At 44.0% G+C, this 144,179-nt stretch overlaps 3 protein-coding genes across 8 annotated transcripts; all 3 read right to left on the reverse strand.

The window, feature by feature from the left end:
• Positions 1–375: 375 nt before the first annotated feature.
• FYB1 (FYN binding protein 1) lies at positions 376–51,298 on the reverse strand. 3 transcript variants are annotated; one of them, XM_083576092.1, is made up of 19 exons: positions 51,200–51,298; positions 39,746–40,877; positions 35,026–35,182; positions 30,527–30,564; positions 28,943–28,962; positions 27,482–27,528; positions 26,607–26,718; positions 23,548–23,704; positions 23,009–23,153; positions 22,313–22,335; positions 21,432–21,504; positions 19,446–19,589; positions 18,635–18,663; positions 16,961–17,030; positions 15,560–15,665; positions 12,213–12,375; positions 5,020–5,053; positions 3,612–3,646; positions 376–3,469 (listed from the first exon to the last, which is right to left on the reverse strand). In XM_083576092.1, exons 1-19 carry the CDS (start codon positions 51,200–51,202, stop codon positions 3,447–3,449), a joined length of 2,511 nt encoding a protein of 836 aa, XP_083432218.1. In that variant the 5' UTR covers positions 51,203–51,298; the 3' UTR covers positions 376–3,446. The 3 variants fall into 3 exon arrangements, with proteins under 3 accessions (XP_083432218.1, XP_083432217.1, XP_083432219.1); XM_083576091.1 differs by having other exon boundaries at positions 18,635–18,666; XM_083576093.1 differs by lacking the exon at positions 19,446–19,589 and having other exon boundaries at positions 18,635–18,666.
• An 8,709-nt stretch (positions 51,299–60,007) lies between these two features.
• On the reverse strand, positions 60,008–75,587 carry C9 (complement C9). Its single transcript, XM_083576176.1, has 12 exons — positions 75,245–75,587; positions 74,525–74,615; positions 72,794–72,938; positions 71,785–71,932; positions 71,068–71,206; positions 68,911–69,135; positions 66,293–66,533; positions 65,218–65,343; positions 64,283–64,464; positions 62,820–63,048; positions 61,502–61,690; positions 60,008–60,193 (listed from the first exon to the last, which is right to left on the reverse strand). The coding sequence occupies exons 1-11, from the start codon at positions 75,319–75,321 to the stop codon at positions 61,524–61,526; spliced, it is 1,770 nt and encodes a 589-aa protein (XP_083432302.1). The 5' UTR covers positions 75,322–75,587; the 3' UTR covers positions 60,008–60,193; positions 61,502–61,523.
• Positions 75,588–78,964: 3,377 nt separating this feature from the next.
• On the reverse strand, positions 78,965–113,678 carry DAB2 (DAB adaptor protein 2). 4 transcript variants are annotated; one of them, XM_083577285.1, is made up of 15 exons: positions 113,451–113,648; positions 95,348–95,538; positions 94,133–94,272; positions 93,092–93,190; positions 91,376–91,507; positions 90,089–90,172; positions 89,069–89,095; positions 88,814–88,861; positions 88,457–88,519; positions 86,651–87,301; positions 85,760–85,892; positions 83,854–84,387; positions 82,875–82,987; positions 81,726–81,800; positions 78,965–80,241 (listed from the first exon to the last, which is right to left on the reverse strand). In XM_083577285.1, exons 2-14 carry the CDS (start codon positions 95,442–95,444, stop codon positions 81,735–81,737), a joined length of 2,187 nt encoding a protein of 728 aa, XP_083433411.1. In that variant the 5' UTR covers positions 95,445–95,538; positions 113,451–113,648; the 3' UTR covers positions 78,965–80,241; positions 81,726–81,734. The 4 variants fall into 4 exon arrangements, with proteins under 4 accessions (XP_083433411.1, XP_083433410.1, XP_083433413.1 ...); XM_083577284.1 differs by having other exon boundaries at positions 83,737–84,387; XM_083577287.1 differs by lacking the exon at positions 86,651–87,301 and having other exon boundaries at positions 113,451–113,678.
• Positions 113,679–144,179: the final 30,501 nt, after the last annotated feature.

Raw genomic sequence — 144,179 nt, forward strand, 5'->3', positions numbered from 1 at the left:
CCAGTGGTGTGGCGGCAGCAGGAGGCCCCATTAGCTAAAGTGGTGCTTCAGGTTAAGAACAGACCTCCGGAACAAATTAAGTACTTAACCCGAGGTACCACTGTATGGCTAAACTATTGGAAGGGTTTTACTGTTCGACCCACTCTGCGGCTGTTTTGTTTTTAGCTATCTCTGTTTATTGCGATGTGGGGATTTTCTTTTCTGTGTCATAATTTTAATTGTGCAGCTTGTTGATATTATGTGTAGTGCCGCACCCTAGCATCCGTGCAGAAGGAGGACGGGTTAGAAATACGTTTCATAATCAAAACAAATGAATAAGATGCCTTAACTATGGGTGAGCTCAGAGTAAAGAAATGCACAAGGAGAATGCTGCAGTTTAGAAAAGCCATAAAATCTTTAATGTTTCCCAAAGCATGAGAAAATGTAAAACAAAATATGTAGAGAATAAAAGGTTAATATATATTAGCATAACAAGATGCTACTATAATTAAGTGATGGGTGCCAAGGCTGGAATCTCAGAATGCAGCATAAAATAAAGGATTGAAAACGACATAAATTACATTCATGATTGTTCAATGAAAACACTCCACAGAAGTTTTGTTTTGTACCAAGCACAATAAGTTAATTTTAGAAAATATATTCCTTGGTTATCTGTGAGGGTGGCACATTTCCTCTGTCACTCTGAATCAGCAAGGAACTTCAGCGCATGTATCTCTACACTGAGAAACTGCATGCAGTTGTGTTCCGTGTGTGTTTGCGTGTTGTGTGGTTTCTCATCTGACCCAGACGCCAGTTCTGAACAGGTATTCCCAGTCCCATGAAAGGCAAAACGGCTTATCGGCTGTCGGTAGGGAAGCTGTGGGCTAAATACATATGATGCCTACTCCCCCCGTTCCCTTCTTTCCTGATCAGCATTAGTGCTAATTATGGCACCCACTTATGCATATGGATGCAAACACACCCCTATCATCTTGCAACCTTTACAACTAAAAACCTGTAATTTCCGTTGTGCAGACTTTGACGTTCATTGTCACTCAAAGTAGTGTGGTCTTTGTCTGCTGAACAAGTATTGCTGCATGAGGAACCATTTGCGCCCAGTCTTTTCTGTCAACTAGCAAAGCCACAGGCATGTTTTGATATGAGACTAATCTCTTATGATGGAGACTGAACTGTGTATGAAGTGTTTTCTCACATATTCTGCAGCACGACTGATATAAACAGTTCAAATAAACAATACAGTGACCAGGTCCTTCCTCCATCCCACCCACCCCGCAAAGTGCATTAGAAGTTGAAAAAGCCAATGGTCCATCTCAAAGTGTTCATTTATTGGGGAGGGAGAGGTAGATCAAAGCAAGTAAGAGGACGTGGGGCCATGCAGACCTTCACAGAGGAATATTTGCATATTCTCCAACAATATTTAGTAGAACAGCCCCTACTTCTCCACTACCTGTCTGCTCTTGTGGGAGGAGGTGAAAAAACTGTCTCTACTTTGTCCTTATTTTGCCTTTTGGAGAGATATTGGGGATGTGTTTTAAGATTTGTATCAGTTTGAGCTGCATTAAAATTCTTCAGGCTTTAGTCCCTATCTCTAGAGCCTAGAATGTCGGAGCATTTTATGTGTGTGATGCAAATTAATATGCATGCATGCAAAAAGCCATCACGCTGCTTCGTTTCCTGCGACAAGACAGCTAGCAAGGCAAGAGTGGGTGGGGGTTAAATGCACTCGAAGAGAACTTGTTGCAAGATTGTTCAGTTCTTGTTACAAACCAAATTATCATGGGCAGGATAGCTTAGCTGGTACAGCGTGAGACTCTTAATCTCACGATTGTGGGTTCAAGCCTCATGTTGGGCGATAGGTTCCTCGATTGCAAGGGGTTGGACTAGATGGCACTCGTGGTCCCTTCCAACTCTACAAGTCTATGATTCTATGGACAGTTTGCTAATGCAGCCCGCTTCTAAAGCCAGAACTTACTGCATTTTTCCGTGTATAACACGCCCTGTGTATAAGACTCAAAAAGACTATTTTGGGGGACTCAAAATTAAGAAAATGGGGGAAGATTGTCCAGAGCTGTTGAGCTTCTTTTTTGGGAGGGATTGCTGAGAATCACTCACCTGCCTGAACAACGCTTCCTATCACACGCAACGCAAAAGTCACCAAATGTCTGACCGCACGCCGGCGGCAGCTGCCTATCGCCCACCCAATTGCCGCTGCGACAGCAAATTAAAAAAAGCCATTTCCACAGCCATCAATCACTCGCACTACCACCGTTGACAATCTCTGGCTTGTGGCACCAACCAATCACTCGTCCCCCCTCAGCACTACCCGTGTATAAGACAAGCCCAATTTTTAAACATTGTTGTTGGTTAGTTGGTTAGTCTTGTCCGACTTTTCCTGACCCCATGGGCCAGAGCACGCCAGGCACTCCTGTCTTCCACTGCCTCCCGCAGTTTAGTCAAACTCATGCTGCTGGCTTCGAGAACACTGTCCAACCATCTTGTCCTCTGTCATCCCCTTCTCCTTGTGCCCTCCATCTTTCCCAACATCAGGGTCTTTTCCAGGGAGTCTTCTCTTCTCATGAGGTGGCCAAAGTATTGGAGCCTCAGCTTCATGATCTGTCCTTCCAGTGAGCACTCAGGGCTGATTTCCTTCAGAATGGATAGGTTTGATCTTTTTGCAGTCCATGGGACTCTCAAGAGTCTCCTCCAGCACCATAATTCAAAAGCATCAATTCTTTGGCGATCAGCCTTTTTTATGGTCCAGCTCTCAATTCCACACATCCCTACTGGGAAAACCATAGTTTTAACTATACGGACCTTTGTCAGCAAGGTAATGTCTCTGCTTTTTAAGATGCTGTCTAGGTTTGCCATCGCTTTTCTCCTAAGAAACAGGTGTCTTTTAATTTTGTGACCGCTGTCATCATCTGCAGGGACATTACTTTCAAGTAAAAACATCCTTGTCTTATACACGGAAAAGTACGGTACTGGTGAGCAAATGAACACAATGTATAACTGATAGAGAAGAGCTGTAATAGGCCCAGGATGCTTCAGGTGTGAGAACAGGGTATAGCAAGTACACATAAGTGTGACTAATTTCATCTGTGAAATGTTTTAGAAGTGTATGCTTTGAGGAAACAAACAAAATAAGTTTGCAAAATGAGAACTGGGTGGTTGCCTGAATAATTTAATATTCACCATACTGGTGGAAGAGGGAAGTGGTTTGGAAATTTGCTTCCTCAACCTGATCAAGGAAAATAGTGACACGTCCCACCAACATTGCAATGCCTTCATTGTGAGACCTGCTTTACAGTTCAGAAGCTGGCGAGGTCGCCTAACCAAATCTTTGTACCTATGCAGACAACAACCAATGTGAGGAATACATTTCACTCTTGCATCAACCACTTGGTGATTCAGAGCAGATGAAGCTCAGGCTGAAGGGAAATCCACAGCTAATCATTGTCATATATGCAACCTGTGGGGGTGGGGAGAAATGTAAATGTAAATACAATATGAAAAAAGCCTACCCTTGTTATAAAAAGAACACAACCAAAATAAAACACTTCTGTTTACTCAATCCCAAATGACTACAATTCTGTTGGACATGTGTAACGTACCCTCATCAGCGATATCATCATATATTTCTTCATCACTGTAAGTTTAGAAAGAAAAAAGGAAATCATATGGTTTAGTCACTTTCACATATATTAGGAACAGAGGAAGCTGCCTTATAGAAAAGCATGGCCCATTTGACCATATTCCATGGAGACTGGACCATTTGACTACGGTCCATTCTCTCGTTGTTCCATGGCTGAGCCTTGAGAAAATCTAAGCTTACCTAAATTGAAGCTCAGGTAAGCAAAGCCTCTCTTTTCTGGCTTTTCTGTGCATCTGATAAGATCCTACGCAATGGGTAAGATCATATTTTCAAAAGGCACAGCAATGGAACAATGAGGAAAGCTCTCGGACCCGGGGGGGAAATTAATTGGTACACAAAAGAATCAAAATGCAGGTCAAGTGGAAGTGTGCATAAATAATAATAATAATAATAATAATAATAATAATAATAATAATTATTATTATTATTATTATTATTATTATTATTATTATTATTTGCACCCCGCCCATCTGACTGGGTTGCCCTAGCCACTCTCGGCAACTTCCAGCATGTATAAAAACATAGTTAAACATTAAACCTCAAAAAGGATGAACCCTTAGAATCAGATCCCACTGCAACTCAACTTACCATATTTTTCTGTGTATAACATGCCCCTGTGTATAACATGACAACTATTTTGGGGGACGCAAATTTATAAAAATGGGGGAAGATAACCCCCGTGTATAAGACAACCCCCATTTTTTAACATTATTTTAGAGTAAAAAAACCTAGTCATATACACGGAAAAGTACGGTATATATTAAAAAGGTATTAATTTGTTTTAGAAACCATTTAAATGTTTTTAAGATAAAGTATGTGAAGAAGAAGAAGAAGAAGAAGAAGAAGAGGAAGAAATTGGGCAACAGGTCAACAGGTGCAGGGCAAGACATACTGAATATGGAAATGTAGAACTGGAAGGGACCACGAGGGTCACCTAGCCCAAGCCTCCTCAATGCAGGAATCTTTCGCCCAACGTGGGGCTCAAACCCACAACCTTGAGATTAAGAGCCTCATGCTCTACCAACTGAGCTATTGCATTGAATATGCTGTTCATTTCAATACAGGATAAATTCTGAGTGGATTTTACCCAATATATTATGCCAATAAACAATGAAAGTGATGATTAACACTATCCCTATTAAAAAAAAAAATCAACAGGAAAAACACCAGGCTTTCAATTCTGATAATTTCTTTTGTTTCTGTGAAATTTTCCAGAGGAACAACTTAGCAATATTCTATGGGAAAGTCTTCATTTACATAGTGTTGCCGGGGTGTGTGTGTGTTCCTTGTTTGGGAAGCAAAACTGTTTCACTAGCTTTGACAATACTGTATTATAAAAAGTTTCAAGATGAAAACATTGCACTTACTCATCCACTATGCAGCTTCTCCGGACATAACCATCTGTAAAATCAAATTATAGGTACATAGTTATCATCAGCTGAAGCTGGTATCACTCTTCTGAGCTGAAAGAAAACCACGAGGCAGGAAGGTGAAAACGATAATGCAGAAAGGACGTGTGCCATCTAGGATTTTACCCCTACCCTGTGAAATGTGTTGTCATTTAGCTGGAACTGACACCCTGCTATCTGAAAGGAAGATCGTAGGTGCATATTATAGGAGGTATAAAGCACTGGTTCGTGAAATAAAAATCGGCAAATACCTCACCACCACCCATTCAGAAGCTTGTTTCTATATTTTATCATCGTTGTCCACAGATCACGCAAAGGGCTGTTCTCAGTGATGGCTGCTGCCATCGGGTCTGATAGGGTGGAAGGCAGGGAGGTCAGCAGTAGGTGGCGCTAATGACAGGCATAGCCACCCCCTGGCAAGAGGCAAGCAGACCAAGGTTGGTGGGGCAGCAACCTGATGGACTAGCCTCCACTGCATTTCGTAACTGACAACTTACCAGTCAGTGACTCACAATTCTACATGCAAACAGCCTAAAGCCCCGGATGCAGCCCTTCAAAGTGAAAAAGTGATGCTGCGCAACGATTCTCATTGCAAAAAGGGACAGAAGATGTTCCTCCATCCCCACAGCAATGCATTGCACTTTCTTTGACCTCTTTCTTTTGATGGTTTTGCAAACTTGGAAAGGAAAATGCACATTCAGTGCTGATAAGTGTACTGAAGACTCATGCATCTGTCTGCCAGAGCAAAAACTGTCTAGAACAGGACAAGTTTGAATGGATGCGACAGGCATTTTGAGAAATGTACATCAAGGGTATTCTATACCATCACCTATTGAGCTTGGAAATATTTTAACTTGCTATCATAAACCTTAATAAACGCTGAGTAAATTTTTAAAAAACCCCTTCTCCTCCCCAATCTTTGGTTGCTCTGCAGGCTGCGTTCTCGTCATCCACAGCGCTAGAATGATTTTTAAAAACAGGGGACAGGATTCTGTGCCCTGCAGCAAGGCTGCTTTCTCCTGCATGGAAGTGAGAATCAGCAACTGCACTGCTGTCACTGCTGTGGTACAAAAATAAAATCTGTCTGTCATGTTCCTACTGTGCTAAGGGCCGTGGCAGAATTCCACGGCCCGTTTCCTTCAGAACTTTCAGAGTGACTTTTCAAAGGACTATGCTTGCCTTGCACATTGCAGCCTTTGTGACTCAGTTTCCCATCTGGAAAAATAGGAAGAATGAATGATACTGTACTTTCTTTCCTCCACAGCAGCAGTTGAAAACAGCAAGGCAAACATTCTGGACCTGATAATGGAACTCCCTCGGTGGCCTTTGAAACCTGAGTTCCTGTCATTCATTTCAAGGCAGGAAGACCTCCCCTTAAAGGAGGGACAATACCACAACTTCAGGGCAACTCCCTTGGGGAAATGAGCTCATAACGAATGTATTCTATTCCCCTTTCCGGTCTCGCATCAAGATAATTTCTGCCATTAGCAAGCCTTTCAGAGCAAATCATCGATTTTTAGTGTCAAGGCCGCACAAAATATATAAATCACATTGTGTTGTTTAGAGAGGATGTCTTTCTTGAGTGTGAGCTGGCAAGTCCCTTAAAGACAACCCATGTTAGTTTTTTGTGTGTGTGTGCGAAGTGGTTATTGCAATATTGTCACTACCCAAAGAAGCAAAAGCCACTGGGATGTTTGTGTTGTTTGAGGTTTGCATGAGTAATGCCTGCTTCCCACCCACATTAGCAAACCCTGAAATCCAGAACTCTACATATGAGTCTTTACAATGCAACAGAGTACAGGGTATGGTGCAAGTTTTTTTCCCAGGGGGTTATAAACTGGATTGTCATGGGGGAAGTATCCAAAAGAGTAGTTCTTCTAGCATAAGGATTTTCCGCTTATGCAACAGGACTTCCCCGCCCTCTCCTCTCCCTATGCCCCCCTCCATCTATTCCAAAGGGGACAGGCAGCCCACAGAACAAGGGGCATTCATGGGGAGAAGAGAGGGATGTGCAGTCAAATGTGCCCCAGTGGAATACCGTATTTTTCGCTCTATTAGATGCACCGGACCATAAGACGCACCTAGTTTTTAGGGGAGGAAAACAAGAAATAAGAAAGCAACGCAAAGCATCCTGAGCTAAGAGGGAGCGCTCCTCCATCTTCGCTCAGGAGGCTTTGCGGGGCTATCCCTGAAGCCAGGAGAGCAAGCAGGATCGGTGCGCACCGATCCCTCTTGCCCTCCTGGCTTCAGCGAAAGCAAGCCTCCTGGCTTTCCCCCCACCTCCCGCAAGAGCCACACGCTCTTTAAAGGGAGCGCGGCTCTTGGGGGCTTTCCTGGGAGGTGGTGCTCTGTCCCTTCCCCTACCTCCTGCAAAAGCCAGGGATAGCTGCGCGAAGCCTCCGCTCCCTCTTGCTGTTCTGGCTTCTGGGATAGCCTCGCAGCCTGCATTTGCTCCATAAGACGCACACACATTTCCCCTTACTTTTTAGGAGGGGGAAAGTGCGTCTTATAGAGCAAAAAATACAGTATTTCGTTGTTTACTGCCCAGGGGATCTGAGTGGTAGCATATCCAAGCACAACTGGCAGCAGAAGGGCAGGGCTAGTATGGCAGGGTGAAGAAGCTGTCTCCCAAGGCATGGGCACCCTGCCCACCCCATTACTGGCATCAATTTTCAGCGAGATCTTGCAGTATCTCCCAGACCCTGCCACTGCCACCAACATGCAACTGACTGTGCTATGCTTTATTTAATTTGTAATTGTTTCACTTTTGTTTCCAACTTCTGTAATTCTCAGCCACTTAGCTTCATTCTTTGGGCCAAAGTCAGGAGATAAATCTTCAAAGCGAACTAGCAAATCCTCTCACAACATGACAGAATTTTTTTCTTTGTTATTTCTTTATTTTTTTTCTTTTCCTCTATTTTGTTCCTTCAGAAATTTTCTATTCTCTACATAATTTCCTTTTTCTTCACATGTAAAGAGATTGTATAATGTTTGTATAGATATGTAAATTTTTAATCAATAAAGAATTAAATTTGAAAAAATTAATCAATTCCGGGAGTTGTAGTTTGCTCCTTAGGGAGCTACAATTCCCAGCACCCTTAACACACTGCAGTTCCTAGGACTGGGGGGGAGGAGGAATTTGCTTTATGTACACAGCTTAACTTGTCCAGTTTTCTTTCCTCCTTCCAAATTAAAGCCCTGGGTCTTCCCAATGCGATGAAGGGATGTGGGGAGAGGGTGTCTCCTTCCATCCCTGCAATGGTCCACCTCCCCAACTCTGCTATTAGCCTCAGGATTTGGCAACTTCCCTCCCACAGCTTATAAGCTGCTTCCGTTTGTGTGGAATATTTCACCGGGGAAAGAGCTGGGATAAAAGGTTAAACCTCCTGGGAACGTACAGTCATATGTGGTGGGATTGTTCGTTAGTTAATGAATTTTGGAAACAGATTGGTATAGAAATATCGGGAATTGTGGAAAGGAACGTGGAAATAACTAAATTAATGGTTCTTATTACCCTGAGTAGTACCGCGTTAAAAACTAAAGAGGAATGCAAATGGGTAAAATTGATGGTAATTGCAGCCAGACAGGTTATAGTGAGTAACTGGAAAAATGCAGAAGAGCTAGGGGTGAACCAATGGAGGAAAAAACTGAATAATATTATAATTTTAGAATACCTAACTGTGAAGCTACATAGAATGAAAGGGTTTAAGGTCAGTGAGAAAGAGGAGGATTGGTTTGAGAAGATATTGAATTATTTGAGTAGGTGTGAACAATTTGGGGCAATTAAAATGTTAAAAGTTAAATAAAACATGGGGAAGGAGGAGTGTTAAGGTATATAGAAGTGTACATATGGTTGATTTGAATATGTTATTACTGAATGTTATTGAATATGTATATTATTGAATATTGTATACCCAATGTATCAGCTGCCTGGGGGGGGGGGTGTTCACAGTTTGTGTTTTGGTGGTTGGTAAAAAATAAAATATTTTTTAAAAAAGGTTAAACCTCCTTCTCTGGGTGTTGTTGTCCAAATCCTGATTGCCTCATGCCTATTAGTTAGAAGGAGAAGCTCACATTAAATGGAAGTGCACATTTAACATGAGGTTTAGTTTGGCCCAAGCAAAGCACATGTTATGTACTGAGTTGAATAGGATCCAAAATGCAGCAGTCTGATTGGTCCTAGAACAATAGGATTCAAAATGCAGCAGTCCGATTGGTCCTAGAACAATGCAGCAGCATGATTGGTCCGCAGGAGCCACCCAATCCAGCTCCAGGTGGAAGTGAATCTGCAACCTGATTGGCCTACAGGAGAATCCCAGAATTAGCCAATCATGTGCGGCCCATTGTGTAACTAATGTATATAAAGCAGATATTTTGGGGAAACTTTCATTCATCACTCCTATGAGCTGAATAAAGACCATGAAATCCACACTCGACTCAGAGTATATTTCAGCACAGCTGCTCCCAAGGCATTTTGCTACCCAAGAGGAAGGAACAAAATGGTGACCTCCCTCGGAATTTCATGGACAGAAGCTGGGTCTTACTTCGACACACAGGTAACAGGACAACATCCTTGGTTACATTTGGGTGCAGCGGGCTTGGAGGGGATTTTAGGAGTCACAGGGCAGGCCACATGTTGCACATCCAGCTCTGCCCTCCATCACGTCCCTGCTGTTCCCCATCTCCCAGTATCTGTGGCCTGAGGCAGGCACTACACACTGCCTAACAATAGGGCCGGGCAAAAAAGCTGGAAATTGCAACCTTATTTCCTAGCTATTTTACTGGCTGAGCGATGGCTCAGGGATTGGTTATGGTTATCATTACTATTTTTTAAAAGATTTCAAATGCTGCATTTTACCCTGAGCCTCTGGGAAAGGGTGGGATATGAAACCAGAAATAATAACGAACCCCCTCAGCTGCCGACAATTTCTGTGGAAGCTGACAAGGCAGATGTTCAGGCCTTGTGAGAGAGGGTGGAGTTTGCTCAGTTGTTCTGAAGATAGCCAAGCCACATCATCTGTCATTAGTTTCACTATCAAAAAAAATGCGAAGAATGTCTGGTTGTGTGTGTGTGGGATTTTAAATAGTTTTCTGCTCTCGTATGGCTGCTCTGCTTTGAGGGGAACGAAAAGAAGGGCAAAATCCAATAGCAGCACCTCATATTTAAAATATATATAAATTCTTAAAAATCTAGGTTACAGCAATTATGAGAATTGCCAGAGTTTCATTATACACATTTGGACATAAATGTGGGGTTTGTGCATTGCGGGAAGAGAGTCTCAATAATTTGCATGGAAATTGAACGTGCCTGAATATATATATTCTTGGATATATAGAAAAATAAAGGAAATTTGCCTTTATTTTATAATCTGCATTAGAGGAATCTTTGCCCAGGAAGACACTGGGAGGAACTCCTTATCCTTCTTCACAAAATATCCTGTTGTTGGCAGAAGCGACCGGACATCCTTTGTGAGTCCTCAGGGGAATGCTACCTCTTCCCCCTTTCTAAGACATTTGTAGGCAGATAAAGTGAAAGGTCACAAGCCCCACTCCACATTCCTGTCATTCCACAACCCATACTCACTGAGGAGAGGGGGAGAGAGAAGAAGAAGAGGTCTTGTGGGCTATTTATTGATTATTCATTCAGACATGTTTGCACAGGGTTTGCTGGAAAGTTAGAAAACGTTAGGTATTTATTGATAACTCATTCTTATTTATGTGCCTTATACCACTTCCAACAGTTGTGGCTTCTATCAAAGGATCCTGGGAAACATAGTTTAAGGCACCTGAAAGCTGTAGGATTTTTCGGGGGGTGGGGGCATGACGGTTAAAGTGGTATAAATAAGCTTTAAATGTATAGTACAGATGCAACTTTTGTTGCATCAAGCAAATGCTATCCAACACTTTCCACTGCAACAGATTAGCACTTTAATTTGGCATTTAATGACATTGGTAAAGGTAAAGGGACCCCTGATCATTAGGTCCGGTCGTGGACCACTCTGGGGTTGTGGCGCTCATCTCGCTTTATTGGCCAAGGGAGCTGGCGTACAGCTTCCGGGTCATGTGGCCAGCATGACTAAGCCGCTTCTGGTGAACCAGAGCAGTGCATGGAAACGCTGTTTACCTTCCCGCTGGAGTGGTACCTATTTATCTACTTGCACTTTGATGTGCTTTCGAACTGCTAGGTTGGCAGGAGCAGGGACCAAGAAACGGAAGCTCACCCTGTCGCGGGGATTCAAACTGCTGACCTTTTGATCGGCAAGTCCTAGGCTCTGTGGTTTAACCCACAGTGCTACCCGCATCCCTACATTGGACATTGACCTTGGAGACCAAGCCTATTCTCTGCTCTTAGTGACCCCATCCACTGAGAGTTAAGTATAAGCCTTTATCTGTAGTCCTGCTCCTTCTCACCTGCACACAGCATCACTCATACGGTCATTTCTTAGAGACACTGAAACCTGACAAAATGTTGGAACCTGGCTTTTCTATGCACAAAGATGCTGGCAAACTGTCTTTATTGATAGTTCTGGATGTGATCTAGCCAGCAACACAACTACTATTGCTAACACAACGATCAGATCAGAGCCATATTAAGGCTGGTTGCAGCCCTCTAGAATCCAATGGTTTTCCAGCCTTGCAGCCCAGAAATAATCTCTCAGAGAAAGCTTATATTTGTCTCTTCTTGCTTACTCCCTCAACTATGATGCACATGCATGATATATTAATTGTGCAGTTATTTATGCACCCACTGAAACTATTAGCAGGTCACTTAGGCAACATGGCTTCACTCAAGGTGGACTGAGTAAAATCAACAGCACTAAAGTGCATTAAACAGTATTTTGTGGCTTTAATTTCAGAAGCTAGTGTTTTATTTAATTCTACAGTGAATTACTTGAACCTGCTTTCAAAGGCATGCCCTGGATAGAAGAAAATATGCAGGATTTTTGCAAGGATATATTAAAAAATAATAGGGGAAATTAGGGTTCTGTTAGCAGTTGCTCAGAGTAAGTTCTATGACTAATCTGAACATGATTTGGGGCAATCGCTTGTAATGTTTATCTAGACCCCAGTGTTCTGGGACACATAAAGAGCCCCTGCAGCTTGCTATCTGTGTACCATAAAGCAGGTTGTCCTTATGTTTTGGTACTTACATTTCCCCTCTTCATTCCTACACAGGACTTTAGTATCATCCACGTTCTTTATAACCTCAACCGAATCTCCTGGCTTCACTTGTAAGTCTTTTGAGCCTCTCTTCTTAGCAGATGGTGCTCGGGATATGGTTGTAGTATACAGAACTCGGATATCACCTTCATACTGTGAAAATCAAAACAAAATTTGATTGCACACAAAAAAAGCATTACGTGCAAAGTTAAAACCACACTTTCTTCTTACAAACAAGAGTTTGGATTTGATACCCCGCTTTATCACTACCTGAAGGAGTCTCAAAGCGGCTAACATTCTCCTTTCCCTTCCTCCCCCACAACAAACACTCTGTGAGGTGAGTGGGGCTGAGAGACTTCAGAGAAGTGTGACTAGCCCAAGGACACCCAGCAGCTGCATGTGGAGGAGCGGGGAAGCGAACCCGGTTCACCAGATTACAAGTCCACCGCTCTTAACCACTACAGCACACTGGCTCCCAGAAGACATGCTCAAGCTATGTTTTAAATCTCAAGGATACTGGGCCCACTGGCATTGTTGTTGTAGGTGAGCCAGAACAAAACCCAGTGGGCTGGCATGGAGTCTATAGAAATCTGATGCTCAAAGGACAGAGCTGGGAAAGACAAGATGTATACAACCTGGACGGCTTTAAAAGAGGATTCCATGGTTGTTAATGCCCTTATGCGTGGTAGGAAGCGAAAGAATATGACTTCTCTCCCCATTCACAAAGCAGGCCTGTCCCATCATTGGGTCATAATGCTCTTAAAAGTGCAAGTGTTTAACAGTCACAAAATAGCAAGGGGTTTGCCACATATTAAATAGCATGTGGAACAGCTGGGGGGGGGAGTACAGAAAAGGGCAACCGAAATGAACATGGAGATGGAGCAACACCTCAAGGTTTAGGACTGTTTAGCTTAGAAAAATGGCAAAGGGGTGGAAAGTTATGCATGGTGCAAAGAAAGTGCATGGAGATAAGTTTCCCCATTTGTCTCATCGTAATAGAACTCAGGGCCATCTAAGGAAGCCGAATGGTGAAGAGATTCAGGACAGGCAAAAGGAAATACTTCTTCACACAGTGCATAGTTAAGCTATGGAAACTCACTACCAAAACAGGTAGGGATGACGACCAACTTAGCTGGTTTTAGAAAGGGATTAGACAAATTTATGGTGGATAAGGCTAGCAACACCCATGAATCATGATGGTTATGTACTGCCTCCAGGACTAGAGCAGACACTCCAAACATCCTCATTTTCCAGGGACTTCTCTGATTTAGAGAAACTGTCCTGGTTTCTGATTTGATACTGGAATGTCCCACTTTTCCTTAGGATGTTCCTATTTTCACTGGAGAAATGTTGGAGGGTATGGAGTTATCCAACCCCGTCTGAAGGCAATCCTGTACAGGGAAGTTTTCTTTAACGTTTAATGCTTTATTGTGCTTTTATATATGTTGAAAGCTGACTTTTAGAAGACATCTGAAGGCAGCCCTGTTTAGGGAAGTTTTTTAATGTTTGAAGATTTAATCTTAGTGTTCTGTTGGGAGCTGCCCAGAGTGGCTGGGTGTGGCATTTGCCCTCCTAGGTGACATCATACTGGGTCTTAAGGAAAGGGTTAAATGAGTGTAGAGTGATTGGCAAGTGGGAACCCAAGGGGAGGAGTTAGAGTTAGAGTTAGTGTTGTTAAGGAGTCAGTCAGGTGTTAGAGGAGAGAGAAGGAGGATAAGTCTGTGGGTTGGGATAGTTTGATGTGAGAGAATCTGTTAAGAGGAGTCAGATAGCTAGTTGGGATAATCAGTTAGAAGTTATTAGGAAGGTATAGGCTGGTAAGGCAACTAAGATTAAGAAACTGACAAGAAAAATTATCAGAAACCATAAACTTGTTAATCCTTATAAAATAAACTTGTTTATTTGGTTTAATGTTAACAACTGTCTGGACTCCGTGTGTACCCGAGAGAAACGGGTTGGTGGCAGCGAGGAAGCAGTTACAGTGGTGGCACAGGGATCAATAGACAGTCAAACGTCCAGGGACCCTGTGTGATCGCCACACTGGGGAAACCCAGTAAGATGTGTGGCATATAAATATTAACATTATCATTGTGGATGGGACGTCCCTATTTTCATCAGAGAAATGTTGAAGGGTATGCCAGAGGTGTTTTGTCTCTGGGATAGCAGTTCCTGGGAGAGGGTTATTGCCCACTCACCCAGCTTGTGGAATCCCCTAGTTGACTACTGTGGAAAGAGGAGGCTAAATCCAGTGAGGGTCTTCAATTGACCGCACAATACAGTCCCACATGCATTGGATTTTACACAGCTATGCCCATTTTAGGTCCACAAGTGGTCACCCAGTGAAAAGGTATGGCCTACAGGAATGCAAGGCCTACAGTTACGGATACTGTACCTGGTTTTGTTCACAGGAGGGTGCTACATGAATGACATGCAACCATCTAAACAGTACGGTTTGCACTTCCTCTGGATCCAGCCCTCAAATGCTCTCCTGAGACAACCAATAGCTTCCCCTCGTAGTCATAATGAGCTTCATTGATAGTATTTAGAATGGGGAAGTGCACCACTTTCACACATTTTCCCCCAGGGGAAGTGAAGATAAATGCTCATTCTCCCAAACAGATGTTCATAAAAGCTTTCTTGTCATTGTGTAACATTTTAAATTAAAAATCTAGTCCACTAGGAAGTAAAACACACTGAGTTTGACGGGGTGCACACTGAATATTTATGGCCATAACCTAATGGCAGAAGCTCAACCTTTTTAAATTCAGAAAGCCTCCTCGTTTGGCGTTGCTTTTGTTTTTGTTGGATTTATTATACTAGCAGGTCCCAAAGCGGGTTACAGCAGTTTAAAATCCAGAATTTAAAAGAGTTAAAAATCCAGAATTTAAAAGAGTTAAAAATCCAGGATTAAAAGTCAGGATAAATGCTATATAAACAGGTCATCCGGATGAGGCCTTGGTTTTGTTGTTGTTTACTTTTTGTTGTTTATATACACCTCCGTATACACCGCCCAGGCTTGCACCCCGGGGAGGTCACTTCGGTGCAGTTTGACTTCACCCCCAGAGGCGCAATTCCCTTGTCTATCAAGACAGGCAGCTGCCAAATTAATTTTAGGCAGGTGAGCTAAAACCTAGAATTTTTTTAAATTTTTTATTTGGTAAACCTCATTAAGGCTTGTAATGTGATTTGTGGCTTTGGCAATTTCACAAAATTGGACATGTTTCTCATTTTGATTGGTGTTTTATGCTGTTTTAGTGTTTTGCATAGTTTTATTGCTCTGGTTTATGCCATTAGCTCCGCTGCCTTAAGAAACAATTTTACGAAAACAAGGTCTTACTTTAAACTTCTTTCGGAACTCTTTCTCTTCTTTCTCCATCTTCTTGAGTTTCTGCGAATCACGGTCATCTGATTTGGCTCTCGCAATGCTCAGGGACTTCGCTATGCTAAAGCGTCAGGTTGCAAAACAGAAGGAGAACAAGAAGAAGAAGAAAAATAATCAAGATTGCCAATATAAAGATTAGGTACGTTTTTATTTTACTGGTTGTCAATTAAAAAGGACAAGCTAATTAATTAAATAATTAATTAGCCTTTTGTTAATGACATGGTTAGGTTTTTTGAAAAAAAAAATTAAGCACCAAATGTGGCGGAGGATTTCATCAAGAATGCAGTATGCATGGAACAGATATTTAAATTTTCCCTCCCCTTCAAGGCAATTAGTATTATGGGACAGGAACTTTCACTGACCCAACAGAAGGCGATTTTCTAATGATAAATCACAGCGAAGTGGCAGAGGGCATGTTTTACCAAGATCACAGTTTAAGAATAATAAATTTTATTTTTTCCCTGACCGGAGCCGGGCTCGATGCAGCTAACAGCACATAAATAACAGTATACATAACAACAGGTATCAATTAATTAAAATACATCTTAAAATTAATTCAGACAAATTAAAATCTGGACAAATGGCAGTTAACAGGTTAAGATTGAGAGCGGTTAATACTTGCCAGTTTGTTTATTTCATAAAATTTACATACTGCTTGATTGTAAGGGGGGGAGAACCCTCAATGTGCTTTCCAAAAAACCACAAGACAATAAAATCATCACTAAAAATCCACAATTACAATTTAAAGCGTACAAAAAAAAAGGGTAAAACCACAATAGGATAAACTAAAGCAAATTAAACTTTCTAAGCGTCAGGGGTTGCAGAGTTACAAAGAGAAGTTTCAATCTCCTCTCTTCATCCTAGGCTGTGTCTAGTATTTAAAGTTCTAGAACATGGGTAGGCAAACTAAGGTCTGGGGGCCGGATCCAGCCCAATCGCCTTCTAAATCCGGCCCGCAGACAGTCTGGGAATCAACGTGTTTTTACATGAGTAGAACGTGTCCTTTTATTTAAAATGCGTCTCTGGGTGATTTGTGGGGCCTGCCTGGTGTTTTTACATGAGTAGAAGGTGTGCTTTCATTTAAAATGCATCTCTGGGTTATTTGTGGGGCATAGGAATTCGTTCATTTTTTTTCTTTTCAAAATATAGTCTGGTCCCCCCACAAGGTCTGAGGGACAGTGGACCAGCCCCCTGGTGAAAAAGTTTGCTGACCCGTTCTAGAAACCCGCACCATAGCTGTGAATCCTGTCACTTATAACACGTGTCATGAAGCCCTTGAGTAACAGCAAACAGATCAGCGTCTCCCCATCCCTCAGTAGGCCATTGCACACATCCTTGTTTTATACGTTTACTCACCTAAGTTCTTTTGGCGGGGGAGGGAAGTCAGTTGGCTCTACATCATCATAGACATCACTGTCTCCAGAATCTGAAATCAGAAAGTGGTGGGTTGTTTGTTTGTTTTTTTAAAAATGAAAAATAATATATAATCATTGCAACTCAGGCCCCAAATATTGTTGTTGTTTAGTCGTTGTGTCCGACTCTTCGTGATCCCATGGACCAGAGCACGCCAGGCATTCCTGTCTTCCACTGCCTCCCGCAGTTTGGTCAAACTCATGCTGGTAGCTTCGAGAACACTGTCCCACCATCTTGTCCTCTGTCGTCCCCTTCTCCTTGTGCCCTCCATCTTTCCCAACATCAGGGTCTTTTCCAGGGAGTCTTCTCTTCTCATGAGTGGCCAAAGTATTGGAGCCTCAGCTTCAGGATCTGTCCTTCCAGTGAGCACTCAGGGCTGATTTCCTTAAGAATGGATAGGTTTGATCTTCTTGCAGTCCATGGGACTCTCAAGAGTCTCCTCCAGCACCATAATTCCAAAGCATCAATTCTTTGGCGATCAGCCTTCTTTATGGTCCAGCTCTCACTTCCATACATCACTACTGGGAAGCCCCAAATATATAAACCACCAAATAAAATTTCCTTCCCTATATAGCCTCTCAGGATCTGGATTAGAATGGGGGAGCCTCTAGATTTGTCTTCCACCCTCAGACGGATGGCTCCCAAAGCATTTTTTGCAGCAGCCCCTAAGTTGTGGAACTCCTATTCATCACAGAGGTGCATCTGGCCAACTTCATTAGAGTGGTACCTCGGGTTACATACGTTTCAGGTTACATACGCTTCAGGTTACAAACTCCGCTAACCCAGAAATAGTGCTTCAGGTTAAGAACTTTGCTTCAGGATGAGAACACAAATCGTGCTCCGGCGGCACGGCAGCAGCAGGAGGCCCCATTAGCTAAAGTGGTGCTTCAGATTAAGAACAGTTTCAGGTTAAGAACGGACCTCCGGAACGAATTAAGTACTTAACCCGAGGTACCACTGTATACAGTTTTTGGCGAACGTTAAAGACTCACCTCTTTACCCTGTCCTTTGATACCTGCGATGAATATGTTTAAGGCCGCCCTATTTTTGTGAGTGTATTTTTTATTCTAAGTTTTTAAACTCTTTCAAGCAGTTTTTTAAATTGTTGTAATCCGCCCTAGGACTTTAGGATGAAGGGCATTAACAACAACAACATTGATTAATAATAATGTTGCCTAATATAATGCATTTGTGTATGTTATCTCCCTCATTATATGCATTTTTATTCATACTTTACCTCGGAATTTGAATTTTTCATTACTTGGGTGCAGAACTGCATTGCAAAGCTCGGGAGAACACAAATTTCAAAGGATGGCCATAGTTCAGTTTACATATTGTTTCGGAAAGTACGCTTTGGTTAGGTTTGTCTTCAAATGCAAACTGGATCAAATGTTTCCTGCATCCTTAGCAGCTAAACCAAGGTTTGACTTCTTTTGTCATCCAAACATAGGATCATGGTTAATGATCCTAATCATAATCTGTAAATTTGTCCTATACTCTGGCTTACCAGAACGTGTGTGAAACTGACCTTTGTGTAGAAGGAAGCTTCTGTTTGAGGATTATAGGAACTCAACCACAGCTTAATAATTGATTCATGTTTTTGATCTTATTACTTACCCTTTCCTATTTGCTTTGCTGAAGAAGTCCTGCTAGAAACAAACAAAAATAACTTTCATTAAGCACTGCAATCAGATGATCAGTTCCTATCCCAGGATATAAATGATTATGGGATATGGCTGTGTACATCATGACAAAAGGAAGAATTGTTGAGGCCACTTTATCTTTGATAACAAAAGGAAAGGGTGTGTGCTTGCCTTCACATATTTAACTGCAACTAATTTGTTGTCCCTTAAATATGTGAAATTATAAACTGTTCGTCATGGGTAAGACTGGATCACATCAACAAAATTGCCGGCAATGGAACAGAAGTTGGGCCATGACGTAGCTTTTCAGACATAGCTTCAGCCGAAGACATTTAGGTCCCTGAGGTAGAATCCTGAGAAATCCCCACTTTCCATTGATGATCATGCGTCATGCTCTACCGGAAAGTTTCTTTCTGCAGATCCCACTGAAATAAATAGGAGACACACAAAGCCAACAGATTTTGTTCCATGGGCCAGATCTGCCTACTTCCAACTCTGCCACCCATAATGCCACCTGAGTTGGCCATCTTACCTCGCCTCATGGTGAAGCTGTTTCTGCAAACAGGTACCTATGACTTAAGCTAAGAGGTATTCAAGGACAGAGCATGGCCCAATTTTGAAAAGGGATGTGGTAGTTTCATAGCTTTGGTTATTTGCCGTGTGGTACAATTATGTGGCTGGTTAGGCTGCTGTGAGAAGCTGTTAGTAGCGCATGATCAACACGTATATTAGCTATTAGTTTTAGTGAACCGGTTATTTTTCTTTCTTTCACAGCAGTCTCTTACGAGGAACCTCCATTATCTTCTGTCACATTGATTTTAGTTGCTGCCTCTCGTATACTTCTCTTGGGGAAATCTTTTCCCTTCAACAGATTCTTCAAAAGCCCACGGGGCCAGGAGTCACTCTTATCTTCACCATGTGGCACAGACCTTTGGAGTATGCACGCAATTATCACATTGCAGATTGAAACACAATATATTTGAAATGACTTTGGGTTGGGGCATTGGATTCACATCAGCAGCAACAACAACAGCCCAAAAAATTAAAAAGGACCTTCAAGTCCATTCATACTTGCATTCTTTAGGACAGCCTTTGCCAATCGGGTGCCCTCTGACTGGTTTGGACTACAAATCCCATCAGTCCCAGCCAGTATGCCAGTGCTGGCTGGGACTGATGGGGAGTGTAGTCCCAAATGTCCAGAAAACACCAGGTTGGCAAAGATGTTCTTTAGGAGAACATCTCAGGGCACCATCACCACAGCACACACAACCACACCAGTATTTGCTGCAACAAACGTATTGTTATAAATTTAAATGCTAAGCCCCCTAAATCCTAGATACTGATAAAGGCTAGGATTTTGATTGTTTGGGATATGGAGGGAGAATACAAGCTGCAGAGGAATTCCTGAGCTAGCTTATGCAGAACAACCTGACTGAGCTGGGGCCATCAAAGAACAATAGAGAGAGGTCCATTTGCAATACAAGAGAACTCCTTCCCCCTGCCTTGAGGTGTGAAGGATACAGGGATTTGAAAGGTTGCCAGGAAACTGTACACTTGAGGTGACAGGAAAAGGGAGTCTGGGAGCAAGGGATGATGGGAGGAAGGAGGAGGAAGGAGGGTGGTTGGCTGTGGGGTACAAGCACTGCTGTGGGGTACAAGCCCCTCTTGAAAGGAACATGCTGTAAGATCTGGAATTCCTCCTTGCAGACTGAAGGTGTAAATAAAGGTAAGGTAAAGGGACCCCTGACCGTTAGGTCCAGTCGTGGCCGACTCTGGGGTTGCGGCGCTCATCTCGCTTTATTGGCCGAGGGAGCCGGCGTACAGCTTCCGGGTCATGTGGCCAGCATGACTAAGCCACTTCTGGTGAACCAGAGCAGCACACGGAAACGCTGTTTACCTTCCCGCCGGAGCGGTACCTATTTATCTACTTGCACTTTGACATGCTTTCGACCTGCAAGTTGGCAGGAGCAGGGACCGAGCAATGGGAGCTCACCCCGTCGCGGGGATTCGAACCACCGACCTTCTGATCGGCAAGTCCTAGGCTCTGTGGTTTAACCCACAGCACCACCCTTCCCCTTCCGAAGGTGTAAATAGGCGAATAAATAATATTTATTAAAGCTACGACTGTCTCCACCGTGTCTCAATTCTCCAAAGGGCCACAGACCCTGGGTGAGTGCATGGAACCCCATGGGCTCTTTGTCACCACTCAGCAGAGAGAGGGGGAGGCACCCGAATTTTGCAACAGCATGAAGTGTGAGCCTCATACAAACACAGCTGGACCAAGTTCTTAGTACATGGACCTCCCGATCTGTCCTGTGGCTCTAATCTGTGATCCCAGGATCAGAGCTATTCACCAGCATCAGTGTGGATTTCTATGGAGGGCGAATATATAATGAATGGATAACTAGGGTCTAAAGAGTTGGATGTGCCGTTGTTTTGATGCCACACAAACATCTGTCCATGCTTCAGATTCTGGCTTACTGGCTTCTGCTTGAGAATTAAAGAAGTTGAAAAAGGCTATGCCTTAATAGAATCCATGTGAAGGAGATGAAAACAGTAAAGACTCATTAAAACAACACCCAAAGCAATTAATTCCATGGTAAAAACATTATCTCCACACCCTTCTAAGACACACTCCCTACCCAGCTGATACCATTTTATCATGCATTAATCGAGGGCTAATATTTTTATCATGAGATAATCTTTTAAACAAGAACTAAACAAGAATTCTCCATCTGCTTTTCATTATTTTGTTTGCTATTAATGCTTACCTTGTTTGTGCATCATCATCGCCCTCGATCCCATCATAAACGTCATCAGAGGGGGGAGGAGGAGGAGGGAATCCTGTTTAAAAATTTTAAAAAGGCAAAAGCAGAGTATTCTTATCACTGCTACTTCGATTATTATTGTTTCAGTTTATGTCACCTAATGCAAACTGTCTCTAGGCTACTTACCTCGAAAATGCACATAAAGTAAAATAAAACATTAATACTGATTATTATCAATATTATTGATAATAATATTGATTGTTATCAATAATCATAGCTCTCAACCTTTCCCTTTTCTTGTGAGGAATCCTATTCAGAATAAGGGAATTTCCCTTTAAAAAAGGGAAACGTTGACAGCTATGTCAATAATAAGAACAGCAATCCTCAACGGTATGTACTGCTTCTACTGAAAAAAACCAGGAGATAGTGCAAACAATATTTCAATTACAGCTTCCTTCACCCCTGAGAATTGGCCATGCTGGCTGGTGCTGATGGGATTTGGAGTCCAACAACCTCTGGAGAGCATGGCTTTCCCATTCTTGCTTTGGCAGGAGGACAAGCCTTTCTGGGTCATCTTGTTGCTGATGGGGGAGCGGGGATGGAGGGGAAGATTCTCAGAAAGTTGTAGCTTTGATTTGCTAATCCTGAAAGTGGCATTGACCTTGGTGCTTACAGGATTGGTTTAGAAATGAATATTGAAGGAGGAAGTATGAAGGCTTGGGGACTGTTATTTTTCTTTGACTATATATGGCTTGTCTGCTGATTGCTGGTAGATATCACAAACCCTGGTCAGACCCCAAATGATACCTTGGGAAGTAGCTAAAAGATGGGCCCCATGACCCACAAACCTCAAAATTTGGATAGATAGGAACAGCAGAACTTACCTCCTGCAGTACTTTGACTTCCACTTTGGCCATGAGAAAACAAGAGGAGGGGAAATGGTTGAAGTCAAATAATGCAGTTCTTAACATACTTGCTTGGGAGTAAGCCCCATTGAACATGGTGGGACTTACATCCAAAGAACACACATACATATAGGAATGCACTGAAAAGTCCATGTTTTCCCCCCACACCCAAATGTCTGCAATATTCTATAACCCACATAAAGCCAGGTAATTGCCTAGAAAATGGCAAATGTGATTCAAACTGGTAATCCGTAAATGAATGAATGAATGAATGAATGAATGAATGAATAAATAAGGTAACAATTGCTTTGCTGGATCAGGCCTGTTGTCAGGGGTTGCCAATATGGTTTCCTCCAGCTCTTGCTGGGACTCGCACCATCCTTTCCAGTTAGCTATGCGGACTGGGGCTGATGGGAGTTGTAGTCCAGAAATATATCGAGGACTGAACTTAACTGTTCAGGGTTCCTTTCCCTGTACTACCTTGCCCTGCAGACCACTACTAATCTAAAAATAATGTAACCATAACTTGGTTTTTAAAAATTACAATAAATCTTCACCTTACTAATGCTAAACAACCATTTCCTCATCACTTCCTGTTCTGATGAAGGGTGGGCTAGATTGCACTGCAAGCCACACTAGAACTGGACACAGCTGTGGCCATCCCTTTTGACATACCTGCTGACGCTGTCCTGTTCCCCGACATCATCATACACTTCCTGGTCACTGTCTGGTTGCCTCAGTTGAATGTTGACAGAAGGCCGTGGCTTTCGCTTTAACGAATCATAGTCAATTTCCACCATGGTTGTTTTAATGTAGCCATCTAGAAAGCAAAAGCCCAACACATTTCATGACTAAGATGCAGCTGTTTTCTTTTAAACTTGTAACAAGACATCATAAGGGCTGCATTAAACACACACACACACACACACACACACACACACACACACACTTTAGAAACCACTGTGCAATATAGAATGGTGTTCATTGCATGGTGTGCAATTTTTTAAAATCAAATTGCCATTCGTTTCTTTGTTGTGCAGGTTTTAAGTATTTTAACGAATATACTGATACGTCTTCAAGGGCCAAGAATTGTAGACTAGCGACATTTCAAATACTCCAAATGGTGAGTGAACCCAAATTTTCTGATCAGAATAAATTACTCTGATTAAACATATTAAAATAAGTTCACTTAAATTTGCATAATTTATACCTACAGGAGCCTCTTGACCTTCCAAGCCACTTCCCCTCTGGATTGTCAGTGATGCGGATGATTTCGATTTTATCTCCTTGCTTGAACGTCAGGTCATTCTTCCCTCCTTTGAAGTCTGTGCAAGCTCGGGCCTGGTGAATGACTTCAATGGGGCCCACAAGCTACACAGAAGTAGGATAAGAAATGGGTGTAAATCAGCATTACACATATGGTCAGGATTAATACTGTACAAGAGAAAGAGGGGGGGGGGGAGAGAGAGAGAAACAGGCATAGACAAACCACAACTGACAAATTGAAGTCGGGACCTCGGGTGAGGAACCTTTTTCAGCCTGAGGGTTGCATTTCCTCACTGCCAACATTCTGGTTCCCATGTATCCGTGGTGGGCAGGACCAGAATCAAATAGTGGTTATGGCCAGAGACACAATGTGATTCTTATACACAATTCCAGATTTGATTCCAGATGCACAGAAGTCAGAGGTGTGTACAGGCAAGCAAGAGGCATTATCACAATCGCGTCTACTTGAGGGCACAAAGAAGTGTCAGTCAGGCAAACAAGATGTATCCTGAGGAGAACTGAGTCTTGATGCTAAGTAGAGAGGACTGGAGACCCACATACAACCCCTGGACCTGCTATTCCCCATCACTGTTTCAGACATTTTTGCAATGGAATTATAAAGACACTAAGGACTCAGTGGGACCCGGGTGGCGCTGTGGTCTAAACCACAGAGCCTAGGGCTTGCCAATCAGAAGGTTGGTGGTTCAAGTCCCCATGACGGGGTGAGCTCCCGTTGCTCAGTCCCTGCTCCTGCCAACCTAGCAGTTCGAAAGCACATCAAAGTGCAAGTAGATAAATAGGTACCACTCCGGCGGGAAGGTAAACAGCGTTTTTGTGCGCTGCTCTGGTTCGCCAGAAGTGGCTTAGTCATGCTGGCCACATGACCCTGAAGCTGTATGCCGGCTCCCTTGGCCAATAAAGCGAGATGAGCGCCGCAACCCCAGAGATGTCTGCGACTGGACCTAATGGTCAGGGGTCCTTTACCTTAAAGGACTCAGTATTTGATTCTTTAAAATTAAAGATTGGCAATTGTCTATTATTTTTAATGCATGGCATTATCTTCTTGTTACACAAGTCTGCAAAAACAACCTTGGCTGGATAACGGAAGTGTTCCTCATTGATCATTAATGAGAAATGGTATGAAAGATATCTGAAATCAACTGGCAATGGAGAAGGGAACACATCAGATCAATGCTATGGCAAGTTCTACTTAGGGGTTTTGTAATATGAGTTCTACTAATTGAATTGGTGATGCCAATATTTCCCATGTAATACCTCTTTCAGAAGCTACAGAACTTATATGCATCTGAATTAATTTTCTGAGAACGGCCTAACCAGTCACTGATAATTTGTTTGCAGCTAATTGTTAAAATAAACAGCAGTTGAAGCATAGCTCCTAGACATGTTTGCTTATTAAGATGAGGGGATGCGGGCGGCACTGTGGTCTAAACCACTGAGTCTCTTGGGCTTGCCGATCAGAAGGTTGGCAGTTCAAATCCACACAACGGGGTGAGCTCTTGTTGCTCTGTCCCAGCTCCTGCCTACCTAGCAATTTGAGAGCATGCCAGGGCAAGTAGATAAATAGGTACCGCTGTGGTGGGAAGGTAAACGGTGTTTCTGTGCGCTCTGGTTTCCATCAGGGTGTTCCATTGCACCAGAAGCAGTTTAGTCATGCTGGCCACACGACCCAGAAAGCTGTCTGGACAAACGCCGGCTCCCTCGGCCTGAAAGCAAGATGAGTGCCGCAACCCCATAGTCGCCTTTGAATGGACTTAACTGTCCCGGGGACCTTTACCTTTACCTTTTATCTATTAAGACGACTGTTGACGTCAATGGGCTTTACATCTGAGCAGAGCTGCAAAGTATCAGGCTGTGTGAGTGCCTTCACAGGCACCAGTTACAACTTGTTTGCCACTGAAGTGGGTTGCAATTCAGCATTGCTAGTTCCAACTACATGCTTTAAATCTCTTGGCATGAATGCTCAGCTCCAAATCCTTCATTCCGATGTTTCCGAGCACAATTCAAAGTGTTGGTGCTGACCTTTAAAGCCCTAAACGGCCTCGGTCCAGTATACGTGAAGAAGTATCTCCACCCCCATCATTCAGCCCGGACACTGAGGTCCAGCACCAAGGGCCTTCTGGCGGTTTCCTCACTGCGAAAAGCCAAGTTACAGGGAACCAGGCAGAGGGCCTTCTAGGTGGTGGCACCCGCCCTGTGGAACGCCCTCCCACCAGATGTCAAAGAGAACAACTACCAGACTTTTAGAAGACATCTGAAGGCAGCCCTGTTTAGGGAAGCTTTTAATGTTTGCTGGATTACTGTATTTTAATATTTTGTTGGAAGCCGCCCAGAGTGGCTGGGGAATCCCAGCCAGATGGCTGGGGTATAAACAATAAATTATTATTATTATTATTATTATTATTATTATTATTATTATTAATTAAGGTTTGCACTCAAATAAAATAGCAAAAGGGTCAAATAGATAGGGATGGGCAAATCTGTTTATTTTTTCTAATATTAAATTCAGTTTTCCACATTTCCATATGAGTTTGCAATTATTATTATTATTATTATTATTATTATTATTATTATTATTATCCCATGGAAGTTCACCAGCATTTTAGTACAGATTTATCCTAATGCTCACCTTTTTGTATGTAATTTTGTCCTAATGTATGCATTTTTGCAAAGCAATTTTCCCTAATAGAATACATTTTTTAATGTTCATTTCACTAGTGCATGCATTTATATGCACTCTTTACTGTAGTATATAGATTTTTTTCACACATTAGTCTCCTGGAGAATTACACTGCAAGATTTAGAGAAGTGCAAATTTTGAAGGGAGGCTGTCTGTTTGCTTGCTGTTTCAGGAAGTGCAAATTAAATAGGTTCACCTGTAAATTTATCCCCCATCTCTACAAACTGAGTATCTTTAACAATGCTAAAGGATAATGTATTTGTTTTCATTAAAGTTTTTTAAAAAATAAATTGCTAGTTTAAGCCTTACTTTGAACTTCTTCCTGATGTCCTGCTCTTTTTTCTCTTTCTCCTTTTGTTCTTTCTCTGATTTCTTCCTTTCTTCCTTCTCCTTTTTCCTTTCATCATCTCTAGATGTAGGTCTGTGAAATAAAAAGTGATTAATATTTAACTCAACAAACAGCAGATAACAAACATCTGGGCCTCTTTCACTTCTCTTGAAAGATGACCATATCAGGAGCCATGTGCTCAATGGTTGCTGTTGGGTTGGATCTAAGCTTAGCTGTCCACAAATGGAAGAGCTCATTCCATGTGTAGAAGGCCTTTGACCCAAACTTTAGAGCCTGCTGGGATCATAGAATGGTAGAGTTGGAAGGGACCATGCGGGTCACCTAGTCCACCAGCCACCCGCAATGCAGGAATCTTTTGCCCAGCATAGGAAGATAAATTTTTGCTGGTGCCCTCCTACACCGTTCCAGAGTGCCCACAAACCCTTAGGAGAAGAGTTTTAGAAGCTACAAGGGAGATAAAGTCAAAGCCACTTTTCTTCTTCCCTTTTCTGCTGCTGCTGGAAGCGAAGTCTGGATCCAAGCCAATACCTTCTCAATCTAGCCCAGATGTTGCAGAATAGCAACTTCTATCATCCCTGTTTGATGATATTGGCTGATGGGAACTGTGGTCAAAACATCTGATGGACAACATGTTGGCTAGCTCTGCCCTGGCCTAGAAGATGATAAAGCTGCAAATTCAGGTTTTGGATCTTTTGTCCATGGTTATGCAATGGTGTTATCTGCTATTTACTCTCAGGTCCTCTTACTCTGTTTATGTTTTGTCTCTCTGTCACTTCAGTTATGGGATCCCGATAATCAGAGAACCGCCATATCTGGAGAGCTGCATATTTCTTACCTCATTTCGTTTATATCTTCATATGTCTCCCCTTCACTGTTGAGACTCTACAAAGAAAAAAGCGACAAGAAATGAATGAGAAAGGGGAAATTATAACATAGTTCAAGTGCCACAATTTCTTTTTAAGACTAGTACTAGGACAGCAAATTGTATGTGGCATTTCGTTATTTCAAATCCAATTTGTTGTATGAAATAAGGTCTTCTTTAGAGCTTGACCATTTAGCTATTTAAGAATATCAAATATTGCCCAGACTGTAGCCATTTCCAGGTGTTCATTCTGGGTATAATGAACACATGAATGTCACTGAGTTGCATCTACTGCCACAACAACTTCTCACTCACCCTGAGCCATTCATTGTAGTCCTTTACAATCTCCTTTCAGCTAAGCCCTTCCAGAGACTACAAACAGAGCAAGGCCGTCAGGCACTCTTTGTAGACTGGGGTAGGGGTTAGGGAGAACCTGTGGCCCTCCAAATGTTGCTGGACTACAAGTCCCATCATCTCCGGCCACTGGCAATGCTGGCTGTGGCTGATGGGAGTTGCTGTCCAGTAACATCTGGAGAACTACAGGTTCCTCAACCCTGTGGAAGACCACAACACATGTTCTGCGGCCCTTGCTTGGCTTATGGGTCACAAGTTGTGTACCCAAATTAAGATGTGTTGATCCAGTGACAAATGAATGTTCCCACTGCTTATTACTATTAATGATCACTTCTTTGATTTATAACCCACTGTGGCGTTTGCCCTCCTAGGTGGGTCATAAGCAAAGGGTTAAATGAGTGTGAAGTGATTGGCCAGTGGGAACCCAAGGGGAGGAGTTAGAGTTAGAGTTGGTGTTATTTGGAAGTTAGTTGGGAGTTGGAGAAGGAAGAGGGAGGATAAGTCTGTGGGTTGGTCTAGTTTTGATGTGAGAGTGAGTGAAACTGTTAGGAGGAGTCAGATAGACAGATGGGATAATCAGTTAGAAGTTATTAGGAAGGTATAGGTCAGTAAAGAAACTAAGAGTAAGAAACTGACAAGAAAAATTATCTGGAACCATAACCTTGTTAATGCTTATAAAATAAACTTGCTTATTTGATTTAATGTTAACAACTGTCTGGACTCCGTGTGTACCCGAGAGAAACGGGTTGGTGGCAGTGGGAAAGCAACCACAGTGGTGGAACAGGGATCAATAGACCATCAAACGTCCAGGGACCCTGTGTGATCGCCACACCCACCTTCGACATTAAGGTCCCAGGGCATGAAACATCCAAATCAAAATAATAATTAAATAATGCAAAACATTAAAATATTAAAACCCAGTGCAGATATCCAAATGAAACAATCTCTCTCCCTTTCCCTCCTTTCCACAGACACACCGGTAACAGAACCTCCCACAGCACTCCTCTGCATTCATGAAAGTGGGTGTTAATGAAAGAGACTTGTGCAGCATGTATATATGTTGTGAATGGTGATACTGACCTCATCTGCATCCCCATTTCCTGAAGAATCAAAAGGCAAACATTGATTGTTAATTTTCTGTTGCAGGGAAGATTTTGTATATAATATAATCATATCCATATATAATAAGAGGGTAGAAAATCTATAGATTGCCCTCTAAACAAAACATGTTGGGCAAAGGATAGCGTTGCCTAGGACAAAGTTGGGTATTTTGACTTGTGAGAATTTTTGTCTAATTCAAATACAGATTATGCCATATATTTATAGTGCTCAGTATCTTTCCACATAAAACTAAATATATAGCATAATCTATATTTGATCAAAACTGAAATGAAATTGTAGGAGATAAATATACTTCGTGCCAGCTGCTTATCTGCTATAGCACAGGCTTCCTCAACCTTGGCCCTCCAGATGTTTTGAGACTACAATTCCCATCATCCCTGATCACTGGTCCTGCTAGCTAGGGATCATGGGAGTTGTAGGCCAAAAACATCTGGAGGGCCGAGGTTGAGGAAGCCCGTGCTATAGTATGCACCTCAAGCACCACAACTTGATTTTAATTCCCCTCTTCTGACTACATACTGAAAACCAACTATATATTATGTTATGTATTACATAAATACATGGCATAAGGTTTATATATACATGCTATATCATTATAAATTATACTCCGTATAAATACTATTTGTTTAACTTTCTCATTATCTGTATTTTATCAATACATTTATATCACTTTGACTGCTATTATTATTATTATACTTTGACAATTATGGCTTCTTGCAAGGAATTCTGGGTATTGTAGTTGGGCAAGGTGTATGAATATTCAGGATTTTCTGTTGGGAGATCCCCAGCTCTTCCTCACAGAAATACAGTGTTATTAGGGTTACCTGGGAGGAGGGAGTAATGATATAGGTTTATAGGACATTCCGATTCATAAGGCTGTATTGCAACTGCCATCACCGTCATCTTATATAGCAGCAGTGGGAAAATCAGGCCCACCTTGTGGCATTTGGGCATTTGGGCCACAAGGTTGTTCAGGCCAGTTACGCCCACCTTCACTGTACCTCATGTCACACACGACTGCCAATCAGTGGTGCCAGCAAAGCCCTGTGCCAATGTCTGTGTACTGGAGTTTGCCAGCGCCAACAACCAGCTGTTTATTGGCCCTTTGTGGGCTGTGGCTTTCTTCACATGGTTTAATTTCATGCCATGCAGGCAAAATTGGGTCACCTTACATCACCAGGGAATTGACAGGTGGGTGGGGGATGGGGGAGATAAGTTATCCTTACATAGCCAAAATGGCACCACCCACGCACAAACAGGAGGTATTGGCCGAGAACCCCTAGGTTCTCAGAAGTACTAGGGAAAAAGCCTCTCCCAAAAACCAGTCTGATAAGGACTGAGCAGGGATGGAGGGCATGAAATACAGAATGGGCCGCCTGTAAGGGAGAGGCGGTAATGGAAAACAGTGGAAGGGGAATGGAGTATAGTGGAAATGGGGGTGGCTGGCACCTGAACAGGAGCACTCCACATTCTAACGCTTTCTCGCAGTTCCCACTTACAAATTTTCTAATGCCCGTCTTAACAAAAATGGATTAGCCTTACCTCCAAACTCAACATCATCATAGCTTTCTTCATTGTCCCTATGAAAAGAAAAAGGTGAACAGGTTCAAAGAGAAAAAAGATGCAACTGCAATTCCCGTAACACTCTTTTGACTGAAAGCCAAGCCATCAGAGAAGGTTTATGAAGCCTATGGGCCGGATTCAGCTGGTTCAGTTGACAGAAGCTGGGACAAAAACACCCTCTAATGAAATTAGGTTTTCCCATTCCTCCATGCAATGAATTCTGCTCCATATTGATCCAGAGCAGACCCCAACGTATAGTTAGCAGAGTAAAAACATAAAACACGATGCAGGATTCCCAATAATAACTCAGAGGCAATTAACTTCATTCAGCAGATTGTTTTTTTTTGTTTTACTGCTGAAGGCAAATGAGCTTTACAGTCACAATCCAACATCTTTAGGATTGGTACAGTCCACAAGAAATCCAGCTGCAGCAGACTTAACTTAAACTTACAATAAGACTAAAACTTTAGCACTTAAGCATACTATGTACAGTGGTATCTTGGTACTCGAACAGCTTGGCTCCCAAACAAATTGGCTCCTGAACGTCGCAAACCCAGAAGTAAGTGTTCCGGTTTGCAAACATTTTCCAAAAGCCAAATGTCCAATGCGGAAGCTCCTGCACCCAATCGGAAGCCACACCTTGGTTTTCAAACAGTTTCAGGAGTTGAACCAGCTCCTGGAACAGATTAAGATGCCACTGTACTGCCCAGCACACCAGCAGGAGAAACAGAAAGTGAAACCCAGGCTTTTTCTGGCCTATTACTGTATTATAGTCAGCGTGACCTTGAGTGAAAGAGATAACAGAACCAGTTTGAACCAGCTGTTCAGTTTCTCTGCTTGTTTCTAGGCAAAATAGAAGCTTGCTTGTTAGCTAGAAACTTCTAGCTTGTACCAGCTTGTATCGCATAGAGAAGCTTCCAGAACCTGCTTGAATTAATTAGAATAGGAAAGATCTCTGCACTTTAAACCAATACTTTCTATACCCAAAAATGCAAACCTGACATCCCCACAGATGTAGCCCCCACTGATCCCAAGGAGTCCTAAGTAAAGGAATACAGGCCTGCAGTCTTATTAAGTTTGAATCTGACACCTTTCCCTGGCAGGTTTTATTTTCTTTTTTTTTCTAACGGGTGTAGCAACAGCAAGAAATCTGGAGATGAAAGCAGAGATTGGGAAGGATTGCCACACCTACAGCTGGATGCACCAAAGAGTGGTCTTGATCACATCTGGGGAGCCCTCAATGAAGACAACAGTCTCTTTCAGACATATACCATGTAATATATAATATATAATATATTTTATTATTTCTACCCCACCCATCTGGCTGGGTTTCCTCAGCCACTCTGGGTGGCTTTCAACAGAACATTAAAAACAGAATAAAACTTCAAACATTAAAAACTTCCCTAAACAGGGCTCCCTACAGATGTTTTCTAAAAGTTAGATACAGTGGTACCTCCGTTAACGAACTTAATTCGTTCCGGAAGTCCGTTCTTACACTGAAAGCGTTCTTAAACCAAGGTGCGCTTTCCCCATTGAGTCTTGCCCTTCCACCAGTCGGCTTCCATTCCTCTTCTGGAGCAAAGTTCACTATCCAGAACACCTACTTCCGGTTTTGCAGAGTGCGTTGCCCGAATCTTTCGTTAACAGGACTGTTCTTAGACTGAGGTACCACTGTAGTTGTTTATTTCCTTGACATCTGATGGGAGGGCATTCCACAGAGCGGGCACCACTACCGAGAAGGCCCTCTGCTTGGTTCCCTGTAACCTCGCAGTGAGGGAACTGCCAGAAGACCCTTGGCACTGGGCCTCATACACTGAATCCATTGAGGCCGTTCAGCAACATGCAATCCTGCTCCTCCATACATTCAGATAGCATCATATAGTAAGGCATATGTGAGTGAGTGCATGTGTGTAAGCACATAATAAGAGCTTGGTGGATCAAGCCAAAGGTCCACCAAGTCCAGCATCTTGCTCCACGGTGGCCAACCAGATGCCAGTGGGAAGCCTGCAAGTGCAATAGCATTCTCTTCAGTTGTGCTCCCCAGCAATTAGTATTCAGTGTCAAAATGTGTGAGAGTCCTTGGCTGTGAGTCCAGGAAGATTTGCTCCCTGCCTTGCAGACCTGGCATGGGATGGCGTGGCCCGGACTGACTCCAGCTACAAAAGCTGAAATCGCTGAAAAGATTCTTGGGCTGCGTTACCATTTATAGAGGTTTTTTTTGGGGGGGGAGGGGGTTGTTGCTGTTATTTATTTTATTTTTTGTATCTTTATTTAAGATCTTATCATAGTTTATGCAGAAAGTGTTCCGTTTGGTTGTGTATTTCTTAATGTTTTATTTATGGTTTATGACTACTTTTGTTATGTTTGCATAACAAAAGATGTTTGCAATTATGTATTTTTCCGTGTTGTCGCCTTGAGCATGGTTTGAACTGTGGAAAGACAGCATGCAAATAAAATTATGTATGTGTGTGCAGCTTTTCATGCGTTTTCAGAAATGTTCTGCAATGTCATCACAGCCCTTCCTTTTTCTAATTTGCTATTCCAAAGGAAAAATCACCTGATCAGCAGCTATATATCACAGGACTTGCTTGCCACAAAGTATGCATATCTGCATTCTCAAGTAGCTACCATTTCAGATCTTCCATGCGTGAAGCAGGCCTGAGGATTATCAATAGAAAGCCAGGCACTAGATTGTGTCTCTCTCAGTCTCTCTCCCTTCAAATGCCTTCTCAAAACTCATATTTCCTGGCCGGATGTTCTGCTGCAACTGGAGAAAACTTTGGCCTCATAGACTTATCTTTGACCCTTACAGTGGTACCTCGGGTTACATACGCTTCAGGTTACATGCACTTCAGGTTACAGACTCCGCTAACCCAGAAATAGTGCTTCAGGTTAAGAACTTTGCTTCAGGATGAGAACAGAAATCGGGCTCCAGTGGCGCGGCAGCTAAAGTGGTGCTTCAGGTTAAGAACAGTTTCAGGTTAAGTATGGACCTCTGGAACGAATTAAGTACTTAACCCGAGGTACCACTGTACTTAGAATACTGACTGAAAACATCTCACCATAGGGCCAAACTAGACAAAAATGGTGCCACTTTTATTTGATCATGTGTTTCTTCTAGAATCACATATTCACATATAAAGGAGAGGGGGTTGGGGTTCTTATTTTAACCAAAGGGAGACCTGCAATAAAATGTTGCAGTGTGAAGTGCTCTGGGCTGTTTTTTAAAGGTTTTTGCCTCCTAGTGTTCCCCCTCCCTAACCCCTTTCCCTTCTGCAAACCTTGGCATTATGCTGATCATGCTGATCTTTCCCTTTTGTTTTCCAGTAGCCATGTTTTGGCTACAAAGCCATCATTACTCTGCACCTGACTCCATTGTTAGTATATTAACATGAAAAGTGATGTGAATGAGAGGGCAGAACACTTTCTCCTTCCTCTGTGCACTGTCCTCACTTGCCCAGTGAATTTATTTTTCTCCTGGCCTTGCTCACTGCCAGTAAGTTCAGGTGACAAACTATGGGGAGATAAGGCAGAGAAATATTTAGCTTTCCACTTTCATGTGGGGGGAAAAAGATACCACCCCTATCTTTGGCATGAATAGGGGGGCTGCTTAAGCATCGCTATAGAAGAGGGGAAAGAGGGTGGTCATTTGCATAAAAATCACTTATGCCCATTTTTTTTAAATATACCGTATTTTTCGCTCTATAACACGCACCAGACCACAAGACGCACCTAGTTTTTGGAGGAGGAAAACAAGAAAAAAAATATTCTGAATCTCAGAAGCCAGAACAACAAGAGGGATCGCTGCACAGTGAAAGCAGCAATCCCTCTTGCTGTTCTGGCTTCTGGGATAGCTGCGCAGCCTGCTTTCGCTCCATAAGATGCACACACATTTCCCCTTACTTTTTAGGAGGGAAAAAGTGAGTCTTATAGAGCAAAAAATACGGTAGTCACAAATACATTAGCTGGCTGAGGATGATGGGAGTTGTAGTCCAAGAACATCTGGGGTCCAGAGGTGGATGATTAAAGAAATGTGGTGGCTACTGGCGCATTATGTCTAGTTTGGCTTTTGCATGGCCTCTAGGGTTCAAGGATATGCCGTTTACCTTCCCGCCGCAGCGGTACCTATTTATCTACTTGCACTGGTGTGCTTTCGAACTGCTAGGTTGGCAGGAGCTGGGACAGAGCAATGGGAGCTCACCCCGTCGCGGGGATTCGAACCGCCGACCTTCCGATCGGCAAGCCCAAGAGCGCCATCCATGTCCCTTGACTGTGTCAAGCATAGCATCCTCATCACAAAGCAGCGAAAGAAAACAAGGGGCATGATGAGTGCCAAAGACAAGGTACTTCAGGATGACTGTACGGGGAAGACACTTTGATAGATGTGAGATCAGAAGCTCCCTGTGAAATGAGAGCGGAATGTAACCTCCTCCCTGCCCCCCCCCCCAGATTTCACATTCATTTACACAGAGACATACCTGGGCTTGATGTTTCTTGGGGGAAGTACTGGAGCTTGTGCTGATGGATGGGAAGCTGACGGAGGAGGCGGTGGAGGCAGCTGGGTGGTGGTATGCAGGGTCGAAACAGGCAGTGGAAGTACAGGGGGTAAACCTGGCGCATGGGGTTTGCTGGAGCCTGCAAGGGAAGAAAAAGTTATACAGTGGTACCTCAGGTTACAGACGCTTCAGGTTACACTAACCCAGAAATAGTACCTCAGGTTAAGAACTTTGCTTCAGGATGAGAACAGAAATCATGCTCCAGTGGCACGGCAGCAGTGGGAGGCTTCAGGTTAAGAATTGACCTCCAGAAGGAATTAAGTACTTAACCCGAGGTACCACTGTACAGTGGTACCTCGGGTTACAGATGCTTCAGGTTACAGACGCTTCAGGTTACAGACTCCACTAACCCAGAAATAGTACCTCAGGTTAAGAACTTTGCTTCAGGATGAGAACAGAAATCATCCTCTGGCGGCGCAGCGACAGCGGGAGGCCCCATTAGCTAAAGTGGTACCTCAGGTTAAGAACAGTTTCAGGTTAAGAATGGACCTCCAGAACGAATTAAGTTCTTAACCCGAGGTACCATTGTAATATTTAAGGGGGAAATCACAGGGAGCTCCATTTTTATACACAGGAGGAACCTAGCATTGCAATTTGCATGAAGGATAGATAGGGAAGGTTGAATCTATCCATTTCAGTTTCTCTCGCTTTCTCTTTTTCATCCAGTCGTCTTCTCATTCCCACAGCAATTTGCAGTTTGATTTTAAAGCAACAGCAGCTTACCATGGGAACTTTAGTAGGCACATGTTTGCACGTCGGTGTTTCTTAAAAAATAAAAAAAGTTCCCAAATTGCTTAATTGTAACAACATCCACTTCCTACTGCATCTGCAGAAGTTTCCTTTTTCTTGCATGCTACTTAAAACACAGACACTTGTATTTTGTTGCCATCTTGCTAGATGTAGGTCTTTCAATGCTGGTAACTGGCATCTGTTGCGCCTCTTATATATAAGTGTGAGCGTGTGCCATAGAAAGAGCAATGATTTGGATCTCCCTGCATTTTTATTTTTTACTTTAATGCAGTTGTAGGGGACTTTGAATAGAGCAAAGCGTGTTCTCCCTCATGGAGAGCACGTGTTGCGGTGGGGGCTGACAAGACACCTCACTGTTGCTGGGTAAAAGAGTTTGGCCATCTTTAAGCAGGGGCGGGCTGTTACTGGGGAGATTGATATGTTGCCATTTATTGATTGACAGCCCTGTTTGTTAAATATACTGCACGCAGTGACGAGCTTCCTCTTTCGCTGCGTGCTTCGGATCACCCGCCCTCCCTCCCTAATGTTAGGCTGTTTGCTTGACCTTGCTATGCCTGTCATGGGGTTGTCTGCTTTGGGGCAGGGGCCTGGTAGGAATTTTGTCCATTTGGCTGGTTGGCTGGTGCCATTTGGTTTTCGCCTACTGCGTAGCAAATCGTCACAACTCGTAAGGTTGCGGTTAGGCATTGGTTTGGGAATTGGTTGGTGGAGGGGTATGGATTTGGCTGTGCCTGCCCCTCCAAAATGCTGCTGCTGCAAGGGTTTTCCATTAAAGGAACCCAGGGGCTCGCCATGCTTTTGTCCGAACCCCCTGGCAAGGGGCCAGGGCCACGCAAGAGCACCTGGGAGCATTCTGGGGAGAGGTGAGGCATGGTTCCCAGTCCCGTCTCTCTCCCCAGGTGACTTACCCTTTCTGACTTCGCGGGGGGTGCGAATGTCAGAGCTGTTACCGTGCGGGGTCAGTTAGTTGCTACCAATGCCTAAGCAACCACTCACATTGCTGTATTTTTAATAAAGTTGTGGCCAAAATTATGCCAAAAACCTTAAACAAAAATCAAGTGTCATTGTGTTCTTATTTGGGGTGTCTTGGGGACCTCAACATGCAATGACGTTCAACCCTTCCCTGTTCTTTTTCAGCTTGATCCCATAAGCTGTTGTCAGACCTGGCGTCTGGGATGGAGCACGGCAAAGACTATATACAATATCAATGTAAAATGAAAAGCAATCAAATCGTACATCAAGGAGGAAATGCCAAGGGACAGAGATAAGCTTTCCTTAAAACTGGACAAAAAGGAGACAGCTGAGTATTTAAAGTGCCAAAGATCCATACATAAGGGGTTTAGTAAGTGAGATTAGTATTTAATGTGTGGTAAGACTAAGGTGGAGAGCTGAGAGAAAGCAATAGAGATACATAAGAGACAGGGGCAAGACAAACAGTAAAGTTAAAACAACTTCAAACTTAATACATGACAACAGAAGAAGCAAGGGAAGAGCAGTCGTCTCACACAATTAAAACACAAAATCCACCCACTTCCCTCATCTTTTATTTAAATATATTTACCTGCAAAATTAATGTGCATACAAAGTTAACTCCAATCAATTAATAACCATATTTTTTAAAACAAATTCTTACAAATAGTTAATGAAAATTATTTAAATACAGGAAGACTTAGTTCTAGCAATTTTTTTTAAAAAAAGAAAAATAGCAACCCAGCAACATATATACGCTACACATGTAGAAATACACTTATAAATAGATATTTAAATTATTCATAATTGCATGTATATGTTGCTTTTTTTTCTTAACTCAAAAGTGACTTATACAGCACATGCATTAAAACCAGCAGAAAACTGTTATAATGGTGAAAACAAAAGTATGGCTATGCATCTTTCATGGTGATGGATGTTTAAAAATAATTATAGTGCCCATTCCCCCCCCCCTTCCTGGGGCGAATAGCATCCAGGAACACACCTTTTGGTAAAGTGCATTTGTATGTTTCCCCTCAATAGACAAAAAGAACAATCTTTAAGAAATATTATAGAAAGCAATTCAACAGCAAGCCTAGCAAGTTATGCAATAAGTGTCCGAAAAAAGTAAAAATAAAATAAAACTAAGAACAATAAGTTGAAAGTGAAAGTTTAGGGAGGAACACAAGTTCCGTGCATTTAATTTGAGATAATGATGCAGCATAAAAGCTTAAAGTGACAGTTAGCATAAGGAGTAGCTTGCATTTATACAGCATTCAACAGGTGTTCCTGATTATGGAGGTGCAACGATGGGGGAATGTTAAACTGGCCAGCTTTCTACTTGCCATTCAGCTATCGCAGGCACAGGAGCTCTGTCCTGGTTTCATTTCTAATATTGTGACCACCTAGACTGCTGTAAGTCTGAAGCAGTAAAATGGGGGTTCACAAATTTGGAAAAGGCAGATGGTTGATCCTTCTGGAACTTCACCAGTTCAGAACATAGATGGGGGATGGCATTATTTAAATGTTTCCACACATCCAAAATCCCCTGTGGCAACTTTCCCTAATATTCTATCTGATGTGCTAGTTTACTTTTGTTTTCAACATGAAGGAAGCTTTCTACATGAGAAAGCTTTGAGACTTTCCTGTTTTAATTCCAAACAGGGACAGGTTCAGAAAGGCTGTACAGTGGTACCTCGGGTTACATACGCTTCAGGTTACATACGCTTCAGGTTACAGACTCCGCTAACCCAGAAATAGTATCTCGGGTTAAGAACTTTACCTCAGGATGAGAACAGAAATCGCACGGTAGCAGCGTGGCAGCAGCAGGAGGCCCCATTAGCTAAAGTGGTGCTTCAGGTTAAGAACAGTTTCAGGTTAAGTACGGACCTCCAGAACGAATTAAGTACATAACCAGAGGTACCACTGTATACTGATTTCCCCTCTGCCCCCACCCTGCTGCCCCTTAGGATGAATGAACATAACTGGACTTTTCATCCCCATATCTACTTCTAGCCTTCCTGCTGGTGGTCTAGGCTACATATTACATGCAGAGGCATACATGGGCATCCACAAGAGCAGGAGAGGGACAGTTGCACCCTGCACCCCCACATGGACCAGAAGCCCCATTTTTCAGAGTTTTTTGCGTTCGTAGAACCTGAGATATGAGACAAAATGTATGCACACTATTCTTCTCCATTTTTTGGTGAGAAACTAGGCTGTGTCCCTCACCTTTCACTGTTCTACTTAGCCTCTCTCCACCTGGAAAAAATTATATCATTGAATGTATATAACTTTTCCTCAAAACTGCTTTCTAATCAGGAAAAGCAATATCCAGAGTGATGATTTGGCATCAGAAAGTCAGAGGGGGTTTGGCATAGAGTGAGCAGGTGCTTAACCCTTTCTCTTGCTACTGTTCCATCGTTCCAAATCGCCATGTCTAGCAGGGTTTCCTCCCTCACGAAGTTCCCAGTGCAGGCGAACACACATTAAGAAGGGAATTTCACAAGGTGAGAGAGTCCCTAGGGGCAGTTTGGAGTGGGAAAGGGCAAATGGGGAAAGGGTAACACATTCCTCTCCCGATCAGCTCTGTGGATGCCGTTTTCCCTGTTTAAAAAGTGCAATCAGGGTAAAATTGCACCCATCTCTTTTACTACAATTTCAAGCAGTATATGCATTTTGGTAAACAAATGAAATAAATATCTAGCATGGCCCAGTCAAAAGCTCTAGGTAATCAACAGAGTGAGAGAATCAGTGACAATGGAACATTCCCTACTATGTAATAAAACACAATTCAGTACAAGATGTACTGGGGAAATATTTTTTACATGGCTCATTATTATTATAGTGCCCCCCCCCCAGGCATAGAGGAGCTTTTTTCCCACCTTGCATAAAACCAACAGCAAACAGGGGGTGAATAACTCACTTTCTTCGGTGTATTTCCTGAATTTTTCAAGGTTCACCGTTGGAGGTCTGCTGGGTTTCTGCGGGGCCAGACCTAATTTGACTGGTGGAGGGATTGCCTTCCGTCTCGGCAAATTCTTGTCCTTCTCTTCTTTTTCAGAGTTACTATCCCAAGGTCCTGTCGTGGTCGCCCTGGGCAGACCAGTGAATTTAGGTGCTCCAGAAGTTGACCCAGAATCCTCTTGAGAGACTTTGAAAATATTCTTGCCCACACTTGGCCTTGCTTCTTCGTTGCCCGGCTGCCCGTAAGATTTTGGGAGGGCCGGAGACAGGTTGCTCTTGTCGGTGACATGTCTCAAGGCTACACCAGGGAAAGGGCTGGCTGTGGAATCCACCCCATTGTCTCTCTTTCCTTCGGCATCCTTGGCTATTAGAAATGAGTTGGGTTTGGGTTTGAGGCCTAGTGGGCTTGGAGAAGTCGGATTCAAGGAGGGGTATTTCTTGGGAGCCTCTTCATTGGGGACAGGATGTAGACCTGGTTTCTTCCCAAGGGCTGGCTTCAGAAAAGAAGGTTTGGGGTCATTCTCCTGCGAAGCCGCAATTATTTTTTCTTTAAATCCAGCCGCCATTTGAGACACAGGCTTTGTCTCATTTCCTTGAGGTTCAGGTTTAAAATTAGACCTGGGTAGCCCCGGCGGCCTGAGTTCATTTTTTGGTGCTGTGGAACCAGGCAATCTGTTGTCAGGAGGCTTTGGGAACAATGGCTTGGATTCAGCTTTCAGTCCGTCGGTAGGTTTCGGACCCAAAGGCCTAGGAAATCCAGGTTTTTCATTCGTTTCCCTGTTAGCTGCCTGCGCCAGGGCAGCAACCTTGCTGGCCACTGCATTGCTCTTCAAATGGGGTGGCTTTGGGTCTTTGTCCGATGTGTCAGGAACAGAAGGTTTGGTGCCCAAAGGTGGTTTAAAAGATGGAGATTTGTGGATGTTGCTGGGTCTGGGAGGTGCAGCAGCATTTTCCAGGTGGTTAAATTTCTCAAATGCAGCCCTCGCCACCAACGACGGCTGTCCTGCTGCTCTGCCTTGCCGGCTGTCAACCTCCCCGGCTGGGTTGTTGCTAAACTTTGCCATGATGGACTTCACATTCGTCTTGCCATCCTACAAATGCACAAAGAAGATTTTTTTAAAAAATAAAAAAATAAAGATGAAGAAGCCGAGTGAGAAGTTGTTTGCAGCAATGTTCGCATATACTGCACTTGGAAAGGGTTTCCTGGTCTGAGGCTTGTGAGGCTCCTGATTGGTTAGAGATATCTCAGCATTCAACTTCCTGTATGGCTAAAGATGTTCAGCATTTTGCTACATACTCGTTGTGGTTAAAGTATTATTTCAAGGCGTTTGCTGCAGACGAGCAGTTTTGCTGACTGGATCTGGCCTTGCTATGTCTGCTGAAATTTCCCCCTTCCCAATGTATTTGCGGAACAAAGAAGTGATATTATGACCTAAAATGTATGTAGCAAGTGATACAGCTAAACCCAGCAGTTCTGTCCTCTCATAGTGCATGTGTTGTTGGCGTTCTTACAGCTTTGTGAGGTGAGTTCAAGCCTTCGTTACCTCACATTTCATGCTACCCACCAACATGAACCCTGAACACCTGCTGATTGCAGCAGACAGTTTTTGACTTTCTTATGCTTGTAGGTTGTCGCAAGCTGTAAACTGGCACTGTAGAATGAAACATGAACCAGTCTAAGAAGCATGAAGTCAGAGGCTTGGCATAAAAGCCCTGTGGGGCAATGAATGTGCAGGTTAGCATGTGCCACACACTCATCCCGTTTTGAAACATGGACCTGTCAATTTTCAAGGCAGAGTGGTCCATGAAGGACTCTCTAGTGCCAACTGAAGAGTTATCAAATCAGGCTGACCTCATAAGGATGAGACATTAAGACCTGCGAGGTTTCTTTTTATACCAGTCTAGAAATCATGTAAATGTTGGAACATGACAATGAATCATGGGCGATTTACTTTTGCCACAACCATTCACTTATTTATGAGAAAGTAAACAGGAGTTTGCGAGGGAAAAAGAAATCATTTCAGTACTCATTTCATTTCCACTATTAAATGTTTAAATCATTTAATTTATTCAGCTTAAATCATTTAATTAAATCATTAAATTTTTTACTCATAGCACACCCATTGAAATTAATGAACATGGTTAGCTTAGGTCCATTAATCTCAACAGGTCCACTCTGAAACCTAGCTGAATGCTGCCCTCTTTTATCACAATTGCGCTCATTTTATTATTGTTTTGGAGCTAGTTCGTTTATTTCCATAAATCCCATACCACTGAGGGGTGACCCAGGTAGGCTTCTGTTGCTTGTAACATTGCTGTTTTCTATCTGAACAGTCTCCCATTCCTCAAAGGTATCAGAGCTCTGAAATTTCAGACAGACTGAGGAAATGGTACTGGATTTATAGGAAATTTTAAAGCGACAAGAAGGGGAGTTAGCAGGTGGTGGGCAGATGGATGTCTGTCTGTAAGCAGCAGCAAAGTACAGTATGGCAGAGCAGAGGAACTGAGTAGCAGACCAAACCTGCTCTACCTGTATATCTGTGAGCGAAAAAAGCCTACATTACAAACATGCTGTTAACCTCAAGGTCTCCGTCATCCAGAGGGAGGAACACTGAACGCAACAGTGCTGCGATTGGACCTCCTCACCACTAGGGGAAGTGGGGAGCATGCAACAATCTATAGCTATGGTGTTAGGGGGCATTCTTGTTGCATTTTCATTTCTCACCTTGGAAACTGCTGGCATCCCTCCACCCATCACCACCATCTGCCCTGCAACACTTTTACTGGCACTTTCTGACGCAATGCCTTTCCTACTTTAGGATTTTACATTACTTTCTGTTTTTATTTGCAGATTATGCCATCAGGTTTTCTGCACTGGAGAGGTGAGCACACCTGGATTGCAATGAGTGAGCGTCACCCTGGGAAAACCAACCTCCATGATTATCTCCCTTGCCAGGTAAGTATAGCTATAGCTTTGTTTGCTAGAATATTATTCTGATTGCAATTTTTAAAAATTGCATTTTAATCCTATCTTTACTCCAAGGACTCAAGGTGCCATACATACATAGTGGGGTCATAATCCGATACTCTAAGCACTGCACCACACTGGCTCTCATTTGTAGTAGGAGCAGGAGTAGCAGTAGCTAGTGCTGGGGGAGAATTTGTTTCGGTTTTACTTAATTTGCACTTCCTGAAGCAGCGCATGAACTGAAACACAGCCATCTTCAACATTTGCAGTTCTCTGAATTTTGCGATGCAGTTCTCCAACCAATCGAAATGCATGCAAAAATGCATATATTTGGGGGGAAATACACATACAAATGCATGTGTTAGTGAAGATAACATCAGATGCATTCTATTATGCAAAATTGCATACTCATATGTGTATATTAGAAGAAATGCATACTTAAATACTGGTGAGTTTTCATGAAAGCTTAAAAAAAATGTCTCCAAACTGAGGCAGAGTGCTGAGCATGATATATGAGCGGGAACAGAAGAAGGAACTAGTATGTGAATTCATGTGCCTTCAGAAAGAAAGGCGAAGCCCATGTGATTTCTGGAACAAGAAAAGGCTGCAGTTCTTCATTTACTTAATATATTTAGGGCTAGATCCTAGGATTATTTATTTATTTCATAATGGGTTGGTATTTTTAGAGCCACAAGTTAATTTTGAGGCAGCATTTCAGGGCAGTAGAGATATGTCCCCGCAGGACTGCTTAGCACACACACTGTTCCTGTTTAGCACACACACTGTTCCTGCAGTAGGGACAACCAAGGGAGGCCTGCAACAACATGTTGCAGCATGGAATACTTCTGTTCAGGGTTCCTTGGAAGCAGAGCTTAGTAAAAGTATGATCCTCAAAGGCATTTAGCCTGCGCCCGTATCTCAGATGGGCTAGATCAATTCTGGCTGCTAGCGACGCAAGGCCCAATTCAGCTTTGAGGTGGGCAGCCGGTGTCCCACAAGGAAAGCCCCAAAATTTGCCTCAAAAAATTATTTTGTAGAACCTCTAGTTCAGATCTGAAGCCAATTCCCCATATCTCAGCCCCGTAGAGCATTTGAATGATGATTTTAGAAGCAAATATCTTAATAGCTGGGTTGATTAACTGTCTGCTCTTTGAATGGAAGAACCTATATAGTTGCCCAGTACAACCGCCAGACATTAGCTTAATTGTTTTCAGATGGGGCTCAACAACAACAACAATAACAGATCTGCATGCTCTTCATTCTTTTTCCAGTTGTCATTTCTACCACTATGTACAGATATCTTCTTAGATGTTTCTTTCCTGCTAGACTTTGCATGCCTTGACTTGCTTTACAGCTAAGACAACACACCATTGTCTTGCTACTGATAAACTTCAGTGCTGGGTTTTGCATATGGTTTCATTATTTGGCTATGATGTCCTGAAAAGAGAAATAAGAGCTGTTTGCCTTTGGATAAAACTAAGGTCCTTTTTCTCTCTATGTGTATGATTCAGGCAAATGGAATCAACAGATTACTAAAAAGCTGCAGACCAAACACAGTTGAGAGGAGTTCCCACGTTCCGTTTCCAAATAAGTCATTTCTTTGTAAAATAACATAAGGACAAGATCATACAGAAGGGCACCCGCTTGGCAAAAGCTACCCTAGACCACTCCATTCTCCAAAGCATGCGAAGCTGTTGCAATACTTTCTGCCACCCTGAATCATTCTCTTTGTCCTTTACTAGTCAAATTAAGGCTTTTCGCACACTGTTATTTCCCCTTCAAGCCCTACATCAGCTGACATGAAAGAGAGAGAGAAGAAAGGGCAAGGAAAGAGGAAGATGAAACATTAGCCAACACTGCCGAACTTCTCTCTCTTTTCTCAACCTCTGTTTTACTGTCACAGAAGGAGAACGTACAAAAATATTCAGTGTGTGCTAACAGTTAAGCAAGCCTTGCGGTTTCCTTGCCAGGAGGACTAGGCGTACATTTATTTACAAACCAGCTAAAGTTCTGGAGCTAACACTTGTAAAGGACTCTCTACAAGTGTGTGATTTGGGCCTCCATCCTTCAAACTGGGATGTCCTAAGGCTATACTTCCTTGTAGCTTTCAGGGACAATCGGATGAAGCTTGGCTGAAGCACGTCTACTTTTGCCACCAGGTCTACTCATGAGACAATTCTTGGGGCACCTTGAGAGAAGGAAGAGGCAAGGAGTCCCAGACCAAAGAGCACAGTAACCATCAGCTCCTGGAGATGGCAGGAGAGAACTGTTGGGACAACCTTCTCCTCACCTTGCCTTGAACTTCTTGAGATGTTTCTGTTACTGACTACAACAAACTGTATGAATGGAAAAGAACTTGGCAAATGATAGTTGCCATTTTCTCCCACATAATAGGGGTCAAATTAAATGTGATATGTTTCTACAGCTCTGTATTTTTATTTGCTGAGGAGTAACTGAAGGGTTTAAATCTAGATTAGGAGTGTGGTATAGCTTGACCCTAGGAGATACACAACAGAAGAAGTTAAATTTTTATTAGCATTCATTGGCTAAACTTTCAAAAGTCTGCATACTTAGGGACTGGATTCCCCCTACCCACTTCCAGTTTCAAGCCCCCCTCCCTATTATGTGCTGCAACCAGGGCTAACCCTACTGTTAGGAAGGGGTGGGGAATCCATTTTGGCTCAAGGGCCACATTCTTTTCTGGCAACCTTCCAAGGACTACTTGCCATTGGTGGGTGGGGTAAGAGACCAAAGTGAGGGGAGCAACAAATGTAAATCAGAGTTCAAGGAGGGTGTGAAGCAGGGCTGCCGAGTGATGTGGTCTGGGGGCAGGGCCGGCCCATCCATGAGGCAAATGGAAGCAGCTACCTCAGGCAGCAAAATGCTAGGGGCACCCATCCCAAGGAGTGAAAAACGGCAGAATCTTTAGTTACTGTCCATATATAAAGGTGGTTTATATACATCCCAAGGGATGCGGGTGGTGCTGTGGGTTAAACCACAGAGCCTAGGACTTGCCGATCAGAAGGTTGGCGGTTCGAATCCACACGATGGGGTGAGCTCCTGTTGCTCAGTCCCTGCTCCTGCCAACCTAGCAGTTCGAAAGCACATCAAAGTGCAAGTAGATAAATAGGTACTGCTCCGGCGGGAAGGTAAACGGCATTTCCGTGTGCTGCTCTGGTTCGCCAGAAGTCATGCTGGCCACATGACCCGGAAGCTGTACGCCGGCTCCCTCGGCCAATAACGTGAGATGAGCGCTGCAACCCCAGAGTCGGCCACGACTTGACTTAATGGTCAGGGGTCCCTTTACCTTATATACATCCCACCTTTTCTCTAACATGCTAACATTTTTTTTTAACAAGGCACTCCCTGCCCCACCAAGGTAAAACCCAGAACTATGATTTGTCTGAAAGAGCTTCCAGAAAATAGGACTTGTTGCTACAGGATAGGGATAGCTGGATAGCAGGTACTAATGTGATATGATCACTCTCTTCTTTATCGCCTTTAGTTTAGCTGGATATCAAGATGTAAAAGAAATTGAGAATAATACACAGGGAAACTTATGTAGGATTAACCAGTGTACATGAACTCTCCTCAGTCATGAATTAACCAGGTGGCCTTAGGTAAGCGATGATGGTCTTCACCTCAGTTCCCCGTCTGTAATCTCCAGAGGAAACAGAGCTGGCCTGCATTGCTGAACAGTTGTAATAATTCTTGAGATTATGCATGTGCATTATTTTGATCACTCAAAGAAAAAAGTGCCACACAGGTATTAAATATTATTACCTCCAGAGTCCTCCGCCTGACATGTTGTTAAGAAGCCCATTCATTCCAGAACAAGGCTGCACCTTTTATTCCATCTTAAATTTGCATATGTAAAACATCTGTGCAGTTATTTGTGCAACACATTTGCCCATGGCCATGAATTCACACAGCTAATCCGCTTCCTGCTCTGAGCAAATGCAAAGTAGATTTAAACAAACTGCCTGAAGTATCACGTAAACCTCCAGTGGGGCACTTCTACATCACATAAGCATCGTGGCTGAGTGGGAATTTGAACCCTGGTTTCACAAATCCTAGTCTGGCACTCTACCCACTATGCCATACCGATTTACAACGCAGAAGGTTGTCTGCAATGTTAGTCCTACTCAAGAGTACCCATTGAAATGAATGGACAGGACTGAAATTAGGTCCATTAGTTTCAACAGGTCTGCTCTGAGTACAATTGAGTTGGATACAACCTATTGAGTTGAATGTTTTAGGAGTCTATTCTACCCAATGATGCAAACTGATTAATGTGCTGTGGTAGTGCCACCTGCTTGATCTTCCTATTGGTTTAAGTGTTATCTTTCAACTTTCAACCTCAGTAAATATTAACAAAAATGCCCCTTCCCATTAAAAAGGCATCTTTTCAAATGTGGTGACTCACAGGGATACATGGGTAATTTTGTCTCTGATTTCCTCTGTGATATGACCTCACCCTCACCTTTCAGGTTAAGGGACAAATCTACATATGGTCAAGAATCCTTAGCAGTTTAAATATCCCAAACTATGCATGTGTATTTTGAGAGAAAATACTTATGTATTAATTTATTTAACGAAATGTATGTGCCCATTGATTGTAAGAAAAACTTCAAGTGGTTTACAAAAATAATCTAATTTTTTATTTTACTTTTAGAGCAAGTCCATATTTGAACACATATTTAAATATGCCTTCTGAAGTACCGCAAGCATTTAAATAGTATTTTAGAGAAAATATTCATTTAAATATGTATTTAAATACATATTTAAATGCATATCTCTAAAGGAGTCTTGCTTTAAATGTCATAGATTAATGGGGAAAGGGATCAGAATTGAATTAATGGAGTTTTAAAAAATGTGAAAGTAATTTTTCTTTTAAAACAAAGTTTGTCAAAAATGTTTTCCAATACTCTTTCCCTGCCCTGAAATAAATAAATAAATAAATAAATAAATAAATAAATAAATAAATAAATAAATAAATAAATGCAAAAAGAGCTCAGGGATCCCAGCAGCAGAGTGCAAAAGACATCAGTGCCCACTCTCCTTTCATCTATAGAAAGCCTCACGTTTCAAAGTGCAATTTCGTCCTGAAAATTGCATGCATACGATTGCAAAATGCATGAGCACTTTTTGCATATTTGTAAGGAACCCAAGACTACCTCTCTGCTGAAACGCTTTCCCTCCTGCTTTGATCTTCTTGTGAAGCAAGGCTTAAAAACTTGCAGAGGAAGATGTCAAAACTGCACACACTGCAGAATATCAAAGCCCCCTTGACCTCTTAATTGCTCCCTGCTGCGCAGCTGATAGGCAGGAGGGGGCTCTGAGAACCTGATGAAACCCAACTGCAGGCTGCATCCAACCTGGAAGCAAGGGTTTCGCCACACCTGAGATCGCCCTGGCTGTTCTTATCTGATACTATTTCACTGTAAAAGCAGGATTGCTGCTGAAGTTCAAGGGCCAGTAGAGTTCAAATACAACCATTTTGGCAAGAAAGTCCTTATCAATTAAAAAAAGAAAAAGTATTTCCCTACTTATCAAAGCTGGCTATTTTTGTGGATGATGGAAGGGGAGACATAAATTGCAGTTTGATTCCATAAAAGAGATGTTCATGCATCTCCTACCTAATGTCCACAGATGTACGCACACCATACGTTTAAAGCTCATTTCTAGCACACTGGGAAGAAACATGGGAACTGTAGTTCACCACTTGCAGAACTATAATTCTCAGCATCCTTCACCAACTACAGTGTCCAGGGTTTGGAGGGAGGGGTTGGGAATGTGCTTTGAACGTATGGTCCGTAAGCAGGCCACTTTGGCCATGAGCAAGATGCCTGCCTATGTTGCAATCCTTCCTACAATATGCTGGTTCAATGGTTGGCCATTGATGGTTCTCTGTAATGCTCTGCTAAGCACAGACTATGGTGGACACTGATAAGAGTCTGTCTCACACACTCAAGGACACACACACACATACAGAGAGGGAATCACTGCATGAAGTCACTGCATGAAGTTACATCACTCTTTCTCAACTCCCAGAGTTAGGTGGAAGAGGTGCAGAGCTGATTAGGATCTTCAGGGGAAGGTCTGAAGACCGCAGGTCCACTGACAATTTCTCGATCCAATCAAAGCCTCAGCCACAGAAAAAGAACAATGCGTACATAAAACAGTACCGTACTGGAGATGGCTTTTATCTTATATTTACATTTGGTCTCATCATACAAAAAGACTGGCTGATTAATCATTTTATCTGCAAACCCCTTACGTCTGCTCTGTCAAGGGAAATCACATAGAAACTATGCAGAGAAGTAATGCAAATGTTAGTCACGCCACTTTGCCACCAATTTTAATTGATATTCTTCAGTAACATATCACGTTTCTAAGAATTATACTTAGATCCCATCTTTCCTCCATGGATATCAAAGGGTTGTAAAGTGGTACCTGGGGTTACAGACGCTTCAGGTTATAGACACTTCAGGTTACAGACTCTGCTAACCCAGAAATAGTACCTCGGTTGAGAACTTTGCTTCAGGATGAGAACAGAAATCGTGTGGCGGCAGTGTGGTGGTGGCGCGGCAGCAGCGGGAGGCCCCATTAGCTAAAGTGGTACCTCAGGTTAAGAACAGTTTCAGGTTAAGAACAGACCTCCGGAACAAATCAAGTTATTAACCTGAGGTACCAGTGTAAGTTGTTTCTCCTCCACCCCCTAGAATTCAGGGGTGCCCAAACTTTTTCCAAAGAGGGCAAGATTTGATGAAGTGAACATGTGTGAGGGCTGACCAAAGTTGTTGTGATTTTACCCTAGGGCATATACTGCCACGGGGGCTGGATTAAATCAATGGGGGGGGGGCGGGCAGAACCAGACTTTGGATATGCCTGCTCTAGATCATTTACCTCAGCACCATCCCTGGGAGGTGGGTTAGGCTGGAAGAGAGATCCTAGTCCACAATCACCCATACCCTCCAACATTCCTCAGGAGAAAATAGGGACATTTCTCACTCCCTTGCAACTGACCCTCCTCAACGTCCCAGTTTTGTCATCCCAACCCCTGCAGAGTGTTTCCTTCACCACTACACCAGCACGGACGCCATCCACCAGCCTGAGAAAACCTCTTAATCCCAATTTTATTTTATTTTATTATTTGGTAGATTTACAAAAAGAAAAAAAAAATGCACACTAATAAGTTCATTTTAGAAAGGGGCAAGATTAGATGCAGATGCACAAAGCATTTCTTTTTTTAAAAAAATCTAGACTCTTTGTACTTTGTGCTGCTCCCTCTTTCTTCCCATCCAGGCCCTGTCCTCTACCTGCACCTCGGGGCCAGTGCATCATATGAGGCCTCGGCAACCATAGCCTCTTCTCCTCCTTGCCTGCTCTCCAGCAGCTGCTACGAGATGCCCAAGGGAGGAGGCTGACAGTGGCAGCCATGGAGAGGCTAACGAGAGGCAACAGGGTGCCCCCTGTCAGCTGCCACTGCTCAGGACATCTTTTGCCCTGAGCTCAGCAGCGGCAGCACTGGTGGGGGAAATAGGGACATTCCAGGATCAAATCAGAAGCTGGGAATCTTGTAATTCTGAGACTGGCCCTGGAAAACAGGGACACTTGGAGGATATGGATTGCCCCATGAGCTTCATGGTTAGGTAGGAATTTGAGCTCCATACTCCTGGCCCAACTCCTAGCCCATGGGTAGCCTACATGGTGTCTTGCAGATGTTGTAGACTTTATCTCCCATCGTCCCTGACCATTGGCCATCCTGACAGGAGCTGATGGGAGTTCCAGTCCAGGACATCTGCTGGGCACATTTACCGCCTCTCCTCCAACCACAGCACAACTCAGTTTTATCTACAACTTGTGATCTATGGAGACGAGTGCAGCCCACCAGCTACGTACACATGGTAGACCACCAGGCTCTTGAGAAATGCATTTGTGCAGCCTGTCTCAAACTGCAGAAAGGAAAGGAAAGGCTTTGTCATAGGAACATAGGAAACTGCCATGCAGCAACTCTGACCATTGGTCCACCCAGTTCAGTATTTTCTACCCTGAACGGCGACAGCTCTCCAGGGTTTCAGAGACAGCAGTCTCTGTCTGCCATGCCTATAGATGCTGGACACTGTAACTCGGACCTTTTGAATGAAAAACATGCACTCTGCCACTGGGCCATGGACCTTCTGCAGGTGAGGCACCAGGTTGTGGCTAAAGGACGGCATTTGGCTCAGTAGATCACAAGCTGCGTGCAGCCTGATCGGCTGGTCTTGCTGAAAGAGTTTCTTAGAATACTACACAGCTGCACTTTCAAAGATATGAAACGAAAACGCATACATCAGCCATTCATGACCGCTGCTGCAAAACAGTCTTACAGCTGTCTTATCACTTTAGTTTTTAATAACTATTTCAGCGAAACCGCTGAAAATTAGAAAAGTCTGCACTTACCATGACAACAAAGTTCTTTGTGGGCTCACAAGCCTGCTGAAGAACGTAGTGTTAGAAGAGGAAATTTTTCTTTGTCCTTTTGCCTGGAACGGTTAACACTTTGAAAATAGGAAGTGGGCTTTTTTTTCTTTTCTAATCCAGCCTTCGTAGGAAAAACCAAACAAGTGCAATCCTTAGTTTGCATATTTTGATCCGGCAACTAGCACGGCTTGTAGCAGTAACCTGACAATGCCCTGTAGTGCTGGAGGGGCAAAGGAACTGGGAAATAAATAAACAAACAAATACAGTGGTACCTCGGGTTACATACACTTCAGGTTACAGACGCTTCAGGTTACAGACTCCGCGAACCCAGAAATAGTGCCTCGGGTTAAGAACTTTGCTTCAGGATGAGAACAGAAATTGTGCTCCGGTGGTGCGGCAGCAGCAGGAGGCCCCATTAGCTAAAGTGGTGCTTCAGGTTAAGAACAGTTTCAGGTTAAGAACGGACCTCCAGAACGAATTAAGTTCTTAACCCGAAGTACCACCGTAATAATAATTATTTTATTTTATTTGTACCCTGTCCATCTGACTGGGTTGCCCCAGCCACGATGGGTGGGAGAATACACGAATAACTAGAAAATCTCTAGCACTATATTAATGCACATGTTTCCCGTTTTTTGTTTATTCTGTCTTGCTTTTCTAGGAGTTGCAACAGGATAGTTGATTTACCATATTTTCCCGTGTATAACACCCCCCCCCCCGTGTATAAGACAACCCCTATTTTGGGGGACTCCAAATGCAGAAAATGGGGGAGATGGCCCAGAGTTGTTGAGCTTTTTTGGGGGGGATTACTGAAAATCATCTGCCGCTCACCACCAGCAGCTGTCAATCACCAGCCCAATAGAGCAACTAATGAAGCAGAATGATGTGTGGACAGTCTGGCATTTGTGATTGCTCTCAGTTTCTCATTTTTCCAGGCTTACTGTAAGCTTGGTTCTCCACATTTCCACATCAATTTGCATTTTTTTTTTAAATCTTATGAAAATTCATCCACATTTTAATGTGCATTTCTCCTAATATACACATTTGTCTTTGCCTAATACAGTGGTACCTTGTGTTACGTACCACCCCCTTTACGAATGCTTCAGGTTACGTGCTCCGCTAACCCGGAAGTAGATGCCCCTTGTTGTGAACTTTGACCCGGGATGCGAGCGGAAGTCACGCTCTGGCAGCAGTAGGAGGCGTCATTAGCAAAAGCGCACCTCATGTTATGAGCAGTTTCCAGTTACGAACAGACCTCCGGAATGGATTAAGTACGTAACACGAGGTACCACTGTATATACTTTTCTGCAAAGCAATTTCCTATAGCATAATGCATCTTTTATGATATTTTCACTAATCTATGCACACCAGTATATGCAATTTTGTACACATTATTTGCACTGCAAAATTTGGAGAAGTGAAAATTTCGCATATTGTTTTGAAAAGTGGGAATCAGGTTGGTTTTCACTTAAATGTGAACTGACTCATTCCCCACCCCCACTCCCCATCCCTTGTATATGGGGAAGACAAGACATATTTATATGCAACAGTAGCCACAAGGCTATCGGTTGTGAAAAATTGGAAAAGTGGTATTATGCCAACAAAAATAGAGTGGCTTGCCAAATTATTGGAGTACTACAATATATCCAAAACAATGGGAGAAATTGGAAGGATCTCAAAAGAGACGATAGACAGGGACTGGAAGGTGTTTAAAGGATACTTGCAAAACCATATCGAAAAATCAGAACTCTTATTATAATAAACACGTTCCATTTTAAATACTGAAATACTAAATAAGATGGATAACAATGTGTAATAGAAAAAGAAGCATGAAATTAGGTTAAAGGTGTGTGAAAGAAAGTAAAAGAAGTGGAAAGAAATTGCAATTGAGTAGATTGAGTAGATTGGAAGTCTAACACAAAGGGTGAGGGGTGGTGGATGGTGATGGGAAAAGGAATTATCTGTGGGATTGAGTGTAGGTATGTTTGAACATTTTTAAGGATTGTATAAAATGTATGTTTGTATGCTTGTATATTTGCAATATGTGTGTATTAATGCTGAATTATTTTAACAATAAAAACTAAAAGAAAAGAAAAATTTGCATATTGTTTTGAAAAGTGGGAATGAGGTCAGTTCGCACTTAAATGTGAACTGACTCATTCCCCACCCCCACTCCCCATCCCTTGTATATGGTCCAGTATAAATTTACAATTAAGGTATGATTATTTGTCGAGACATGCTGCGGAGAACATACACACACACACACACACACACAAAACCACCCTTCCAATCTGGAGGATCCCGAAGACGTTTCTCTGCAAGAGCCCACTGGAATAAAAGAGGAGCAAGAGAACTCCCTTTAGGCCAGATATCACAAGATAGTGAGATTTCTTTTGGAGGTTTTTCTTTCCTGGAAAAGCAGTCCTAAAATGCTTTCCCCCCGCAAAGTTATTTCCCGCTTCAGTAGCATTTTGCTGTGTGGCGCTGAACGAAGGGGCAGGTATTGTTTGAAAAACACACATCCAACCAACATCCCCTCTCCCTGCCAAGCTTACCGTGATTTGGATTTCACTTCATATTTAGTCAAGATCTCCGGACTTCAAAGTGGAAATGCATCATATTTTGCATTCAATTCGGGGACTTCTAAGTGAGGTAAATCACGGCCTAACAGTTTGATTTGTATGTGTGCGGGTAAATACTGCAGATTTATCAGACAGCTACAGGTCTCTGTAGTGAGCCAGAGTCTGAATTCTGAGAGGAAAGCAGCAGCTGCTATTTTAGTTTAGTATCAAAGGGAAAAGTTTTAGAAAGAAACATAACCACCTCAGTTTGCAAGCAATTCCAGGAAGAACTGGTTGCTGAGTGACTGAGAAGTTTTTTGTATGCTGGTTCGTTTTCAGATGAACAGATAAAGGCAAAAAAATAAAATAATGCCCTAGATTCTCAAAGATCATCTATTTGAGGTGTCTTCTGTTGTGGGAGTGGGGAACCTTGGGCCCTTCCATTGTTGCTGAACTACAACCCACATCAGCCCTGGCAAGTCTGCCCAATTGCCAGGCATGATGGGAGTTGTAGTCCAGGAACATCTGGAGGGCCTGGGGTTTTGTTTGTTTGTTTTGCCAAACTGTCTGTCCCCTTTCTGGGACTGGCCGCAGATGAGGTTAAGGCAAAAAGGAAAGAGGATTAACTCAGCCAGTCCCATGCAAAAGGAAGGTCATATCTGCCTACTGTCCTGTCTGAATCTTACATTTTGGTCAGGAAGATGGATGACTGACAAAGCAGGGAGAAACATACTGGCTGTGAACTGAACACACCCCGGACTCCTGCAAAGGTAATCTTGGGAGTAGGTGCTTTCTCCAACTGTTTGACACACACCTTGTAACAAAAGGGGCTTTCACTCCCATCTCTTCCCTGCAAGGTAAAGAGGCTGGGAGCCCCACACTTCCTCAAGAAGCCAGTGTGGTGTAGTGCTTAAGAGCGGTAGACTCGTCATCTGGTGAACCGGGTTCACGTTTCTGCTCCTCCACATGCAGCTGCTGGGCGACCTTGGGCTAGTCACACTTCTCTGACGTCTCTCAGCCCCACTCACCTCACAGAGTGTTTGTTGTGGGGGAGGAAGGGAAAGGAGAATGTTAGCTGCTTTGAGACTCCTTCGGGTAGTGATAAAGTGGGATATCAAATCCAAACTCTTCTTCTTCTTCAATTAACAGACTTCATTAACAAACTTCCATCACCTCCCATTTAATTCCCTTGCTCCCCATCTGCTAGATGGCTAAGATGCATGGGTAGGCAAACTAAGGCCCGGGGGCCGGATCTGGCCCAATTGCCTTCTAAATCCAGACCATGTTTTTACATAAGTAGAATGTGTGCTTTTATTTAAAATGCATCTCTGGGTTATTTGTGGGGTGTAGGAATTGGTTCATTCCCCCCCAAAAAAATATAGTCCAGCCCCCCACAAGGTTTGAGGGACAATGGACCGGCCCCCTGCTGAAAAAGTTTGCTGACCCTTGGCTAAGAGCTTCAGATATTAAACTGAGGGTTGAGACATACTATTACCAAGCCCCCTGGTCTTGCTAGCAAAGGGACCAAAATCTGAACTTCCCGCTTACTTCCCCTTTAAGCTTGGGGCATGCAGAAGTGGTTAACCTTCCTTGGCAAAATACAGAGCCACCTTCAGAGTTTCTAGTTCAAGACTTCTTTGGGGGGTTTTCAAGACAGAGGAAGTAAAAGAAACAAGAGGTTGCATTAAGATAAAAATAAAGTCTTTTCTAACTAGTCCATAGTATCCTGATGGAGGAATGGGTGGATCTGTTAATTTTGGTTTCTCCCAGCTTCCCACCCTAACCTTAAGTTAGTTCTCTACATTTCTACATCAGTCTGTGCATGTGTTGTTGTTTTTTAAGTGATTATGAAAATGTATAAGCATTTTGCTGAACCAGAGCTTCTTGTTGAAGGCAGCTCCCCTTTCTCCTCCCTCTTCCTCCCCAGACCACAAATGCATCTCAGATACCTTCCCTTGTTCTTTCTACAAGTTACAGATAGGTAGCCGTGTTGGTCTGCCATAGTCAAAACAAAAAAATTTTTTTCTTTCCAGTAGCACCTTAAAGACCAACTAAGTTAGTTCTTGGTATGAGCTTTCGTGTGCATGCACACTTCGTCAGATACACTGAAACAGAAGTTGCCAGATCCTTCTATATAGTGAGAAGGTGGGGAGGGGTATTACTCAGAAGGGTGGTGGGAATGGGTGTTAAGAGCCGTCAACAGGCTCATCTCAGCTATCTGCCAACCACCCATTCCCACCACCCTTCTGAGTAATACCCCTCCCCACCTTCTCACTATATAGAAGGATCTGGCAACTTCTGTTTCAGTGTATCTGACGAAGTGTGCATGCACACGAAAGCTCATACCAAGAACTAACTTAGTTGGTCTTTAAGGTGCTACTGGAAAGAAAATTTTTTTTTTGTTCTTTCTACAAGCTTCTGCTTTCCCAATTTAGCTGTTCTAACATCTCCCCAGCCCCATTTTTCCAGTGGGTTCTTACTAAGCTATGGGTTAGAAGATCTAGGTAGAGGGGCTCAAAACCTTGGAAGATGGCAAATCAGTTTTATTTCCAGGGCTTGACACACTTTCATTAGTCCCGTTTATTCATTAATCTACACTTTAAAAAAAATGCACACAAATCTTTGCTCTCAAAAATATGCAGTTCTAGATGCATTTCTAGATGCACACAGACTTTAAATGTATTCTGGTGTTTCTTTTGAGCCGAAGACTGGTGTCAAAACATTCAGAAAGTGTGACAGGTGGTAAATAGCTTAAGTCCAGACCCACATGTTAGTTTGGGAGGTTTGGATCAGATCATTTCTTATCAGAATTCACAAGATCACATTCCTCAAGTGTTCCTCACTCTCTCTTTGACACCTGCCGCGAGTGCACTATGGAGCAAAAATCTCACAATGCATTGCACAAAGTTTAACACTATGCACATCGCTGTGATGCATTTATTTATTGTCTGAAGGTTCTATGGGGGAATAGCTGGGGTAGCATCTTTCCACTGAGGAATGTGTGGTGACTCTGAAAGCTGGGAAAAGCTTATCTTATGGACAGGGTCTATGTTCCTTAAGCAATTGCTAGTCCTAGGGCAGGAAAAGATCTGCAACATATATATAATTAACACAGCTTTGCAGATAACACATTTTTCAAGGGCAGGTGGAATTGCCAAAGTCTTTTTTTTCTGGGTGCATGTTCCCCCCTTTCCACACTCTCTTTTTTTTGGCCAAGTGTGTAAATCTGAATGTGCAGAAGTTAAATGTGTTACTAGTTACCTGTAATCGAATCAAATTAAATAAAGAGAGTTAATTTTTTTTAGTGCCAGCCCCCTGTTTATGGAGCACTGTTCCCACAGAATGATTTGACAAATTTCTTTGCCAAGCAAATACATTTTCATTTTTCCTGGCATTTGGACATTAACGTGATTTTGAAGCAATTTTGATTGTATCTGGTGGCTCATATTGCAAATGGAAAAGATGTTTTTAAAAACCGGTAATAGATTACTTCGGATAAACCCCTTTAATGTTTGTTATTGTCTGCATTGATGTATTTGGAGTCACTTTGAGACGCTTTTTGTAAAAAGCAATAAACTGAAAGAAGTACAACTTTTGCTTGGTCACTTGCAGGCAAAACTCATTTGCCTCAGATACTTAAAGCAGTGTTTAATACAAAGTGAGGCTGGGGGACCTGGGCTCCCTGACAGTTCTTAAGAAAGTATACATGCAAACAAGTGTTATTTCTGAATTCTTCAAATAAATATTACAAAGAACAAACAGCTGAACACCGGAGGGTAATAAAATCTCCGATATCCAGTTTGATGTCCAAAACCTGCTCCTGAATACCCTAAGCTTGGGTTGTAGATAACGTAGTACCATATTTTTCGCTCCATAAGACACACTTTTTCCCTCCTAAAAAGAAAGGGGAAATGTGTGTGCATCTTATGGAACGAATGCAGGCAGGAGGCAGGCGGGAAAAGCCCCCAAGAGCCGCACACACGCTCCACGCGGCTCTTACAGGCTTTTCCCTGAGGAGGGAGCAGGGCAGCCCGTCACTGACGGGCTGTCCTTCTCCCACCTCGTAGAAAAGCCCGCAAGAGCCACGCGTTCTTTAAAGAGCCGTGCCTAGTGTGTGTGCGGCTCTTGGGGGGCTTTTCCCCGAGGAGGGAGAAGGGACTGACTGGCTGTGTCTGTATTTGGTGAACCGAACTGCAGCAAAAAGGAAGCAGCACTCATTGTGATGAATACATATCACAATGAAAATCGCTGCCATCTTACATCCCTTCTCACTATAAGGCAGCTGCCTATGTTTGCATTTGTGCACCATCTGTAAAAATTTGCAAATCAGGCAGATTTTTAAAAATCCTTAAGTCTTCTGTGGGATTCTCTTTTCCAATGGAAGCCATATTTGCCTAGCACCACCTCTGGAACTCTGGAGTGTTGGAAGCCGGCAACAAAACAAACAAAACCCTGTCAATGTTGTGTGTTTTTTTCATAGGCAGCCAACTTTTAATTTAAATTCTAACTCTGCAAAGTCATTCAACGCACTGACTCGTCCTAAGAGACCCACACCCTCACAAGTGTATTTGAAAAACAAAGTGCTACTTTGTTAAGAGAAAGAAGATGCCAGATTTTTAATCCCAGCTGGACAGTAATTCTGGTCACTAAGGCTTTTTTAAGGAAACAAAAGCCAAATAAAATAAGAAAGACATTCAACAAGCATGTCAGTGAGTGTGACTCATGTCCAATATTTGATGTAGATGATGCTACAGTTTTCTTACAGAATGGGTTGCTTCCCCACCCTACTCCCCCCCTCCCCAGTTTGCCCAATGCCAGCATTGTTCAGCTCAGCTGAGCAATTCACAAACCCATTACTGTTAAATAACTTTGCAAATTTCAGTGGGATTTTTCAGGGACTTCATTGGTGGGAATGGTGTTTTAATGAGCTGCCGTCTGTATGGCACCAGGAAGTGGGCAGAAAACATCTTCCATGCTGGCAAAATGCCTGCCTAAACTTAGTGATGGGGAAAAGCACAGAAGTTGGATAAAAACGAAGCAATTGAAAGTTGGCTTTTGCTATGTTAAAACAGGGATAGTTAAGCTGTTGCCCTTCAAGAGGTTGCTGGACTCCAGCTCCCATCACCTGCAGTCACCATGGCCAATGGTCAAGGGTGATGGGAGTTGTGGTCCATCAACATCGGAAGAGCCACAGGTTCTCCATTCCTCCCTGACCTAAAACTTCTCTCCCAAACATCCTCCATTGCAATTTCTCAGGCAGGCTGAGAGGTTCTTTCCCTGTTTGTAGATTCTTATTTCCTCTTCCTCCCAACAACGAACTATTTCAAAGGCCCAACTAGATAGCATCTTATATACCAATAGCAAATTTGTTCTTTGAGTGCCTGTCCTTATATGGCAAAAAAAGCACTGTTCACACAAGAGAGGGAGGCAACAGGAGGGTTGAAAGAACCCCAAAGTTTGCAGACGTTTGAGGAAGAAAACACTTCTCTTGCAGGCACACTTGGTTGGGACATGAGGTAGGACTTCTCTACTGCAGCACTCAGGTTATAGGACTCCTTCTCTAAAGAGCAGGAATGGGGAACAGGACCGGGAACGCAATGTAGCCCCTCCAGAACGCTCAGTCTGGCCCATGGAACTCTCCTTAGGGCACACCCTGCTTTGTACCCCGACATTTTTGCCTTGCTGGAATGTGTCCTTGCACTCTGGTGATGTCTCTTGCTTGGGCTGATGGAGGATAGAAAGGGGTGTGCGAGAGAGCACCAAAAAGGTAAAACTGGCATTTATTGCTGCACTCGTTTTTGCTTCTGACCACTTTCACCACTAGTATGTGGCCCTCAAGAGGTGTCCAGGAAAGGAATGTGGCCCTCAATTTGGAAAAGCTTCCCTACCCCTACTAAGGAGGTCTGTCGGGCTTCCCTCCTTTTAAACGAGCTGTTCAGACTTCCACCTAGTATTTAGTCAGCAAAAAAGAATAATAATAACAATTAAATCCATGGTCTCTCCTTGGTGATTATGCTTCGCTGTTTTATTCTGTTCTCAGTTTTATTGTATTTTCATTGGTTTCTGTTGTATTACTTTTTTGCTTGGATGTGAGCTGTTTGAGGGGCCCCAAAAGTAGACTATAAATGATTTTACAAATGTATCAAAGCCCTGCACTGAGCAACTTGGAGAAAGGGTGGCACACAAATTTAATACAAAAGTGTCAGCAATAAATAATACAAATGTATTGTGCTGAGCCAGTCATCAGCTGAAATTTATTTTCAACTCTTTAAAAAAAGAAAGAAAGAAAGAAAAACAAATTAACACCAGGTTCCAAGATTTTCTGGCTTATCTTTCAAATCTGTTTGGCAGCTTGAACTTTGCTGTGGAGATCCAAGGGTCATTCCAGTTGTGTCGTGTTCCTATCAAACACCTGTGAAAAGACACACAGTCAGCTAGATCAACTAACCGGAGAATCTTCAGTGCAGGAACGGCCAGTATCATGCACAGAAATCCCCTACGTTTGCAATGTCAAAGCAGGCTGGTGGCTTCCAGATAACTTGAGTTTGACACCATAGTCAAAATTCTACACATGTAAGTTGCTGCAAAAGTCACATCCACTCCACACATTTAAAATACATTCAGTGCACATTTAAAATACACGACTTTCCCCAAAGAACCCCGGGAACTGTAGCTTGGTACAGGTGCTGGGAATTACGGCTCCACAAAGGGAAATCTACAGTTTCCAGAATTTTGGGGAAACCATGTGTGTTGAATGTGCTTTAAATGTACGGTTTCGATGCAACCTATGTAGTCAATGGGCAAAACTTGTAAGGGCTCTTTGTGTGCAGAGTGGATGGCTCCAAAAGGGGGTGCTGTTGGCTGCCATCCCTCCCTCCTGCATGTGGTATTTTATTTTTAAAAGCCTACATTACATGATATCAGGTAAGGGGCAAGTGGATTGGCTGAAATGGCTTTGAGAGCCAAATGGGAACGCCTGGGAGGTTTCGCTAGAGGCAGGTTTAGGGCAGTGCTACCAGTTTCTCCGCAGGGACGCGGATGGCGCTGTGGGTTAAACCACAGAGCCTAGGACTTGCCGATCAGAAGGTCAGCAGTTTGAATCCCTGCGACGGGGTGAGTTCCCGTTGCTTGGTCCCAGCTCCTGCCAACCTAGGAGTTCGAAAGCACACCCAAAAAGTGCAAGTAGAGAAATAGGTACCACTCCAGCGGGAAGGTAAACAGCGTTTCCGTGCGCTGCTCTGGTTCGCCAGAAGCGGCTTAGTCAGGCTGGCCACATGACCCAGAAACTGTACGCTGGCTCCCTCAGCCAATAAAGCGAGATGAGTGCCGCAACCCCAGAGTCGGTCATGACTGGATCTAATGGTCGGGGTCCCTTTACCTTTACCTTTTACCAGTTTCTCCACACTGGGCGCAGAGCTTGGCCTTGCATGGAACTCTGCTGAAATGTGAAAGACCCAAGTCTGCCCCTGGCTTCATGAGAGAGGCCTATGGGCTCAAGGTACCCCACTCATGACCTAGAATGTAATTTGTGCTTGCCCCGTAATATCCACAATAAAAATTCAACATTGTGCGAACACAGATGTTCTGTCAACACAAGCATTTCTGCTTGCCCAGTGGAACAATCTTACTTCTCCTCTTGCATACTGATCTGGGGGATTTTCCTGCCCCACCCAAGTTGGACTTCTATTTATTACACCCACTGAGTACCGTAACTACAAACCTGCTTTGCGTCTTCTACACCATTATTTAATGTCATCAGCGCAGTAGCCCGATTCCGAGTCAGCTCCTGCACAGTCCTTGCCCCCACGAGGCTCAGGATTATTACACTGCCTTCTCCGAGTGCGTTCTCCTTGCGCACACGCCGACCAGGTAGACCAGCAGCTCCAGCCCCCATCGGTGCCACTCGGGACTGAATTAAAGATTGGAGTGGAAAATATTTTGAGTTAACATCAAAACAAAAAACAAACAAACTTGCATTGCAGTTACTTCGACATTGAAGTAACTGCCTTCGTGTCTGTAAGCCCAAATGGTCAGTCAGGGTGCAATTTGGGACAGGGGTGTTTCTTAGGCGGATAAGGGATCTCTGCTTCCACAGAACAGCTACAAAGCAATAGGACAGGGTGTCGTTTTAAGTGAAGGGCTGGGCAGGAGAGGAATGCTGCACCCTTCCCACCACTTGCTCCTTTCCCTCACAACTCCTCCCCCAGGGCACTTTTCTACGTGACACAATGGCCAATGCCTCTGGAACCCCAACTTCTCCGCTATAATAATAATAATAATAATAATAATAATAATAATAATAAAATTTTATTTATACCCTGCCCTTCCCAGTTCAAAAACCGGGCTCAGGCAGCTAACAATAAATTTAAAAAACTTAATTGTAAAAGCAGCATAAAATACAGTATAAAAACATGAATAACAAATTCAAAATTCAGAAATCAATTTAGGGAAAGTAAGCATTAGATAATCCCCAGAGCTAGCTGGCTGAATTGGTCCTACTTGGGCCAGCGAGGAGGCCAGGGGACCCTAGTCTCATGAGACAGAGCATTCCACCAGGTCGGAGCCATCACTGAAAAGGCCCTGGCCCTGGTGAAGGATAGTCTGGCTTCCTTAGGGCCCGGGACCTCTAACCTATGGTTGTTCATGGACCTTAAGGTCCTCTGTGGGGCATACAAGGAGAGGTGGTCCCGTAAATACGAGGGCCCTAAGCCTTGTGTCCCAGCCCTGCTGCTTTCCACCAGTTTGGTAGAGTTTCTTGGTTCCAGGTTTAGAGATGTGAAGGCCCAGAGAATATCTTGAGGAAGCTATATTCTTCATAACGCCTGCTTTTCTGTGCAAAGGGGTTTTTGCAGGTGTATTAAACTATGCAATTCCACTACCCTGCATTTTAAGTGGCATCGTCCAGGAAAAATTCTATCACTGTTCGTATGAGCAGAAGCCTAGTACAGGGTTAGGTGGGATAATGGCTTTATCTTCGCAGCTCACTTGTCCTGAATAGAATACGGAAATGAACCCTCAATTCTTGATCTACTGCTGACCTGGTGAAAAAAACGCTGTGGGTATCTGGCAGGCTTCTCCCTTGAAGTAAGGGGTGCATCCGCATTCACACCTTCCGTTCAACAGCATGACAGTGCCACCATTTTGACAGGGCTGGCATTTGCAAACACTATATTCAGCAACGTAGTCCTCCACAGCTCTGTCGAGATTCTGCTTCTTTACGGTGGAGTTGGGTATCGTCACCGGTATGAGAGTAGAAATTGGGTACGGCTGCAAAGAAATGCAAATACCTTAATCCAACTTGTTACAGCAGCGGTACTCTTTGCACAAGCATGATCAAAGCTTCCCTGACATTTGTGATAGCCTCCGCTTAGCTACTCTGAGTTCTCTACCATGTGAGGAAAGTGTGTTCTCAGGTAAAACAGAGTTTCGGACAGCAAAGTCCAATTCCTTCACAATACCCTAGCACGGAAAGTACCTAAAATTCCTTAGCTCTTATATTCAGGTGAACATTGTGCTTACCTTGGAAACATAACACGTGCCTATTCACTCGCCATGGTTCAGCAATAAGTAAAGGTCATACATTTTAATGTATTTTTAATCTTTGTTGGAAGCCGCCCAGACTGGCTGGGGAAACCCAGCCAGATGAGTGGGGTACAAATAATAAATTACTATTATTATTATTATTATTTCCACCTTCCACCTGCCTTGCCCCACCCTCTGGCCCTGGGTCTCCTTATAAGGAAGCTGTGCCTGGAGGAAGAACTGTGAGGGGAGAGACTCCATCAGGCAAGGCCTCCTTCCACCTGCCTTACCCCACCCTCCAGTCTCTGCTTCTCATTTTGTATTATATTATGTTGTGCACTGTGGTTTGCTGTTGTTTTATTGATTGGAGGTTAGAAATTACTTATTGTAACTGTTGAGTGGATTTCTGTTTAATTTTGAAATGCTGATATTTAATATTATTCTATATTGTTTTAATGAATGCTGAATGTTATTTTATTTGCATATTGTATATTGTATTATGCATATTGTCTTATTTATATGATGTTAGCCGCTCTGAGCCTGGCTTTGGCTGGGGAGAGCGGGATACAAATAAATATTATTATTATTATTATTATTATTATTATTATTATTATTATTATTATTTCAAGGGAGCAGCATTTACAGCAGGGGTGACTGATATTTTGGCCTAAGGACCTTAGTCGCTCTTGGCCAACCGTCTGAAGATGCGCATGCCAGTGGTGCTTGTGGTCAAAAGCAGATGTTGCCACACACACACTCTTACATGTGCACCCAGCACATTGCACACAAACCAAGGCACTCGGTCACCAACTGCAGCAGAGTCAAGCTGAGGAGGAATGGCGTTTATTACCCCTCCCTGCTCATAAAATAATAGATCTGAGGAGAAGGGAAGGGCGATGCACATCCTCACCAGGGATGAGCCATGTCTGCTCTCCCACATACCAATATGCGCATCAGTTTAGGAGGAAAACCCTCTTACTTCGTATTGTATCACTGTGGGAGCATCAGGGAGCGTCGCTGCCCACTGGACATAGTCTTCCACATCAACGACGCTGTGACCTCGCGACAGCTTTTCCTTCAGCCTAACCAGAACTTCAGTCTTCCCTCCATGAACGAGAGATATCACATTGTGGATAATTCCGTTGTTAGAGGTGTTGCCCTCTGCAGAGGAAAGAAACAGGACAAGGATGGACCAATGTCCCTCGGGATGTTGTCTCACCATCATTCTGACTTTCTTATGCAGACAAACATCTGGAAGGGCCCAGAACAGCAAACAAATCCCCCCCTTTTTGCCAAATTCATGACAACATATGTACTGTGGGACACTCAAATCTGTGCTACTGTGCAATCTCCTTTTTAAAATGTCTTTTTTTTAAAAAAAATGTATTTGATTAAATTTCCACAAATTTCACATTGTTTCACTACATTATAAATTTTTATTTGGTTTTATTGACTTCCCATCCCATTTTCCATGGTGTTGTTTTTTCTGTTCCACTCCTTTGCTGCACCCTTTCTTCCCTCTTTTATATCATAACCATAATGCAATAAATAGTTCAAATCCTGCTCGTGAATTCATATTATATTATTTCTTTAAATAATCCAAAAAAGGCTTCCATTGTTCCATAAAACAGTCATTGTTAAGTTCTCTTATTTTAGCTGTTAACTTTGCTGATTCAGCATAGTCCATCACTTTACTTACTCATCTTTTAAATTTCTTTTGGAATGGATGATGTAAAGATAAATGAGTGCTAAAAGTGCACCTCCTTGCCTCAGGGCCACCTTTGCAACAGGGGCACGTTTGCCACCACCATTGCCAGCTTGGACATGAAATTTTCAGAAGTGGGTGTGCCCAAATATATAGTCCCCTTTTTGTGTATTTTGAACATAAATCTTTAAATATATAGATATATTTACCATTTCTAATCTTGCTACTTTTGCAGTCTTTCCCTTTGTCGGTATGGTTGACTTCAAATGTGCCAGCTGTTAAACCAAAAACTGTATTGTAACCCAGGCAAGCTTTTACGTCTTCGAAGGTGACTCCTGCAAACAGAGTTAAAAACAGACATTCAATAAAAGATGGAAGGAGGGAAAGGCTCATTAACAAATTTCTTGAACCATGAAATTATATTCGGAAAGGCAATCAAGTTGTACCCATAAGAAAAAGCAGCAAAGACTTTTTAGTTTTCATTTATGGGTGATATCCAGTCATGTCATAATGACTAAAGGTAAAGGGACCCCTGACCATTAGGTCCAGTCGCGGCCGACTCTGGGGTTGCGGTGCTCATCTCGCTTTATTGGCCGAGGGAGCCGGCGTACAGCTTCCGGGTCATGTGGCCAGCATGACTAAGCCGCTTCTGGCGAACCAGAGCAGCACACAGAAACGCCGTTTACCTTCCCGCCAGAGCGGTACCTATTTATCTACTTGCACTTTGACGTGCTTTCGAACTGCTAGGTTGGCAGGAGCTGGGGCAGAGCAAAGGGAGCTCACCCCATCATGGGGATTCGAACCACCAACCTTCTGATTGGCAAGTCCTAGGCTCTGTGGTTTAACCCACAATGCCACCCACGTCCCTGTCATAATGACTAGTGCCACATTTTTTATGCTTTTCTTGCCTCCTGTCTTTATATTACATTAGTCACAATTTTGCAATTGAGGACTAGTCTAATATAAGAGTACGCATCACAGCTCTTGGGATGGAAATTCCAGCTTTGCTAATACATCAAAGGCAACACCAGCTGATTGGTTTGCTAGTTTCTCTACAAGCAGTGACTTTGCTTTAGGCTGCACAAACAGACCAAATAATCACTTATTGGTTTTGGATTGTTCCTTTTGTGATAGTTTATTGCCATAGATATTGGTTATATAAAAGTATGTTTGCTAGTTTGTTTGGTTTTTTTGTCCATAGTTCAGTATTATTATCAGATAGGGTAGCACCCAGCCTGAATTGGATCGGAGTATAGCCTCTGAAATTAATGAAACAGTTCCTACCTTCACTATTCATTGTTTGGTTGTCCAGTACATATAGTAGTTCATATTTCCCACCAACTGTTCCCTTCTGTGCAAAATGAGTTCCGTGCATTTCCAAAAATTTAAAATATTCTCCCTTGTCGTACGCACTGGGCAGATATTTTACATCTTCAAGGAATGTGTCGGTCAGGCGGACATCACGCCTTCGCATTTGAAAGGTTCCCAGTTCGAGGTTTCCTTTCACGTGAAAAAATATTTGATGCTGTAATGCAGAACGATGGGGTTAACCTTCTGCCAGTGGGAAAATGAGAGGACCAGATGTTCTTCCATCTCTAAGGTGACAATGTGTCCTACATTATGGAGGGAAGTCTTCCGTTTGATGGCATGCTCCCTTTGGAAAGGATTTTAAGCACTATTGTTCCGCAAGTGGGTTAACTTGTCAGGGGCTTGACTCCTTGTCAAAATTAAAACCTGCAGTGCTCAATAAGGGTAGCATGTTAGAATGCTGCCCCAGAAGTCACACCTACCAACCATCACTCTTTGACTTTCCTCTTTAAAGCAGAATGGTTGAAGCTTCTACTGCCTCCCCATATAAACTAACCTGGACCCTGCAATCACCATCTGAGGCCCTTCTACATGTGCCTCCTCTGCAAGAGGTCCAGAGCACAGCAACATGAGAGCAGGCCTTTTCTGTGGTGGCTCCCCACTTGTGGAATGTTTTCCCCAGGGAGGCCCACCTGGTCCTTACATATCTTTAGGTGCCAAGTGAAAACATTCCTTTTTCCTCAGGCCTTTGACCAATTAAAGAAACTATGGACCTTTAAACTGTGCGCGTATGGCATGGGTAGGCAAACTAAGGCCTGGGGGCCAGATCCAGCCCATTCGCCTTCTCAATCCAGCCCACAGACAGTCCGGGAATCACTGCGTTTTTACATGAGTAGAATGAGTCCTTTTATTTAAAATGCACCTCTGGGTTATTTGTGAGGCCTGCCTGGTGTTTCTACACGAATAGAATGTGTGCTTTTATTTAAAATGCATCTCTGGGTTATTTGTGGGGCGTAGGAATTCGTTCTTTTTTCCTTTTAAAATATAGTCCAGCCCCTCACAAGGTCTGAGGGACAGTGGACCGACCCCCTGCTGAAAAAATTTGCTGACCCCTGGTATGGGTTATTGTTTTCATTTCTTATTATGGTTTGTATTTTGATATTGTAAATCACCCTGTGAACTTTGGATGAAGGGTTGTATAGAAATTAAATATTGCCTAGTGAAGCTTCACCGGTGAATTCCCACCTGCTTTATAGTTATCAAAGGCCCAAAGTGGAAGGGAATTTGTTTTCATTAAACAATTTTGCTGAGGTTGATGGAAACCTCCACAGCTTTCACATTATTCCTCATTCAAGATTCATTGGTGTATATACAAACATTCCTCTGGAAAGGGCTCTAAACATATTCCTAAGCATCAGGGTGGAAGGGATGGTCTTACAGTCCCCAAAACAAAACTTAGTTTCAATGGACCTCAACTAGGGGATTAGGAATCTCGTGGACTGACTCAAAAAACTCTGCATACATATCCAAGGAGGATGAAACAAAAATGAATGTGGAAACAGCTCCCCCCCTTGAAACATTTTTGGGCCCCTCAAACTATTAGGGGAGATTAGCAGCCACACCATAGGTTGGAGAGACTTGGAACCTACTGAAATACTAACTTGAATAAAATATTGGGAGAGCCCAGGCAAGCCCTGTGCACATAATTGATCACAAGATGCAGTGCATTTGAATGGCAGTGCCCATCAACTTTGGGGGTGCCCAGCCCCCTCAAATATTTTAATGGAGGAGCTTGAAGGAACCTCGGCTCCGAGGAGTTGTCTCCTATGAAACCTACTCTCTCTGATCAGGAGCAATGAGATAGTAAAGTAAATAGGTCACACAATAACCTAAAACAAACTTTTTTTTAAAAAAAAAGAATATTAATTTTATATAAAAGTTTAATATAAAATCTGTATTAAAAAGTAGGAAAAGGGGCAATGCCACCAGTAACATTTTAATGGCAAAATGTAGGTACTATATTCTACCCAGCTCTGTTTCCTGGGACTTTTTAAGCTAGGGATACATCTGTGGCCAGTTTCACATGTATCCCTTCAAAAAACCTGTTGATTTCATCTATATTTTGATTGTTTCATTGTGTCTCCTTTTTAAAGAAAGTCTGTTTTTATTGCTTTTTAAATAAATATTTTATACTGTTAAGGAAAACACACACAAACGTATCTTAAGCCGTATACAGTGGTACCTCAGTTTTCGAACGTCTCAGTTGATGAACATTTCGGTTTTCAAACGCCATAAACCTGGAAGTAAATGCTTCAGTTTTCGAACATGCCTCGGAAGTCGAACATGCCATGTGGCTTCCGCTGAGTGCAAGATCCTGAGGCCTAGCTGTCGGTTATTGAGTTTTCGGTTTTCGAACATTTCAGAACTCGAACGGTCTTCCGGAATTGATTACATTCAAAAACTGAGGTACCACTGTACAAGTTTTGCTAAATAAATAAATAAAACACTCCTAACAGCTAATATCAAGTCCCCCAAATAACACAGAAGGGCTCTCCATTTTGGGTTTGTTTGTTTGTTTGTTTAGGATAGCTTACCTTTCCTTTAGTATCCTTTAAGAATTTATGTAGAGTTTCATTGGAGGATGAATCTGTGTTCGTGCTCAAACTGAAGCCGGCGGATGTGCCATTTCCTACCTCTGTAGGCGTCAATTTGAGAGAAAAGCTAGAGTGAGCAGACCTATGCCTTTCGCTGAACATTTCCTTTACTGCTGACACCTGGTCCTCGTAGACTTCATTTCTAAATCTTTTGTCTCCTTTTGTCTTAGAAAGAGAAAAAAAGATATAGCAGGCAATTTAGTAGGCAATCTGCCTGGAATATATGCAGCCCGATGGAAGGAATGGTTTTCACTCTCTGTTATAACATTGGAAACTTAGAGCCAATAATTGAAAATGTACGGCAGCAGATTCAGGACAGAGAGAAAAGCGCATTAATTAAAATAAAGTGCATTCATTCATTCATTTTGTCCCCACATTTTCTCTGAAAGTTCTATCTATCTATCTATCTATCTAATATTTCACACCAACTTTATTGCTTATTTGTTATTATTATTAATTTATTAATAGCTTTCTAAACCACTGTCTCAAGGCAGTTTGCAAATAGAATAGTTAAAAACAGTTAAAAACACACTGAAAAGCCAAATACATTTAAAACGAGGCTTAAACCCTAACAATTGGACACTTGTTGTAATGACCCATTTATCCGGCTGCAAAAGCAAATATAAGCAAAGGCCAGCACATTCCCAAAGTAAAAACAAAAACAAAAACAAAAACATAGAAGATCCAAAACAAAACAGGGGGGAAAGATGGAGCAGAGTGGGGGAGAACTGATAAATAAACAAAGAATCAATTCCTGCCACCGACAAGTTAAAAACAAGAGTTTTCAGTCTGTACGAGTTTTAACAAAATATTTAAAACTAAAATATATCTGTAGAATCATGGGCATCCCCCCAGTGGTGGGAATAATAGGTTGGTTGCCCTCAGATCAGCCATAACCCCCTAGATTCCAGCATCTGTAATACCTGAGATATAATACAAAATGTGCAGCTGCTATTCTCAATTGTTTTGTGAGAAACTAGCCTCCTTCAGTGCTTTACCTTTTAGCCATAGCAATGACTGATGCCTAGCTCATTGGACGAAAAGAAGATGAGAGCGAAACACCCATTGTCTAGAACTTCTTGATTCGTTCTTAAGCCTTTTATGTTGCTTTTCTGTTCTGGAGAAGCCTCACAGAAAACAATACACCTATCCAGAGCTTTAGTATCCAGATCTTTTGTTCCCCTTCCATCCCTCCCCCTCCCCTTTTTGTGAAGATTGCCCGCTCTGGGATCCCACAACTGGTTCTCCCCAGGTCTCCTCACTGGCCCAAGTGGGACTAATTTAGCCAGCTAGCCCTGGTGATCATGTAACTTTTATTGGATGGATTTCCCCCCTAAATTGATCTTTGATTTTATTGTTATTTACACTTTATACCGTATTTTATGCTGTTTTTTGTAGCATCAATTAAGTGTTTTAAATTTGTTGTTAGCCGCCCTGAGCCCGGTTTCCTGAACCGGGAAGGGCGGGGTATAAATAAAAATTTATTATTATCATTATTGGTGTGGCAGTGATTGGAGATTAGGGTATCAGCTCAAAACACAAAAGAATTAATGATGTTTTGGAGGTCTCATTTCATCAAACCGTTTTGATACCGTTGCAGAGTTGTGTGTGGAATAGTGTGGTTATCACAGCCTTAGAGCTCGGCAAATTTGTTACCGCCCCCTGGATGTGTTGCACAGCTCTTTCCCCCAGCTGTTCACATCAGCACAGCTTCATTAGCGTCAGATTCATTTCTGTTTGTGTATGCACCAGGAGGGTGGCTGACGGGGCAGGGATGGCTTTACCTTATGCAAAGGTGCTCACCCCTTTGTTTAAATTTCATTTCATAAAATGTATGTTTACCGCTTGATTGTGGAAAACCTCAAAGCTGTTTACCAAAACAATAAAGCAGCAATATTATTGGTAAACAACAACAACGTTTTTTAAAATAAAAACCTTGGCCGGAGACAAATTAGCAATGGCTTCAGGACTCCAGTCAGTGCGAAGCATCAGGCTGTAGCATTTTACAACAACGTACAGGAGGCGTATGAATTTTGGATAAAGCTACGCGAGCGTGGAGTCAAATGTACACTCTCCACTTTGCACAAAGGGGCTTACGTCATAATTGAGCACAGCAACATTCCATGGCTTGCGATAGTATATTCCAGTATTCCCATCGCGGACTCTGTCGCAGACTCCATTGTAAAACTCATTGTAAAACGGGCTTTCCTTCGGTTCCATGCCCAGAATGTTGACACTGTAACAACATCGCACAACAAACTAGGGTCTTCCAGGATCTTGGTCACTTAAAACCTGCTATACCATTCAAATATACAGTTGCACCTTGGTTGACGAACGCCTTGCAACTTGAACGTTTTGACTCCCAAACGCCGCAAACCCAGAAGTGACTGTTCCAGTTTGTGAATGTTCTTTGGAACCCAAATGCCTGACGCGGCTTCCAATTGGCTTCAGGAGCTTCCTGCAGCCAATCGGAAGCCGTGCCTTGGTTTCCAAACGTTTTGGAAGTCGAACGGACTTCTGGAGTGGATTCCGTTCAACTTCTGAGGTACAGCTGTAATTCATCCTTACCACAACTGAGGGCAAGCTAGCTATCATAGGGAGTGCTGGGCACGTCACATGGCACACAGAGACCTGCCCTCTAACAGAGCAGAATGACCACGGGACTCATGAGGAACAGGCAAGGGACCTGCTGCCACTGCTCCTCATAAGCTAACACCAGAGGTAGGCATCTCAAATTGCCTAACGGTAGGGTCGGCCCTGCCAATAGATTTGCTACATCTCCCATCATTCTCCCAAGAGCTTCCCAGAACTTACCCACGGCCAGCTGTTCTTCCAACCTCTGATACATCAATTATACGGTCACGACAGGGTGCACGAGGATTACCTTCGCAATTGTCTTCGTCGGAGAAGTCTCCACAATCGTCTTCCGTATTACACACCAACCTTTTCTTTATACAGTGTCCTAAGTGTAGAATGAGGAACAGTGTCTCTAGCTGTTAAACAGTTCTTATTGCTCTCAGTCTTTTGGCTTGAACCAAACCTAGTTGGGTTTCCGCCCAGTGCCACTGGTGGATTTTTTGACCATAAAGGAAATGGAAACCTGATTTACCCTTTCAACATTTAAAAAATTGTCACTGCGGAAATGTAGACATTAAACAAATACAACCACACACACACACACACACACACACACACATGTATAATTGTCCTTTGAGGATAAAGAGTGGTATAGATTATTATGATGATGATGATGATGATGATATATTGATTAGGAGTGACAACCAAAGCAGAAAAAAGGTACAATACCAATTCAAGGAACTATGAGCTAATTTTCATGTCACTTGATTCCAGAAAAAAACAAAAAAACCCTATTTGTGGGAGTGAAGTGACAACATTTGGGGTGGTATACCAACATACAATTCTTTTCTGCTGTTTGCATGGGGGTGGGGATCATTTGGGGTGGATTTGCTAAAATTTGGAAAATCAATAAAAACATAGAGTGTTGTGTGGCACTATGTCCTCTGGTGTGAATGAAAATTAGGGCAACATTGGCCAAAAAGCCACAATTACACAACACGCTAGGGGTGAGAGGAATGTTAGAAAACAGAACAGAAGCGCTGGCATTACAATCAGGAAAACGAGCTCAACATTTCCAGGTGAAATACTCACCAGGTGAATGCATATGAGAAGAGACTTCCGTAAGAGTATTTCAGAGAGCTGCTAAATCATGACAAGATGGTGCCTTGCGATGGGCAACTAATGACCTCCAATATAATCCACCGTGGGAATCAGTTTCAAAGAACAATGCAAAAGAACTGCATACCATTTTCACACATGAAGTCATTGCCACAATCTGGTAGCTCTTCAGGGCAGGGGGTGTCTGGCTGGCAGAACTGTCTGTCTCCCAGAGCTTCAATACATGGCTTCCCTCCATATTGCCCGAACCTCACAACACTCCTCGAGCGATACTTTAGAAAAGAAAGGAAGAAGAATTACAGGTGCTCAAAAGGACTAGTGTGGCTGAGCAGCCAGGAAATGATGTACATTCTTTGTACATGCCAAATAACTCTGACAGAAACTAAGCGGGAGGTTGGGGGGCGGATTATGCACAAAATTAAAGGGAGGCCTACTCATCGCATCTCCACAATGGAGTCTCCATTCTTTGGCGCTTTGATCAAAAGGCATGCCTGGTTAGAAAATACCAATGACTACTTTTTCTACAATGCTAATGCCTGAAGACATTTTGCTGCTTAAAGCAAAGGACAAGATGGAACCTTGCCCTCATATTCCACATTCAGAAGGCCACTACATTTCCGAGCACGATTCAAAGTGTTGGTGCTGACCTTTACAGCCCTAAATGACCGCGGCTCAGTATACCTGAAGGAGCGTCTCCACCCCCATTGTTCAGCCTGCACACTGAGGTCCAGCTCTGAGGGCCTTCTGGCAGTTCCCTCACTGTGAGAAGTGAGGTTACAGGGAACCAGGCAGAGGGCCTTCTTGGTGGTGGCGCCCGCCCTGTGGAACACCCTCCCATCATATGTCAAGGAAATGAACAACTACCTGACTTTTAGAAGACACCTGAAGACAGCCCTGTTTAGGGAAGCTTTTAATGTTTGATGTTTTATTGTGTTTTTAATATTCTGTTGAGAGCCGCCCAGAGTGTCTGGGGAAACCCAGCCAGATGGGTAGGGATATAAAAAATAAAATAAAATAACAATAAAAAACAATAAAAATAAATTATTATTATTACTGGACTGGGAGTTGAATTTTACTTCAACAGTGGCAAAGGGACAGTGTCCTTTGGCATACTTGAAGGCAGCAGACCAGCTCAAGGAGGACAAGGCAAACCTCCCTACCACTACCTGTCACCCAGTGTTTGCTGCCTGAGGTGGCTGCCTCACCTCGCCTAACGGTAGGGCTGTAGAAACATCCAGTATGCAGACTGTTGTACACAGAAACCTTCTACAAGTATAGTGCAGTGCACCAGTAGGTGGCACTCTTTGTGCTACAATCCACCAAATATATGCTGACTACATTGCCAGATAATTTGAGGATAGGACTGGAACATTGGGTTTGGAAAAGGCGCATGCATCACAGAGTCTAACCCCTGTGTTGAGGTAAAAATGTCAACAGCCCTAATAATTTGTACCTTATTGTTGCTCCAATTCGGATTATGGTTGGTACCACTAAGTTCATTATTATCCAGTGGCTCTACAAAGTCAGATAACAAAGCAAGCTAAACTAAAGTGTGCCATTGCTAGAGGTCCGGACAAATTCAGATTCATGGAGGATAAGGCTATCAATGGCAAGCACTAGTTGCCATTTATTCTGAATCCCAGGGGCTGGAAATTGCAGGAGGAAATTGCTGTTGTGCTGGGGTGCTGCTTGAGGGTTTCCTGCAGGCATCTGAGTGGCCACTGTGAGAATAGGATGCCAGACTGGATGGGCCACTGATCCTCAGGCTAATCTTACATTCTTATCCCTAAAACACATTGTTGTTGTTTCAAACAAAAGCCTCCTGAGCTAACATATCAGTCACAAACCCATGACTTACTCTTTCCTTCGCACATGCATTGCATGGTCCCCATTCGCTCCAGCGGCTCAGCAAGCAATCGATGGGCCTGACGTCCACTTCTCTTCGCTCTCTTAGTATAGAACAAGAAGATGCTTTTATGCAGTACTATTCAGTAAACTAAAAATCAGAAGCAATGTTATTGGGGAAGGGGGGGAAATAAGCCCCAAAAGAGAAGAGAAAAGGGACATATATTTGCATATGCTGATTTTTATGGACACAGAAGCAAAGGCAGAAATATGTACAGCCCATTTTGCTATAGTGGGGAAGCCTGCGACCACGAGGTGACTTGACTTGACGCCTTCTCAGTCTGCTCTCCATGCACTCACCGCTGATGGAGAACTTTAAGGTACTTGCTCTCCTTTCTTATGATGCTTCTATCTTTAAAACTAGACTGGGCAGTCCAAAATACAGGACTTTTTTTTCATCCCAAGAGCCATGCTCCTTCCTGGGAAACCTTACAGTGGATCTTCCTTTCATGTTTGAACTGGAAGCCACTCCCACTAAATTCACTGGTGCTGATTACAATCTAAGCATATGCAGAACTGCAGTCTCATATGCTACCTTGATAATGAAACTGGAAATCATTCAGATTCGCTATCTTCAGGCTCCAAAGAGAAATCAGAGCAAATTCCACATTTGCTGCGGGAAATGAAACACAGATTTTATTTTATTTATGTATTCATTTTAAAGTCCTCTTACCTTTTCCTCCCTGGTGAGATAAAGCCATTTGCTCCTAAGATGCACAGTGCCACTATAAGAGGCAGTAAGGTTTTCATGGTGCTGCTGTCGACTGTGACACCAAACCGTAGCACCCAAACGGGAAGCTTTTTGTCCTTTCCTTTTTGTTATTGATTAGCAGAAAAACAAACAAAAACCCCTGCCAAAAGGAGGCAGAGCCTGCTGCTGACTTTCGGGAAGCACCCTGGAGTTTGTTGACAGTGAAGAATTTGGAAAATCAGCTGGTCTGGGCATTCCCCAAGCAGAGAGAAGGGTAGAAGAGAAAGCCCAGGCACCTGCCCTTCTTCTCTCCAATTCCACGCATTACACAATAGGGCGGTAGCCAGGGTCAGAGTGTGTGCTTTGCATACAGAGGGTCCTGGCTTCAGTTCCTGGCATCTCCAGGTAGGGCTGGGAATCCCCTGCATCCGAAAACCTGCAGACCCACTGCCTGTAAGTCAGCCTGGACAATTTGGAGCTGGGGGGAACTAATGGTTTGCCTTGATGTAAGGCAGCATCCTATGTTCTTATGCACAAAGTGGGGGGGGGGAGGACAAAGCAGCACTGTTTTATTGTAAAAGCAAAGCACATCAGGAACCTCTGGAAGAATGCGGAAAAAAGAATGCAGTAGGCACACCCAAAAACAAGTTAGACCACTTAACTGGAGCATTTCACAAGTCTCTAGTGCTGCAACAGCATTATCCGTTACCGTTAAGTGCTGACCACCCTGGCACCCAAGACAAAACAAGGAGAGGGTCTTCTATGAGCCAGCCCAAAACCTTTTGCTAGTTATAGTGGGGTATGAAAGCTGGGGAGGGGGGCGGGAATCACACCTGGCAACCGATGCACCCCTTTGGTTTCAGACAGTACATGGGGACGCAGGTAGCGCTGTGGTCTAAACCACTGAGGCTCTTGGACTCGCCGATCAGAAGGTCGGCAGTTCAAATCCCCACAATGGCGTGAACTCCCATTGCTCTGTCCCAGCTCGCGCCAACCTAGCAGTTCGAAAGCATGCCAGTGCAAGTAGATAAATAGGTACCGCTGCGGCGGGAAGGTAAAAGGCGTTTCCGTGTGCTCTGGTTTCCGTCATGGTGTTCTGTTGCACCAGAAGCGGTTTAGTCATGCTGGCCACATGACCCAGAAGCCTGTCTGTGGACAAACGCCGGCTCCCTCAGCCTGAAAGTGAGATGAGCACTGCAACCCCATAGTCGCCTTTGACTGGACTTAACCATCCAGGGGTCCTTTACCTTTAATACATGGGGAGAAGAGTCTAAAAAGCTGGGGATGCAAATTTTCACAGCCCTCTAGCTACCATGGAGGCTCACTTATCAGAAGTAATATATTTAACTCTGGAGGTGTATACTTGATTCTAACCAAAGTCAGTCTCCTAGAGCAATATGCATACAGTATCAGGAGGCTTAGTTTGGTCAGAATTGAGTATACACTTCCAGAGTTACACAAATGCTGAAACCAGACATCAGAATGTGCCACGAGTTAGTGGAATATTCACCACCCCAAAGAGGGTGGGCAGGTTAGATTGGTGGGGCTTGGAGCATCGCTGAGCAGGATCCATGCATTTGCTTGATTCAAGAGGGAGTTGTACGTGGCACAGAGGCCAATGAAAACACATTTGAGATGCTATAAATCAGGCTTCCTCAACCTCGGCCCTCCAGATGTTTGGAGACTACAATTCCCATCATCCCTGACCACTGGTCCGGCTAGCTAGGGATCATGGGGGTTGTAGGCCGAAAACATCTGGAGGGCCAAGTCTGAGGATGCCTGCCATAAATCCACCACAGAGTATCAGGCAGCAGAGATTAGAGTTAGTTCAAGGCACTGCAAGATCTGGCTTCCCTTCTGAGCCACTGTGCCATACCTGCATACTTCTGCAGGAATAGTTCTGTACTAATCTTAAGATTAAGGGACGCGGGTGGCACTGTGCGTTAAACCACAGAGCCTAGGACTTGCCAATCAGAAGGTCGGCGGTTCGAATCCCCACGACAGGGTGAGCTCCCGTTGCTCGGTCCTTGTTCCTGCCAACCTAGCAGTTCGAAAGCACGTCAAAGTGCAAGTAGATAAATAGGTACCACTCCGGCGGGAAGGTAAATGGCATTTCCATGCGCTGCTCTGGTTCACCAGAAGTGGCTTAGTCATGCTGGCCACATGACCCGGAAGCTGTACGCTGGCTCCCTCGGCCAATAAAGCGAGATGAGTGCTGCAACCCCAGAGTTGGTCACGACTGGACCTTATGGTCAGGGGTCCCTTTACCTTTTTAATCTTAAGCTTAACTTGATTGTACAGAAGGTTTGACAAAGTCCCTTTTAAATATGCCCTTGTTTGGAGTAAGATTGTTTACTTTTCAGAGATACAGAGGGACATTCGATTCTTCAGCAATCACGTCCAATCAAAAGAAAAATTAAACATTTACTAGCTGGTTGTTTATGGCACTTACTTCATCCTGAACTCAGTAGCTGGGGAAGCAACTTCGAACAATTTTTTTTGTAGCTTAGAGCGAAGCTTTTGGGGCCGAAAGGGAAGGTGAGGAGGGAATCCCCAGCAGTGCAGGGTACTCAGGAAACATGCTTCAAAAAGAGAACCTTGTGATTCCCACAGCAATATGGATGTCTAAGCCAAATATTAATTGTTGCACCACCAGCTGTGTTGCAAGCCTTTACGCCAAGTTTGAGGCAGCAGCGAGAACCTAGCTGAGAGCCGTATTTTCAATAGCGGCATACTGCTGTTGTCAGTTAAGCCTGCATCCTGTGGACTGCATCCAATGTTCTTTGGACCCCAATAGCGGGGTAGTAGAGCTAAAAATAATGCCAATATGTTTCACATCTGGCAACTAATTCGCTCCTTTGGTTTCAGATAGCACATGGGGAGAGAAATCTAAAAAGCCCAGGACACAAATTTTCACAGCCCTCTAGCAGCTATGGTGACTCATTTACCAGAAGTAGTGTATTTAGTGTTAACTGTAGAAGTGTATATTCAATTCTGACCAAACTAGGCCTCCTATGTATATTTTGCTCTAGGAGGCTTAGCTCACTATCCCATCCATTCTTTAGCAACAGAGAGATGCAAGGAGCTTCCCCCATGAACGGCAGTGGCTGATGTAGGTGCACTCCCACCCCAACTGGGCAGGTGGCTAGTGGGGAGCACATACCAGCCAAATGTCATGGAAAAAACAGGGCATCCCCTTTTTCTCACAAGATCACAAAGGCCATTTTTGGTGCCACACTCTTGCCCAAGAAAGTGCTTTTGGGGGGAGTGAGATCGCGGCGCAGGTCACGTGACTCACCCGGGAGCGCATCCCAGAAGATGCATGTCCCAAAGTGGGACGGCCATTTTGTGTTGTGGCATTTCACTATGGCAGCCATTTTATGACTGGCACCCACAATTTTTCAGAGTTCCAAATGTGCCCTGGTCCCAAAAAGTTGGCTTATGATTTGACACCCTGTACCCACTTAAGTTGCATACCAGCGCACTGAGGGAAGCAGTACTCTATCAATGTGGGTGTACATTCTAGGTGATTCAAGGACCCAGGGCTTTTATAAGCTTCTAGTTACAAATGCTTTTACACACCTGCTCAATGACTTAGACTCAGGTTACCCAAGTAAAATTACTATCATATGAAAGCAAAGTGCCCTGCTTCTGGAAAACCACGTTAAAAGTTTTCACCAAACTCCTAGAGGAAAAGGCCGCTTTTGAAATGAAGTTACATTTAATTGTCAGAGTATTTGACTAGTTTTTACAATGTAACACAATCCAAAAATTCCTACATTTCCAGTCAGAGACAAATACATATAAATTGATAGCTTTGTTTTGCATTACAGGAAAAGTGCAGTAGAATATGTACAGAGCAGATTGCATAACTCACTGGCAGAACAGGTCACTACAGACAAAGTGTTTACTAGAAAGCAGATCTCCCATTATGCATTTACCTAGCCATTTAAACATGGATACCATTTTCAAGTTTGCGCTGATAAACGCTGTAAAGGAGACACACACAATGCTCTTGCATCAGTTCTGCTCAGTTTGTTATTAAGCCCCTTGTTTTAATGTATTATCACTCTGCATAGAATTCTAGCTATACTATACCTTGATTGCCATGATTGCAATTTTTGCTTGCTCCAAGTACAGTTGCTTTTCAATTTTTACAAGTGATAGTACATTCACAGGACCCACCCCCTTCTTTAAAGGACACCCATCTATTTCTGCATCCATCCTTTTTCAACCCTGGTTTGAAGAATCTTGCTAGAGGGTTAATGGTCAACACACTAGATGCATTTAAAAAAAAATCACTTCCAAGGTGTTGCTTGTGTGTCTCTCGGCTATGACCACAGCCAGCCTGCATGGACATTAAGAGTCAGTCATTACACTTTTGGAACCTCCCCATTTCAAGTCAAAGATGGTTTTGAATGATCTTCATAACAATTCAAACATGCTTTCACTTTGACATTGCTGGAGGCGTGTGAAAATGAGTTCTGTCCGGTTTTAAAGCTTGCAGTTAAGGCTGGGAGACGTACAAGAGACCATTTTATGTTCTAGGTGACTCAGTGCTGCGAATTCATATCCCGGTTCTTTCCCCTTGTGTGGAGGTGAATACTAGTCTGTGCAGTTTCTCATCCTAGAAGGAAGTTCAGTAAAAGCCCCATTTACAGCCAAGGTTCATCCAAGCCTTGACAAAATGTGAAGTTGGCTGAAGGCCTAGGAGACACCACAGTGTTCAGTTAGTTAAATCCACTTGGGCTGAAGTTCGCCACCCAATTCCAGTTTGGTCTCTGGCAGATTTCTTCCTCGGCTTTCGATGGCTACAATCCAAGGACTCATTGCACCGTACTGCAATCCAAAAGTGGATGGCGAATGAGGCAGATAATGCATGCAGAGTGAAGACAGTAACAGGGGAGGGTATCCAGTTATTCATCACATCCTTGCACCATGGGCAGTCCAGTTATTCCTCTGCTGGTTTGCACTCATTCCTGGGTCAAGAGAACAAGAGGGAGATGGTTAGCACTACTGGGCTGAGTCACACGAAACTTGCTCTCTTGGGGTTTGCTGTGTGGAACTACTGAAAAGTAATGGGTTAAGAATGGGATGTACAAACGGGAGTAGATATAGCAGCAGCAGCATGCAAAAAGTCAATCTTTACCATCACTTTTTTTGGGACTATGTGGCTCAGAATGTGGTAGTCCTGTAAATGGCTGGTATGAAGATAGCACTGAATGTTGTTGTAACTGTACCTGGTATGTAGGTAGCTACTTTAGCAGCTGGACTGGTGACTGGGCGTGGTTGCCGAGACCATATAACACCGGTCCTGAAAGACCTACATTGGCTCCCAGTATGTTTCCGAGCACAATTCAAAGTGTTGGTGCTGACCTTTAAAGCCCTAAACGGCCTCAGCCCAGTATACCTGAAGGAGCATCTCCACCCCCATCATTCAGCTTCGAGGGCCTTCTGGCGGTTCCCTCACTGCGAGAAGTGAGGTTACAGGGAACCAGGCAGAGGGCCTTCTCGGTAGTGGCGCCCACCCTGTGGAACGTCCTCCCACCAGATGTCAAGGAAAGAAACAACTATCTGACTTTTAGAAGACATCTGAAGGCAGCCCTGTTTAGGGAAGTTTGATGTTTTATCATGTTTTTAATATTCTGTTCCCTAGAGTGGCTGGGGAAACCCAGCCAGATGGGCAGGGCATAAATAAATTTATTATTATTTATTTTTTATTATTATTATTATTATTATTATTATTATTATTATTATTATTATTAATCCATTGGTCCAGATAGTGCAGTATATTCTACACAGTCTGGCAGCTGCCCTCTAGGTTTCCAGGAAGGAATCTTTTCCAGGCCTACATAAAGATGCTGGGGACTGAACCAAAGACCATTCACATGTGAACCAGATCTTTTGAGCTAATAGCCATCTCCTTACTTAGCACCATATCTATACTGAGCAACATTAAGGGCCAAAACTGGTGTCCATCCTGCTCTGGGCAAGGTTTACTTCTCACCAAAGCAGTATGCATATTTTGTTCTGGGTGCTTCTTGATCCTTTACCAGCTTGCCTGCTACCACCATTTGTGGATGTAACCTAAACCATAGCTCCATGCTCCGATGACCTCACAGCTGGTTTTCTATCATGCTTTGGGACTGCCCATTAGTGCAGGACTCAACCACTAGAATGTCCATTGGTACAGCCAGAGTTGTGAATTTGGTAGCCTATTCACATCTGTGTGCAATGTAAGGAGCTCACAGTCCCAACTTTTATAAAGCCCTAAATGACACAACACCAATTGTGGTGGTTTGAATCCTGGTCTCCCAGATCCTAGCTCAAGACTCTTAACCACTAACCCACATTGACTCTCCACACAGTTGCCTCTTTTACCTCCTAGCATGGCCCCCGTTTTGCCTTTTTGTAGATTGTGTCAGGTTCAGGATCAACAGCCACCCCTCTAAGAGACACTTACCTATCAAGCTTACGCAAACGGGTTTCCAAAAGGATCGCCAAATGGAGCAGAAGCCAGCTGGTGTGGCACGGCAGTCTAGAAAGGAGGAGACTGCTTTATTTATGCACAATTGGGAAGTCTTTTTGCAGGCAAGTTGCAAATACTTGAATACCCTATGCTTGCCAGTTGTGTCGAGTTGGCAAATATCTTGTTTGATCTGCAGGATCTAAGCTTCTCACATCCAGCAAGGTTGCAGCAGCTTGCTCAGAGGCAGTTCATGCTTCTTAAGTGAGAGTTGAGGTTGGGACATCAACCCCCATCACCAGCTGCAATATCTAGAGTACAGATCTCTTGCAGGTGACGGGCGATGCAAGCAACAGTTCCGTTCAAGGCACCTTCAGAAACTGGGTGTTGGGTATTGTTTTATTGTCTGTCTGTGTGTGTGTGTGTGTGTGTGTGTGTGTGTGTGTACACACACACACACACAGAGAGAGAGAGAGAGAGAGAGAGAGAGCCCACACCCTCCAAGGTGAAGGGCCTGTTGGGTATTGTGTTATTGTGTGTGTGTGTGTGTGTACAGAAAGAGAGAGATAGGGGAGGTGGAGGAGGAAAAAGAATGCACAGTGCTTCCAATATGACACCATATACTATGGTGGTTTGGTCTTACAACAAAGTGTTGCTCATGCCACTGAATTATGCAAACATACAACCCCTGCCAATTATGTTGGTCAAGGATCAGTGCAGTCTGCTGGCTGTTGGCTAACAAGCACATTGCTTGAGTATGCCTTCCATTCTAACCACGGGTCGAAGGGTGCTTGATTATTCTTACATCTATCCTCTTTAAAAAAATAAAAATGCATGGAGCCTTCAATGAATAAGCCATAGCGGTTGGTGTTAACACACTCTTATCTGTACAGACTGCCAGCTTTAAGCTACACTATAAACACCTTTGATCATGCTGTCATGGTCGAATAGCAAGGGCCAAGACAGATAATTTTACAGTTATCCTGCCACCTGCACTTGGGTTAGCTGGGGACAATGCCAGCTTTTGTTAGAAGGCAGTAGGACCCCAGGGGTGCTTCAACTCTGGAGAAAGAAGTGGTCCATAATTTACAGCCAACAGAAGTACAGCCATGGATAGATAGAAGTGGAGTTTGCTCCGCCACTTACCGAGTTTAGCGATGGAACAGCGAAAGGGTCTGTCTTGAAAGGGTTTTCAAATAGGTCTTCAGCAGGCTTGGCAGTTGGCACAGCGTTTGGCCTGAGAACAGGATTTGGTGGCACTGCAATGCAGAACAGACTTATTTTTAAACCACCAGACACTGTAAGCCACCCATTTCACATAACACAGCAAACACAGCCACACTTGGCACCAAGTGCTGTGTTTTTCTGCTGAGGGCACACATTGCAGGTGTATCAGTGTGCATCACCATTTAGTTTACACAGCCAATATGGCACCTGGGGGGGACGGACTGTGCCCACAGAGGCCTTCTCTGGGGCCCATGAAGTCCTCTTACCATCATCACCCTGAAATTAGTCACTGAAGCAAGCTTTCTACTTCAGTTGTGGTGTAGCATGGCACCCACAATTGTTCCTCCAGTTTTCAAACATGCCCACAAGCCTAAAAAGAAGATGCTAACCATCTGCCCATCCCAGGTTAAAGCACACATCCACCTGCACCAGAGACTACTTAAAAATATGCATCATGTCCACTAAAATACAGTGGAACCTTGGTTTTTGAGCACCTCAGAAGCCAAACGTTTGGGAAGCCGAATGCCGAAAATCCAGAAGTAAATGCTTCTGTTTTCGAACATGCCTTGGAAGCCAAACAGCTTCCGCTGCATGTTTTTCAATTTTCTCAATGGAAATTCCCAACAGCCCTTTGCGCCTCGGTTGTCAGACGGTTCAGAAGTAGAACGGTCTTCGGGAACGGATTACGTTCGACAACCGAGGTTCCACTGTATGCGTATTCTGTGAGGGGAGGAGAAAGGTCACTTCTTTAAGGTTCCCTCAAGGAATATAGCAGATTTACCACCAGTTTTTGTAGCCAGCCAGCTAGCTTCAAAGTCATCGTGGTCAGCCAACTCTTGAGGAACCCCCACTTTGTTACTGAAATAACTGGCAAAGGCTCCAGAAGCTTCCGACAGACCTTGTTGTTGCTGCTGTTCTGCCCTCCTCGCAGGCACGGCGGGCAGTTTCGCCAGCTGGAAGTCTTTGAACATGGCTTTTACATCCTTTATTTCCTTATCACCGAGTGGATCCAAAGCAGTGAAGGCGTCGCTTTCCTTCTTGGGCAACTCCTTCTGAGGTGCAGTTCTGGGAGGCAACTGAGGAGGGCTTCTAGTAGGCAACAGAGACGGGCCCTGGGATGCGAGCGGAGGTGGGAATATGGCGGGCTGGAAAGGGTTGCCAGTGCTGGAGGGCTGGACCCACACATTAGGAGGAGGACCCCGTACAGGTTGACCCCAGAGATCGGGAGCTGGAGCCTGGATCGGGGCTCCCAAGGACAATGGTGGCTGACTCCAGCTGGGAGCTTGTGGAGCAGCGTCAAAGCCAAGAGGCTGAGGGAAGCTTGCTGGCTGAACACCCAGAACAGATCCAGGAAAGGCTGAAGAAGGCTGGTTGAAGATTGCAGGTTGGGGACCCCAGGCTGGTGTTGGAGAAGCAGTTGTGGGAAGGCCACCTGGGGAGAAAAAGCCCACACATCGATTAAGTTATGCTGCTCTCTCATCAGGCAACTCCACAAACACCTTAGTTGAAAAAAAAAAAAAGTACGTTTCCGAGCACAATTCAAAGTGTTGGTGCTGACCTTTAAATCCCTAAACAGCCTCGGCCCAGTATACCTGAAGGAGCATCTCCATCCCCATCGTTCAGCCCAGACACTGAGGTCCAGCTCTGAGGGCCTTCTGTTGGTTCTCTACCTGAGAGAATTGAGGTTAAAGGGAACCAGGCAGAGGGCCTTCTCGCAGTGGCGTAGCGTGGGTTGTCAGCACCTGGGGCAAGGCAAGTAATTTGCGCCCCCTACCCCCTGGATTTGCGCCCCCTAACCCTAACCCCCAGATGTTGCGCCCGGTGCGACCGGCCCCCCTGCACCCCCACGCTACGCCACTGCCTTCTCAGTGGTGGTGCCTAACCTGTGGAAGGCCCTCCCATCAGATGTCAAGGAAATAAACAACTACATGACTTTTGTAAGACATCTGAAGGCAGCCCTGCTTTGTTGTTGGTTTAGCTGTGTCTGCCTCTTTGTGACCCCATGGACCAGAGCACGCCAGGCACTCCTGTCTTCCACTGCCTCCCGCAGCTTGGTCAAACTCATGTTCGTAGCTTCAAGAACACTATCCAAGCATCTTGTCCTCTGTCATCCCCTTCTCCTTGTGCCCTCCATCTTTCCCAACATCAGGGTCTTTTCCAGGGAGTCTTCTCTTCTCATGAGGTGGCCAAAGTATTGGAGCCTCAGCTTCAGGATCTGAAGCTTAGGGAAGTTTAAAATGTTTGATGTTTTATTGTGTTTTTAAAATTCTGTTTGGAGCCATCCAGAGTGTCTGGGATACCTGGCCAGATGGGCAGGGTATAAGTAATAAATTATTATTATTGAACATACGAGCACAAAGTTTATATCTATCTGTATTAAAGACACAAGAGCCCCGCTAGATCAGGGCATAGGCCTATCTAGGCCAGCATACTTCTCACAGTGGCCAATCAGATGGGAAACCTGCAAACCTGTTTGATGTATTACAGTATTTTAATATTTTTTTTGGAAGCCACCCAGAGTGGCTGGGGAAGCCCAGCCAGATGGGCGGGGTATAAATAAATTATTATTATTATTATTAGTGCCTGAGCAGCTACAGTGTTCTCCCCACTTGAAATTCCCAGAAAACTGTAGACATTAAATTGCTTTGCAATGAAGGTACACACAGATCCATCAACATGGCCTTCCAGATGTTGGGAGCACAACCCCACAACCCATAGGCCACACTGACTGGTGCTCATGGGACTTGTAGTCCGAGAACAGGATTCCCCATCCCTGCCTCAAGGAAAGAACAGACTTCACTAACCTAGTACAGGCATGGATGCTGCTACAGGAGCACTAGTGTTGAAGAGGTCTAGAGGATTGGTCTGTGCAGTTGTCAGAGTGCTTGTTGCAGGAGCAAAGATGCCTGAGCCAAACAGGTCACTACTGGCTGAACCCTGGAAATGTGTTGGTGGGGAAGACACATCAGGCATAATGGTTATATATGTACAGGAAGTTAAACATTGCCCAGATTGCTATTACAAGCACTACAACCCCACCAAACTGTCCTATAGGCTGAATGGCTGAAGAATCCTATAGCGTGCATCTAAGTTAAATCAATTATTATTAAAGGTGAGTGTGGGCTCCCATCTACAGCAGAGATGGAGAACTTGACGTTTTAGACTCCAGTACCCATCAGGCCCAGCCAGCATGGTCAACGGTCAGGGACAATGGGTTTTGTAGTCCAGCGACTTCTGGAGGGCAGCAAGTTACCCACCTTTGATCAACAATATTCTCTTGTCAATTCTGTATGGTAGCAACCAAGAAGGGCTGCAGCCAAATAGAGATATTTTATGCAAGGCTGATGCAATACCTTGACACCTTGTTACTGAACTACACCAATGATCTCCCCAAAACTACATTCAACACATGCATTAGGAGTTTAAGCGTCTTACTTACCAGAGCTACAGAGACATGGCAGCATTAGGAGGAGAGAGGAAAGTTAGGATTAGAAAGAATGATTGATGTACACAGAAAGCCAAGCCACAGAATTTAAGGTTTGCTATGGCTATGACCGACAGCTTATAAGAGGACCGAAGGCAAGCTAGTTCTCTGCCAGCAGAGGTTTTGTTGAGGAAGGGGGAGGGAAATCCCTTCACCTAGTCCAAGTAGGAAAACATGCATGTCACCACTCTGTGCATGCACCATTGTTCACCTTAACAGTCCTCCTTCCTCTTCCTGGCTTGGTGCTTTGGGGAGGTGGGCTAATCGTGATAGAGTCATGCGACATCAATTGGCCGTTGCTATCGGAGTCTAGCCGTAATCCATTTTGCACCGGTAATCCTTTGGAAGAGCTCTCCAGAAAGACATTTACTGGGGATGTGGCAGGGAAGCCGTTCTGTTCTCTCTCCGGCACCCCATTTGGAGTCCTCGCGGCTAGTTGGGCAGGCTTGCTCTCAAGCAGCCACTGGCTGGCCGGCATTTCCTGCTTGCCAGTTCGGTTGGAGATCTGGTCAAACTCTTGCCCAAAGTAGTCTACATCCCCATTCATACCACTGCTCCCCATGGGGCTAGTCACAACACTTCCCATCTTCTGGCTGGGAGGCTTCAGAGAAGAATCGATTGGGGGCTGCACCAATTGGTCGGGTTGCGTGAAAGGGTCATCCCTGAAAGGGTCGGGATTTGGGGTGGGGAAGAAGCTGAGATTTGCAGAGAAAGCATTGTCAGGCAAGAAAGGTGGCTGCAGCTTGGACAGTGGTAGGGGAGGCGCGATGTCATTCAAGAAAATATCCTCCTCTTTGAGAGAAGTCGGAGGGGCCTCAATTTCAGAATTTAAATCCACTAACAGGATCTCTTTATCCTCCTCCTATTAGGTTTGAGAGAGAAGACTGATTAGCAGAAGAGACACTGTAGACAATGTGCAAGAGAGTCTCATGTGCTTATTAAAAATCACAGAGCAAGCAGAATGGCAATGAACTCCAGCAATTCTTAAAATAAGAAACCTATGACCTACACACTCCCGTGCCCTCGCATTTGATAGGTAACCCTATAGTGAATTTTGTGCACTTATTGGACAATCAACCAGGAGATTTGAAGATCAGGAGCATCAATTTTGAAATTGTGGTAAAGGAAGAATGCTTACACAACGTTGAGTGGAGTCTGGTTCATTAGGGCAAATGGAAACCACTAACCTCAGTCTGCTCTTGGCCAACCCCCATGGGCCTACCTTTGTATTTAGGTTCACCCCAGGGGGTAGCCCCAGATATCAACTTCCTCCTCCTCATGGATAGGACCCCTAATGCCATGGTGGCCTGTCTGGAAAAACCGCAAGTACTTGCTCCCAAGAGCTGCAATCTTCCCAAAGGCATCAGACTAGGAAGCCTGAACATGGCGGAAATTGTGGTCACAGAAATCCAACCAGGATTCTCAGTGCTTCGTACTTCTAGTTTCCTTCTCAACCCTTGCTCGGAATATCATAGAGAAGCACATTGTACTTTTGCATATATTCCCTGTCCCAATGCATCCAGCTACATGTATGTAGGGATTTGAAAATACTGATTCACAGCTTTGATTCTGGTGGCAGTGTTCGAATCCCTGAATAGTGCATTTAGTATGGCTGAGCCAATCTCCATAGCATATTCTCTTCCACTAAGCTAAGGTAACATGTATGGTGCCCTCCAGATACTCCCCACCAGTTGCAGTGAGCATGGCCAATGGTCAGGGATGATGGGAGTTGAAGGGCACCATTTTAGCTACCCCTCTACTAAGCCAATGCCATCTTGCCAACATGGCAATTCCTAATAGGTACAAATGGCCAATGGGCCTAATTTCAAGCACCTTACTCTTGGGGGTGGGACTGTGTTCACATTTCTATATGGAAAAGTTCAATCATATGGGTAGGTAGTCAACTGCTCATCTGAAACCACCCCTAAGCATCCAAGACAGGCCAGTTCTTAGAAGATTCCTCCTACCATTAAGTCATTTAAAAAGCTAGCAACAGTACAAAGCCAATTCTACTCACTGAGGGGCTGTTCAGGTCAGGTGGAGTAGACATGTCTCCAAACAGATCCATCTGCTCCACACCCTTTAAGAACAAAATGGTCAGAAAATTAAAATCTATCATACACCTCAGCCTGCAAGGTCATTTGAGTCTAACCAAGAGCATGCTGGGAAGCCCAAGTCTCTCTGGTCTACTTCTCTGTAGTAGTTCAGTTTGCTCAGTCAATCAACTGGCTGCTCATCTGTGAAACCTCTCTTGAAACCTTGGGTGTGGTCTCAAAGCAGAAGAGGCCACTATTTTGTTGAAGTCAACCAGGACTGGTCAGTGCCTGGGGGGGGAGGGGCAGGCATGATACAGAAGAAAAAAGGAATCACATACCAGCTTTATCTTGTCGGCTCGTTCAGTAGCTGTTTCATCACTGCCATTCTGGAACAAAGGAGATGGGGGGGGGGGGAGAGAGAGAGAGAGAGAGAGAGAGAGAGAGAGAGAGAGAGAGAGAGAGAGTGTTTTGGTCTCAGATACTCAATAAGAATAAGCTTTCCCCATTTTCACACATTAAGCAGCAAATGTACTTAAAAGTCTAACAGGCAACTGCATTTGATTTTCAGGCCTAAAGACTTATTTGTTTATTACCTCAACAGGTTTATTGGCCTCTTCGTTCTGAAAAAAGAAGAAGACATCACGCCATCAACATTTATAGAAAGCTTTATATATTTGTCCATGTCTACTCTGATGGGCGGGACGCGGGTGGCGCTGTGGGTAAAACCTCAGTGCCTAGGACTTGCCGATCGTATGGTCGGCAGTTCAAATCCCCGCGGCAGGGTGAGCTCCCATCTTTTGGTCCCAGCTCCTGCCCACCTAGCAGTTCGAAAGTACCCCTAAGTGAAAGTAGATAAATAGGTACCGCTTTATAGCGGGAAGGTAAACAGCGTTTCCGTGTGCTGCGCTGGTGCTGGCTCGCCAGAGCAGCTTCGTCACTCTGGCCACGTGACCCGGAAGTGTCTCCGGACAGCGCTGGCTCCCGGCCTCTTAAGTGAGATGAGCGCACAACCCTAGAGTCGGACACGACTGGCCCGTACGGGCAGGGGTACCTTTACCTTTACCTTACTCTGATGGGCAGCAGTTGCCCAGACACTGTCCAAGGCCAATGTCTGCCCCATCACCTGCCACCTGAACTAGAGCATGCACAACCTATGGCTGGGATCTGCTTGGTGCAAGGTATGTTCTACAGCTCTGTCTGCATGGGAAGGAGCAGACTGAGGAACCTCCAAGCTTCCTAGTCTGTCCTTTAACCTGTGCTCAATCTCCTTCAGGCTAGACTGATACTTTTAGGGTTGCTGACCTTGTTTCCTACTTCCTTTTTTACACACTCACCCTGGATCTTATCTTCCAACCCAAATAGATGAATTCCTTTTCCTTTTTACCCCATTACCTTGTTGACTGATCTTTTGTACTTGAAGAGTGGACTTATCTGGGAGTAAGTAGTATTGCCAAGTTTAGACAGGCTCCTTCCAGCCGTGTCAGATTTATCTTAGATCAACTAAGTTCATGGTTCAGTCACTGCCACTTTAGATCAATAGCAGGTTTCATTTATCTTAGGTACGGCTACTGAGCAGCATAAAAATCTGAAAACTTAACAACAGGTAGCATTACCTTTCGCTTGTCACCCTCTTCTTTTTTCTTCATGTTATAGATTACTTGGAATAGATCCTTCAAATCTACTACTAGAGGTTCAGCCTAGAAGAGAGTAACAGGCAGTGAGTGAGTGAATGGACAGGACTTAGATTTCCACTTTGTGGCAGAATTCACAATTCAGCTCATTTCCAAATGGAGTGGAATAGAATTCAAGGAACAGAATTCAAGGCCTATACTAGTGGCATTTTCTCCCAGTGTTCCATTTCCCTGCTGTGATTAGAGTTCCCTAGATTTTACTTCCTTGGGCTCCATGATCACTTCAGGTGGTGACAGCAGTCACAAAATTAAAAGATGCCTTCTTCTTGGGAGAAAAGCGATGACAAACCTAGATAGCATCTTAAAAAGCAGAGACATCACCTTGCTGACAAAGATCCATATAATTAAAGCTATGGTTCGCCCTGTAGTGATGTATGGCAATGAGAGCTGGACCATAAATAAGGCTGATCAACAAAGAATTGATGCTTTTGAATTATGGTGCTGGAGGAGACTCTTGAGAGTCCCATGGACTGCAAGAAGATCAAACCTCTCCATTCTTAAGGAAATCAGCCCTGAGTGCTCACTGGAAGGACAGATCCTGAAGCTGAGGCTCCAATACTTTGGCCACCTCATGAGAAGAGAAGACTCCCTGGAAAAGACCCTGATGTTGGGAAAGATGGAGGGCACAAGGAGAAGGGGACGACAGAGGACGAGATGGTTGGACAGTGTTCTCGAAGCTACCAGCATGAGTCTGACCAAACTGCGGGAGGCAGTGGAAGACAGGAGTGCCTGGCGTGCTCTGGTCCATGGGGTCACGAAGAGTCGGACACGACTAAATGACTAAACAACAACAAATGCCCAAACAGGCTGAGAGTTGGTGATTGGCCCATGGCTCCCCAATGAGCTTCATGACTGAGTGGGGATTTAAACCCTGGTCTCCCAGGTCTTAGTCCCTAACCACTACACCACACTGGTCTTGCTCAACATTTCTCCAACCCCTGCAACCTATTAGATATGTAGCAAATGCCAAGCCTCGGAGATAATCAATTTAACAGTACATCTAAGCTTCCAAGTTGGTGGCCAAAACACTTGTGGCAACCGATTCCCCAGTTTTAACCACACTTGAAAATTTTGTCAATCCTGCAATTTAAGTAGAGAGCGACAGCTTCCATTTGCAATTTTGTACTGTGCAGCATTGAACATGCACCCAGAATGCTACTTTGAAGAGCAGCACATCGGCACCCCTGGTCCCACGATGTAAAGTTTTACCTGCTGTGCTGTTTTGATGGCGAAGAACTGGTGCTGCCCTTCTCCTCCACAAACGTAGCCAAAGGCACGGTTGTCAGTTACATCCCGGGCTATAAAGGATATTTTGTTGACTGGATGCTCATGCTCAATAACCTGGAATCAAAGTGGATGACATGGTACCAGACTTTTAACTCTTGAAAATGTGTAAACCTTGCACTGGTGGTCTTGTAGGCCACCCTTTACTCAACCCAGAGGCGGAGCATCCCCCGGCAGGTGCCTATTCTTCTTCTGTTTGAAGATCTACAGCAGAGATCACTACCCTTTTATGTCATTGGTCCCACTGAACTGCTCTTACACAAGTCAAGAATCCTCCACCCCAATAAGGACTGACAAAACCCGGAACCAGGAGGAAGGGACGCTGGATGAAGATTGGACTTGTTTTTTTTTTTCTCTACCATTAGAACTGTTTTATAAAATTGATGAACATTAAGAAAATGTTGGAATGAAATTACTTAGCTTTAGCAAAAATGTTTAAAGAATTATGAAAGAATGTTATGGTTATGAGAAGCTGGTAAGGACAAGATTTAAGTTTTAAGCTTTAAGATTTATCTTATTATAGAAAGATAAGACTGAAACAGATTAGGGTAATGTAATGACAGAATATTATGAAATATGGAAAGGATTTGCTGGGATAATTAACGAATAGGATACAAAGAAAGGGAGGAGGAGGAGGTCTAAGAAAGAAGGTAATGACAGTTGAGGATTTGGAAATAATGAATTTGTTTTTTAAATGTTTTTAATTGTTTGTGATGTATTGTTGTATTTTTTTTCCTCTTTTTTTTTTGGTTTGAATTTACATTTGTTTTTGTCTATATTTTATTTTGTAACATTTTGAAAATTCTAATAAATATCATTTACAAAAAAAAAAAAGAATCCTCCACCTCAAGTCCAAAGTCAACCTTCCAAGCCCATGATTCTAGTCCTGTTCTATGGTGCAGCAGGGAGCACTGATATGAGAACAACTTGTTCATGTTTTAAATTTGACTTCCCCATAAAGACTGCTGCCAGTCTAGATCGCTTTTGTTTCAGCACTCCCCATTCAACCAAGTAGTCAGCATCAATAGAGCTCAAATATTTTAGGCTCTCTGTGTGAGGCGTGCAACTCTGGACCGTATCTCAGAACTGGGAAGACTCTAACAATAGCACAGAGATTGTTAGGAGTAGTTTGTGCTCTATGGTAAAGTTTTACTCTTCGGCTTAGAAGTAAACACTAAGTCATTGACACACACACAAACACACACACTCCAGTAGGGACTGGAAGCTGCCTGTTTCTTACATAGCCTTTAGCCCAAGAAAAACAGAATGCCCCAATTAAAATTTTCATTTGGTGTTCATCAGCCAGAATTTCCTAGATAGGGCTGAAGTGACCTGTGAGATGAGTCAAGGTTTGCTAGAAAAGCTATATCAGTCCCCACACTAGAGGTTTGGCACAAGAGTTTGGTCCATTATGAGATACTTCACCTGGATGGGTAATTAACTAGATGGATAACTTAACTGGCCTGGGCCAATTTCTGCATTTCTTTGAAGTGTCTCCAATAGGAAAGCTGCTGTTTGGGTTCAGCACATTTTTAGAAGTTTCTTCACCCCAACAAGTTTTAGGTTAGATTGGCACTTTTTTTTATTAAGAGAATGGACAGTTTCTCCTAATGGATTCATCTTGGCCTCCTCAGAACTTACCCCTGTCTTCTCATCTATGACTTTGATCCCAGCAAGAGAGATGTTCACCCATATTTTCTGTTTGTGCTGTCCTTGAGAACGGGCTGCTACCGCCATTCCCTACAAATGGAACAGCAAAGACATTTCAGTATTCAAGATGTACTGCCAATATAAACTTATTGCAGATTATGGCTATCACTTAGGGTAAGGGATGGGGAATCCATTTCCCTCCCAGATGTTGGACTCCAACTCTCCATTAGCCAACATGGCCACTGACCAGTGGATAACACAATCTTCATTTCAGCATATCTGAATTTCCCTATATCTGAGTTATGAAAATGCCAAGTCGAATACCAGCTATATACCGCTCCCCAGTTCCCTCACATTTTAGGATTTATTGCATGATTGGGTGGGTGGGGGATTGTCTTGCAACTGGTGTCTTGCATTCCAGGTCAGTAAAACTTAGAAACTCAAAAGTGTTTGTTGACAAGCAGCCCCCAGCATTACCACCACACCTAGAGGCTATTCAGAGGGTCATTCAGTACATGAAGGCATCATGTGTGGCCTTCAGACAACACTGAGAGGACAGTGTTATGAACAGTCCTGTCTCGGAGGAATTTACCAGCACTGTTTCAATATGTAAGCATTTGTCTTAATGAAGTTGTTCTGCAGGAGGAAATGAACAAAATTCTGACATGAGGTGGTGACATTCCACCTAAGAAGCTAAATGGAACAAACCTGAGCCCCAAAACAGCATGCAAGTTCCATCTACAGCACAATGTTCTAGCAATGTTTCCACTTAACCTGAAATTTTCGACTTTGCCACTTTATAGATATTGTTATCTAAATCGGCACTATAAGCAACCTGCAGGTATGTGCTTGGGTCCATTCTCCACTAGTTGAAGATACCTGAGGAAAGGTTGTATAATTGTCATTGCTAAAATAACTTCTAGGAACTGCAGTTTTGCAAGGATGCCATTAGTAATCCCTAGCCCCCATGAAGCTACAGTCATCATCTGGCACCATAAAAAAATGAAGAAGCAGGAAATACGACAGACTCACCTTCAGCTTCATCATTGAATCCTGACTCATCTTGTCTCCCCTTGCTTCTGGGACATCATCAATACCAATCAGTTTGGCCTTGTATCTTACACCATCACCTTGAAATCTGGCCAAGAGAAATTCTTCTGTCTTTTCCGGTCCTGAAAAACCAGTTTTATGGTCATGTGCTTTTGTTTGACCTGCACAGGCTATTAAAAAATCAGAACCTGCATCTCTGTTCATTCCTAACAATGCAATTTAATATAGTGGTATGTTTCACCATCAGCTATACCAACATTCAGTGTGTAACCATCGTTTCATCTCCACACTGGCAGTGGAATGCTCTTGGGTAAGAGAAGGGTCAATCCACTCACAAACATTTTAGGTGTAAAGAGCCAGAGTTAGCGGCAGATTCCTTGCCCACTGTCTGCTTACTCACGGATCCGTCTGTGACTTTGCAATCCAAGGCAAAGCCCCTAGGTGGCAGCCTTCTGCCAAACTCCTGCTTGTCAGCTTATTTCAACGCTCTGGTTTATTTCTCCTTTTAAATAAAAAACCAGTTGGGCAGGTGGGAGTCTCCACGATTTTGTGTACTAACCCATCAAAAGGACTAATGACGGACAGGCTTTGTGAACGTAAGGTTGCTACGTTGAGAACTAATTGACGAAATTGCCTGTCATCGAGTATTTACCACAGCCACTGCTGCTTGTTTTCAGCAACTCTTAATTATTGGCAACTCCTTAGGACAGGGGTCAGCAAACTTTTCCAGGAGGGGGTGGGCCCACTGTCTGTCAGACCCTGTGGGGGGCTGGACCCACCGCCTCCTGAAAGCACCCCACTCCTGAAAGGCCCGTCCACCTATGCCACTCATGCCGCAGCCGCCGACACTTCCTGGTCTTCGGCGGTGTTGGCGTCCTCTGTCTTGGCGGGGCACAGAGCTCATGCTGCTGGCCTGGGTGGCAGAGGCAGCCTCCACGCCGCTGCCACTTCCTTCCCACTCAGCCGCTTCCTCCTGCTCGGCCGCCTCATTGGGAAGGAAGGGGCAGCACCCAGAGGCATCTGTGGCTTCTGATTGGCCTCTGAACCATGCCTATTTAGCATGGGGACTGACCGCAAGGTTCGCGGGCTGGATTAGTGAGCCCGGTGGGCCATATCCAGCCTGCGGGCCTTAGTTTGCCAACCTCTGCCTTAGGAGCTGCAGAGCTGTCCTGCCTCCTGGTGCCCCTCCTGCCTTACCTTTCTTCTTCTCCTTTTTGAAAGGCTGTGTTTTTGGTGGTGCCTGTTGCTGGGCAGGCGGACTGTTTCCACTAGTTGCTTCCACTTCGTTCGACATGGTGAGAGAGGCCAGTCTCAACTCCAGGAGCAAATGCGGCACTTGGTAATGTGACTGGAATCCAGCTAGCAGCAGACAGGCATACTACTCTGACCTTCAGGAGACAAAAATCGGGATTAAATTCAGTGTTGCCACTGTGTTGCATTGAAGAGTTACAAAGCATAATTCTCAAGAAACAGGGATATAAAATGATGCTTTATAGCAGGACTATTTGTTCATTCAGCACAGCACTACAGAAGGCGGTCCTTATCTGTTACTTGAGCCTTTTGAATTGGAGTTGGACAGTGACCGAAATGGGACCTATTATATGCAAAACATACATATATGCAACACATAGATAATTTTTTTAAAATGTTTTATTGTTTTTATATGTTTTTTTCTGGAAGCCACCCAGTCAGAAGGGCAAAATATTTTATTATTATTATTATTATGTTCTCTGCCACTGAGCTTATGTTCCTTCAACAATAACTTTAGGACGCAGTGAAGAATTACTCATGAAGACTTGATGTGATTCAGTTACAAAGATCCTGGCATGCCGTATAACAAACGCCTTCATTTTGCAGAATGATGGTTGCATCCACGATATGGGTACAAACCTGGGGAGCTTAGCAGGCCCCATTCAGAGTTTACAGTAGTGGTAGAATTTAGATTAAGTGGGGACACCTGATGAGGCTGGGAATGTGTGTACAATCTAGCCCCACCAATACGAAAGGACAAGGCACTTTAAGACCATCACACATGGACCAAGGACTCTTGCACTCCCCGCCATCCTGCCGCTGGGTAAATAGAGGTTCTCAAAGGTATTTCTCATGAAACACATCCGCCAATCACTTCATTTGACTGTGGATCACAGCCTGCAGCTGATATGCTGAAGGGAGATACTCCAGACATTCTGCTGCACAAATGAAGCACGTGCCTTGCCTAGTATTAGCTTGCATAGGAATGAATGTGGGTGGAATCAACGATGCTGGCCCTTCCATCTCCTGTTTGTTGGCATCTGTTAGCAGAATAACATCATGCTAACAAATCTGTTAGCAAGCAACTAACCTACCCAAGGCACAAACATTGCAAGCTATAATCTTGTCTTTCATTCACTTTTGAGACTCCGCTGGTTTTGAGGGGGGGGGGGCTTTCTCCAAGTGAATTGAAGACAGGGGTCTGTTTCAGAGGAGAGATCAAACAGCAGTAAACCAGTCACCAAGACACATGCTTCAAGTAGCTACTGAGGTTGCACATTCCTGCGTATAGGGACCTCATTCTGGTTTGTGCAAGGGAGTTCATTAAGCTTCCCTAGGGCTCTTCAGAATGCTACCTTTAGCCATTAGTTTAGGGAAACTTTGTAAGTTATGGTACACAAATGTAGCAGATCCCAATTCCTTAGAAGTCATGGATGGGGAATAATATCACGCAGTCCTAGGATAGCTACACCATTTTAAAACATGGAATGGTCATCTGTACACTCCTTGAGAACTCTTATCCCCTAGCTACCACCCCCACTGTTTTTTACACTATGCGAGTGTTATTTGAATGTGGTAGGTGGGTTGGGCTTTCAGTGGTACAGCACCAGAAAGGCTCCACTAGTTCTACAGGCATTGAACATGACTAGTTCTACAGGCATTGAACAGCTGCAAGCCTTTGGACACCTATAGTTTTCAGGCCAGGAAGGTCACTATTAGCTATGTCCATATGCACAAGACCTGGCCTTCATTCCTGTTGCAGGTGGTTCAGCTTTGAAATGCTGGCTGATGTTGGCAGAGTTGCTTTTGCTGAGCTTGACCTCCTAGAAATTCTAGTTGAGGCTGTATTTCAAAATATTTAGGGCATGGGATGCAGGCATCAAATGCTTGTGGTCTTGGGGTGTGTGTTTACTTTTGAGTAGCCCCGCTTTGCAGACTTGAAGTTGCAATACAGCACTGCATCAGTGGACCAGTGAGTCACTTGTTCAGCCATTTGTGGAAGATGTTTCAACTGATAACATACAGCCTCAAACAATCCAAAGCCTTCACAAGACACTTCAAGCCCTGCACCTTAAGATTCAAGTGTTATGGAGAATATAACTCAGTGTTTTACTATGCAGTCTATTCTTACTACACAGCGCTGGGAATCTGATGCAAGGCAGGTACCCTATCAACATACTGGTAGCTATACTGAGTAAGGGACTGTTGTAAATAAAAATATGCCCTTTTCCCTTATGGGGTATCCAAGAGCCCATATAGAGTCCTTACATAGGTTCCCTATTGGTAGGAGAAAATAACAGAGGCCAACCAGAGAATATTGAGAAGCAAAAGGACACAGTTGTTTTAAGCACCAGACAGCTGCATGCTCAGGTTAGGACAAGCAATGGCGGCAGCAGTGCCATCCACATGCTTTTGCACAGAGGTGGACCAATTCCAAGCCTAAGTGTGGGATTTGGAAGGGATTCTGGACTTGTCAGTATCTGTACAAGCCCCTCCTTGCTCCAGAATACCACAAAGGCTACACTTCTATCTGCCCCATAGTCTACTTCCCACAGCCCCCATTTTAATCTAGAAAAACAAGCCTATTCAATTGGTTTTAAATCTTCAAGACGCACCGCCAGTTTTATAATTAGGTATGTTACGGCATTTTATTATGTGTGCAATTTTTGTTGCATGCCACGTGAATATTTTATACGAGGGAGCCACCTATAAATATTTGAGGAAACAAATAAAATTAAACGAACAGCTTCATTTATTTTTCTAGAGACCCGTTTTCTCTTCAAGATGGAATGCTTACTTCTTGCTTGCTGTTTGTTATCACTCAACTGAAGCAAGCGGAATGCTGACCAGGTTGTTTAGGGGTACAAAGGTTGCCGTTTCACAAAGTTAATATTTTAGTGATTGAGATTCCTTTGATACTCTTCAGCCAAGTAGATAGAGGCCAAGAAACACAGTTTCCCTCCTAGGTAGAGCTCTCAGGCTCCTTTAATTTCAGCTGAAGGAACTCATTGCACCAGCAGGCACCAGGAGATTAGGGGGCAATGGTCAGAGGCCAGGCAGCCTGAAGATCTGTGTTGAGGGGGCACAAATATGGTCCATACCTTTGCACTCTTTTGCTTGGCCATGGCACCCAAGTCCCTCATCATCTTTGCAACTGAAATGTTGCAAGGATGTAAAACTACTACCTGTCTTAACACCTTTGTAAATACTACAATTGCCAAGGTGAGAGAGCCTGGTTGTTGTTTTTTAAGGTGTGGCGGTATGGAGTTCACAAAATGGGCTTAAATCTACTTGGGATGTACCTTAACAGTGTTTTTTTTTAAAAAAAAAATAATAAGCACTTCTGCTTTGTGCCACGTGTTAACAGGGCACAAGGCAGAGGTTCAAAAGGTGATTTGACATCATGTGACCACTCCTTAGAATGTAGCTGTACCTGAGCAAGTTCTCAATCCTGTTACTCTCCATTCTTCTATTAAGCACAAATTCTGATCTGTTGTCTCATGACCACATGCATGCCAACGGTTGTATGAGTCAAGGAAAGAACACAGATGTTATTCAACTGGTTGCTTCTACATTTGGAGGAATAGCAGGAATAGCCCCACAACTTTCTTCCTCCCCCGCAACTGCTTCTTCAGCTACTGGTTGTAGTAAACACTACTGGGAGAAGCAGCCAGAAGGCTGCCGGCTACTTTCAGTAGGTTGCAGGGGAGCATGGGTCCATGGCCTAGAACCATAATATGTTCTAGATCAGTGTCTTGTGACTGTTTTCTTCTCAAAACAGATGCAGCTATGTTATGTGTGCTCATTTAAAACATTGTCATCCGTTTAGCAGTTTTGCCTAGGTGATAAACTACCCAAAGTCAGTGTTCTGTCTAGTTGTACCCAACATCTCGCTCAAGGTCCTGAAGGATCTCCTCTTTTGAAGGCATGCCCACTGGCATTTGAGTAAATGCTCCTATGACTGGAGAAGCAGAATATAAGCAAGACTGATCTTCCAGGACTACATTTTGTAGATTCAGACTCCAAAGGTAGTCTTAAAGCCATGATTGCTAGGTCTGTATGTTTTGCTTCCCCTTTCTTGGTACAATTACAACCAGCAGGCCTGTTCATGTTTGCAGCCTGCATGCTCGCAGCTCACCCAGCACACTGCAAGCCTGTCACACTTTTTGAAGAGGCACAAGACTTTTCGGGGATCCCCCAATAAATCCCAAGCACAAATTGCTTATGGGCTGCACCAGTGTTGGAAAATAAAGCCATGCAACATTTGCCTTGGCACTTCCTTTGGTGAGCAGATCAAGAAAATACACCAGCGCCAACCAATAGCTGAGTGCCAAAGTATGTTTTTCCAGTTTTATCTGGGCAGGTCAGTCAACAGCTTTCAGGTAGTTTCTTGCCAGTTTCCAGATGCAAAGCTATCCGAGTCTAGGACAAGTAGGTTTCTATGTCCTAAGGAGCCTCTTTTGCCCGAGACACAGATGATAAATAGGTTTCAATACATTGGGATTTAGAGATGCAGTTATATACCAGCCCCACATTTCTCAAAACCCTTTTGGAGAAAAGAGACAACCCTAATGTTCTTCCTAGGGAGGGGGAGAAATTCGATTCATTTTGTATTTCAGTCTGCATTTGGAAAGGTGGACTTTCCCAACTGTCCCGAAGCGAAGCAATATGCAAAGAATACACACAGCTGTCCTGCAAAATTTGCACTTCTGAATTTTTCATTGCAACTACTCCAGTCAGCTAAAGGGAACAGACACATATGTACAGTATAAGCACTCCAATGTCTGGAAAAAACTGGATCCAGAAGGTGGCATTCCTGAAAGTGTTATTTATTCATTTTAGATGCATACCCCATATTACAAACACTCAAAGAAGCTTAATACACAAGCACACAGAGGATGTTGCCAAATACAAAGTCAAGCCATGGACCTGTCTATACCAATACTGTGGTATCCTGAGATACCAGAGGTTGAAATAGTGGCCTTTTCACATATGGAAAGCATGTGCTCTACCACTGAGCCAAGAGATCCTTCACTGAAGAATGAGCAGCTGAACCTGACAGGATGAGGACGACTCACCTCACCTCCATTCTATACCACTTTGAGCAAGCTGTAACTGTGGGGGCTTGTTTGTCCCTTGAAAAGTCTGCACAAAGCTTAGTTTCCCATAGGGATGCTCCTATGAAACACCGACTTTACCCACAGTCTGGGACTCAGCAAAAAGCACTGTAACTTTTGAAGGTAGAAGCTACCCCAAAATCCCTCTTTCCTTTGGAAGAGGAAGGGGAGCAGCCCAATATTGCCCATAGCAGCTTCTTAAGAGAAAGTTGCTTGGGGGACGTAGAAGCTACTAGCTCACCCTACCCAACAGTCAGCCCTTAAAACTGTTCGAAGGAGTCTCAACACACAGCAAGGAATGTTATTTACACTATTCCTAATCCCAGCTACATATATTTTTTATTGTGTTTGGAGTAGGGCTGAAGCACCATGTTGCAAAACCATGCCCAAAGAGCTGCGATTTTGTATGAAGCCTAGCTGAGTTGGATCTGCAGCACAATAGCACATTCATGTGCCTTGACCTGCTAGGACACTTACAAATACAAATTCTGCTGAAAACTCAGCCTTGAGTAGGGTAAACCCCCTTCAGAGTGTGCAGCAGGGAAATGCAGCAAGCTGCCAGTGGCAGAGGAATGCCATTGCCAGCTCAGCCCCATTCCTCTGCAGTCCCCTTTGCCTCTCACCAATGTTGCACAAGTGGCCACAGATGCCAGTACAAACATGGAAGGAATGGAACAAGAACAGTGAGTTGGAGAAAGGAAGCTTGGTGTGGGTCTGTCGTGAGTGCCAGGGATTAGACTGAGGCCTGTATTTGGCTTTAGGCTGGAGCTGGGGGTAGCTGATGAGATGCCCTCCAGATGCTGTGGACTACGACTCTGAGCACTGGCCAAACTGGCAGGGGTCCATGGAAGTTGTAGACTTCTGGAGGATGCCATGTTTGCTATTCCTGGGCCAGAGGCTCCACATAACTAGGCTGTATTAACCTTGCTACTGTTAGCAAAGCCACTTAAATAATGCAGGTGGTGTCCTGGGAGCCGGTGTGGTGTAGTGGATAAGAGCGGTAGTCTCGTAATCTGGTGAACCGGGTTCGCGTCTCCGCTCCTCCACATGCAGCTGCTGGGTGACCTTGGGCCAGTCACACTTCTCTGAAGTCTCTCAGCCTCACTCACCTGACAGTGTGTTTGTTGTGGGGGAGGAAGGAAAAGGAGAATGCTAGCCGCTTTGAGACTCCTTCGGGTAGTGATAAAGCAGGATATCAAATCCAAACTCTTCTTCCAGAGAGAAAATAAATCCTGGTAACAATTGACTAAGCAAAGCCAGTGTATAATGAGAGAAGACACAAACAGTGGGCAGAAACAGTCAAGGGACTGCAGCAGGGCTATGCTGCTCTGCTTGCAAGCGCCCAACAATGCTAACCCCTGGCATCAGCCCATCACACACTTCTAGAAGAACACCCTTCTTTTTAGATGTACTGTGTCAATAACATGCCAGCCGATTAAGTGTCCTTTAACCAAGCAACAGCTCTATGAACCATCTGCCCACTGTGTTCATATCAGTACTTGTTGTTTACCATCACAAGTTATGTTAGAGAGAGATGGGAAAATGTCTTATTATGCAAGTTGCCGTCGTTGGTTTCCCCCACCACTGGTGATCAATGAGCCATGTGGCTAGAGTTCAACCCAAGGTGTTTCACTGCCAAATGGGAAGGACGGTGGTGGGTTGTCCATTTGGGCAAATGGGGCACTGCCCACCAACCTCAGCCAGCCCCCACCTGCCTTCTTTTCTACCACAACCAGTCCAGGGGGTAGCCTTGACTTCCTCCTCCCAAGCCTCAATGTTGCCCTTGTAGAACTCTGTGTTGAGGAAAATGGGAGAAAAGAATCATTGTGTCCGCCTGACATTGATTCTGGCTCTGCTTATTGTTGGGCTCCCTTGTGTTCTGATCAATGGATGCCAGCCACCACTGGTGAAGGACAAGATGCCCTTTCTCATTCTATGGATAGACTGGCAGTCCTTACCTTACCCTCAGCGATAGCAATGGAACAGCATCCTCCTCCAGTGCAAGGTAGGCCATATGCCACACAATTCTCCCCCAAAACCTTGCCACAGCATCCCAGCCATCTTCTACCCAAGGACACTGCCTCACTGTGCCCAATGACTGTGCCAGCCCCCAAATCCAGGCTTACAGCCTTCACCATACTTGCAGAAAATTGTAAGGGCCCCAGTGGAGTTGCCCTTCTCCTAGGCCTCACTTGTAATTCATGAAGTACTACAGGGTAGGAGGTTTTAAGTTCCAAGAACCAAAAGCACTTTCAGAGACACATCTGCTTTCCATACATTTATCCAGAACAGGATCTTAAAAATCTTTATATTACTACATTTAAAGCATTAGAGACTTTTAAAAAGGTAAGAGATTAAGTGTTGCTATTTTGGATACTCGTGGATGGCAAGAAATGTATCTGAGATACACAAGCTGGGTTTTTAAGTAACTACATATTACCTAAAAGACGGCAAAGTAGCCGCAAGCAGGAGGGCAGTAAGCCACAATCTAAGGCAGCGGCTCTCAACCTGTGGGTCCCCAGATGTTGTTGGACTACAACTCCCATCATCCCTGAGCTCTGGCCTTGCTAGCTAGGGGTGATGGGAGTTGTAGTTCAGCATCATCTGGGGACCCACAGGTTGAGAAAGGCTGGTCTAAGGAGTATGCTATCACCTTTTAAATAACCCATGCTATTCAGCTGGCTTTTACTTGGGACTTCCAAAGTTGACTTCTTGGGTACACAATTTCATAGAATCATAGAATTGTAGAGTGAGAAGGGATCCTGAGGGTCATCTGGTCCAACCGCTTGAAATGCAGGAATCTCAACTAAAGCATCCTTGACAAATGGCCATCCAACCTTTGCTTAAAAACCTCCAAGGAGAGACCACCAACTTCTGAGGAAATTCGTTCCACTGTCAAACTGCTCTTACTGTCAGAAAGTTCTTCCTGGTGTTTAGTCGGAATCTCCTTTCTTGCAATTTGAAGCCATCGGTTTGGGTCTTACCTTTCAGAGCAGGAGAAAACAAGCATGCTCCCTCTGCCATGTGACAGCCCTTGAGATATTTGAAGATGGTTATCACATCTCCTCTCAGTCTCCTCTTTTCCAAGCTAAACGTTCTCAATTCTCTCAACAGTTCCTCAGAAGGCTTGGTTTCCAGACCCTTCCAGACATGTTCCAACTTGTCAATATCCTTCTTAAATTGTGGTGCCCAGAACTGGACACAGTATTTCAGGCGTGGTCTGACCAGGCAGAATAGCATGGGACTATTAGCATTTTTTGCAGCTGTTGACTCATGTTAAGCTTGCACTCCACTAAGACCCCTAGATCTTTTTCATGTGTACTACAGGAAAGACCTCTAAAAACAAGTATTTTCTGGATCTGCTTTACCCCTACTTCCTGAAGCCAGTTAGACTTTCCCTTCATCAAGCAACAAGGGGAGACCTGCACTTTACTACCTATTAGAAAATAGGTTATTATTTGCCAACAACCAGGGGGAAACTACATTTCTCCTTTACCCATCCCTACATAGGGTCTGGCTTTCAGTATTAAGATTCACTGTACTTTACAAAGGAGCATTTTTTTCATCTGGCCTGCAATGTCCTGGAAACAGCAACTAAGGAGTGTGATCCGGAATAGAAAGGAATAACTGCGCCTCCCACTAGAGATAACACTGACAGTTTTATCCTTTGCTCAGCCATGCGCATGAATTCAGTATTACTTGGTTGCATTCCACTTGAGTAGAATATAGCACTAGCAATTATGTCAAGTATTTGCAAAGACAGCATTATCTATTGTGCCTATTCTACCAAGTGTCATGGTATGCATAGGTCCAGGCAAGACAAAGAGAGGGGGACAGTCATTCCTGAAGCTACCTATTTCAAGGGGAAGGGGGAGGCAAGTTGCAAAGCTGATGCTGAAGACACAATGCATTTCTTGTACACTATTCCTGAAAGCCGATTAGCATACATCCTCTGAAAGAGTGGGGTCAAAGGATTCCCATTATTGGTGCCCAGAGTAAGTTGAATATACAAGCTGCTTATTACTTTTTTTGGAGGGGGTGGGGAGCTTACATGAAACCTTCCTCCAAATTCCCATCCAAAAATTGATTTAATTTTTAGTTAGTATTTCCAATGTTTAATACTGAAAAACATTTGTTCTGAGTGCTTTCAAGGGTTCAGAAACACTTCATAATCTAGTTACAGCCATCCTGTAAGGCAGTCTTGACTAACCTGCTGCTCACCACAAGTTGGTTGGGAATCCTATGAGTTGGAGGCATCAGTTGGGAAAGGCTGCTGTAAGGCACACCTACCTTATTATCCCCTAAATTGCAGGTGGGGAGACTTAGGCCAAAAGAGAACAGCTTTCCTAAGTCTACTTAGCAAGTTCCCAGAAGAGGCAAGATATCAGCCACATTATTCTTGATTCATAGCTCAGGATGGTATCCAATCAAGTAATACCAGTAGACCCATTACATCAGTGGACTTAAACATTCATTCATGAATAACTTAAGCTCATTTATTTCAATAGGTCTACTCCTATTGAGTATTGAGACGTGGGTGGCACTGTGGGTTAAACCACAGAGCCTAGGACTTGCGGATCAGAAGGTTGGCTGGTCGAATCCCCGCGATGGGGTGAGCTCCCGTTGCTCGGTCCCTGCTCCTGCCAACCTAGCAGTTTGAAAGCACGTCAAAGTGCAAGTAGATAAATAGGTACCGCTCCAGTGGGAAGGTAAATGGCATTTCCGTGCGCTGCTCTGGTTTGCCAGAAGTGGCTTAGTCATGCTGGCCACATGACCCAGAAGCTGTACACCAGCTCCCTCGGCCAATAAAGCGAGATGAGTGCCGCAACCCCAGAGTCGGTCACGGCTGGACCTAATGGTCAGGGGTCCCTTTACCTTTACTTTACTCCAAGTATGACTTAATATATCATCTAAGGCAGTACACTATACCAGAGCCTCTTTCAACCTTGAGTCCCCAGATGTTGTTGGACTACAACTCCCATCATCCCTGACCACTGGGTCCTGCTAGCTAGGGATGATGTAAGTTGTAGTCCAATGACATCTGAGGACCCAAGGTTGAGTAAGGCTGTTATACCAGCTTAGCTTTACTTTTAAGTGGTTTACTGCATTTTGATTTTTGTAAGGTGCGTTAGACTACATGTATTCTTAAAAAGCACTATATAGCTGAATGACACTGTTTCCTCAAACAGCAGATGAGGTGATAAACCCATGCCTGGGCAAGAGCTCAGTGACAAAAGCATCTGCTTTGCATGTAGAAGCTCCCAGATTCAACCCCTGACATCTCCAAACAGGGCTGGGAAGGAAACCTCTATGAAATCCTGGAGAGCCACTGCAAGTCAATATAGACAAGAATGGGCTAGATGAAACAATGGTTTGATTCTGTGCAAGGGCAGCTTCTTATGGTGAGAGCACCCCATGCTGTCAACATCTGTGGCATGGCAATTCAGTGGCGTAGCGTGGGGGGTGCAGGGGGGGCCGGCCGCACCGGGCGCAACATCTGGGGTTAGGGCAAATCCATGGGTTAGGGGGCGCAAATCCACGGGTTAGGGGGCGCAAATTACTTGCCTTGCCCCGGGTGCTGACAACCCACGCTACGCCACTGTGGCAATTACATGGTGTCCACATAAAACCAGGATTACTCTGGCAACTTCGCCTGCTCCCATCTTTGTTCTTTCTAGCAGTTAAAAGCCAAGAGTGATCTAAAAAAGGTTTAGAAGGCACCTACCAAATTATGTCAAGTTTATCATTATCAAATGCAACCTCCTTGCAGCACATAGATTTCATACCATTTTGACTGCCACAAACTTCCTCATCCTATACCTAAAGTTAATGCAAATGATTCTCTAGAAGCCATGAGACCACAGTTAATGGGAATCCCCTGGGCAGAGGAAATTATTTTAAGTCTGTAGTGCACAGATACCATATGTTCCAAATGCTTATTTTCTGGTAACTGTTCCTATTTTGCAAGATATTAAGGGTTCCTTGACTATTAATGTTCTACACAACAACACCCACCCACCCTGGGAATGCCATCTTACGGTGCATGCCTGTATGTATGTAATAACAACAACAACAACAACAACTTATACCCCGCCCATCTGGGTGGGCCTCCCCAGCCACTCTGGGCGACTTCCAGCAGAATATTAAAAACAATAAAACATCAAACATTAAAAACTTCCCTAAACAGGTCCAGGGGCATAGCTAGCTGCTCTGGCACCCAGAGCAGTGGGGACAGGGTACCGCAGCAATCCATGCATGGGGGCACCACACGAGGGTGCTGTGGCGATCTGCACATGGGGGCACCACACGGGGGCACTGTGGTGATCTGCACACGTGGGCACCACGGCGAGGTGCCCATGGAGTCCGCCTGGCAGATGCAAGCCCCACACTGCTGTTTCGGGCAGCGGGGGTACTGAGCCACTGCATGACTCCCAGGAGAGAGGCATGGCTCGGGTGTGCTACAGACCAGACCTCGCGGTAAGTGCTGCCCCCCTCAGTGTGTCATTTTGTCACCCCCCTCAAGGATGACACCCGGGGTGGGCCGCACCATCCCTCCTACACCCCTGAATAGGACTGTCAAATAGTTGCTTATTTCCTTGACATCTGGTGGGAGGGAGTTCCACAGGGCGGGCGCCACCACCAAGAAGGCCCCATTACATGGGTTAGGTGCTTCCCAGCCACTCACTTCAACAGCCTATTTAAATCCAACAGCATGGTGCAGCTTCTCTGTTGAAGACAACCAGATCCACTGAAGTTAGGTTTATGGGTACATTTTGCAACATTCCTTGCTTCAGGAACCAGGGCAGGATGATCTAGGGCACAGTACAAGGATAAAGAACAGAGGGTGCAAAGGGCAGCTTTCAGCATTGCACTGTAAGTGGGGCCTCAGCTGGACAATTTCAGATTCTGGATTTAATGGTCTTCCTGGGGGACCCCTCTTGTAGAAGGCATTGCAAGCTACATCACAATATAATTATAAGTCAGCCCTGAAACTGATGCCCATTTTGTGGTCCTCCTGCTCATTGTGGGAGGGGTCCTGGTCATGCGGACTTGCCTATATTTGATCTGAAATATTGGCAGGGAAACATGGATGATGTACATGCTCAACACTGCTACAGGTGGGCCATTATCTTCCTTTTGTGCCCTAGAAGAGGCTGAGTTAACACCCAGCTATATATTACATACAGACTTGTACAACTAAACCCAGATGCTGCTGTTCTAGATTGCTTCACACTTATCACACTGTTTAATCATCCCATAGCAGTTTCACAAAACTACACTTGGCAAAGTCTGTTGCAACTGGCATGGCTTTGGATTTTGCACTCAGTTGCAGCTGCCTGTAAAAAAGGTTTTTAACTTGAGGCCTAGAATCCCACCAAACCCAGAGGAATTCTGATCACACTACCATGAGAATTACTAGGTGACTGGGAGTCATCTCTCATTGAAAGATGCCAATGGTTTCTAACTGTTTTAAGGCACTTCTGTGAACTGGCTCCCAGGTTGCTAGACACTAAGGCGGCTTAAGCACCCACACATTTAAAGCACATGGCATCCCCCCAAGAATCCTGGGAAGTTTACCTCTCATAGCACTACAATTCCCAGCACCCTTAAACTACACTTCCCAGATTTCTTTGGAGAAGTCATGCTCTTTAAGTGTAAGCTGTATGCACAGCTTGAGTCAAGCATCCCAGTCAAAATCATGGGACAGACATTCTTGGAAGTACAGCTGCCTAGAGAGTCTTTTAGCAAGTAAAAAACTCCAGTGGAAGAGAGACAAGTCATTTCATTAAAAAGGGCTAAACAGTTGTGACAGCGTTGGCTGCAAAAACCACCCTGACACCAAGAGATCTTTCCTCTGTTGTAAGAACACTAAGAACTAGCCAACCACTTAGATGAATCCCATTTGGGTCACCTCCCACGTCCTGCTTTCACTTCCATGGGGTGATTATGCGGCCAGCGCTTCCTATCAAGTGTTCCACATTTTTAGCTGTCATAGCCAACAACATCAGTGACAGAGTAACACAAACCTTCTAGGTTATATATGGAGAAAGCTCAGCAATCAGGGAGTTCAACAGTATATAGCCATGTATTTCCCTTAATAAAATGGTCCCCCTGGGAAAAAAAAATGTTTAGGGTTAAATGGTTGAAGTAAAGTCAGTTTATAACACACAAGCTTAGAACTATAATATATATTTACAGCAGTAGGAGAGAGACCAGGAGACTAGCATATGTGCTCAGTCTGCTGTCCAGGTACTAACTGCTGCTGCTAAACTTCCAAGTTCCTTGCTATCCCTTCCAATGGCTCTTCATCTTTTAGATGTTGACCACAGCCCTTCAAACAGAGGATTCTCTCAAAAGGAGGACCTATGCCTGGGACTATTCTCCTCAGCCCTCAATAGCTGCAACCCCAGCTATGGCAAGTTAATGGGGAAGAAACATAAGGATTATGCAGCAAGAGCCAGGGAATATACCCTGGGTGGTTTCCAGATTGGGGTGAGCAGCTATGTTTAGAACGCCATAACGAAGTTTGACCAAATTGCAGGATTTGCCTGTATTAATCCAGAAGGAATGCATCACTGGAATTCTGCTCTGCCTTTGTCACATGGCCTGCTATGTCAGCGCCAGAAAGTTCTTGCTTTTGGCCTTGAATCAAATAATGCAAGGTCTATTCATTGCTGGCATGTGGGCCCCAGAATTATAACATTGTTGTGTGAACCAAATGCATTACAGAATTTGCAGTCTTAGGATGATTGTGGCAGTAGCCAATCAAGAGTATACAGTATTAGCAGCAGCCAAGCAACAGTGTATTAACACCCCTGTAAGTTAACTGCTCTGCAACTGCAAGTGGAATTTGTAGGTACTGCGGTTAGCTTTCATTTCAACGATTATCCTGCCAAGCAAGAGGAACTGGCGGGACTTAGTAGCCAGCTTCAACATAACAGATCTAACTGGTGCATTCTCTCGCACACAGTTCCTTGCAAAGACCACTTCTGTGTCCACCAGACAGCTTTACAGAACATCTGAGGTTATCAGCTGGTGCATCCTGGAGCATACAGCAAAACATACATGCGTTTCCTTCCAAGTCAGGGTAAGCAGCACCATCCTTTGGTTGAGACCTATGCTTCAATAGCTCCCCCCATTTTATTACTCAGTTGCATTCTGAACTGCTGAGTGAGCAGTGATGGATAGTTGACTGCCAATGTTTTGTCCTTAGCTGGCCCTGTTACATGGCTAGTAGTAAAGTTCTGAAGTTCAAGTTTTCTGAAATATTTAAAGAGGAGCAGCACAAGGCCTAGACAGCACACAATTTGCTACCTTCTCCCATCAAGTAAAACTATTTCTGCAGAGCTTCTTGTCAAGTTTGCATTAATATGGGGCAGTTCAGTACTTTCCGGGAAGTCGTCTCAGCCCAGCGCAAGTTTCTGTTCCTCCTCCCCACCCTTAATCCAAGCTGCCATCCCATCAAAACCCTCATTTCCAGTTAAGGCAACTTCTCAGAAAGATTAGGGGCATCATGCCACGTTACAGAGGTCCCCTTACTTCCATAAAACGAGATTTCTGCCAAAGGCAACTTCTGCCTCAGCCATCTGAAATAATTCCATTAGAACACTGCTGAGTGACATGCCCCACTTGGAACAAACAACCTCAAGCAAGGATTATTCGAGAACATTTAATTAGGGGCTCATTTCCTACTCAGGGAGCACCAATCTAGCCAACCAGTTGGTGAATTCTACACAACCACCCCCTGTGGCTAAGGTAATGAACATTCAAGATGAGTGCATACTACCAGGTTAAAAACCTCATGGTTTTAGAAGGTGTCTGTTGATTAATGCATATGCTTCCAACATCCACATATACATTTAACAAGAGCTGGGGTGTTTTTTTCCAAGCAGATATTGGCCTGGTGATGAACTCTGCTTATCCCAGATGCACAGAATGTGATAAGATAACTCATTAGGTTAAGCCTTCCCATTTGACATTTCATCTCCTTGCTGTGGCCGAAGGAATGACTAGGCATTTCCCCGCCTTAAAGAATGCTGTGACTCCACTAGATCTCATACGGCTCCGCGAAAGGGGCAGCTGATTAATAAAATGGCTTTGCCTTATCTGCCACAGAAATTTTAAGCCCACCCCTAAGCTTAAAGGGGTAATAAAAGTTCTGGATTTCAGTGAAGTTGGACTCCTAGATCAGAGGCTTGCTTGCAAGTTCTACAGTCCTGTTAAGACATTATGTTTATTAACCAGAGTTAAGCATTACACCTGCAGAGAGAAAGGTCTACGCATTCTCACTTTTTTTCTGCTTGCAAAGCAGGTTTTTGTTTTTTAAGCCTCCTGATAAGAATTTGACCTGTTTGCTATCTAAGAACAATACAGCAGAAAAGGAATAGGGATTGGGAGGGAGGAGGAAAAAAGCATGTCACAGTAGCTTTGCCTGAAATGCTTCTACCGCTGCATCTGCAAACTCTACTTTCATTTAAACACGCAGGTGTATAGCAAAAAAAGGCAGTTCAGCCAATTGGTTACACTAGAACTAGAACATGAAACCCTCCTTTCAGCCCATCTACACCATTAACAGAAGCCATGGCTTTTGGCTATTTGGTGATTAGCCCACCACACCTCTCCTCCTTACACCTGTGAATACAACTCACCTGCCCCTCATCTTCCATTAGTTCCTTTTCTGCAGAAACATGCATTTCTATTTTAGGGCAATAATTGTTTGGCAGCAGCACTGCCCTGCTTCAAACAAAGTGCTGGAAAGATGTCTACATGCCGATACTGAAGGCATTCCATCAAGGGCTTTCTGGGGCCAACAATTTTATTTCTTTAAAGCACATTGATCCTGCTCTTTAGTCAAAGGTCAAGCATATGACAATTCCTCTCCGTGCTTACAAAAGGAAAAGGGATTGGGAGGAAGGAAGGAAACCAACTCTGGCACTAGAAAGATTTCAAGGGGAGAAACTGGCAAAAGTCACTAGTCTATCAGCAAAGCAGATGGGGAGGTCTGGCAGATCCACCCTCTGACTGAATGGCTGCTGATCGACTTGAAGGAACTCAGTGAAGCAAATTGATATAAATAAGGGTTTTGAGACTGCATGCTTCTAGAGTTGCCATGTTTAACTGGTCTTGTGCCTCAACAAGTCGGCCAAGGCTTTGGACATGAAAGGTGAGGTTTCTTGGTATGCAACTAAGCTTGTATATGCTCTGCTGATCCTGGAGGCCAAGAAAGTGGCAAACCTTTCTTCATACACAAGACATGAACCTGTTGGCCACATTAATCCTATGTTCTTCAGATACTTTTCAATATCTCCCTCCCCACAACCATAGTTGACAAGAATCAAGCCCTTTCCCCTGAAACCATAATGGCTTCAAGCATTATTTCATTCAGCTTTCCAGAGTGCTGTAATTTTTTTTTTCTGTACATATTTTCTTGCCCTACAAATTCTCTTCCAGATGCATGTGTATTAAATCCAATATTTTATCCTCTAGGAAATTATTTTTCCTACCACCTCTGGGAGAGGGAGAGAAGAAAGGCGACACAATCCCAGAACTCCAGAGGTTTTAAAAATGTTAACTTGCCTTTCCAAACCACCTATACCAACAAACTCCTGGGATAAGCCCTTGGGTGAGCTGGTAAGTCACACACTAAACCACCCATTCAGCCAGGGTTTGGGGACTTATTACTTTCTATTGTTTCCCCACATGCTTTTAAATGGATCACTGTTTCCACCTGGGCAAGGAAGAAGTTACAGGAGCATTTGACACCTGGGAAGGTGCCCTACTCTAGGGAAAGCTGCCACGTTTGGGACACAAGCCAGGGATCACAAAAACCATTACCCTCGACATTTTCCAGGGCCCAGTTCAAGCCTAACCAATCAGCGAAGCACTGCAGATGCAAACAAGAGATAGTCAACATGGGACAACAGATGCACTCTAGCTCCACTCATCCCTGAATAGTGCTGTGCAGACTGGAGGATACCCCTGTGCCAAATGAATAGCAATGTCTCAAGGGATGCTTCCTCCGACTTTCCGCGGCTTAATTGCTCCATTATTTTATTCAGCTTGCTAAACCAAGCTCTCCAGCGCGACCATTTCAATGGCAAGATTTATTGTTTTGTATACATTTGCCTGCCTTGACCTAGCCCCCTGCCAATGCTTGTTTATTTTCCTAGGATTCCGCTCTCCCCGCACCCCTTCCTAAGAAATGCCGGGAGTCCTGGTCTCTTAAAGGGGTAGCTGTGGCAGGGACATTATCCTCAAGCCGGATTGCTACATTTACACTGCAGGCAAAACACCACATTTAGAGCTGGCTACTTTGTCGCCCTCTCCACTCATTCCATTACTTCACCATACAATTGCGGCAAGATTAAACTCAAATAATAGTAGTAGTATTAATAATAATAATAGCAGCAGCTCCCAGCAGTCTTGGCTGCAAGATGATTTTTTAAAAAAAGCAAGCTAAGGAGACACTGTAGTTATTTTATAGAAAGCAACCCAGCATTAGAGAGCGGAATGCAAATTCCCAATTCAAGAGGCCAAAATATAGCCATTGTTTCCTGCCTCCCAAGTCTGGCAAGGCCACCTGGAGACCTTCGGAGGCGCAGCTGCCTTGGGGACCGACCGAGACCCAGCGTGTGTGTAGGGTATGTTTCTGCGCGTGTGCGTTTGCGTGTGCGTGTGAACCCTGCTCAGAATAGGCCCCCTCGAGCCGACAGCAGCCACCCCTCGGAGGCTCCCCGGCTGCCTGGCGGCGAGGCAGCTCGTCCGGTCGATCCCGGAGCTCCGCCGGTCTCGTCGTGCCTCTTCATGATACCTCCTGGGAGGTGGGGAAGGCAAAACGCGGACATGTCACTCGGACGCCTCCGTGGCTGCAAACAGACGCTGCAAACCGGAGCCTCCCTGCCTGCCTCCCCTGCCGAAAGCGCGTTCCTTACCAGCCTCAGCGCCGCGCCTCTCCCCACATGATCCCGCCACGGGAAGCCGGCAAGCGCCCTGACGCAGCGGCGGCTCCGCTTAAATATTGAGCCCCGCGCGAGCCTTCGGCGGCCGGAGCCACTCACAGCGAGAGAGATGGTTTTAATCAGCTGCTGGCAGCTGAGCACTGCCCAGGAATGCGCGCCGATGTTTTTGCTGCCTCGGCTCGGGCGACTCCCCCTCAACGTGTCTTGCGCTCCCAAACTTAACTCCTTCCGTCCCGGAGAGGAAAGAGATGGGGAGTGGGGGTGGGAAACAGTCCGGCGCCGCGCGCGCTGGAGGGGTCAGTGGTTAGAGGCGGTGCTGGATTTACGTATAAGCTAAACAAGCTATAGCTTAGGGCCCCACACTCTTGGGGGCCCCCAAAAAAATTAAAGGAAAAGAAACCCTTGATGTACATTTCCAACATATAATATAAAAAACAAATAAAATAAAACCTACAGTGTTTTGTGTTGTGTAGGCTCCTGTGATGTCAGTAATGGGCCCCGCCTGCTCCCTAAAATATCACTGGTTTGCTCATTTCTATATATAGGGTGCCTATATTCTGCATGGACTGGTTGCATGGCAACATGTGCAAATGGCTTTAGATATTAGGTCCATAAATTACCATATAGCATATATTCAACACAAAAAAACAGCAGCAATTTGTTGTTGACAAAGGACAGCTGGACAGATAAAGGGCCCCATTACCTCCAGTAGCTTAGGGCCTCATCAAACCTAAATCTGGCCCTGGCTGGAGGAGTCAGTGGTTAGAGCAAGTTGGGAGGGGGAGCAGGAGCTGGGGCTGGTACTGGTGGGGGAAGAAGGGTTTGGCGGAGTTTAGGATCTGGACGTTATGAATGGGACAAATTCACAGGAGCCCAGGGAGCTGCCCAAACCGAGTCCCCAGTGGTGCAGCAATAAAACTGTCAGCAGGTTTGCAAAACTAAACAGGGTCCATCCAATATGGTTTCAGATTGGATGGGTGGGGTGTGGGTTGAGAGTCTTGCATTGCACGGGGCTGGACTAGATGACCCCTCATGGTCCCTTCAACTCTACATTTCTATGATTCTAAGTATTGCCCATCTGACTCCATATCATTTGCACTGACTGGCAGTGGCTCTCCAGGGTTTCGGGCAGAGGGCAGCTCTACCCAGAGGCGCCAGGGATCAAACCTGGGACATTTCTCCACAGCGGAGCTATGGCCCTTCCCTCATATGGTGGGCTTTCTGCCATTCCCTTGAAATTTATAGGGTTCGGGGGGTGTATTTGAGAAGATTATGCAGAGGCAGAACTAGACTTTATTTCATCTGGGTCAAAGACCCTGTTTGGCACCCTCGCCACATGCCTTTGTGCTCTCTCTCTCTCACACACACACACGCACACACAGGCTGGGAGCCTCAATGGTTTCAAAAAAACCTGGCTCTGTGAAATGCTCTGTTCAGGATCAGGGCCCCAATCACTTTGCTTTCTTTCCTTTGCACTTTTCAACCTAGCATCCTTCATTAAAGGTAAAGGTAAAGGGACCCCTGACCATTAGGTCCAGTCGTGACCGACTCTGGGCTTGCAGCGCTCATCTCACTTTATTGGCCGAGTAAGCCAACGTACAGCTTTCGGGTCATGTGGCCAGCATGACTAAGCCGCTTCTGGCGAACCAGAGCAGCACACAGAAACGCTGTTTACCTTCCCGCTGTTTACTTTCCCGCTATTTATCTACTTGCACTTTGATGTGCTTTTGAACTGCTAGGTTGACAGGAGCAGGGACCGAGCAACGGGAGCTCACCCCGTCGCGGGGATTCGACCCGCCAACCTTCTGATCAGCAAGTCCTAGGCTCTGTTGTTTAACCCACAGCGCCACCCGCATCCCTGCATCCTTCATTGTATTCCATCAAATTCAATGGGATTTAAAAGGGCCTGTAGATGAGTAACAGCTCAATCCTATTAATGGCTTCTCAAAGCAGTTCAGTGATGCTTGCTCCCAGTGAGTGTAAGTTTGTAGTCTAAAAGGGTTGAGGATTGTGGTTATAATGTTAAAAGTCATTCGTAGTTTGGGATATTTGGTTTGTGTGTGTGTGCAAGTGATGGCTAGGAGCCAACTCCTAGGGGCCAAGGTCCCTTTGCTCCCCATAAAACATTTGCGGGGACCAGGCCCTCTACAAAGTTAATGGACACTGTCATTCAAATGGTGGGTACAGCCAGGTCTTGTGACTGATTATGGGGGAGGGGCTTACTGGGCCCTCCCAATAGTTTATTCAAGTTTGGCACCACCCACCTGTCAAAGTTGCCCCATGGGATCATTGGCAAGGGGGAGGGGGGAGAGATAAAAGATCTGACACCAACTGTGTCTTTCCCATCCCTGCCTCACAAGGCTGTTTTTTCAGCTTGCTTCTGTTCCGTGCCTGTCATGTGCTCAGTCATTGGTCCATTCCGTCCTGGTTTTTGTGGATTTTTAAAGGTGAAAAAATTGCATTTAAATTGCATGCGATTTCTAACACACTTCTAATTCCTCTTTGTGTACATTTACTTGTTTTGAGGATTATTAGAAAATGCATGTAAAACACTTTGAATACTTAAAAGGGCCATACAAAAGTTGTGTATCGGCATTATGGTGTGGTTTATTTATATGCCACTTTTTAACTCAAGGTTCCCAAAGCAGTGAACAGCAATATACATTAATACAAATGAAATATATAATAAAAGTACAATGTATCAATTAATCAAAACAAAATAAAATAGCATCAGAATTCAGCCACGGATACGGATTATGTAATAGGATTTGATTCTCACTAGGTTCTGTGCACTGGAAATTGCAAAAATGTCCATTCTTTCTTTGGTTCTATGGGAGAGGGAAGAAGTAATCAGAACCACCTTGTTGGCATTTTTTCCTACACACCCGGTTAAGTCAAACCCCCTCAAAATAGTGCCATGTACATAGAGGTTTCAACTGTCTCAAGAGTGGTGGTGGTTGTTGTTGTTTAGTCGTTTAGTCATGTCCGACTCTTCATGACCCCATGGACCAGAGCACACCAGGCCCTCCTGTCTTCCACTGCCTCCCGCAGTTTGGTCAAACTCATGCTGGTAACTTCGGAAACACTATCCAACCATCTTGTCCTCTGTCGTCCCCTTTTCCTCGTGCCCTCCATCTTTCCCAACATCAGGGGCTTTCCCAGGGAGTCTTCTCTTCTCATGAGGTAGCCAAAGTATTGGAGCCTCAGCTTCACGATCTGTCCTTCCAGTGAGCACTCAGGGTTGATTTCCTTAAGAATGGATACGTTTGATCTTCCTGCAGTCCACGGGACTCTCAAGAGTCTCCTCCAGCAACATAATTCAAAAGCATCAATTAGCTGTCTCATTACTATTACTACTACTACTACTGTTACTATAAGTGTTACATGTTCCCCACATCTCTGAGCAGTGGTCCGGGCAGGGCTTAGTTTTCTTTGGATGGGAGAGCACTGTAGACTCATGGTGTCTTATTAACTAATCTACAAGTACAACACAAGTGGAGGCAACTGGCACTCCTGCGAGGCAGGAGATCCCCCAGAGAGGAACCTGGGCAGCTATCCAAGACTGCACCCTCACTTCTGGCTAACTCCAATACCTGCAGTTGGAAACTTGGTTTTTTCCTCTTTCTTTCATTGTGTCTAACTCTCTCTTCCAAACTGCAAACACCTTTTTCACACCTTGTCTCTGGACCCCCTCCTCAGCTGGAGGGATGTTGCCTCCTACAAACTCTTGATGGGTGTCTCATTCAAAAACACAGAGATTTCCAGCTATCAGGACACAATTGCCTAACCAATTTATGCTCAATGATGCAACATTAATCAGCTTTTCTGGGCTATTATCCAGTAATCTTCCTAACAAAGCAGCCAAAACAATAGGTTATAGGCTGATGTCCTCCAGAGCTGAGCCAGGGTTAAACAAGAAACTCTTGCTCTGCCCCCAACATTAGAAATATATGTAGACAGAGGTGGGGAATCTGCAACCCTTTGGGTGCTGCTGGACTCCAGTTCCCATCAATCCCAGCCAACATAGCCAATGATTGGGGATGATGGGAGTTGAATTCCAGCAGTATCTTGTTGTCGTTTAGTTGTTTAGTCGTGTCCGACTCTTCGTGACCCCATGGACCAGAGCACGCTAGGCACTCCTGTCTTCCACTGCCTCCCGCAGTTTGGTCAAACTCATGTTCGTAGCTTCGAGAACACTGTCCAACCATCTCGTCCTCTGTCGTCCCCTTCTCCTTGTGCCCTCCATCTTTCCCAACATCAGGGTCTTTTCCAGGGAGTCTTCTCTTCTCATGAGGTGGCCAAAGTATTGGAACCTCAGCTTCAGGATCTGTCCTTCCAGTGAGCACTCAGGGCTGATTTCCTTCAGAATGGATAGGTTTGATCTTCTTGCAGTCCACGGGACTCTCAAGAGTCTCCTCCAGCACCAGAATTCAAAAGCATCAATTCTTCGGCGATCAGCCTCCTTTATGGTCCAGCTCTCACTTCCATACATCACTACTGGGAAAACCAGCAGTATCTTGAAGGCCACAAATCCCTCACTGCTGCTGAAAAAGAAAGACATTCTACACATGCTCAGAGGCACTTCCCTGAGCCATGAAACAGAAAGTTCTGATGCTAAGCCCTGGTCAGCCCCCATCCCAGATTCAGTATCCCTTATCCCAGGTCTGAGGAACCTGTGAGCCTCCAGATGTTGTTGGACAACAACCCCTCATCATCCTTGACCATTGGCCATGCTGGTTGGAGTGGATGAAAGTTGCAGCCCAACAACATTTGAAGGGCCATAAACTCTCGAACCCCACCTTCCTTCTTTGCAAAGCAGCCTGTATCACTCTTTTCTGAGAATACTAGAACTTGGGTTCATCTGGTGATTGGGTTCATCCGGGACTGACAAAGAGGAAGTAGTCCTACATGCTGTGTGTAATCAGATTGTGAAATTTGCTGCCACGAGATCCGGTGGTGGACACCAACTTAGAAGGCTTTAAAGGACAAACGGGGGCTGCTAATCATGAAGTCTGTATGTTATCTCCAGGATTCTGAGCAGCACCATTTTCATAGAATCATAGAGTTGCATGGGACCCTGATTATTATCTCTAGTCCCATCCCCGCAGTGCAGGAATATGCAGTTGTTCCATACGGGGATCAAACCTGCAACCTTGGCATTACTAGCACCACAATCTAACCAACTGAGCTATCCAGGCATAACACTATGAGATGCCTGTATGATATCTATCATACAGTGTATATGCTGTCTCTATACAATCTCTCCAGGGTTAGTAACAATATCATTCTCATAATATGCGCCACTGTTTTGATCCAGCAGTGGGATAACTCCTTTGGGAATGGTTTGGAGCTTTGAAACCCTTGTAGTTGTTTTGTTTTTGCTAAATATTAACAAGTCACCTCAGACTTAATCTTTTTCAGACTTGTAGAGCCATTGAATTCTGTTGGAATTAAACACTTATACAATATGTTACAGGATTGTGCCCATCACCTGTTATGAAGAGTATATGATACAGGTTTAGCATTCTTCAATGGTATATGGCATGGGATACATGCACTTCAAAGATACATGTCTTTTAAGAGCATTTAAGGCAGATGCATTAAGATAATTATTGCAAATTGGGAGGATTAAAAAAAGAAGATGAAGGCTTGTTTAATAAGCAATGAAAATGAGAACGACTGATTGAAGAAGAACAATTATATATAAAATGGACAGAGACAATGTGAAAAGTTAAAGGTGACATAAAAAAGCCGGAAGAAGGAAGGAGGGAAGTCAGCTCGGGAGAGCAAGAACAAATGTGAAATATAATGTATGTGTGTGTATAGTATGTAACTAAAAATTCAATAAAGATCATCTAAAAAAAAGAAAAGAAAAGAAAATGAGAACTACTGTACCTGTGGGAGGAGTTTTGGGGGAGGGCAGTAAGCAATGGAGAATGCCACAGTCCCCTGGAATGAACCGAACTCAGAAACCTGAACTCAGGTGGGTCACCTTGGTTCATAGCAATGAAGTGGCAGGAATATATCTGGTGAAATATTAAACCAATTGATAGGTCCACACTGCTAGAATTACTTTATAGATAGATAAGAGGGACAGCGGTGGCATGAGAAGACCGGGAGGTGATATGATAGCCATCTTCAACTATCCAAAGGGCCGTCACATGAAAGATGGAGCAAACTTGTTTTCTCCTGCTCCAGAGGGTGGGACCCGAACCAGTGGCCTGAAGTTACAAGAAAGGAGACTTGACATCAGGAAGAATGTTCTGACGGTAAGAGCTGTTTGACCGTGGAATGGACTCCTTCAGAAGGTGGTGGACTCTCCTTCCTTGGAGGTTTTTAAGCAGAGGTTGACTGGCCATCCATCGTAGATGCTTTGGTTGAGATTCCAGCATTGCAGGGGGGTTGGACTGGATGACCCTCAGGGTTTCTTCCAACTCTACAATTCTATTATTCCAATAACTAGCAATCTGTGTGTTTATGTGTGAGCTGCTCCATCTCTAAGCAGTGCTTATTCATTATGACAGACACAAATAATCCCACATATGGATGCACTCTGCAGATGTCATAATGAATATGTGTATTCAAAGGGTAGGACTTTGGGGAAGAGGTGGAAGGGCCCACTCCACAACATGTACATCAGGGCTCCAAAACACAGCCGGACTGGCTTGCCATCAGACCATTAAGTACAGAGAAGAGCCCCACCCCCAGACCCAAAACGTATTGGAACAGAGTAGCCAAGTCACATATAGGACGGTGGCAACACGAGAATGAGCCTTTTCTGTAGTGGCTCCCCATTGGCAGAATGCTCTCCCCAGGGAGGTTTGCCTGGCTCCTTCATTATATAGTTATAGGTACCAGGCAAACCTCCCTGGGGAGAGAACTCCATTAATCAGTCTTGGGCGGATTAATATTCTACGGCCTTTTAAAGGTGTCTGTGGGAAGAGGGGAGTTATTGTTTTGTTGGTTTGGTTTGATTATTTGCTTGTGTTTTATATTGTATTTTATTCTGTGAACCTCCCTGCTGAGATCTTTTGATTAAGGTCGTTGTAGTAGTAGTAGTAGTAGTAGTAGTAGTTTTAGTAATAATAATAATAATAATAATAATAATGATAATAATAATAAAAAATCCAAATCCAACCAGATAATTCTGGCCAAATCCAACCAAATAATTGTGGCAGAAAAGCCTTCAAGTGCCTCTCCCCTTTCTAGGCAGTAAATAATGGACTTAATTAAATTGCCTTTGGGTTGTATCCAGCTAACATGTCCTGCCAGTGCAAGGATTTCCACTTCTGCAGTGAGACCTCCTCACTTTTCTTTCCCCTGTAAAAAGGTAACAATGCAGAAATGGCCACCCTATATCCCTCCAATCTGTACATACAGAATGCTAAAGGCTGGGCTATGGTGCTTCAAACCATCTCCCTGGCTCAAATTAAGCCCCACCAGAGAGCCAGAAAAATCAGGCTATAAAAGGCAAGTGAGGGGAAAAAGAGGAAGTGATGCAAGTAAATCTGAAGAACAGGCAGACACTGCAATCCAGGATGTGAATGTATGCTGCGCCATCAAGTTGCAGATTATTTGGGGTGGCATGTTCCCCTTCCTGTGAAATTTGATGGCCGAATTACCCTAGCAGTCCTCCCCCTCCGCTCTGAAAGGGACCAGCATCGTTGCTGCAAATGCAAATTTCAATGCAACCTGAAAAACATTGCAGTGAGACTATTGGTTTTCAATGTCAACTTCACAAGGTTCTTATACTGCATGGTTAAAATAAAAAGCTCAAAGTGGTTTACAGGAAGAATAAAACAGTGAAAGGCAAACAGTTAAAAATAGCTATTTGAAACATTAAAAAAGTAATCAAAATAAATTATAAGCTGAAATCCAGATTAAAACACACGTCAATATTCTGCATGTGTCGGGACACATTTGCCTAAACTGAAATGTTTTTCTCAGGCGTTGGAAAGAGTATAGGAAGGTGCCGCCCCGATGTCTATAACAGACTGCAAGTTCTTTGCTGCTTAATGTATTTATTTAATTACATTTAATTAAGTCATTATATGCTATAATGCAATTAATTATATTTAAGTGTCACCCTTTCCCCTAAAGGAGGTCAGATGTACAGCATAAAGTAACAGAATACAAATCAATTATGTTAATGCCTAAAATGCATAGAACGTCTGGGGAAACCTTTTCAGCCTTGGGGCCACATTCGCTTCTGGAAATCCTTCTGGGAGCCATATGCCAATGGTGGGCTGGGCCAGGAACAACGATGCGTGGAGCAATGACTGTAAATTTTACCTTTGTATAGTAGGCCAGTTTCTACTCATGCTCCTCTTTATCGTCCTTCCGGGAATGCAAGAATACATCATCAGAGTTCAAGGATACATTGCAGCAAGTGAAAAAAACTTAGGAGCAACGCAGGGTCAGCGAGAGGAGCGGCCTGGGGAAACTTCCAAGGGCCACATAGCAAGGCCAGAGGGGCCTGAGATTCCTCATCTCTCTCTCTCTCTCTCTCTCTCTCTCCCTCTCTCTCTCTCTCTCTCTCTCTCTCACACGCACACACACACACACACACACACACACACACACACACACAGTGCAGGTCAGCCATGTTGGCAGTTTACTCAATTTTCCCAGTGTTTCCGTAATAATTGATTTCTACATTATTTTGGAATATGTTCTACATTATATTGGAACTTTCATATTTAGTGCTCATATCCATGTTATTTGACCCCCCCCCAAATCATTTGCAACCCCCTTTGCCAGGAAAATTGTGGGAGTGAAGGGACAACATTTGGGGCAGTATATGCTTCTTTCCTGCCATTTTCATGAGGGAATCATGGGGGACCAGAAGCACCTATGTGGAGAAAAGGTGGGGGAGTAGCAAAGTTGTCCAATGAGGCTCGTTCTTGTGTCGCACCGTATTCAGGGACAGAGGAAGGGGGTGGGGGTGGGCAGGCCGCCTCGGGTGTCACCACTGAGGGGGGTGTCAAAATGCTGGGTGGCACTTGCCGCAGGGCCTGAAGTGCACCCGAGCCACGCATCTCTCCTGGGAGTGATGCGGTGGCTTGGGCGCCCACAGGCTCCGCGCTGCCCCAAATGGTCTGCCTGCTGCCTCCCCCTCAGCTGTAGGGCGGCTGAGTAGGAGGAAGCAGGCAGACTCCTTGGAGGCCCCACAGAGCGTCATGCCCCAGCTTGTCTCGCCCCACGGGCGTATCTACTGGTGTGGATAAAACTTAGCGTGGCATGCTGGTATATTGGTAAAGAAAGCCACAGTTCCATAATGTAACAAGTACTTCAGTGTGAAAGGAACATTAGAAAATGGAACAGAAGTGCTAGCATTGTAACTAGGAAAACAAACATAATATTCTGCATGTCCGAATGCACCCCAGGGCCTCAATGGGAGCAACTTGCATGCCAACAGGAATATGTCCCAGAGTATTCAAGAATCCCTTAGATTCCATAGTTTTTTAGGAGTGGGGCATCTTAATGCATCCTCTTGCTGTACAGGGGGATCAGTCACAATCAATCTAAACTTCACCAAGACATGATATATCAGTGACAACAGAGTGACATTGCCCCCACCTCCAACCCAACTGGTAGCAAAACTGAGAGTATGACTTGCATTGGACCATTGATGTACCGAGACAGTCACATGGTTGCTATGATAGGCATGAAGTCCTGATCTAAATCAGACAAGGTGGGCCTGGGGTTCTCCAACACCGCACCTGAGACCATCTCTGTCATCTCAGTCAGGGATGCTGCTGAGCATTTGGGTAGGTAATACACCAACAAAATCCCCTTCTTGTATTTCTGGCCAGGTAAAATTTTTCACTCCTCATCCCCAGGTGGTGAAGGACCTAGAACAACTGCAATGCTGTTGCTGTACAGAGTATCCAGGCAGCAAGTCTGGGTCAAATCTGGTCACCTCATCTCATCCACCCAAGTCTTGGTAGTACACACCAGATGATCTACATTATCTACAATCGTAGCATGGATGAGGGTTGTCATTGTGAAATGACCAACAGCACCACCAGATAGGATTGTGCGTTAGCATGGTAGCTCAAGCCTGATTGGTTGAGGGATGGCCCAGAGAAGGCAAGAACTTCCAGACCCTTATTGCCTCCTCTCCAGTGATGGCATGGTTGATCCCTTGTGGCAGACACCCTCCTGTCAATGGCCTGGCTAGTAGTGGCATCCCAGGAGTCATGATGCTGTCTCTTCACCCAATCATATCTCTTTTCAGACCCGCAATGCATATAAATAAAAATAAAAATTTGAGGAGGGAACTTTGAGGTGTGAGGAGAACTAACCTGGGACTAGTTGCTGTTTTGTTTTGTCTTTTTTTTACATTTCATTCTGCTGCTATTATTATTCCAAAATAGTCATGTTTTTGAGCTGGAAGCTTTCCCGCACGGAGGACTCTTGTTGCCGACAAGTGCTTAAACGTAATCCTCTCCTGCCTTGCCCACCCATGTCTAATCTTCATTCAGAATGAAATCCCAACAAGCAGAATAATCGCCGGTTTAGACAGTATTAACATTCAGAAAGCAACAAAGAAAATTGCCAGTGGTGCCACTTGTCAGCTGCAAGTAAGATTGACGGGCTGGAAAAGTTAAATTTGCAGGAGCGAACCTTGGCAACCATCTTGCCCCTGCAATTACTATGCTTAAAAGTAACAAAAGAGGGGTTCAGATGAACCGTCTTCTGCATTAAGGCAGGGGCAGGGAACACTTTCAGTCTGAGGGCCACATTTCCTTTCAGCCAGCCTTCCAAGGGCCTCATGCCATTGATGGGCACGGCCAGAGGCAAAGAGTGGATGGAGCAATGAGCTCTTACCTTTGTGTATTAGTCTAGGTTCCAGTCACACACAATCCAGAGATTTCTACACCTGTACACACCTCCAGCGAGGTAAGCATGAGGTGTTATCACACTTCAAGGACACAGTGCAGCTAGGCAAAGACACTGGAAGAGAGAACAGAGGAAGGGCAGTGAGGGAAGCGGTCTGGGAATATGGCGTGGCCATGGATAATTTTATGGGCCAGATAAAAAGGCTTGGAGGGCCACATTTTACACCTGAGGCTGGGGTTTCCCATCTCTGCATTCTCTAAAGCAGCCTTTCTCAACCTGTGGCTCCCCAGATGTTGCTGAACTACAACTCCCATCACCCCTAGCTAGCAAGGCCAGAGCTCAGGGATGATGGGAGTTGTAGTCCAACAACATCTGGGGACCCACAAGTTGAGAACCGCTGCTCTAAAGGCTTGTGTCAGACATGCCAGGTCATACAGGATAGTCCCTCTCCTTCATTGTGCCTGCTGGTCACTGTACCTGCTGAACATCTTAAAGACACCCTTTGATGAGGAGAAGAAACAAATCCCTTGACATTTCTGTACACCAGAGAATTCGAGACTTCTTTGGTAAACCACACTCTTGCCTTTCGCTGATGAATCATTTCACTGTCAGTCCATTCATCTTTTTTTTTCTAGAATCAAGTGACATCAGCTAAGTTATTTTTTCCCAACACACGTCTGCATTTCCCCACCTTCTTAATTATGGTTAACATAGAAGGAACTTCTACTGTTGGTCCGCCCATCTCAGTATTGTCTACACTGACTGACAGCAACTCTCCAGGGTTCCAGGCAGGACTATTTCCGGCTCTGTCTGGAGATGGAAGCTGGGAGCTTCTGTGTGCAAAATAGGTCTTCTCCACCAAGGTCCACCCTGGCTTCCATTTTACAGAAGATGTTACAGCACTTCAAATAATGGTTAAAATTCAGATTAGGCAATGGGATTTGTGGCCTATGCCTGGTGGGAATGTGTCGAATGCTGATAACGCTTCTTGCTTTTCTGGATGGAGGACAGAGAAGGGGGTTTAGAAACTTGCCTGCTGCACAAAGGCAAGATTTACATGCGCTGCCCCATCAGCATATGACCCTGGCCATGCTTGACACTGGCATGTGGCCCTTAGAAGGCTGCTCAGAACAAAATGTGGCCCTCTGCCTCAAAATGGTTCCCCAGCCTTTTTATGTGTTTTAGCCATTAACTGAATTCACTCCCCACCCCTGGCATAAAGGTATGTTTCTAAAAAGAGAGACAGGTTTTTGTCCAAATCCCGTTGGGTTCCATTTAAAGGTAAAGGTAAAGGTAAAGGTAAAGGACCCCTGACAGTTAAGTCCAGTCACGAACGACTCTGGGGTTGCAGCGCTCATCTCGCTTTACTGGCCAAGAGAGCCAGCGTTTGTCCGCAGACAGTTTATCCGGGTCATGGGGCCACCATGACTAAGCCGCTTCTGGCAAAACCAGAGCAGCACACGGAAACGCCATTTACCTTCCCACCGGAGTGGTACCTATTTATCTACTTGCACTTTGACGTGCTTTTGAACTGCTATGTTGGCAGGAGCTGGGACCCAGCAACGTGAGCTCACCCCATTGTGGGGATTCAAACCGCGACCTTCTGATCGGCAAGGCCTAGGCTCAGTGATTTAGACCACAGCGCCATCTGCATCCCTGGGTTCCATTTAGGGGTAGGGAAATGGTGCAAATTTTCATTGGACCGCTGTGTTTTGCTTTGTGTATTATTTCAGAAAGTGCAAATTGGGTTGGTTCACCTTTTAAATGTGATTGGAATTCAATTTCTCCCCCATTCCATAGTTCCATTAGCTCCATAACACATTGTTTTGCAAAGCTCCATACAAAACTGATGCACTCTTGGAGCAAGACACCCATTTTGTTCTGGACCTATCTGTAAAAAACAAAAGAAAACAAGAAAAGAGTGTGCATTTGATAATTGCCATGTTAGGAATTTTGAGTTGCGGCGGCAGCAGGGTGGGGGGCAGAGGGGGATTACAAGGATTTGTTTCTCTTCCAAACTGGTCTTTTGGAGGAATGTGCCTTTAAGGGTTACTATAGCAATGCTGGCTGCTATTGAAACTGTAAACATTAATGATGACTTGGAAGCTGACCCTGCAAAAACATTTCTCTCCTTTGGAGCAAGACTTGCAACAACACTGCCATAATATGCAACTCCTACTGTGAACACCAGGATTCAGAGGTTTTCTTTTCTTAAAAAAAGAAAGAAAGCGAAAGAAAATGGAATGCCTTAATGCCTCGACATCCTAGATAGATAGTTCAATTCCAGCAACGCGAAAATAATACATTCTAATTTTATAAGAAACCAAAGTTCCTGCTTCAGCATATTTTGAGAATTCAGCATGTATTTTGGGAGTCTGCAAGGCTGCATTTAAAAAACACACACACACCATGTGCCTGCCAAGTTCCAAATCTCCCCCCTTGTTCCTTTTCCCTTCTCTTTTGAAAACTTGAATGTCAAGACTCAAGTTAAGCCCGTGGCTGGAGCTGAATCCTTTATAGGCTGGATGTCAGGCAGAAGCTGTCATTTCATTGTTTTTGGAGAGGGCAGAAACAAAGAGATTCTGGTGTAGTAGTGGGGAAGGAAGATTTACGGCAAGACCCAAGACTGCTCTTCAACATTGCTAGAACTGCCAGCTGGCTATGGCTTTGTTGGGCAGATTACTAGCTATTAGAATCATAGAGTTGGAAACTACCCCAAGTCCAATCTAGTCCAACCCTCCTTCTGCAATGTAGGAATCTCAAATAAAGCATCCTTGACAGATGGCCATCCCACCTTGTTTAACCTTCAGTGAAAGAGAGTCCACCACCTTCTGAGGAAGTCCATCCCACTGTCGAACAGCTCTTACTGTCAGAAAGTTATCCCTGACGTTTAGTTGGAATTTCCTTTCTCATAAACTGAAGCCATTGGTTTGGGTCTTACTTTTCGGAGCAGGAGAAAACAAGCTTGCTACATCTTCCATGGAACAGACCTTGAGATATTTGAAGATGGCTATCATATCTCCTTTCCAGGCTTACTCTGTGGTGGTTGGTTGACATTTCATCCCTGTGAGAGAAACATTTAGGAAAAGGGTCGGGGATTGTTTGCAGCCTGAGGGCCGAATTCCCTTCTGGATAACCTTCCAGGGGCCACATGCGGGTAGTGGGTGTGGAGTCAGAAGCAAAAGTGGATGCAGCAACAAATGTACAGTTTGTCTTTGTACAGTAAACTGGTTTCTACACATACCCTTCTCAATCCTCCGTTCAAGCAAGAAAGAGGCATTATCGGAGTTCAAGAGCATGTTCCAGTCAGGCAAAAGTGATGATGGAGGGCAGAGTCCCAAGAAGGCCTGGGCAGAGTCCCAAGGGGCCAGACCGAGAGAACTGGAGGGCCACATTGGCCACTGGGCCTGAGGTTTCCTATCCCTGACACACAGGTCTAGAAGCAGGAATCCACCTAAGTCCTGCTCCTCTACTTAAAGCTGGGGGATAGTACCAAAATCTCTTAGGAGGCTCAAAGATCTTAGTAGCCACCCTCCAACCCACATCCTTCCACCTTGTTCTGCATTGATCTGCAGACCAGGATACTCTTTAGCAAAGTGCATAACAGTATATAGTGTGTTAATGGTTTGCCATCCGTATCTTGATAATCCTGGGATTTGTGCCAAGTGGCTCTCTTGAATGAATGAGCCTTTGAATTACTTCCAGAAGGCTAGACACAGATAATATTGACTGGAGGTTTTTTGGTGTTGGCATCTTTGTTTTTCCAAAACCATTTTCATCACAACGCAATTTCCATTAACGCTGCTGAATCATTACAATTGGAAGCCACCCAGACAAGGAGACGTCTTAAACGGAGAATTAAAAATTGAGAAGCTTACATCATCGGGTGCAGAACAACGCAATGAATTCAATGAGGGAGGGGGAAAAGCAGAGGGGTGGTGGAATGGGAGGACAATTGGTTCAGGAGCAGAAGGAGTTAAAGAAGAACCACAGATCTGAAAATAGGGGAGTTCTGTTTACATACTGGCAAAAATCTGCTTCAGAATTGGAACCAGTGACTGAAAAGAAACTTCTAGGGAGGTGAAGTGAATGAATCACCCGTATTAGAGACCGGGACAAGTCAGAACCAACCTCGCTTCCCTCAAAATTGCATTAGTTGTTGTATTTAGGGTTTTTAATTTGGCCTTTCAGACTTAAGCTGTTAGCTACAAGCCATGATCTGGGCTTGATGCTGTTCTCCTGGGGTGAACTTTCCATTTGTATGCTAATGCATGTTTAATCAGAGCTCACTTAGCTGCACAAAGGAAGAGTTAATTGAAATTCTCCAAGGGGATTTAGAAACAAACAAGGTACAATCCTGCCTTAATAAAAACATAAATGATGGGCTAATTATATATTAATGGGGTTACAATTAAGACAGAAAAAGAGATAGCATCAATGAGAACTATTTTTCTTATACCACCCACCTTGTGTGTGTGTCCCCCCCAAATTTGTTTTCGATATTAGGGTAACTATTGAAAATTGGGTCAAGTTCCAGAGGTGTTGAGAGTGAATCCCACAGTTAGCTTTCTAAGGACTGTCACACCAAGTTGTTCAGCAGTGGGTCTTTGGTTTGTGTTCTACACATGCCTATTGGCAAGTTATTATTTCGGCAGATTGCTTTCAAAGTGTTGGGTTAACCTCAGCCTTGCCCTCCTTCATTCATCAGGGACGTGTCCACTTATTTATAATGATCTTAGAAACAATGATATTCAACCATTGTTAAGATCGCAGAAAAGAAGGTCATCTCTTGCAAAGACTTGTATTTTGCGGTCTGATGTAGAGAAGTACATATTCTTCAGAATATCTAAATTTCTTTCTAAGGCTCTACATAAAACTTAAAGCGGGTATGGGAAAGGATTTATCATTTAAAGGTTAAGGAGTACAAATGTAAGTCACTACTACTACTACTATTTTCATGTGTATAAAAGCTGTTTGCTAAAACACAGCAAACTGACTGACTGTAATTATATTGTTGCATGCCACCCCAATCTCTGAGCAGTGAGAGATTCCAGGAGTTCCAGAGTTCTTGTTCCCTTCAGAATTAGGGGCAGCGGAGATTGTGGTTTATTTATGCATATATAAACTTGAGCCGTCTTTAGCATATGCGCCGCCGGGGTGCAAAGATCGAATGATCATGTGTTGCTATACATTGTGAATTGCAAATGAATACAGAATCCAATTAAATGCATACAATGAAAGGGGACTTGCCCCCAACCAGCAGACAATGGATAGGTGTAAGAAGATCAAATACCTGGTAGCATACCTTACAATCTATCACGGTGGGACAGGTTGCAGAGAATGGTTAGTCTCTCCCCCCACCCCCATTTCTATATCGCTTTATATTTTTAAGAAAAATCTCAAAGCGGTTTACAGCATATTAAAACATCAATAAAACAATCCGGAATCAAACATTTCTGAAGAAAGACAAATATAAAATACAGTCAAAGCAACATAATTAACAAGAAACTAAAATATTATCTTAAAAGTTTTAAATACATATTTAACACAAACAAGTTAAAACAAAAAAAATCTTAAATATTTTTTTAAAAAATGCTAAGTGAAGTCAAATATAAAATGCACATTTAAAACAGCATAATTAACAAGAGAATAAAAAATTATCATAAGCATGACACAGTGGTTTGGCAGGCATGAGAAGATGGGGCAAAAGAAACCAATAACTAGGATTTATTGTCAGGCATAATGATGTCCCTCTGGTCTCACCAGGTGCCTCTTTAGTAGGTGTGGGTGAGTCTGGGTCCCGCCCCCTAGGCCAGGTGGAAAGGGCCTTGCAGGAAGCAGCCTTTACGACTCACAGCTGGGCGATGGTTGGCTTGCCACTCAAGGATCTGGGCAATCAATATAATCCCATGCTGGTTTCTAAGTATCAGCATTTTAAATGCCTGATTCATGTTTATTTATTCGGTTGCATATTCTGTTCAGCCTACATCTGTGTGTGCAGGTGAAAAAGACCGGATATTGTTTGGTTCTGTGATAATATTGCCAAAGCAAATATGAGGACCAAGCTGGAATCCAAGCTAGTGGTAAAATATACCTTCCTCCAGAACAAGGATCTGGAACTTGCAGCCCTCTAGATGCTGTTGGACTCCAACTCCCATCAGCTCCAGCCAACAAAGCCAATGGCCAGGGATTATGGGAGTTGTAGTCCAATATCATTTTGAGGACCACAGGCTCCCCTTCCCTTCTCTAGAAGGATCGTCTTTGCGGATGGGCTATGGACCCTTGATGATGTGCTAGAGATGCTTTGGTTGAGAACTTTAATGATAAATGGCATTCTGTTACCTTCTCGACTGGACCTATAGCTGCCTGGTCTTATTGATCTAGTTCTTCACTTCCCCAGATAGTATGGTCATTCCGAGCACTGCAGTCTTATTTATTGTAGTTTTAATACAGAAGATATTTCCAACTTTTTCATATTTTCTCTTTCTTCAAAGGCAACTGGACATGATGTTATCTCAACTTTAGTATCTCCCCAAAACAAAACCACTTCCAAACAGGGGGAACAAGATAAGTATCCAGCTGATCATCATTCCATACTGTTTAACTAGAAGACAGATGTGTTGTTTGTTTGGATCAGATGTCTCAGTGTTTTGCGCTAATACCCCAAGGCTATTGCTTTTTCTGAAAGGGCTCCTTTCCTGAAGCAGGAAAGCCAAGCACATCCTTCTGAAAGCAAGGGCTGAGGTTTCTGCCATAAGCTTTCACTTTAAAATGAAAAAGAGCATTTAATAAAGGGCAAATAATTTCATGCCCGAGGTTCTGAGCCTTGCATGTAAAATAAAGCTGAGGATGTTAGGCCAACTTAACATATGGCTTATAACAGTAGAAGAACTTGCATGACCTGAACCTTGTTGTGTAGTGAAGCCAATAGCTAAGCCATTTCCCTTTAGATTAATGCAGGGGTAGGCAGAAGGTAGATCAGGATCTACTAGAACAAGGATAGCCAATTGGATGCTTTCCATTTCTTGTTGGACTATGACCCCCATCATCCTTGACCATTGTCTATGGTAGCTGTGGCTGATTGGAATCCTACAGTGACTCAGGTCACCAACTGTGCTGCCCTTGTAAGAGTAGATCCTTGGGTAATTTTCTGTAGATCGGTGAGGATTTTGGATTCCCACTTGTTTAACAGCAGCAACAAACTGACTTATTATCACCTAAATGAAGAAAGCTAACCAGGAGCAGGCTTTTGTGTAGAAGTTCTGTGAGCTCATTTCAGTTTGCATACTAAAATAAAATTATAGGCTCTGAATGTGCTAAAAGTTCTTTAATTCTAACAAATATTCCTTTGCACCTGGCTCTGTTTGGTGGATCTTAAGAGTACTGGTAAAAAGAACAAAGTACAGCTGACAAGTCACAAGTCACCTCTATTATTATGCCACAGCATTCCACAAGTAAATGAGTAAGACTTTGGGAATGGTCAGAGAAATGGAGTGATGTATTTACGCTTGCAGCCATTTGGTCCACCTATCACCTATAAGGCAAGGGTAGCCAACGTGAAGCCCTCTAGATGTTGTGGACTATAACTCGCAACAGTCCCAGCCAGCATAGCCAACGATGACAAATTGTGGGACTTGTACTTCAAAACGTCTGGAGATCAGCATATTGTCAACACCTGACGTCAACAAATGATAACATCTGGGAACTGTCTGGATGCTTTTATAGGGAGTATGAGAAAACAAATATGGATCATATAAAGTTGCCAGGTTGCATATGTGTATATATGCATACAGATAAACAAATAGTATCAATTGATATTGGTTAGGATTAATCTAGCTAATCTAGTTCCATCAGCAGAAGCCTTGTTCAAGGACTTCTGCTTGCACAGCAGGGCTTTCCACCTTTTCCTCCCCCAAGCACCCACAAAATTGGCTCTGGAGAGTGTTGGGAGAACATTCTGAATAGTGCATTGGGGAAGAGAGTCGGGATTGCTCCATCTGGCAAGTTTGCTGATGGAGTGATTAGAAGCGTGTGACGCTGAATTCTTCCCATTGTGTTTTCATGACTCAGACTGTATTTCGTAATGAATTTTAACTACTGCTAGCTTAGTATAACTGAAATGACTTGCTGCTTTATTTTCTTCATTTATTACTACATTGATATCTCACCCTTTCCCCAAAAAGCTACATATCTCTCTCCCCCCATCTCATCCTCCGCAGTAAGAGGACTGACTACCCCTAATCTATATGTTGTCCAATTCTGTTGCTTTAAGGGAGGTTTCTTCCTGCTGATTCCTGGAGCTCTGGAGGCTCTGAATTGCTGAAAACCCCAGTGAAAAGAGTGGGTTAGTGGTCCATGCCACAATGGCTGCTTTCTCTCCCTTGGAAATATTTTTAGCTAGATATTCTAAAATAATCTTATGGGATTGTTTTGTTATTGCATTCCAGTTCTAAATAGGAAGCAGATTCATGCGTTTTCCTGGAGTTGGCATCAAGGCAGAAACAAGGCAGTAATAATCAGAATGGCTTTGGAGACCACAGCGGAGCGGTTTACCGCCAACGCCATGATCAGCGAAAACTGGCACACTGCCTCCTCCTTTCTGCCTTCAGTGATATTATGGAATTTAAAGACAACTGCCTCAGGGCAGCTGCAAAGAGTTACCAAGCATTTTCATGGAACTGAAAAATATTGTGCATTTGATCTAGAATGGATTTGGGGGGGGGGGGAGAATCATGAAACAGGATCTCATCTTTTCTTGACCAAGTAAATCCTCAGCAGAGCCCAGCATTCAAAGTCACTGGGGACCAGTGGTGAAGCTTTCCAATCACTCAATAAAGTTTTCAGGAGCAGGTTTGGTATTTGGAAAGAGAGAGAGGAGGAGGGAAGGAGTCTTCCCCTGTGTTTTGACTCCTTAATGGAACAGATTCCCCGCATTTCCCCCTTTTCCCCCAAACGTCTTCGTGTTTCAAAGCAGTATGATCTGCTTGCCAGAAGCAAAGAAAATGGTTCAGTTTGTACTTTCGACAAGGGGGAAAAATTCCATTCAGATGAAGAACTTGTTCTTTCTCGATCCAAACGCCGTAAGAGAGGCTGTTTCTATGCCCTTTTCCGGTTGTTGGATGAGGACTCATTTGTTGGGAATGAGGGCTTGCAAGCACTGCTGAACCCATCAGGAACAGAACTCATTTGGGAAACAGAATGAAGAGAAAAGCCATTCACAGCGATATAGAAAAGCTTAATTTAAACTAGTGACAAGAGAAACATGTTTCCTGGAGAAACATGTAATCGTCAACCTCCGTGCACGATCATTAATGACTTTCCAGTAAGAAAGCGAGCAAGTTATGGCATTCCAGACATGTCTGCAAATATTACCCCAGTCTATTTATTACTTGGTGGCCTGAAATCACATTATATGGACTTCTGAAGGTCAGCAAGTTATAGAGACTTCCAGTCACTTGTTAACTATTTGCTTTTCATTCATCACTGCAGTAAAACAATAACTTCTGAGGCTCGTCTGCATAAAGTCGTGACGTGCAGAGTTGATAGACCAGAAAGGAGCAGGCAGCAGGTTGCAAAATGCATGAGGGTGAATTGCAAAATCTAGAAGTGAATCCAGCCACACACCTTGAGCCGCAGTCAGCAAAAATCAGGTGGAAGGCTTTGCATTTTAGGCTGCTGCTGCTGAGGCATTGTGAATGGGAATGTTCTCCTTACCTAGGACAAGCATTTGGCCAAGTCCTATCTGACATGCTATTTCTCTATGGCTGCATTTAGTAGTAGGGGGTCTCATGGGAGCTCCTATTCTGGTGTAAAAAAATGGTGGTCACCAACTGATCAGAGCCACTGGAGGCCTCCTGTGAGTTTCCATCCCCTGAAAATTGTGTGGCACTCTTGAAAATCACGAAAATGTCCCCCCTCCAATTTTTCAGCTAGTAAATGGGGTGACAGAACTGCAGAGACCATTAAAGGGAAAGGTAAAGGGAACCCTGACCATTAGGTCCAGTCGTGACTGACTCTGGGGTTGCGTGCTCATCTCGCTCTATAGGCCGAGGGAGCCGGCACACAGCTTCCAGGTCATGTGGCCAGCATGACTAAGCCGCTTCTGGCGAACCAGAGCAGCACACGGAAACACTGTTTACCTTCCCGCCGGAGCGGTACCTATTTATCTACTTGCACATGATGTGCTTTCGAACTGCTAGGTTGGCAGGAGCAGGGACCGAGCTACGGGAGCTCACCCCGTCACGGGGATTCGAACCGCCGACCTTCTGATCGGCAAGTCCTAGGCTCTATGATTTAACCCACAGAGACCATTAGAGCTCAGTTAAATCCAGATTTTTGTTGTTGAACAAGCAGCCCTGTTATTCTTCCTCCCAACTGGTCTTAGTTTGAAACCATTTGGCACAATTCCCCTATGCCTCGAGCCCAAAGACATTCTACACTATCAATGCATTTTGATCCCAGGTATCACATGAAATGAATTGGTCACGAGACAGTGTGATGATGTCAGACTGCAGGACAACCATATCTCATGGTATGTAATGATGTCATGCTATCACCATGAACATCATTAAACAGAGCCAGGGATTCCAACCAGAAACCACTTTAAAAATGGGAATGTACTACATTATGTCTTGATGGATTGCATGATGACATCAGAAGCTTAAGTGAAGGACTGCACAATTCAAATTGTCTGCAGAATGAATGGGAAGTGAAAGATGGTCACAGAGAACAAAGGCCCACAAGGTGGGACAACATAATGGGGAAAACAAAAAAAATGAGGTTTGAAAGACAGTAAGGGGGATTCAGTTTGTCCCTAATTGAATCCACTTGTTTTAATGCAATCTTGGGTTTGAATTCTTAAGTGCTGTCTGCCTAAGATAAATGAACTTGGCATTGCTTCTTTGCTGTAGTGGAGATGATGAAGTCATTAATGCAGAATGTTGCTTTGGGACAGCTGCCTCCTGCTTTGAAAAAATAAACTTGTCAGCTTTGCTTCAAGATTCATATTCTATAAATGCCTCAGCTCTGGCTGATTGGAATTCACGTAGCAGCAGGAACCAACCTTTGACACCGTAATAATGTCAGTCCACCATATTTTCAGTTTCCAGCGCTCAAAGACTTCGGCGATGTTTTCTTTTAATCTCCGAGTAAGTTACAGGACCAAATTCCTAAAGAAAAGAAGAGAATGAAAAGTTATACCTACTTTTATGGGTATTGGGTTGGATCCAGACTTAAGAACATAAAATCCAAGCATTCTGGACATGAATTTAAAATATTAATATCCTGACTTTTAATCTCCTGCCTAGTAACCTATATTTTGCTCCCAGGAGTACATAACCCCACATAATTCTCACCAATATGCATCACGACCACTGACTCACCCCCAGCCTTATCTGCCAGACCATCTAAATGTGACATGAGAATTGCAACCTTTGAAGTAGGCAGGAAAGCTACCATGCAGTCTGCATGTATCTTTGCAGTTTTACATTGTAGAAATATCCTTGGACGATGGGAAGCATATAAATTTAATTAATAAATAAATGTCCACCACAAATCCAGCTATCTATGTCCCGAATGATTGAATTAACTGCTACCAGGAGCCATTGCCAGGGTCCCTTCTAGGTGATCCTTTGCCTTTTCCTTAGAGTGACTCCTTTTCCAAGACCTTCCTTCTCTGTGACTTTGTGGGAGTTGACACCCAACACCACCACCACCACATCCCTGAGGGACTCATCCACCAACCCCTCTAATTCTGTCAGCTTCTTTAAGCCAGATGTTGTTGTTTAGTCATTTAGTTGTGTCCGACTCTTTGTGACCCCATGGACCAGAGCACGCCAGGCACTCCTGTCTTCCACTGCCTACCGCAGTTTGGTCAAACTCATGTTAGTAGCTTCGAGAACACTGTCCAACCATCTCGTCCTCTGTCGTCCCCTTCTCCTTGTGCCCTCAATCTTTCCCAGCATCAGGGTCTTTTCCAGGGAGCCTTCTTTTCTCACGAGGTGGCCAAAGTATTGGAGCCTCAGCTTCAGGATCTGTCCTTCCAGTGAGCACTCAGGGCTGATTTCCTTAAATCAGATACCTTGGCCTAAAGGAAGCAAATATGTTCCCTGAAGGCCAGGAGCTTATTGCGTCAAGCACACCTCCATGACTTCTGCTCAGCAGGAAGATAGTGGTATACCTGACACTCTGTAGAATATACTGGATAGCACACACCCCACACACAAACACATGTGTGGCGTTGGTGATCCTTGACCATTCATGTTTCAGTTCTTTCATGTATTTATTTCATAAAATTTATATACTGCTTAATTGCAGAAAAAACCCACAGAGTGATTTACAAGAAAACTTATCACTAAAAAAGTTACAACCGTAATTTTGCAGTTTCTCTAGCTCATTCCGTTTTTTGCTGTGTAGCGGTGGTTTTTTTTTTTGGTTGCTATTTTGGATGGCCTGATTCAGGGCATGCATCATGCGATATCATTCCCTTTCCTCCCAGCAAAGATGGTTCTTTAACTAGAACATGATTTATTTGTGTTGGGACCCGTCCAATCGTACTAAATTGAGCTGTAGTCCAAGAGACTTGGCCGCTCTGCCTCTTCCAACTTGGAATACCCTGCTTCCATTGTTCTTACAGTAAGGCAGCACAGTCATTTAAGGTTCTGAGCTGCTCTTTGCCAAATACCATAATCCTTTATTAGTAAGAGATAGGCTTTGCAGAGACTCCGAAATGCTCCACTTTCTCTTGCTATCACTTGCCATCTTGAGCACACGCTTGTCAAAGTTCTTTGCTCCTGATTCAGCAAAAGCCAGAAGCTGAACCGGTTGGGGGGGGGAGAAACCACCCCTAATTTACATTGGGCTATTTGTGTTTGCAGAGGTGGCCTTCAGGGAATGCATCCAAGTGATCTAGAGAAAATGTATTTCGCAAAGAAAAAGGAAACAGCAGGAGCATCCTGTATTTCTCTGCTGTTCAGCAGGAGCTCCTGCCAACATCAACATCAACCACTCTCAGTTACATTTTCCCTTGTTTTTACATTGTGCGTTTGGGCTTACCGTCAGCAATTGATTGTTGTCTCACCATCCCACTCCGATGTTGATTATAGGCATTTGCAGAGGCACCCTCCAAACTCCCACAAAACAGGGACATTGTGTAATAACCTCACATACAGTTTGCTTGCTGAATTCAGTGGGCTTAATCCTTAGGCAAAGGTGCACAAGACTGCAGCATAAGGGCCAAGCTATATGCAACATGCAACATGCAACCCTAAACCTTAGGAGACCCTAACCCCACTGGCCTGAGAGTAAGCCCCATTGAAATCAACAGGACTTGCTTCTAAGTCAACATAGGAAGCTGCTGTATATTGAGGCAAGCCATTGGTCCATCTTGTTCTCTGTTGTCCATGTTGACTTGCAGTGGCTTTCCATGAATTCAGGCAGGGATGCCTCTCCCAGCCCTACCTGGAGATGCAAAGCAGACGATCTACCTCTGAACTATGGTCCATTCCTTAATGAGTCACATTATTATTATTATTATTATTATTATTATTATTATTATTGATTTCATTTATGAATCACTTCCCATGAGGAATCCAGAACTCAATGGGCTAGTCTCCGGGTACACATACATTGGGTGGCAAGGTAAATCATGTCTAATTCTGCCCCTCCCCAATCATTTTATTTATTTCAAAATGCGGTCATTGAGGCTCCAGTCCACAGCAGAAGATCTGCATGAAGCAAAAGGGCTTCTTAACCTCTTCACTGCCTGATCTTTTTCTGCTAAAAATGCCTCCCCAAAATTTCTCCCTCACCCCATTTTCAGGACAACACCTCTTTCTCTACGTTGGAAATAGAAGCATTGGGAGCAGGGAGATTTAGCAGAAAAATCACTGGAGAAGCAGCTTTAAGAATGTTTCCCTCGCTACTTTTTCTTTTTAATTACCCAAGGCATCCTGGGTAGGAATGGATTTATTTGCTGATTTTTCAGGTCTTGTCGAAGTTCCAGTCTTAAATTGAATTCTCCACATTTCTGCAGTGATCTGCGATTTTCTATATTAAAAAAATCATTATGAAAATTCACCAGCATTTTAGTTTGAATTTCTCCTAATAAACTCATTTCTGTATTCCGTTTTGACAAATATAGACATTTTTGAAAGTAATTTCCTGTAATGTACTGCATGTTTTCATATTGTTTTCATGAATGCATTGTTTTTATGCACACTTTCCCCTAATATGTGCATTTTTGTTAACGTTCTTTCAGGAGCGAGTCAGCAATAAATCACACAGAGTAAGTGAAGTCAACTCTTTATTAGAAGAATCAGGATCTGCTCAGGAATGTCAGGCCTAATGAGCACAGCAACTCTTCTTTGGTAGGTCTTGCCCCATGAGACAGTTATAGAGCCTGAAGGTGTGGACATGCAAGGTAATGTTTGGTCCAGCCAATCGAAACTTCCTGTTCTTTCTAGCCTGGAGCATCCTTCCTTGCATGTGACTAGTAGGTGGGTGTGACCTTTCCAGACCTGGTAAAAGGCCAAGTCACGCTACTACCTTTCTCTCTTTTCAACCTTCCTGTTTGCCCTGTCTGCTTCCTGCATCACCTGGACTGTACTGCTGGCTGCCACAGCAGTTCCCCAGGTTATCTCCCATATGGGGTAAACCTGTTTGTAAATAATAATAATAATAATAATAATAATAATAATAATAATAATATTATTATTTTATTTATATCCTGCCCTCCCCAGCCGAAGCCGGGCTCAGGGTGGCTAGCAACAATAAAACACGTTTGTTACATGTTTGTAACTTTAAGCCTAAAGCCTTCAGGGATCACACTGTGCTCTGCCTGATCACGAGTAAAACTACTTTTTGTTACTTATAAATAAGACTGTGGTGTCTTTATTCTTTTAGGAGGGATTCAAAGGGGGTCTTACCAGGAATATTAGAACATATCTCAGTCTGGACAAGCCAGTTTGAATTGCTTATTGTCTTAAGAAACTCACCTGAGTTTGCCACCACCTTTCTGCTGCGTAAGAAGGGGAATGCACTCTGCTAAGTGAAGAAACTTACTAGTGCAAGTTAGGAAGGATATTAATATACAATATATCCTCTCCTGCCATCCTCAACATTCCCACACTTCCCACAGCTGCCTAAGTCTTACCCTCTCCTGGGTCCAAGCAATCTGAGACTATGCCAGTATGCATTTCCCACTTCATACCTCTCCTGGTCCTGGGAGACAGGGGGGTGGGGAAGGGAGCTTGTTGCAGCAGGAGGGGGAGACACTGCTTCTTCACTAACCTGACTCATCTCTGCTTCTTGGCCTCCCTCCTCTCCTGCTTCGGCTTCCACTTCTGATTCTGGACTTCTGTCTGCCACAGATTCTCCCTCCTAACTAAACCCTGTTACCTCTTCCATTTCCAACACAGCTTCTTTCCAGTCTACTGCCTCTTCTCCCTCTGACCGCTCATCGTAATCCCACTACCAATTTCTCTACTGTGAGCCTTCTTCCCATGGAGGTATCCCAGCTGGTGCCTTCCACCATTCTTCTGTATCCAACCAGTCCATGACAACTGGGTTGGCTTGAGAACTTATCTGCCAAATTCAGTGAAGTGTGATGCTTCGGTTTTCACATTGTTTAGGGAAATGCAGATTAATATTTAAAATGTGAATAGAACCAAATGTTCTCCCCCGTCCTTAGTCACCTCGTAGCTCTACCCCTAAGCATCAGCCATCGATCTCTACATGTGTTTAAGAAAATTGTTACAAAGCCTTGCTTGGTTAGTTTTATGATCCTATAAATCGTTTTTTCTTTGACTTTTGCGAAATTGGGGATAGTCCCTCTTGATACATGACAGATGGAGTATTCCTTTCATCCTTGAAATAATTTTTATGGCACGTTATGAATAACTGGTAGCAACTCCCCTCTGCCACCCCCCTTGCAACATGACAAGAAGAAGAAGAAGAAGAGTTTGGATTTGATATCCCGCCTTTCACTCCCTTTAAGGAGTCTCAAAGCTGCTAACATTCTCCTTTCCCTTCCTCCTCCACAACAAACACTCTGTGAGGTGAGTGAGGCTGAGAGACTTCAGAGAAGTGTGACTAGCCCAAGGTCACCCAGCAGCTCCATGTGGAGGAGCGGAGACGCAAACCTGGTTCCCCAGATTATGAGACTACCGCTCTTAACCACTACACCACACTGGCTCTCAAGCATGGCTTGTTATATTAAGGACATGTTTTGAAGAATATTTCAAAATGGCAAGGCTGGAATCTGATGTGGCAAGAGATGTTCATGACTTTGCTCTTGGACCTGCTGCATTGCCTATGACTTTCATTCCAGGAAACCCTTCTTGAAGAACAAACAGAAGTTTTGTACAAGTTGCATTTTTGGAAGGAGTAGGATGAGTAACGGAAGACAGTTACTCTTGCTCAATACAGAAAGTGGGAACTTCTTCAGAACAAAAACAATTGGGAAACATTTCACGCACTGGAAGGGGAACCTGCGTTCTTGAAGAGTGCTTTATATTTCATTTCCAGCTTGCTACCTTCCCATGTTCTCTGGGTTGCAACAACACATCATCAGTATCATTATCATAACAATTTATTCCTCCTTCTTCACCCCGAGGTCCCAATGTGGGCTTCAACAATCAAAACACAATGTTAAAACAGTTTCCAGCAACCTTCAACCACAGAAATAAGGTAGTCCCGAAAAGTGTCAAAAGCTGGAGTGAAGAGGCGTGTCTTCAGAATTTGCCAAAAGTTGTATAATGAAGCTGTGGGCAGGGAGTTTCCACAGCTTAGGGGCTTCCAAAAAAAGAAAGAAAGAAAGAAAGAAAGAAAGAAAGAAAGAAAGAAAGAAAGAAAGAAAAGCATTTTCCTGGGTTATCACCTCCCAGAGCTTCTGAGGATGGTGGGACAACCAATAGGGCCCTCTCTGCTGATCTTATTACCCATGAGTGTTTGTAGGGAAGGAAGCAAAAATCACACCATCAAGGAAGTTAGGAGAACTTTGATCGACTCTCTTCAACAATGAAGATGCAACTAAGTCCAGTGCCCAGCCTGGGGTGATACAATATCATAACATGCCACTCTCTTCTCTTCGGAAATCTGATTGAGGGGAAAACAGCTGAGGGAAGTTTCAGGAGGGAAAGCAGTAGGGAGAAGAAGGGTTAAGCACCCCTCCTCCACACTGCTTTGCTCCTGTGAACCAGCCCTTCCTACATATTGTTTTGCAAAGGAGAAGCAGAAGCAGCACCCATTTCCAAAAACATATGAAAGTTGGGGGTATGGATTTGCTCTAATTCAAAGCAGCGAAAGCAGCGAAATTGGTTTTTATTGCAACTCAGTCAAATTCAGTGGAACTCAGCTCAGTTACAACAAATGTTTGATCACACCCATTCTATATACAGTGGTACCCCTGGTTGCGAACAGGATCCGTTCCGGAGGGCTGTTCGCAACATGAAAAGAACGCAACCCGCAGCGGCGCGTCTGATTTGCAGGCAGTGAAAGGGGTAATGGTGATGAGGGACTGTATCAGAGAATGCCCATCTAATTTTATTCTATAAAACCAGGACACAAAACACAAGCATAAAATAGCTAAATCTGGACAGAAAATTCTGAATATTCAGAATACAAATCACTCACACAACCTGCTTATTTACCTAGTGCTCATTTGAAGATTTGATAAATAAACAACCAATGAGCAGAGGATGCAATTTGAACCAGGCTATCAAGCAAGCAAGCAAGTCTAGTTTCACAGCAGGCTCAGGGAAGTACAATTTTGTTTCAAACCCCACCACAAAAGAAATTTCACCCCCCCCCCATATTTACCAGTGATTATCTTATCAGGAGGGGCTTGCAGTCTGCAATAATACAGTAGTGTTTGTGTACCTTTTGCCCAGGTATTAGCAAGTTTTAACTGCAGTTTAGTCATTGGCTTACTAAGTTGTTCTAATGTTTAACATTTCAGACAGGAAATGAAGGTAGTTTTCCATTCCTTCTGCTATCCAGAAACCACCGGCAATCTCAAGAATCTTGTCAGGGATACTGGCAAGCAGCAAAAGGCTCTTTTTTATTCTTGTGTGGTCCTGCTTGTTGAGATCACCTCTGGGCCAAATGTGAAAGACTGGCTGGTTCTTTTCGGTGTTTGGAAGAAGAATTGTTGCCGTTTCAGCTCCAGAGAATAACAGGAAACTTTTGAGGGGAGGCAGGGGAGTCACTGAGGTAAAAACATGGGCCATGTCACACATTTGACACACACTGCTCTTGACGGGGCCATGCAAATAGCCTTGGCAATAATTGTTCCAGTTTTAGTTAACATCCAGCCAAAGCAAGTCCTAAGGTCAGCTTTAAGCTGTTCTCCATTGTTGGAACTTTAGCTAAATTTATGTCGTTTTCCTGGGAGTTGTTCTTGTGACTTATTGTGGAAAAAGCATGGCATTGTTTCCAACACATGCATATCAGATTTGGTTTTGTATGATCAAACAGAGGAATGAATGAAACCTACATGCATCAAGTTGGAGCTGGAAAACCACAGAGCATTTTAACAATAACAGAGAAAGAGTAAGCCTGAGAGAGGCAATTCAACAGGCCCAGGAAAGGCTCGTCGTATGGTCCTCATGGGACCATGCCACCTCACCGGAAGGAGAGCAAACTGGATGTCTGAATAGTGCCCTCATGACACAAACATCCTTGTATGTGGAAAGCTAGCACATTAGTGATTCTAAAATAACAACAACAACAATTTATTACTTATACCCTGCCCATCTGGCCGGGTCTTCCCAGCCACTCTGGGTGGCTTCCAACGGAATATTAAAAACACGCTAAAGCATCAAACATTAAAAAGTTCCCTAAACAGGACTGCCTTCAGATGATTTCTAAAAGTCAGGTAGTTGTTTATTTCCTTGACATCTGGTGGGAGAGTGTTCCACAGGGCGGGCACCACCACCAAGAAAGTCCTCTGCCTGGTTCCCTGTAACCTCACTTCTCACAGTGAGGGAACCACCAGAAGGCCCTCAGCGCTGGACCTCAGTGTCTGGGATGAACGATAGGGGTGGAGATGCTCCTTTAGGTATACTGGGCTGAGGTCATTTAGGGCTGTAAAGGTCAGCACCAATACTTTGAATTGTGCTTGAAAACTTACTGGGCGCCAATCAAGGTCTTTTAGGACCTGTGTATTATGGTTTCAGTGGCCACCCCCAGTCATCAGTCTAGCTGCTGCATTCTGGATTAGTCAGTGCTTTTTCTCTCTAAAAAAAAGTTTAGGGGTACTCTCATTTTCCTACTCACCTTCAAAGGTAGCCCCATGTAGAGCGCATTGCAGTAGTCCAAGCGGGAGATAACTAGAGCAGGCACCACTCTGGGAAGACAGACTGTGGGCAGGTAGGGTCTCAGCCTGCGTACCAGATGGAGCTGATAAACAGTTGCCCTGGATACAGAATTAACCTGCGCCTCCATGGACAGCTGTGAGTCCAAAATGACTCCCAGGCTGCGTACCTGGTGTGCCCCTGATGTGCTAATCCTTCACACACAGAGAGAGATTTGGGCCATAGGAAGCTGTCAGACACTTGGACCATCTAGCAGTGGCTCCCCAGGGTCAGGATACATTCACACCATGCATTTATAGCAGGGTAGTCCGATGCATGGCATGAGGGCTGCATGTGGTCCTCGAGGACTTATTTGGTGACCTTCTGCAATATTTGGCACCCCCCCCCCAGTACATGTGCTGCCTTCCCAAAGCCAGGTAAGTAAGATGCTGGACTTTGAAAAGGAGGGCACTCTGACAGGAAACTATATCAGAAAAAGCATGTGGATTTTAAATGCAAGAGCGCCGGACGTAGAGGCAGCATGTGCACTTAAAAGCCCATGCAT

The sequence above is a fragment of the Podarcis filfolensis genome, assembly GCF_964270895.1.
Source record: "Podarcis filfolensis genome assembly, chromosome: 11".
NCBI classification, from domain to species: Eukaryota; Metazoa; Chordata; class Lepidosauria; order Squamata; family Lacertidae; genus Podarcis; species Podarcis filfolensis.

Bases quoted from the DNA above. Each gene is read 5' to 3' on its own strand.
- FYB1 (XM_083576091.1), bottom strand. The intron at 23,705-26,606 runs GTAAGGCTTAAA...ACTTCTGTGTAG, and splicing joins ACATCAGGAAGAAGTTCAAA to CTTGTGGGCCCCATTGAAGT. The intron at 17,031-18,634 runs GTAAGTAATAAG...TTCTGATTTCAG, and splicing joins AGCAAAGCAAATAGGAAAGG to ATTCTGGAGACAGTGATGTC.
- DAB2 (XM_083577284.1), bottom strand. From the start codon at position 95,444: ATGTCGAACGAAGTGGAAGCAACTAGTGGAAACAGTCCGCCTGCCCAG. The intron at 84,388-85,759 runs GTTAGTGAAGTC...TTTTCTCCCCAG, and splicing joins AGCATCCATGCCTGTACTAG to GTGGCCTTCCCACAACTGCT. The intron at 82,988-83,736 runs GTAAATCTGCTA...TCTGCATTGCAG, and splicing joins GCTGGCTACAAAAACTGGTG to TGCCACCAAATCCTGTTCTC.
- C9 (XM_083576176.1), bottom strand. From the start codon at position 75,321: ATGAAAACCTTACTGCCTCTTATAGTGGCACTGTGCATCTTAGGAGCA. The intron at 69,136-71,067 runs GTAAGCCCCTTT...TCTCTTTCTAAG, and splicing joins TTGCTGTGCTCAATTATGAC to ACAAAAGGAGACAAAAGATT. The intron at 63,049-64,282 runs GTAAGAGGGTTT...ATTTCTTTGCAG, and splicing joins CCACAGTGATACAATACGAA to CCGTACCCAATTTCTACTCT.